At 39.9% G+C, this 136,878-nt stretch overlaps 15 protein-coding genes across 22 annotated transcripts; 6 read left to right on the plus strand and 9 right to left on the minus strand.

Annotated features, from left to right (window-relative positions):
- The first annotated feature begins 8,433 nt into the window (after window positions 1-8,433).
- LOC104440295 (two-component response regulator ARR2) lies at window positions 8,434-13,043 on the plus strand. Its single transcript, XM_010053273.3, has 6 exons — window positions 8,434-9,015; window positions 9,427-9,579; window positions 9,688-10,068; window positions 10,863-10,939; window positions 11,039-12,214; window positions 12,362-13,043. Exons 1-6 carry the CDS (start codon window positions 8,868-8,870, stop codon window positions 12,431-12,433), a joined length of 2,007 nt encoding a protein of 668 aa, XP_010051575.2. The 5' UTR covers window positions 8,434-8,867; the 3' UTR covers window positions 12,434-13,043.
- Window positions 13,044-14,474: 1,431 nt separating this feature from the next.
- LOC104440399 (COBRA-like protein 7) lies at window positions 14,475-17,693 on the minus strand. Its single transcript, XM_010053358.3, has 2 exons — window positions 17,006-17,693; window positions 14,475-16,266 (listed from the first exon to the last, which is right to left on the minus strand). Exons 1-2 carry the CDS (start codon window positions 17,532-17,534, stop codon window positions 14,843-14,845), a joined length of 1,953 nt encoding a protein of 650 aa, XP_010051660.2. The 5' UTR covers window positions 17,535-17,693; the 3' UTR covers window positions 14,475-14,842.
- A 7,588-nt stretch (window positions 17,694-25,281) lies between these two features.
- On the plus strand, window positions 25,282-26,352 carry LOC104451317 (arp2/3 complex-activating protein rickA). Its single transcript, XM_010066016.2, has one exon. It carries the CDS (start codon window positions 25,448-25,450, stop codon window positions 25,988-25,990), a length of 543 nt encoding a protein of 180 aa, XP_010064318.2. The 5' UTR covers window positions 25,282-25,447; the 3' UTR covers window positions 25,991-26,352.
- A 6,000-nt stretch (window positions 26,353-32,352) lies between these two features.
- LOC104440499 (phosphatidate cytidylyltransferase, mitochondrial) lies at window positions 32,353-38,570 on the plus strand. Of its 4 annotated transcripts, none has more exons than XM_010053441.3 (10): window positions 32,353-33,083; window positions 33,186-33,242; window positions 33,338-33,400; window positions 33,483-33,551; window positions 33,692-33,784; window positions 35,552-35,656; window positions 35,732-35,809; window positions 36,293-36,421; window positions 37,722-37,827; window positions 38,154-38,570. In XM_010053441.3, exons 1-10 carry the CDS (start codon window positions 32,967-32,969, stop codon window positions 38,342-38,344), a joined length of 1,008 nt encoding a protein of 335 aa, XP_010051743.2. In that variant the 5' UTR covers window positions 32,353-32,966; the 3' UTR covers window positions 38,345-38,570. The 4 variants fall into 4 exon arrangements, with proteins under 4 accessions (XP_010051743.2, XP_039161868.1, XP_039161869.1 ...); XM_039305934.1 differs by having other exon boundaries at window positions 32,998-33,083; window positions 33,319-33,400; XM_039305935.1 differs by lacking the exons at window positions 32,353-33,083; window positions 33,186-33,242 and having other exon boundaries at window positions 33,341-33,400; window positions 33,678-33,784.
- A 3,231-nt stretch (window positions 38,571-41,801) lies between these two features.
- Window positions 41,802-43,131, minus strand: LOC104440641 (GATA transcription factor 16). The gene is made up of 3 exons (XM_010053596.3): window positions 42,759-43,131; window positions 42,503-42,619; window positions 41,802-42,412 (listed from the first exon to the last, which is right to left on the minus strand). Exons 1-3 carry the CDS (start codon window positions 42,777-42,779, stop codon window positions 42,149-42,151), a joined length of 402 nt encoding a protein of 133 aa, XP_010051898.1. The 5' UTR covers window positions 42,780-43,131; the 3' UTR covers window positions 41,802-42,148.
- Window positions 43,132-47,729: 4,598 nt separating this feature from the next.
- Window positions 47,730-49,538, minus strand: LOC104440720. The gene is made up of 3 exons (XM_010053704.3): window positions 49,308-49,538; window positions 48,837-49,081; window positions 47,730-48,272 (listed from the first exon to the last, which is right to left on the minus strand). Exons 1-3 carry the CDS (start codon window positions 49,464-49,466, stop codon window positions 47,879-47,881), a joined length of 798 nt encoding a protein of 265 aa, XP_010052006.2. The 5' UTR covers window positions 49,467-49,538; the 3' UTR covers window positions 47,730-47,878.
- Window positions 49,539-51,068: 1,530 nt separating this feature from the next.
- Window positions 51,069-51,434, plus strand: LOC104451328. Its single transcript, XM_010066025.2, has one exon. It carries the CDS (start codon window positions 51,069-51,071, stop codon window positions 51,432-51,434), a length of 366 nt encoding a protein of 121 aa, XP_010064327.2.
- A 388-nt stretch (window positions 51,435-51,822) lies between these two features.
- On the minus strand, window positions 51,823-56,161 carry LOC104440803 (ribosomal RNA small subunit methyltransferase NEP1). 4 transcript variants are annotated; one of them, XM_010053817.3, is made up of 10 exons: window positions 55,959-56,161; window positions 55,205-55,273; window positions 54,644-54,961; window positions 54,193-54,285; window positions 53,636-53,780; window positions 53,434-53,544; window positions 53,242-53,324; window positions 53,112-53,169; window positions 52,376-52,485; window positions 51,823-52,227 (listed from the first exon to the last, which is right to left on the minus strand). In XM_010053817.3, the coding sequence occupies exons 3-9, from the start codon at window positions 54,938-54,940 to the stop codon at window positions 52,406-52,408; spliced, it is 867 nt and encodes a 288-aa protein (XP_010052119.2). In that variant the 5' UTR covers window positions 54,941-54,961; window positions 55,205-55,273; window positions 55,959-56,161; the 3' UTR covers window positions 51,823-52,227; window positions 52,376-52,405. The 4 variants fall into 4 exon arrangements, with proteins under 4 accessions (XP_010052119.2, XP_010052187.2, XP_039159374.1 ...); XM_010053885.3 differs by having other exon boundaries at window positions 55,200-55,273; XM_039303440.1 differs by lacking the exon at window positions 55,205-55,273.
- A 6,755-nt stretch (window positions 56,162-62,916) lies between these two features.
- LOC104440961 (acetate/butyrate--CoA ligase AAE7, peroxisomal) lies at window positions 62,917-66,479 on the plus strand. Its single transcript, XM_010053975.3, has 3 exons — window positions 62,917-63,276; window positions 64,331-64,921; window positions 65,180-66,479. The coding sequence occupies exons 1-3, from the start codon at window positions 63,067-63,069 to the stop codon at window positions 66,074-66,076; spliced, it is 1,698 nt and encodes a 565-aa protein (XP_010052277.1). The 5' UTR covers window positions 62,917-63,066; the 3' UTR covers window positions 66,077-66,479.
- Window positions 66,480-69,637: 3,158 nt separating this feature from the next.
- Window positions 69,638-75,286, plus strand: LOC104441051. 2 transcript variants are annotated; one of them, XM_039301295.1, is made up of 6 exons: window positions 69,638-69,877; window positions 71,076-71,208; window positions 71,340-71,401; window positions 71,499-73,385; window positions 73,984-74,128; window positions 74,226-75,286. In XM_039301295.1, exons 2-6 carry the CDS (start codon window positions 71,091-71,093, stop codon window positions 74,888-74,890), a joined length of 2,877 nt encoding a protein of 958 aa, XP_039157229.1. In that variant the 5' UTR covers window positions 69,638-69,877; window positions 71,076-71,090; the 3' UTR covers window positions 74,891-75,286. The 2 variants fall into 2 exon arrangements, with proteins under 2 accessions (XP_039157229.1, XP_010052387.2); XM_010054085.3 differs by lacking the exon at window positions 69,638-69,877 and adding an exon at window positions 69,920-70,283.
- Window positions 75,287-75,625: 339 nt separating this feature from the next.
- LOC104441147 (transcription factor MYB4) lies at window positions 75,626-79,077 on the minus strand. The gene is made up of 3 exons (XM_010054191.3): window positions 78,787-79,077; window positions 78,513-78,642; window positions 75,626-76,855 (listed from the first exon to the last, which is right to left on the minus strand). The coding sequence occupies exons 1-3, from the start codon at window positions 78,917-78,919 to the stop codon at window positions 75,952-75,954; spliced, it is 1,167 nt and encodes a 388-aa protein (XP_010052493.2). The 5' UTR covers window positions 78,920-79,077; the 3' UTR covers window positions 75,626-75,951.
- A 6,255-nt stretch (window positions 79,078-85,332) lies between these two features.
- Window positions 85,333-87,773, minus strand: LOC104441229. The gene is made up of 7 exons (XM_018869709.2): window positions 87,752-87,773; window positions 87,600-87,656; window positions 86,176-86,238; window positions 86,049-86,096; window positions 85,887-85,949; window positions 85,694-85,756; window positions 85,333-85,598 (listed from the first exon to the last, which is right to left on the minus strand). Exons 2-7 carry the CDS (start codon window positions 87,648-87,650, stop codon window positions 85,590-85,592), a joined length of 297 nt encoding a protein of 98 aa, XP_018725254.2. The 5' UTR covers window positions 87,651-87,656; window positions 87,752-87,773; the 3' UTR covers window positions 85,333-85,589.
- Window positions 87,774-89,465: 1,692 nt separating this feature from the next.
- Window positions 89,466-93,185, minus strand: LOC104441592 (acetate/butyrate--CoA ligase AAE7, peroxisomal). Its single transcript, XM_010054779.3, has 3 exons — window positions 92,855-93,185; window positions 91,337-91,927; window positions 89,466-90,512 (listed from the first exon to the last, which is right to left on the minus strand). The coding sequence occupies exons 1-3, from the start codon at window positions 93,062-93,064 to the stop codon at window positions 89,616-89,618; spliced, it is 1,698 nt and encodes a 565-aa protein (XP_010053081.2). The 5' UTR covers window positions 93,065-93,185; the 3' UTR covers window positions 89,466-89,615.
- A 5,572-nt stretch (window positions 93,186-98,757) lies between these two features.
- Window positions 98,758-101,652, minus strand: LOC104441673 (acetate/butyrate--CoA ligase AAE7, peroxisomal). Its single transcript, XM_010054893.3, is given in 4 exon segments — window positions 98,758-99,871; window positions 100,338-100,504; window positions 100,507-100,927; window positions 101,372-101,652. Coding segments are annotated over 4 exon segments (1,695 nt in total). The 5' UTR covers window positions 101,582-101,652; the 3' UTR covers window positions 98,758-98,974.
- An 8,509-nt stretch (window positions 101,653-110,161) lies between these two features.
- Window positions 110,162-112,830, minus strand: LOC104449392 (GTP-binding protein SAR1A). The gene is made up of 3 exons (XM_010063567.3): window positions 112,625-112,830; window positions 112,207-112,338; window positions 110,162-111,205 (listed from the first exon to the last, which is right to left on the minus strand). Exons 1-3 carry the CDS (start codon window positions 112,751-112,753, stop codon window positions 110,885-110,887), a joined length of 582 nt encoding a protein of 193 aa, XP_010061869.2. The 5' UTR covers window positions 112,754-112,830; the 3' UTR covers window positions 110,162-110,884.
- Window positions 112,831-136,878: the final 24,048 nt, after the last annotated feature.

Consider the following 136,878-nt stretch of genomic DNA (forward strand, 5'->3'; position numbering starts at 1 on the left):
CACGAACGGCGATCCATCTAACACGATGGGAAAAACCTTCTTCACTGGGCTTCAAAAAGTTCGGCCGGACGCCAAACATTAAATGACCATAAACCAGAACGGAGCAGAGCAAACCCCCCTCCCTGATGAACAGTGAGATGTGGACAGGGCAAATTCAATCTGCCTGCCCTCGCCCACTAAATGCAGTCACAAGTTAAATGAGAGGCCCCCTGCTCCCCCTCCTCCTCTCGGTTCCGATCTCAGATCCCATCCATCCATCTGCTCACCACTTCTCTCCGCGGCAGTACATCATGTTACGTAGTGGTCCACCGTACAGGGACAGAGAAACAGAGGCGCAGAGACAAAACGCAGAGGGGGGTCGTGAACCGTGATCAATTCCCACATTTAAAACCACCCCCGTTTTTTAAAATGGCCCTCGTCGCGCGCGGCGGGAGCCGACACTTGGGTCGCCACGTTTTTCGGCGACGGCGGTCTCGGTGACCGAGCGCCTCGTGATTCCGTTCCTAGGAGGTCGCCTTGGAAATGATTGTAGGGCGGCCGATCGAGTCCTGGAATCGGAATCATGGTCTTTCCTAATTGAATGTAGGCATGCTTATGCACGAAAAGATTCTCTCATGTTCTGCTGTAGATGGAAATGAGAGTGGACAAGGAAGTGTCTTTTCTTTTTTTTGGAAATTTTCCATCTGGGTTATGGGCCAGGCGAGGGGAAATGATTTGACTTTGTTTGTTCTGCAGATGCTGACCCCGATTTCGAATTTTCCTTTTTACAGAACGCCCCAAGAAAAAGCAAAAAAAAAAAAAAGGAAAAGGAAAAAGAGGGAAAAGAGAAATCGTACCCTATCGTGCTCAGTGATATGTACCCCAAGAACAGGTGATGGGGGAGGTGGCTATTTGACAGCTCGATCTCGTGAGACTATTGTCATCCCCCAATAATTAAAAAAACAGGGGAAGTCTTGTCAAGTGATCTGTAAAATTGCTGGTTTGCGGTGTGGGGGGTGTATGGTGATGAGACCCTGGGCCTGCGGGGGATGTGATTGAACGAACTCTCTGCAAAACAGTTCCTAAAATCTCTCCTATCCTCTGGTCTTCTCCCCCCTTTCCAGGGGAAGTTCCCAAAGTCTCAATGCACCGACATGCCTAGAGAGAGACAGAGAAGAGGGATTTAAACCTAAGAAGCTTCTCTCGAGAGAGCAGCCATGGTAGAAATTGGTGATGTGAATGCTCAGTTGAGCTTCATCCATCGAGTGAGGACAAGTAAACTCGATAAGAAATTCCTCGCGGCACACTTGAAAGTGCAATTGAATCGGGTATTAGACAGAAATCCAACTGCATTAGAAGAAAGAAATGATCGAGCTAAGTTACTCCCGATGATCTTGAATGATATTAGATAATTGGGTTTAAAAGATCTTTGATAAATAAATCATGTCGAGTGTGATGTTTTTCTTCCTCTTAATGCTTTTCACCGGCCTCCTCGTCAAAATTAGGCTGGGTGCTGACCGCTAAGGTGTTGATGTAACCCATGTTGCATGTGTACTTTATTCTATCTTGCAAGCAAGACCAATTCGTCTAAAGTCATAACATGCAGTCAAATTGGCTTCTTATTAAAAAAAAAAGAACAATTGAAACCACCTATATGGCACTAGGGTGATCAGTTCAAAGGTAAATAAGTTTTCACTCTTAAATCAAAAACCAAACTTAACATGGTTGGTCCCAATAATTCACTATGGAATTGAAAGTCAGATCAAATATGGGTAATTTTCAATTTATGGAATTGGGAGTCAACTTATCTATTTTAGAAGCAAACTAGCTAATACAAATTTGATTCTTGGGATAACTTGAGAACCGGTGCACACTAAGTCAATTTTGCCGATTTGATCTGATCGGTCCTATTCCTTAACAAGAATCGGGAACTCAATTGATTTTCATAAAAATCACTCAAAATCAATCAGTCAATTCAATTCAATTTTCAAATTGGACTAGGATCGATACACACCCTTATGCCACACTCTCTCTCTTCAGTCACGACGTGCCCGTCAATTCATGAAGAGAGAGAGAGAGAGACTCAATCATTTACTTCATTCTCGCCCTCAATAATTCAGAAGCAGTGAAAATGTTTCGATTTCATCAAATGAATGTGCGACGGAGAAAAGAAAGGTGGGATGTCGGGTTGGAGGGGCGGAGCAATCGACCTCCACGTGCTGATCCTCCTGTCCCTCCCCCCCTTTTTTCTCGCACACTTGTCAAACAACTCGAACTGGAACTCCCCCGAAAATAGGGTTTCAAAAAGCTGGCGAAAGCAACCTTCCTCCCCCCCCAAGTCCCTCTTGATTTGTGACCCATCACCTAACCTAAACTCATAGAAAATCATTCTCATGTCTGAAACACTCGCACCCTTCTCCATTCACAGCACGTACCCCCTTTCGTTTCTTGACCACATTCCACATTCCACTATATTTAATATATACATGTACATGCTTGTTTAGACATCACTGAATCATACCCTTTTGAATAATATTTGCAGAAATTTCTTTACCCGAACTCTATTGCATCATATGGATACTTTGCCCGCACGCGTTTTCAGGTATGCCGTGGAGATGACATTCAATAGCGACCCTTCCGTCGCTGTGGGCGATTCTGATTTGACTGTGCTCGCCGTGCATTGTTCTTGGCCAAGACGAGGTAGATTTCGTGGGTGGTACGAGGTTGCGAAGTCAAAAATAAATAAATAAATAAATAAATAAATAAATAAAGCGACGGAAAGAGACAAGGGGGAATGAAAAGAAAAGGAAGAAGAACGGAGCTCGAGAAACGTCAGGACAAAGCAATCGCTATCGTCAGACGTCCTAAAATTCATTGCCAAAATACGATTGAATCATAATACTTTCAATCGGCGGTGCAATTAAACCCTAATAATGTTTAATGAAAGAATTTGATTATGTTAATTCGATAAATTTTAAGATTTAATTGTACTTTTTTAAAGTTGTTATTGCAATTTTGCCATGAATTTTGGAAGGGTATGTGCAGATACACGTTACTCTCTCTCTCTCTTTCTAAGAAAGGCTCCAAATAATGAAGCTTTGGATTCAACCTACTCGCCTGCACCACCTACTCTCTCTCTTAAAAAGTGGAGAGACGGATGGGGACGTGCATGAAAGGCGCACGTAGGTTGGGAGCGGGCCCCACCTCCACCCCCGGGGGCCCGCTGCGGGGCCCGGCCCGCAACCGCGTTGGTCCACTAAGATCACAGCTCATTGGCCCGTTCGTACACACCCCCCCGGGGCGGGCCCCACCCCAGTCGCTACAGGACGCCGCCACGTGGCCTTTCCTTTAATTTCCCTTCTTAATTTTTTTGGTTTTTTCACGCCTTCTCGGAAGCGCCAGGGATCAGATCGCCCAGCACGTCACGTCGTCTCCCCACTCCGTCGCCGTTTTGCTGACGTGGACGCGTGGGGCCCCGGCCTGCGCTCGAGCTCGATTGCTGATCATCTTCCTTTAATGAAGGATTAATTATCTGCCTAAGTGCGTGGGTCTTTTCACTCCTTCCATCTGGTGACCTAACATTAGCTGGATCGTCAGGCCGTGCGATATCTTCCCTTTTTTCGGAATTTAAATATAGGTCCACTATCTTGCAATTTCCTCCCACCTCATGAAGAGGGAAAAATAATGTGTTAGGATTGCAAAGGTTTTGATGGCAAGAGATAATTAGCATAACTGATCAAAACATGGGTGGCTTTCACTTTTTTACCGGCTGTTCCCATTAGATATGAAGTGGACTCAAGTAAACAATCAAGTTGAATTGCAAATAAGGGATAATTAGTACAGCCGATCAAAACATGAGTGGCTTTCACTTTTTTTACCAGGTGTTGCCATTGGATATGAAGTGGACTTGAGTAAACGATCAAGTCGTATTGTGAATAAGGGATGGCAATAATTCAAATAAAATTTTATTTTGCGGGCAACTTCACTTCACCCGTGATCACCATGACATTATTCTATTTTGTCTCATCTGCATTGTTCTATTGTGCGAGACTTGTCAACAAGTGCAATTTGGCCATAGTGGCATCTAAAACACACCTAAGCATTTGCTCGGTCTAAGTTGGCTTCGAACCAAACCAAACACAATTGGTAAGAGATAGGGCCGTCGCCCCTTGTCTAGGCGCGAACCCCAATGCTTGATTCTAGGCACAAGCTCGCCCAACCCTACCTAGATGAAAAGTTAGTTTATTTTGCGGTAACCTAACTGTTATTATTTCTCAAGGCTACCATGCTTTAATTTAAGAGGCATTTAGAAATTGGGACTGAGCAAGATCATGGGCAATTCTAATATGTGTACATACATAAACAAATTTCATTAAAAAAATCCTATGGGTGGGGCCAAGCGGTCCCGAACCCTCCTGCCCAAGCAGTCTACCCAGCAACCCACGGTCCTGAAAATACTATCCAACCTACTCATCGGATGATTAGGTCTAATCTTAAATCCCACACATCTAACCGCTCCATTGCAGCTAAATTCGCAAATCGAAAACCCAAACCCTAATGTTCGAGGACGTTGCCTCGAAACAACAGTAGCAAAAAAACGTACAATCAGGCCAACTCCCAGTGACATTCAAAACGTGTCAGCTTAGCTTTAGCGTGTCACCGGCCACTGCCGCAACACACATGGACAAATTTTGGGTTTCCATAAGGAGAAGGACTCCATATACTGTCACATTCCCATGCCAAAAGAGAGGCCCTTTTCCATCTCTACCGCAAGCATTGGAATGGAAACAACGACACCTTGGGGATGAAAGTCTGAAAAAAGTAGGGTGGACTTTTCTCCAAACTCCCATGATTTGACACGTAGCAAGTACCCATCATCTCAAACCTCCAAGCAACAAAAACAACTGTACATATATATATTTATATTATATTTTATGCTCGACCCAAATTATTCCATTTACCTTAAAAGCATCTCTCCTCCCATAAAAAGCTAGACCCCTCAAAACCCAATAAATTACCCATACTACAAATGATTAACTTTAAGATTAAATTCAATTTATTTATCCCCTCCTTTTGCTAAAGCAGCATAAAGCTTCTGCAATCCAATATTTTTTTAATTTTTTTTTTTTTTAAATTTCTGATTTTTTAATAACTTTTGTCTTCTTGGGCTCTGGAGGAGGGAGGGAGCTTTGGCCATGGCGTGGTCTTGGAGCTTCATCGTAAAAGAGAAAAGCTCCCCCCGCAGGGGAATATGCGTTGCAGGGTCTTCTCTCGCTTTAGCTTAGGTCACAGCTTTATCTTATTTTACTAATTTTTATTTTTTTTCTAGCAACTGGGAGAGAAAGCTGTTTTTCGATTTATTTATTTTATTATCTGTCCAATATGATATACATGATGAGTAGGAAGGGGGAATTCGAGAGGCTTAAAGCTATCTCGCAAACCGAAGTTGGAAAACACTTTGAAATTCAAAGTTTGGCCGAGTGCACCTAAGAATTCATTGGTGACGGGCCGAAATTTAATGATAGTGGAATCGGGTCATTTTCCCTCCCATTTATGATTTTTTTTTTTGGGACTCTAATTTATGAATTTAATTCGGTAGTTAATATGCGTTATTTCGCATAAATTACTCGCTTTGTAGGCATTTTTATGAAAAATGAACAAAAATAATCTTATGATTATTAATTTTGTTTGTTTTCGTGAAAAATGAATGATTTATAATTTAAAAATAATTATTTATATCGTTACAAAAATAAAGGAGGAAATATATTTATGTATAAATTGTTGTTGTTAATTAAAAAAAATATTAAATAATTATTTTAAATGATATAAATGATCATTAGTTAATAATATTTTTTGAATTATTTGTTTTTCACGAAATAAATATATATTATCAATTAATTTAATTTTTTTCCCATATGCGACGATAACGTCTGTTCGGAACCTTTTTTTTTTTTTTCAAAGGACAAGTGGCCATTTTGGATGGACATATCATTATCACTGAAGAAAACAACAGTGAAAACGCAAGCCAAAAGGCCTTATCTTTATATGCAGCAGCCAAACACGTGTCAATTGGGGGAAGTGGGAAGATGACGTGGCATGAGCAATTAAAAAAGTTCCCAAAATGAAGAAGATGCAAAGATAAGTATTTATAAGCGAATGTTACATTATGCGATAGTGACATGCAACTTTATATATAAGTTTAAATAAATTTTTTTTTTTTTAAAAGTATGCATCATGTAATATGAGATACATATTGTACCAATAACGTGATTGTTTGTTCGATACACACAACATCAATTGTGTCGTCGAGAATTCTACAATTTCCATATTTGAATTTCTCTTCATTTTTAGAAGAAAATTACCATCTAGATATGCAACTAATTGAATAATTATCTGCCAATGAAATTAGAAATTGCGATTACCTCCATTAACATAGCCATGGAATTTTCCTAGTTTCAAACAAACCCTAAATTAGCACTTGGCAATTAGTCTATTTTTCAAATTTTCTTTTTGTTTCTTCTTATCTATCATTACAACCAAAAAAAAAAAAAATCCTTTGTGCTTACCCTTTATAATTTTCGAAAGAAATTTGAAAAGAAAAATCAATAACCTATCATACTAGCCCAAGAAAATAGTTGTGCTTATTTTCAAAGTGAATCGCCATCTACCATTTAACATAAAGTGACCATTTGTGCCTATTAGCAGGTCACTGAATCTCAAATCCTTTATTCTATTCATCATCATAGAGTTTAAATAATTATATTTTAGAAATAACAATGAATATTTAGACTCCATTTATTTCAAGAAAAATAATTAAATTAAAAATATTTTATTAAAAATGACCCTTATATCCTTTACAAAAGTGAATGATTGAAAAATACTTTTGTTGTTTGTGATAATGTTTAGAAATAAATTTGTATTGCTAATAACTTTTTTTATCATTAACTAATTATTTTAAACGATCCAAGCGATAGTTTTTAAAAAACATTTTTTTAATTTATTTATTTTCTGCGAAATAAATGGAGTATTAATTCAATTGGATCCTTTGTAAGGCCATCCTATGTTATAAAACAAATTATCGGCTTAATCACCTCTTAAGTAAATTGAAGAAAAAAATATCACACTTCGTTATTAGATAAAGTTATACTTTTTTTCGGTTTACTGATGTAGAGGGAAATTGCATTAGGGGGACATTCTTTGATTGGGTGCATTTACCGTCAGCATTAAATGTGGAAGCGTCTTGTTTCATTGATTTAGCTATCTTCATGCTACACGTGATATTATCTTAATCGGTAGATAAAGCCTTCAACTCTATAAATATCTTTGTGCAAGTTATATCCATCTACATTAATTCACACGGTTGTATTTTATTAGTCAAAAATAATTAATATAATTTAGTTGGGCGATCCAAGCCGCCACCCAAAATCCAAAAAAAAAAAAAAACATTTATAATTCAATGGGGATAGGAGTCATTTTATGCACAAACAAAATGTTTACATTATCTTGCACCACATAGAAGGGCCTATATAAACATCCCTTATACAAATAATCTCTCCTTGATTTAATTTGCATTTACAAATTACAAATACAGAAAATTTAAGTGGAAGTCACTTTTTTTTTCACTTGTGATGAAAATTATATTCATCTATTTTTCGTATATATGATTTACCCATTTTATCTTTTTCCTACTTTGTTTACAACTCAATATGTGTCTAAAAGTGTTGAAATCGAATTACTATAAAACTATTTAAACTTCACCAACAGCTCAATATGATAATATATGTATTTAGCAAGTTGAGATTTAACACATCAATATTAAATAAACCACTAGCAAGCTTAATCAGTTGGTTAATGCGTCTAATACAATTTAATTCTTTGAGTGGATGAAACAAAAACAACCCATTATATATTAGTTTTCGAAGGTGGGTAAACAATAAGATCCAACACTTAATCTTTATTAATAGGAAGAAATGTGCGAGTGTTGTGCTTGCTCTCTCCATGATGGGTTCCGGTTAATTAGGATCAATGCCCTATATTTTCTTATTTTTTTTACTAAATCAATATGCATATACGTCGCGTATGTAAAAATTGACAATTTTGAAGACCAAACAAAATCACTTTACTTATAAATTAATTGCATATATATATAAAAAGAAAAAACACTTGCTTGCTCATGATAAAAAAAGGTGAGCAAAAATATTCCAAAAAGAAGGCAGTAAATAGTGAAAGTTCAAAGGGATTGTCGTACATCTGATGGAGCAGAGTTAGATGGCGAGGGAGTTAGTTAAATCTTTTTTGATGAGCTGGATCCACTCTGATAGGAATGACCCACCTTTTGAATAAAAAAAATTCTGTTAAAAGTGATGTTAATAAATTAAAATAAATAAATAAAATAAAATAAAATAAAATAAAAATCTGCCCCCTAAAAAAACAAAACAAAAACAAAAGCAGAAATCGAACTCGGAGGAAGTAGAGCAAACCCTGTCTCTTCTGTTTTTTTTTCAATCCCGCAACGAATTCTCCTGAAATTTCTTTCCCGCATCAACGCCCTCCCAAGAATTTCTCTCCCTTTGTTTTCTGTTTTGCTGAGTGGGTTTTGAACTCGCCAATCGGTTCGTAGGTGCTTTGGGCTTCGTTCTTGGAACAGAAATCTGTTACTTTGGCCTCGAACAATCGACACCCACCAAGCGATTTCTCGAATTTCTTCCTTATCTATAAGTTTCCTCAACTGGGTTTTTCAGATAATGAAGTGGGTACTGCTTTCTTGATTGGCCCCAGCTCGAGGATGTGAGGATTTCTTGGTTCGGGGGTTAAAAGAGAGAAACCAACTCTCCAGTTCTTGATCCTGCTCTGCCCCCAATCTGAGAAGGGACAGCGGGAGAGGATCCATGTCAACGTTGACTTCGAGCTGCTCTTGGAAGGCCGGGGACGGGGTCTCCGATCAATTCCCGGCGGGTCTGCGGGTCCTCGTGGTGGATGACGATCCGACTTGTCTGAGGATCTTGGAGAAAATGCTCAAGACATGCCAGTATCAAGGTAGATTGATGGGATGTTCTTGTCCTGTGTGCATGATGCTCAATTCGTTTGTGGATTCTGAGAGATTTCGCTTTGTCGTTAAATTGGATTCGAATTCAGGAATTTGTTTCCCTACTTTTAAGTGAGGGTTTACTTTTGTCATTTCTGTGAAAAATTGTGGATTAGCGTCCAGTTTTGAGTCCTTACCGCTATAATTTGTTGCCCTTTTGCCTTTTCTTCTTTCTCTTTCCAGTTAGGAATGGTATGGTGAGTTAGGTTTTTAGCTTTTTATGGTTGATTTCTCGCCTCTACAAGTTGATTTGCTGGTGAGAAGTTCGAGTGCTTGTTCGAGCTCTCAGGAATTGAAGTCCTACAGTACTTAGTGCTTGGTTCTGGCTGATTCATGATTGTTTCTGTTTTGGAATATTTCAGTGACAACATGCAGTAGGTCAGATGTTGCATTATCCACGCTTCGAGATAACAAAAATGGATTTGACATTGTGTTGAGTGATGTTCACATGCCGGACATGGATGGCTTCAAACTTCTTGAACACATCGGGCTCGAAATGGATCTACCTGTAATCAGTATGTACTCCACTTGAATTCTGATGGCCTGAAAATAGATATGCCAAACGCATGTTCAATGAAAAATGATTGATTTACTTTGGTTACCTGGCTTATCCAATTGAACAGTGATGTCTGCCGACGACGGAAAGCAGGTCGTAATGAAGGGCGTGACCCATGGTGCTTGTGATTATCTGATAAAACCGATAAGGATCGAGGCATTGAAGAACATATGGCAGCACGTGGTTAGGAAGAGGAAGAACGAATGGAAGGAATTGGAGCAATGTGGAAGTGTGGAAGATGGAGATCGGCCGCAGAAACACTTGGAAGATGTGGATTACTCATCTACAGCAAATGAAGGAAGCTGGAAAAGTGGAAAGAGAAGGAAGGAAGAGGAGGATGATGCAGAAGAAAGGGATGATTCATCGACGCTGAAGAAGCCACGAGTAGTTTGGTCCGTTGAGCTTCACCAACAGTTTGTGTCGGCTGTTAATCAGCTCGGAATCGACAGTATGAACTCATTACTTTGACCCCTTCTAAAGTTATTTTACTAACTGGTCCCGTTATGCGCATCCATCGTCCATACTTGGCTACTTAGGGTCATCATTTAGTTAAAATAATATCAAGGTGAATGACCCTTCAATGTTTACAAAAAAGAGACGATGCATCATGGTGCTTATCCTCACATTTAGCTATGGGAGCATTTAGAATTCAGCATGGGCATTGAAACACCCAAACACGGATTAATTTGGTTCTTTGGGTATAAGACTATGCTAGATTGTATTACAATATCTCTGGTCTAGGGAAAGCAATACTTTTTACCATATGTGTCATATCCAAACCACCCAATTTATTATAGCCTATGCAGAAATGGAACTTTTCATGTTCAATGAAAATCACATTCATGTGATATGGCAAATGAATGACTTGTGGAAAAATAGTTTGACATCAATGAGACTTTTATTTTTAACAAACCACAACTGATCTCAAGAAAACTCCAAGTTGATGAAATCCCTCCAAGGAAGCTGTTTGATCTGTAAATTTTTCATTCTCTTTCACAAAATGTTTCCCAGAGTACAATGAGCCATTTTGCAAGATATAAGAGTTGCTGGTTTAGTGGGTGTAGTTGTGAATTAATTTCCTTTGAGCTCTTATATGATCCCTGTCACCACCTCATGTCCTTGAAATATTTATAATCAACTTTAACTGGAGTCTTGGATTTACCATTTACCCCTGTTTTTTTCTTCTTCTTTTTTCCTTTGTCATCCCTTCCATTCTGAAAATGTCTTGACTCATGAATGCAGAGGCTGTTCCGAAGAAAATACTGGAGTTGATGAATGTTCCTGGGCTGACAAGAGAAAATGTTGCTAGCCACCTTCAGGTATCCTGAATTTTACTAGATTTATTACATTTTTCCTGTGCTACATAATCTATTGTAGTTCTTTTCAGTACCATCTAACTGTACAAGAATATGGTGCAGAAATACCGCCTGTATCTTAGAAGACTGAGCGGTGTGCCGCAGCATCAGGCCGGAGTAAATAGCTCCTTCATTGGAACACAAGACGCGGGTTTTGGGGCAATCTCCTCACTTAACGGGTATGAGATCCAAGCACTTGCTGCTACAGGCCAGCTTGCACCCCAAAGCCTTGCTACACTCCAAGCAGCTGGGTTGGGTCGGTCTGCCGGAAAATCTGGCATATCCATTCCCATGTTGGATCAAAGAAACCTCTTCAGCTTTGACAATCCAAAATTAAGATTCGGAGAGGGACAGTCGCAACAAAATCTCGGAACCAATAGTAAACAGGCGAACCTGCTCCACGGAATCCCAACCACAATGGAGCCTAAACAACTCGTGAATCTTCAACAGTCTGCTCAATCTTTTGGAAGCATGAGCATGCCAGTCCATACACATGGAGCCCAGAGTAGCTCTCTGCTGATGCCAATGGGCCAACCGCAGGCTAGAAGACACGTCATCAGTGAAAGTGGGAGCAGTCGTCCTCCTGTGCTTCAGGCCAATATGGGGCAGTCTATTATGTCAACTGGCCTTGTTGGCCAGGCCTTAGGCAGGAGCGGTACTGCTGAAAATGGGCGAGGTCTGGGGCACAATGCGATTTTGCAGACATCATCTGCTATGAATTTTCCCATGAACCAAGTATCAGATGCACCGGTTAGTAGTTTTCCCATCCAAAGTACTTTTCCTACATCCAAAGGTGGATACCCAGAGGATGTGAACTCTAGTATTATTAAAGGGCCTGGAGGGGGTATGCCGAGCTACGATATACTCCATGACTTGCAGCAAATTAGATCCAATGATTGGGAGTTTCAGAATGTGGGTGTGACGTTTGATACATCGCAACCAGGAAATTCTGTCCAAGGAAATATTGACACATCCGGATTGCTTTTAGTTCATCAGGGTTTATCTTCTGGGCAGAGCAGCAATGGACACAATAGAAACATCTCTGCTGCTGGCAAGTCCTTGCTTTCTGCTGACGGAAATCGGCAGGTGACCACTCCTAATGTTGGTCAGCCTCCAACCTCCCTTGTTGACAATCCAGTGCAAATTAAGACTGAAGGTTTCCCTGATATGAGCTATCAGGCCGTGCTCTATCCAGAACACTACAGCCAGGAGGATATCATGAATGCATTTCTCAAACAGGTGCGTGATTTTTGTTGCTATAAACTACTTGCATCCTGTTTTCGGATGTGTATTATCTTTGTCGGATATTCTGTTCTATGCACTTGCTATGATGTGACTTGCTCAAATACAAAGCCCTGACACGGAATTTCTCTTTTCCTACTGCAGCAACAAGGCATTGGGCCACCTGATAGTGAGTTTGAGTTTGATGGATTTTCCGTGAATAATATTCCCGTTTAGGATATGTTCCATGGTCAGCTGCAGTACAGTGCAAACCTGCGCGTACATAGTTTCTTCCAGTTGGTTATTTTCCCCTCCTGTGATTGGGCTGCAAATTCAAGAGGATTCTTGATTTGAAGTGGTGGTGCTGGACCGTGATGATTATTGAATGGACCAATTGTGGAGCACGGCAACAGGATTGTGGAGCACGGCAGGCACTGCTGCGTGATATGCAAAGGCGTACATGCTAGTTCTTTTTGACTGCTTTTGATAGAATAATACCTTAGCCAGAAGAAGCAACTAATTTAGTCTTGTCAAGTTATTGGTAGAATTTCTTAGGCACTTTGTTCAGCTGGACAAGGTTTTGTGATACTGGCAGTACTTTAGGTCTAGGAGCCTTTTCTAACTCCAATAACACAGCCAATGCGGTTCTGGTCCTGTATTCTATTTCCCCCTTGTTTATTGAGGTAACTCAATGTTATTGTAAGTATTTGCTATTTCATTGCTTTGGACAAGGATTTGTGCATTCTTTACTTGGTGCTTCTTGTATTTCATTGCCCTGTGCAAGGGTTTGTCCGTTTTGTATTAAGTTATCTTCTGGGCTGAATCTTCTACCGGGCTATTCGAGACAGTTTCTTGATCTCTGTGTCATTTTTAATGGTCAATATCATGATTCGAATGGTTGCTCCGTGGCCAATGCGATATGTTGCAGATAAAACCCTGCAGCAAAAGGCTGCTTTTCCTTCTTTGACTCGCCATAATCATTTAAACAGGTTTACTTCAAGCGTGATTGATTTTGCTGTCTTTAGGGCTCAAAATTTTGATTGATTTGCTTTTGTGTTGGCGGTATCAAGTCATGTGGTTGTGAAATGTGCAGCATATACGACACCAAATGCAATATACTCGAAAAGTCACTTTTCTGTGTTGCAGGTACTTGGGATTACTGATCAAAAAATACTGCCCATTAGTTCTAGCATTAGCTAGGATAATTTGTCGGGAGGATTTTTCTTTTGTTCCTTCTTTTACTGCTTTTAGTGTTTGGCCTGTTGAAAATGTCTACCACTCCCTTTGAGGAGTCAAAATACACAGACGGGGAAAAGAGAAAACAGAGAGAGAGAGAGATAATAAGGAAACAGGGCAAAGTCATTCAACCACATGATGCAGTGAAAAATCCATAATCAGGAAAAAGTTCATGCCCTTCAAAGGAAAAAACAGTTGAGTTGGCACGATGGTATTTTGGCTCAGAAAAGTTGCAGTCGGGAGTGACAAGCTCAATCTTATTGCTAATGTCCGTGGATCGATGCCTGCGACTACGAAGTTATGTATGCCTCCATTTCACTTCTGAGGTTCTTCTAAATATGACGTTATCTTTTTGCTTGATGAGTTATGATGGGTCTAGCTTCATCAGCATAATTTTTTTCTCACGTAAAATGGCAAAGTTTGTGATTTTCGGCCCTCGTCAAATGGGTGGCCGTGCGATGCTCCAATGAACCAACTTACGTCTCCCAGTAAAGCATAGGGTGCGATTGCCACTGTTTCAATATAGGACAGGCACCTACTCTCTTTCGCCTCACGTCACCATGAATTTGTTACAGGACGAACAGTCAGAGAGCATATTGAACAGTGTCCGCAAGGGCCGCAATTAGTTCATGAACAAAGAAAGCCAGTCAGAATATAGAACTAAAGCATCATTCTTCAACCTGTAAACAACAACCACAACTACTGTTGTACTATGTTTAGTAGCAAAATTTCTTGATCGGGCACATCTACTTTCAACGGTACCTACCTTTCTTAGGAAATCATACCGTTAACTGTCATTTCCCAGGAAATCATACTTGCGTGCATGCGCTGTATCTCTTGCGGGTGGTTGACAGTTCAATATAGAGATCTCACATGAAATTGGAGTAAAATGATCCGCACTTAACAAATGCACACTGATAAGTTGGTTCAGCAACTTTGGACCATTTAGCCTCAGAAATATATCAGCAACACGGTCACTGATTGATGCCCCATATTAGGGATTTGCAGTCACAGCAAAAAATATGAAATTCTTTCTGTGTCATTCACTAGTAGCAGTACCACTTACCTTGCAATTAAGTGAAAGAATAACAAAAATTGAGTGTGTAGCACATCCAATTAAACAGAAAATATCTCTACAAAGTTGTGCACAAAGTACAAATTCTATTTAATTCCACAAACATCATAATAAGTACAGTATCACGAAAGAGCATAAAAGAATGTAGAAAGCACCAGGATCTAGAGTTATAACATTCTTTTAACCTGCAGACAACAAATGCAGTGTGTGCAAACGCTCTTCTCAGCAAAGTAAAAGAGTGAGAATTCGGAACCTCCCGGTAAGGCGTATACAGTGACAGTCCACCAAAAGAATATAAAGAATCTGCAGCCATATATAATTTGGTCCTAATCATGCTATCGCTGCATCAACTTGAACAGAACTGATGCTAGAAGGACTGAGTAGACTATGTTCGACATTGATCGGCTTCCACTGCTTGTGGGGTAATAAGAAGGAAGAGCGCACTCGTCTCCATTAAAGAACACTTTAGTTGGAAAGCCATCTCCTAGCGGCACGTTTAACCCAGCAATATTTTTCTTGGTAAATGAGATCACAGACTGTTGTTTCCCGGGGACCCTAGGATCCTTCTGTGGATTAGCTCCGTCAGTTTCTGCTACAAGATAGTTCAATCCCGGGAGTCCTTGCATGAGGATGGTACTATTAACGCCATTTATTTCCAACATGGTCCCGTTGAATGAGTATGCCTTCTCAAACCCCGGTGCAGCCTTATCCATTTGAAATGCAGTGAACCAATCAGGAAAAGAGGTCTCATCCCAGTTGAAGATCGTGACCCTCGCAGTCCAACCGCGGGTGTAGTCAGTGTACAAATGCCAATTGATGCTGACCCCACAGTTATCACCACAAGGAGGTGGCTGGGGTATTGTAAGATGCTTTAGACCAGCCCAAGCAGTTGCCAATGCTGAACGATTCTCGAAAGGAACAAGAAGTGCTGATGATGGAAGAAGAATGGCTGGAGCTGTGGTGCTACATGTTTGGCTGGTGCTGCTAGGGCACCCGCACGCGCAAGTTGGGCATGGGACAACTGACTCATTGTAATATGCAGAGAATGACACGCAACATCTAGGGCTCGACCCCTTAGCTTCAGTGATATTGCACACCACCTGCCAGCTGGCAACTGCAGTAGTGTTGGAAGGTAAGCCACTAGGGTCTGGGAACTGGCTTGGGCTCACTCGAATGGGTTGACCGCACTGGTAGTCTGGATTCAGTGTGCCGTTGATCTGCCAATTCTGCGGAGGCGAGAGCATCGATCTGTTGAGATTTGGTGGCATTTTGTAGACCTGCATCTGGAACACCGATGTCGACTTGCTCGGGTCCATTGACGGTGGCAAGATGGTGCCGTTTCTACAACAATTGGGAACCAAACCGACCGCAGTGTCATTGGCCTTGGTTGGAGGCAAATCAATTATGGTTGGCCGCTTCTCACAACTCAATACAGTCGAGAAATCCATGGCTGCGTAGTATGTGCCTTGGGTGCCAAATATGCAGTCAGTAGAATCGACGACGGATGGATAAGCCCCTTTCATCGTGAAGATGAACTCATCATTCATCCAATCCCAGCTCAATTTCCAGTTATCAAGACGACCAAGAGGGTTGTGGTTGGCAATGGTGACCTGTGCCCAGTAGTTCGAGTCATATGTTCTAGTAACATCATACATGATCGTTAGATCGCCACTTTTTCGGGAAAGAAACTCATCACCAACAGTGACGTTGGCCTTGGAGTTGGCGTCCTTGGTGCAGCACACTTGCATCGTACTGTTGCCTGCAACAACCACAACGAGAATAAAGACCTTTTCTTGACAGTAAGGGTGAATTGCATACTGGCAAACGATCAATAGCAATAAGATCCCATAAAATTACGCCATATGGCACCAAAAAAAACCACTTCAATTCGCCCAGTAATTATTGAAAATGGGGTTCTTGATTTAGAAAAGGATCTGTCAAAGCTTAAAGGTAAAATTCTGCCCAAGCATTCCTCACACTTTTTACCTCCTCCTCCAATAAAATAGATACAAATCCTATTTCTTAAAAGCACAGAAACCCCACATCTTCATACAAAGACATCTCCATCGACGGACGAAACGAGTTGAAAATTGCAAAATCTATAAAGAAAATCAAAGATGAATTTTCATCTTTAGTGCATAATCAAGAGTGGCAACGGTCCTTTTCCACAAGATCTCATTAAAGGATCACCATTCTATGTGTATGCAATATAGTTTCCCAAAATCCCCGACATGAGACAGCACAAAACCACATCCAACCTCAAACAACAAGATCCATCTCATTTTCCAGCTCAAGAAAGCTAAGTACCAACCAATCCATCCCACTCAAAACCACTGATCCTTCACTTAGCCCCCGACAACAAAAAATCTCCATGGATAAACTTCACCAGGCCAGAGATCAAATGATATGTGCTCATTAACAAGAAAAACATAAAGAAATCACATCAAGCATGAAACAGAGCGACGAACACCGATCAGCGGCAAATGGCGGTCACTCACCCTGCATAGTAGGAGCGGGACACACGAACCCATCGTTCGCCAACGAGATATTCGCCGGCATCGGCACGGCCGGCGACTTCACCCCAAACTGGGTCCCCACCAGATCGACGGTCAGCCCCATCTGCGTCGCATCGCCCGCCGTCTCGATCGCCGTCTTCAGATCGGTCATCGAGGCTCCCGCGAAGACGGTGCCGTTCCCGACGCTGGCCGGGAAGGACGACCCGTCGGCGAGGACGGCGTTGGAGGCGGAGACCAGGAGCTCGTCGTGCTGGAACCCGACGGAGACCATCCAGGACTTGAGCTCGTCGGCACCCTGGTTGACGACGGTGAGAGTCGACTGGAAGCTGTAGGCCTGGTGGGTCGCGTTGGTCGGGTGGAGCTGCTTCCCGCCGGTGTAGGCGTAGGAGAGGAAGACGCCGTTGCAGGCGTCGGCGGCGGAGGGCGCCGGCGCGGCGGCGGTGGTCTGGGCGGAGGAGAAGGGCGCCGCCGCCGCGAGGAGGAGGAGGAGGATCGGGAGGAGGGTCGGCATTGCGCCGGTGGGTTGCCGGTAAAGTTCGAAACTTTGAACACGACAACGATGAAGAAGAAGAAGAAGAACGGACGCAGAGAGACAGAGGGAGAGAAATTGTGTGACGTTTTGTAGAGAGAGAAGGCTGGAAGAGCAGTGTGAAAGAAAAGTCGTAAACGCGTAAGAGAGAGAGAGAGACTGTGTACAGCTAGCTTTCCTAGTTAGAGAGAGAAAGAGAATTTTTTTTTTTTTTTTTGTAATGAAAGTGTATTATTTCTGTTCAAAAATTCAAACGACTCGGTTTCAATAGTGGCACCGCTAATCATGTCGTGATTATTATAATCCTGTCCTAATCTTTTCAATTTTACGGAACAAATTCTATATCCTATGTCGATTTTACCTACTCGGGTACCCCTTTTCACTTAGCCCCCAAGTTTTCAATTTTTAGCACGAGTACCAAGATTTTTGACATATTCAAATCGATGAAAATATAATTGTCATTTTAAATACAAATTTCAAGTTTTATGACAAGTTGGTCGGAAGGAACTTGATCTCATGCATTTATTAGGAATGTATAAGTTAACCTAAACTCCCAAATATGTAAATTGAATATTTCAATGAAACTATTGAATTATAATCATTCATAACACTCATCATGAAACTCTACTTTCATGATATATTTATTTTTATACCTTGATATGTGGATTAGTAAGATGCATAATCTCATCCAATGCATCTTGCATCTTTTTCTATTACTATAATCGGCCCCCTTCTGAACGATGAGCTAGGCCAGTTTCATCTATTCATAAAAAGTTCTCCCCACACCATATTTCGGTGGCGGAAATCCTGCCGCCCTGTAATTTAATCTAGACTTTAATAAGGGCGATCTCGAGTTCGATTCCATAGTTTTCGCAAATACCTTGGGACCGAGTCGTGAAGAAGTAGATCCTTTTTTTTTTTTTTCTTAAGCCTTCCGACCACGGCATGGATGACGTAGGATTCGATTGAAACGATCAAGCCTTCCGACCGAAGCGTGCTTTGATTTTTTCTCTTGCTTTCGTTTTTTATTTGTTTCTGGGACGGAGCTGATGCAGGGGAAAACGTCGCTGTCGGGAGAGCAGGTTGATGGAAGTTTCGACGGCGCGATTTCGGTTCAAATTGGAAAGCGTCGTGCTGGAATTCCGCGGTTGTTTTGGTGCATTATGAATCCATGGTTGACCGCCGTTACATCTGGGAAATTAATATATAGTACCGATCGACCCTAGGAAGCATGTGTTTGGCCTGTCCGTTGACATATAGGCTGAGATTTTTGCGACCGAGTACAGACCCGCGTGGCACCTGACGGGCCAGTTCCCCACCAACCCTCCCGGTAGCGTGCAAATATAGCTCCTCATATAGCTCAAACATCTGGTTTTTATTAAGGATAATCGGTTTGAGGGTTAGTCGATTTCTACTCTAAAAACCAGCCTAGGCAAGGCTTGTGGAACCGAAAAATGACCCATCTTATCCTGTCCAGTTTTAGGGTCGATCCGAAATCTGGTGATTTTTCCTCCTCGTTCTTGCTTTGTTTTTGTTTTTCCTAATCCTCACGGGTAGGAAATTCCCAGCATTAAAAGAAAGAGATAATTTAGTAAATAGAGCATGCTTTGAAATTTAAAAAAAAAGAAAAGAAAGAAGAAAATGAAGTCTTGGCCGGTCTGTCGGTACACTTCCTTCCGTGGAATTGGGAACCGAACTAATCTTCCTTGAAACAACCTATAATGGGCCTAATTAGTCTAGTTCAATTCAATCCATTGCCTAGGTTGAACTGGGACCAATGCACACTCCTACTTTCTACTCTCATGTGCAATAAGTTATTCTAGCCGATCATGGCCATTGTTGAGAGATCAACACCGACACACCCCCAGTTCATGCCGAGGTGGCCAACCCCACACCCAGCCCTCTAGGAACATAATCGCCTCATTCCTCCACAGGTATAGACGATGACATTATTCTCATGATTCAGTCGTGTCATTCCTCGACATTAATACATGCCAAAGTGAAAGGTTTCCAGATGTATCGGGTCGAGTACGATGAATTGCATTGAGCATACCGGAGTGAACTTTGCATTCCTCTCGATCAAAAACATCTCAAACGTCTACTCCCACTTTCCACTTCCTCTTTCAATTTCGGTTGACTTTTCCATGTAATTTCCCCTAATTTTTTTTTTTGGGTGCAATAGTCCAAAAAATGTCTTTTTATGTCCTTGGCAATACCGTGGTATGCTATATGAGCATACAACCACATCTCGACATATAACAGTATACATGAATTCACATTACAGTGCACTTAATTCAGCATTTATCCGATTTAGATTCTTTGTTTATTCCTAACAAGAAATTAACAAAGTGTATTTCAACAGCATTGACATCAAAATTACATCTGTCGATCCTTCATTAATTTGACATCTTTCATGTCATCTATGTACTCCCGAGCTTATCAGACATAAAGACAATGAATTTCTTCCATTATAAAATAGGTTATTGCTGGATGTCTTTCGTAAAGTTTTGTAAAAGAGATGAAAGGAAATGATCATGCTAAATGCATATCCACTCATTTAGCCACTACAGCGGTGTAACTTTTTAACATTAAGTTGTTGTAAAGTACCAATCGTTCTTTGACAGAAATCAATAAAATTATAGCTTGCATATTGTTATTTTCTCATTGCAAGATGTTTATCAAAAGATTGTACTTGTTACATCTTTTAATCTTGGTCCCTGCATTTTGTGGAGAATGAATGATTTGAAGAATATTTTTTGTTTTTTAAAAATAATTGCTTATATGGTTTAAACAATTAATCAATAAAAATAATTTCATTTTCGACAACAATTTATGTTCAAAAAATTTTAGTAGACAATGAAAAATATTTCATTTATTCATTTTATAAGCAATGCAAATGATTTTTTTTTAGGATGTTTTTTTCTTCCAAATCCTTTATTTTTGGCAAAACAAGAATTCTTAGAAAAAAATCAACTAAAATGATAGTATGTATTACCATAAATTGACAAACAATCTGTTCAATTGAAGGGATCAATTTAGAAAGTTCAACCAAAAAACTTAAATTAATAAATGAAGGAAATCACATGATTATAAAAAAATATATAAAATTCGTTGCCAAATATGAGGCAATACTTGAATAATATTCATATCCTAAAATAAGGAGAACTTGCACGCGAGATTGAAAACACGTGTTAATGTGTGCCATGATGGCCGGCAATGGCGCCCTGGGTGCACGGATAATCATTCACTCTTTTTGGGGCCTTTTAAACCTTCCGTTGGAGCTGTTGACTGATCAGTGAGCGGTAGTTCTTCCGAGTGTTCTTTGGTGTTTGTTCAACGTTCAAGAAAACTTTTTGACCCAAGAATCTGTACCGAGGACTCTTTCGCGTTGAACCCGAGAAGATGTCCCTTTTTCTTTGGGCGTCTTGCTGACAAACGCATGCTAGAGAACTAGAACTCATCATATAGCTTTGGATTGTTGGTTTCGAGCTTGCGTCCGGATCTTCTTACCGAAGTAGAGTGGAACGTAAAATTTACGTTCAATTAGCTTCTCGATTAGTACACAAATTGCATCCTTTGGCAGTGCCGGTGGCAGTCATAACCATCTGCTTTGGTTTGCAATTTGGGATCCTATTTGATTGCAGGGGGCTTTTCTGGAATTTTCTGTACAGTAAGAAGACACTTTTGGTTTAATCTCGGCTTTGATCACTCGGCATGTTTGGCTCAGCTGAGATTCCTCCTTTCCACATCTCGACGTGGCTGATGGTGTTACTGTTCTTTCACCGGCTGTGTAAGTATCGCTTTTGTCATGAAGATTGAGGGATGGATCATAGGAGTGCACCATGATTCGGGAATCGAAGAATTTAGCTGCACAGCATGGCTAGAAATTCGTCCTACTGTAAAAACTTGATGCCGATGCATTGGGTGGAAAAGCACCGTGGCAAGGCAGAGCAGTAAGCAGACTCAATGCGAGGACTCCGGCATTAGATTCTTGGGTGAACTTTCGATTTGTTTCCTTGCTTGTGATTCTTATTCTTTCTCAGACTTCAATACTAGTTTCGTGTATGATTTTGCTGTACAAACCAATTCTAAATTTCATTTGCAGTTCCAACTTTCTTTTATAGCCAGACTAGGAAAGAACTGAGCTTTGGGCTATGGAAAGCAGTGTCTTACGCTAGGAAATGAATGAAAGACAACATGGCACAAGGAAGCGGCACCTTGTCACTCGGCACATGAACACGCCTCTAGACCGCCGCCAAGTCCTGCTTGGAAAGGTGGAACAACTACCTACAACCTCGCCATCGAGCTTCAGGCAAAGAACGGCAACAAATGGAAGAAGGTTGCTGCTGAGGTCGCTGGTCGTACAGCCAAGGGATTGGGAAGGTGGTGGGAGGTACTCAAAGAGAAACAGCTGATCGCCATTTCCAATGGTGGCTGTGTTCATTCTGACACCCGCTATTGCATCAGGTCTTCTACCTCTGGGGCTGCAGTCGAATAGAGGACTCGATAGCGCTCGAGGATCATTCGCTAGCTTGCCAAATCAGGGTGCTCTTCCTACTTCCGGAGAGGATAATATAATGTCCGACGTCACTGAGATCTGGAGGGAATTGGAAGAAGAGCATTGCGCCCAGGTGTCGCATCAGAAGAAAGCTATGTGGAGGTTGATCGGTTGCGGCGCAATTAGTCGGAGAAAGCATGCAGGAGTTGGCAGAAAATGAAGAAATAGAGGCCAAAGTAGATGCTCTCAGTGGAGCAGAAAGCTTTTCTGGGTGAGATGGAAGCGGAGCACCGAACAGCCGGCGCAATTGAAGAGAGATGCAGATTCCTAGAAGAATAAGTTGGCCGAAGAGCGGATGGGGAAGCAAGTGCAGTTTTCTTGGATGGCTGACCAAGTTGAGTGTAGGATTCGGATTGCAGATCGTGACGGGCAGTGAAAAATTCGTTGAGACCTGCAGTTCATTTCCTTCATTCTCATGCTGATCATATTGTGCCGTGCCCGTATTACTTCCAAGGCAAAAAAACACCTTGCCAGATGAGATATTTAGGCTGCGCATGACAATGTTTCTTGATTGGGGAAGAGTTTTTTTCTATTTTTATTCCGGAAGACAATTTCGAGTAAAATAAGATATTTGGAACTACACAAAATTTCAACTCTTGAAATAGAAAAAAATAGAAATGCATTTGATATGAAATATTTTATCTTTTGTATTTATTTGTTTTTTATTCTTGCTCATGGATCGTCGACCGCTAGCCGCCACCACCCATCGCCGATTGTTGCTCGTCGCCGCTTGCCACCGCCGCTGCACAACCGCCGGCCTTTGACCGTCACCGTTGATCGCCGCCGCACGACCCCCATCGGCGCCGCCAATCGTTGATCGTCTAAGCGCCGCCATCGATGGACTATGCGGCAGATAGTTAGCGGCGGTCGGCGGTGACGGTCGACGACCTATGGGTGGTGGTGTGTAGCGGCAAAGAACGGTTGGCGGCGATTGGAGGTGGCGCGATAAGAGAAAGGAATAAAAAAAATAAAGAATAAAATTGACTTATTTTATAAATTGTTCCTAGAAACAATAATCTACTTTTTTTTTTTTTTGTTTCTTGTTTCTATTCTAAAACTGCTCTCGGGGAACAAAAAAATAGAAAAATTATTCCAGGGAATAAAATACCAAATAGATTTTGTTCTTTTTTTGTTCGGTGAACAAAAAAATAGAAATTGAAAAAAACATAAATGTTACCATGCAGATCCTTAAGTGTCAAAAGTTACAAAAGTAATACTTAAATACCAAAATCGAAGTAAAATGGATCTAAGTGCCAACAACAAGAAAATCTTGCCAAAATCGATATGGCAATTTTTCAATGAGATAACGTAAAACAACATCATTTTACTAAAGTGGCTAGATAATTAATATGAATATTAATTAAATTTAATTTTAAAACTAAATTTATTTTATATAATTTTTAATTTTATTTTTAAAAAAGATGAACATTACAAGCGGTTGAGGGTGCTGTCGCCTCCCCACCGTCGCCGAAAAGGCCAACAATGGTAGGGGAGGGTTGGTCGGGGGGTCGTTACTCATTGGAACAACGGGCAGCCCTCGTTGCCAATGGGCCGAGGTCGCTTGCCCCTGGCCAAGGCCTTGCAATGATGAGGAAGTAGTGGTGAGGGCTCAGCCCTCGCCTTCTGCCTCTTCTCCTTTTTAAAAAAGATAAGTTATATTTGTATTTTTATAAGTATAAATATTTTAAGTTGGAGCCTAGATCTGATTATTTTCTCAGGGGACCCATAGGTTGGCTGGCGTCTACTACTTTGGAACCGAGGTTGTCCTTCCTCCTCGTTTGAGGCTTGTTTGGTAGCTGGTTGTCCGTGCCTTGCTTCTCTTTTGGTGTTTGTGTTGTAGTGTGTGTGCCGTGATTTGCTGGCTTTTACATCTCGGCACCCTTCCACTCCTTATGATATTTCATTTGGAGTGTAAGTTTCTGGTAACGAGATCTTTTGTACATTTGGCATTTCCTCAATATATTTATTATATTTTACCAAATATATATTATTTAATTTAATTAATATTTATATTTTAATTTTTTAAAAAAAAAGACAAAACAATATTATTTTGGTTCTTCATCGATGATTAAGCTTTCTAGTATGCCACGTAAGCGAGTTCTATTATCAAAAAATTGCTACGTAGGATTTCTAGCCACCTTCATCGAACTTGGCTCTCATTTTTAAAAAAAAGTGGCACTTAAAAGTGTTATTTTCGTAACTTTTGGCACTTAAATATTTCTTTGTGCCAAGTTTTGACACTCCGGATATCCGGCTCCATATTTCCAAGGCTCGTTTTCTCTTTGGACAAAGAAGTAAAGTATGTCAAGGGCATGTACGTCGTGGATGTTTTCATCACCTGAGCGGCATATTTTGGATCAAAGTTGCATTCCAGCTTTTGGTTCAAACGAATTTTAAGGGACACTTGTCCTTGTCCACTTCAATGGAGATCCCAAAATGAGAAGACGATGTTCAGAACGGGGGCTAGAAGAATGAAAGAAGAGCATGTTAGCAGCCTCAACTGGTGTTGTCCTGGTTCATTCCGTCACCAAAAAAAAAGGTGATGTCGACCAAAAAGAAAAAAACAATTGAATTGTCCTTCGAAGAATATCCTTGCTTTTCGGTCACTCGAAGTCTTGCAGGAAGCATGAAAGCTACTTCTCTCTTCACAATCAGAGAGATTGTGAAGCGACTAGTCGGCTGTGCCCGGGAGTGGCTAGTGAACAATTGATAGCGAACTCGAGCGTTGTTGCGACTTGCGAAGGATCGCACCAGATGTCGGACGGTTGGGGCAAAGACCTTTGTGAGCTGCCCTCGAAGCATCATTGAGCTAAAAGGTGCCATCACATTACTAGCTCCTCTCCTTCAAGGTCGGCGAGGTTGAGATTCCGACCCTTCATCGTAGATTTTCCAAGTGTCTATATGCGAAGATAATCCTAGAATTACCGACGGAATTTACGCTGTTATGATTGAGCAAATGAGTCCTCGAGGAGCCGTAAGAGGTCCCTACCGGTCCCTTTGTGTTGAAAATGTGTGGCTATCCCTTGCGGCTAGGTGAAACGGGTGGGTCTCATCCCTTCAGCACCGGACCTTCCCTTTTCTTTTCCGTAACTTTTTGACCCTTTTTCTCAATCTTTCACCTCATAAAGACATGGCCAACCCTCAAAGGTAAAGGGCACAAAAAACTACACACTCCTCATCCTCTCCCTCCCTCCCTCCCCTCCTCTCTCTCTCTCCTCTCTCTCAGTTGTGCTTTTCCATTCCATCATCACATTCCCACATTGAAGCTCTCAAAGTTTCACTTCCCCTGCACTTCACCCGGCCGCTCTCTCCTGTGGCCAATTCCTTTCCCCGGAAAATGGCAGTCTTTTTGAGCACCAGCCTCCTCCTGTTCCTGTTGGCTCTCACCCCCCTATCACTAGCCACCAACATGTCCTCTTCACAGTCGCCCACCACGGACAACTCCACAACAAACCCCACCACATCATCCAAAGACCAAGTCGACTGCACAATGTGCTCTACCTGTGGCCCTTGTGGCAAAGCCCCGCCGGCGCCGGTGCAGCCGGTGCCGCCGTCTCTGCCTCCGCCGACCCCCAGCGGGTCCTCCTACTACCCTCCTCCGCCGCCCGCCCAGCCCTCCTACAAGTACTATCCCCCGCCTCCGCCATATGGGGGAGGGGGAGGCGGAGGCGGAGGTGGGTACTACTACTACCCTCCATCCAACTACCAGAACTACCCGGGGCCACCGCCACCGAACCCGATCGTGCCGTATTTCCCATTTTTCTTCCACGTTCCTCCTCCCGGTGCTTCCGGCTCTCCTCCTGCAAATACCCACTTGGCCATAAGCTCAGCCTTGCTAGGCAAAGTTGGCATGGCTCTGGTTTTGTTGCTCCTGATTTGAAGCAGCAGAGTTATGGGCAGATCAAGCAAATTGCAGATGAGACAATGTAGTCTGTTTAAGGCTCAGTTGTTTACAGAAATGCCCTTCTCCCTGGGCCCAGGATCATCAATAACAAGATGGACGGGAGCAGAGACACAGAGAAGCCACTTGTATGGGGACTAGTTCCCAGCAATTACTACTTTCTCCCTGTATTCTATCTTCTCTAACATGATGTGTAGTGATGATCTGCAATTTGAACATTAAATTGTACCTACTTTTGTTTGGCTATAGAATTGTGGCAACGTGGCATAAAGTGAGAGAGAGTGGGTGGTCATTTTTCTTGGAATGCGATCATGAAATCCACCCCACTAAGCAATTTGTAATTCGTAGTGTGCTTTTTCACTTTTGCTGAACTGAATCGGTGGTAGGGTTGAGACTGTTGGCTACAGGGGAGTTTGCTCGATGATTCTGCGACTTTCGGCATTTGGCCAGATCTGAATTTTTCAGGTATCTTTATGGGCATGAAAACTAAAGAGCTCAGGATGTGCATATGCTCTGTTTGGTCATTCTTATTTGGCAATGCTAGAGATAGATAAGATGCCTTCTCTTAGCAAAACCTACCTCACTCAATAATGTGAGAAATTTTAAATTTAGGGTTGAAATAAGTGGTAATACAGATCTAATGTAGGTTTGACAAGTCATTGAGTGAACTAGTCTTAATTAGGAGTCTTAATTTTTGTAAGACTGTGCTTTTTCCTTGGTTGAATTATGTCATTTTTTCTCATGGCATTTGCAATCAAAGTGCAAAACCCGATTCATGGCGATAAGGAGGCAAAATAGAAGCTATTAGTGGTAGTACAATTATCATTTAATGTGATGCCTCGTGATAAATTGGTCATTAATTAGACAAGTTTCGACCCATGCCTCAAGCGAATCTCTGACTATTTTGTGCCTTAGTATATGCTACTTCATGTAAAGACACTCCTAGTACATTGACCAAACAGTAATGTCAGGCTTGTTAGTACCAAACATTAAAAGATGGCAATACAGTAAAAATCGGGTCCTAGAATAGGTTTTAAATCTCGTGAAGAGAAGCCATAGACCTTGACATTGGTTTGAAATTCTTTCGATAGGTAACTCATAATTCAAACTCAACCGCGAATATGAATAAAAGATTGTAAAAGTCGCCATCCGTTTCGTGCTGAAACAAGCATCGATTTCGTATTATATGACAAGAGAAAAAACTCATACAAGCTATATATTTAAGTGAATTTTACTTGAAAACTCTCGTTTCTCAAATTAAAATTGGATTTACAATATATTTTGAATTTGAATTTGCAGCAAAATTAGTCATTTCGAGATCCGTCCTCCTTGTCATTCCTGTAATCACGAGAAAGTAGTAAAGGCATTGGTGGGGGTGGGCATAACGTTCCAAGATGCAATGATTTCGATTCTAGGAAAAGAGGGAGAGAGGGGGGGGAAAGCTGTCCCAAGTGTAAATTCTTGGTTTTGGTCACGAGAAATTCCATGGAAGGAGACAAAAAGCCTAATAAATTACGGGAAAAAGGAAATAAAAAGAGAGAGAGAGAGAAGACAATGGACGAAATGGGCCTTGAGTACGGTGGGAACGTGGAGTGGGTTTGTTTGTCTCTTATGTGTCGATTCCCTTCCGCTTGTGGGCCCCTCGCGATACTCGAGCCGACCATCTTTCGCGTTCCCACTCGGAAAAAGTTTTCCTTATTGAGTGGGAAAAACAAAAACAGCACGTCTCTCTTTTTTCTCTTTGGCTTCTCAATGATAATATTTTCTTATTTGATTTTCGTAAGTAGATATATGTTATTTGAGTGCTAGTGACTTATGTACAAGTAACCGGAGAATCAGATAGGTGCCGATCCCATTGGACCTTGGCCCAACTTCGATAGACCCGAGCTTGAGTGCTAGGGACCTAGTCCTAAGCCTAATCTTAATGAACCTAAGGCCCGGTGTAATGGATCTAGGCACAAGTTATGAGGCATTGAGGTCTAGAGTCTCAGCCTCGATGGACCGAAACTTAGGCACAAGCACTAGCATCCCGGACCTCGCCAAGCTTGGGATTTGGGGTCCCAAGTTCGGCTTCCATGGATTCGAGCTTGGCCCATATGGACCGAGGTACAAGCGCTAGGAACCCATGGCATGGGCATTGAGGAGTTGAGCTTGGCCTTTATGGACTCTGGTCAGGGCGCTAGGGAGCCAAACAATTGTACTAAGGCCTTAGACCCGAGGTGCAAGCACTAGGAACTCGGGGCACAGGCACTAGTGTCTCCACCTTAGCCTGTGTGGACTCAGGTTGGGGCATCAAGGAGCTAAACAACTACAATGAGGTCTTAGGCCCAACTTCTACATACCTAGTTTTAGGCATTGAGGACCTAACCATGGGCATCGAGGTGCTAAACATGGGCACTGGTGTCCCAAGGCTCACCTTTATTGACCTAGGCCCAAGCTTAGCATTCTAGGGCCGGCCTCTTTAGTCCCAAGCTTGGCCACGATGGACCCCAGTGGACTTGGTCTCAGCCTCTAAACTCGGATTCACTACGAAAGACTAGAAAAAATGAGCTTTGGGGTTCTTGTGCTTAAGCACAAAGTTTCGGGTTTAAGTGTTGATATCCAATCATATTGAGAAGAATGATTTTCAATTTTTTATAGAGGAAATCATCTTCCTAGAATTTAAGCATAGGTTTTTTTTGTTGACTAAGAAAATATTTCCTATTGATTGATTTTCCTAAGCAATTTAAACGCCAAATAATGAGGAAAATGCTTTTTCACAAACAAACAAAATGTAACATGTAATTCGCGAAACAAAAGGAGTCTTTAGACTCTATTTGTTTTGCCATTAGGTCCCAAGTTTGGCCTTGACGGACCCCGACTTGAGAACTAGGGACTCGAGCCTAGCCTTGAGGTACCTAGGCGTCAAGGATCAAGTCGCAGGCTCTAGGTTCCTAATAGTGGCCTCAATGGACTTAAGCATGAGTGTCGGGCACTTGAGCTCGGGCACCAAGGTCTCAAGCCCAAGATTAATGGACCTAGGCATGGACGCTAGAGTCTTGAGTTTGGCCTTAATTGACTTAGGTAGGTGCTAGTGTCTTGTACCTAGCCTTGATGGATTGGGACCTCGAGACTTGGGCCGGAGCGTTTGGTATCTACGCAAGGACGATAGGGTTTGAGGCTCGACATCGATGGACATGGACACGAGCACCAAGGACCTAAGTCCAATCTCGATAGACTAGTGCCTAAGCATCTTGGTCTTGGGTGTGGTCTCAATGAACATGGGTGTGGCCTTGATGGACCCAAGCCCTAGCGCGTGGACCCAAGCACTAGCATAGGGGTCATGCTTGGCCTTGATGGACTCGGTCCCAAACTTGGGAGCCTAGGCATTATAGACCTAAGCCTAGCCTCAATAGACTCGAGCCCTAGTGTTAGAGATCTAGGCATAAGCATTTGGTGTCTTAAGCCCTACCTTTGTGGACCCAGGTCAAGGTGCTAGGGAGTTGAGCAATAGTACTCGAGTCCTAAGCACGGCCACAGGCGCCAATGTCCCGAGCCCAACTTTGTGGTCTTGAGCCCAAGCACTGGGGTTTCGGGCATGGCCTCTTTGGAGTTGGGCTTGGCCTCAATGGACCTCGATAGACTCAACCCTAGCTAAGGGCAGCTGTTAAAGGCCCGAGAACAAGCGTTAGGGTCCTATGCTCAAACATAAAGTTTTTGGTTAAAATGTTGATGTTTAATCATATTTTGGAAAATATTTTCTATTTTTTAAAACCTTAGTCTAAGAAGAAGAAGAAGAAGGCATTTATAGCTTTAGTTTGTTGTTTTCGAGCTTGCGCTGGTATCATCGCGAAGTAAAGTGGAACCTGAAATTTATGTTCAATTAGCCTCTCATCAGTACACTAGTTGCATCCTTTAGCAGTGCCGGTCGCAGCCGTAACCATCTGCTTTAGTTTGCAATTTGGGATCTTGTCTGATTGCAGGGGAATTTTCTGGATTATCTGTAGAGTAAGAAGGTAGTTTTAGTTTAATCTCGGCTTTGATCAGTTGGCATGTGCGGCTCAGCTGAGATTCCTTCTTCCCACATCTCGACCGTGCTGATGGGGTTACGCTGGGGACAATGATTTTTTGATTTATTTAAAGAGGAAATCATCTCCCTTGAATTTAAACATATGTTTTTCATTGACTAAGGAAATATTTCCCCTTAACTCATGTTCCTAATCTGTTCAAATGCCAAAAAATAAGGAAAATATTTCTCATGAACAAAAGCAGTCTAAGATATTTTCCGTGAAATAAACGGAGTTTTTATACTTCACTTGTTTTGCCACTAGGGTCCCAAGTTTGGCATTTGATAGAACCCAACTCGAACGTCTGCAACTTAGGCTTAGCCTTGATGTACCTAGGCACCGGGGACTAGGGCACGAGCATAGGTTTCAAGGTCCCGATATTGGCCTTAGTGGACCAAAGCGTGAGTGTTGGGCGCTCGAGTTTGGGCACCAAGGTCTTAGGCCCAACCTTGATGAACCTAGACGTGGGCACCAGGGTCTTGAGCTTGGCCTTAGTTGACCTGTATAGGCATTGGTATATTGTACCAATCATTGATGGATTGAGACCCCAAGACCTTGGCTCGAGCATAGGGTATCTAGGCAAGGACGATGGGGTCTAGGGCTTGGCCTCGATGGACATGGCCATGAGCGCCAAGGACCTAGGTCTGATCTTGATAGACCCAGGCCCAAGCATCTAAGGCTCGAGTGTGGTCTTAATGGACATGGGTGTCGCCTTGATGGACCCATGCCCTAGTGCGGGGACCCAAGCCCTAGCATTGGGTTCATGCTTGGCCTTGATGGACCTAGTCCTGAATGTGGGGGCTCAGGAACTATGGACCTAAGCCTAGCTTCAATGGACTAAGGCCTAGGTGTTAGAGATTTAGGCACAAGCACCGATGTCAAGAGCCCTACCTCTGAGGACTCGGGTTAAGGTGTTGGGGAGCCTAGCAATAGTACCATAGTCCTAGGCACGGTCACAGGCACCAATGTCTTGAGCCCAACCTTTGTGGTCTTAAGCCCAATCTCTATGGTCTTGAGCCCAAGCACCAAGGTTTTGGGCATGGCCTCTTTGGACTTGGGCTTGGCCTCAATGGATCTCGATAGACTTAGCCCTGGCTAAGGGCCGCTATCAAGTAGGGGTGTAACACTCTGAAACCGCCCGAACCGGGACCGGACCGGACCGGCCGGTTTTGGCGGTTCCGGCAGTCGCCAGTTGGGTTCCGGTTCCAAGGTGGAACAGGACCAACCGGACCGACCGGATCGGACCAATTTTTTATATATAATTTATATACATATAATATATGAATATTATATATGAAATTTGTTGCAATCAGAATTGCAATTGAGGTAACAACCTTTTACGTGGCCAAGAGATCACCAAAGCTCTTAGAAAACTTATTTATTAGTTTTATTTTCTATTCGATGTGGGATAAGGCTCTAGGAGTTCCTCATGCTCACTCTCTCTTGCTCCCCTCACTTGCAAACGACAGGCACTTCAAGTCTCAAAGAATCCGACATCAACTAAACATTTAAAGCATAGAAGAGAGATTGTCTATAAAACCTAAGCCAAGCACTGTTATGCTTAAAATTAATAGTGAAACACATAAATTATTATTAATATTCATGCAAGTGAAGTGTGAATATTTTGCACGTGAAAACACATGTGAGTAGTTTTATTAGATCGCAGAACCGAATTTGATTGATCACCCGAGCATGGTCTTTTTTTAATGAATGGTTGTTATTTAGTGAAAAAAAGAAAGTGCCGATCCTATTGGACCAACCAGATCGGACCGGAACCGATGGTCCGGTCCACGGTTCCCAAAATTGGGAACCGGTTTTCTGATCCAGCTTTCGGTTTCACCTTGGAACCGAACCAAACCGGAACCGATCACCCCTACTATCAAGGACCAAGAACAAGTGTTAGGGTCCCATGCACAAATGTAAAATTTTTGGTCAAAATATCTATATTTAGTTATATTTTGAAAAATAATTTTAATTTTTTAAAGAGAAAGTTATTTCTTTAATTTAAGCATGAATTTTGCATTGACTAGAAAACATTCTAAGCGATCCAAATGACATAAAATGAAGAAAACATTTTTCACGAAACAAACGAAGGCTAAATCTCACAAACATATAAATGGAATAAAAAGAAGAAGGTAATAGATGTGAATAAATGAAAGGATCTTAGAAAAATAATGCAGGAAATTTATTTGAACAATCTTAGTAAAAACAATATAAGTAACTAGATGATTAGTTATATAGACTTTAGGAATTTGGATCTAGATGTACCCCCATCTTATTCCAAAAGAAAACAGAGGCCCAAGCCCATTAATCTATTCCGCGCTTCTTCCCTGTTTCGTCAACGGATCGCCGCCGAGCAGAGAGCTCGACCTCGAGAATCGCCGCTCGATCGTCGCTCCGTCGCTCGCCGCCGTTCGCCGCCGCTCTTTCGCCGGACTCGCTTCCGTTTCGCGGCCGCTCAACCCCCGACGCCTGCGGCCACCTTCGGCCGGCGACACGCGGCGACGGGACGACCCGCGCAGACCCCCGCCGCCGCCGCCGTCGTAGCCGGGACCTCGGCCTCCGAAGTCCGGTTCCGCCGCGCCTCTCCCTGTTCGTCGCGTTTTTGCAGCTTTCCAAGACGCCGCTTCCCTCTCTCTCTCTCTCTCTCTCTTTTGCTGAGATTTCCGCCCGCGACGGGGCGGCGCTTCGCGGGACGCCGTTGAACCCCGCGCAAGCCCCTCCACGCCGGCGCCGCCCGTCCCTAAACCCGGGGAGCACCATCGGCGCGCGCTTGCAAGGCATTTCGAGATCGACCCATTTGAAGAATGTCCCTAAAGCTTCACGCTTTGGCTTGAACTATCCAGAAATTCGTTCTCCCTATACCGTATAGTTTGGCCTGCATTGTCTAGAGTGAGGATACGCGTGCGATGACGAGTGCTGAGGAAGTGAAAAGAGACGAGCTCGCCGGCTTTCTGAAAGTGCTCCCGCCGGTGGAGTTTTCCTGTGTCTACGGATCGACTCTGCATCCTAACAATCGGGACAAGGTTTCTCATTTTCGCGGTTATCTGTTTTGCTGTCCCCAGTGTTTGGTTTAAAAGAAACGCGGGTAGTTTTTTTTACATTTGCGCGTGAATTTGAATTTTCAGTCATCCATGGTGGATTACATTGTTGGAGTATCAGATCCTTTGCAGTGGCATTCTGAGGTACGGTTGATGGTGCAATGTGTTCTACATTTTCTTTTAGTACGTGGAAGATTATCTGAATTGTTGATAGTTTCAGTTCTCTTGGCATGTCTTAGAATCTCAAACGGAATCGAGATCACTATGCTTCCTGGATGGTCCATGTTGGTGGAGCAAAACTGGTATCTCTCTCTCTCTAATGCTTGATTACTTGCAAGCGCAAAATAACAGGCTTTACTGAATAAGTCTTGTTTGTTTTGTCAGATCACGGAGATTGCAGATGAAATTGGTGTTGGGGTTCATTTCAACCCTTTTGTTACTTGGAATGATAAGGTACTGCTAACTATTGAGCCTAAACACCCCTGATTCTTTCACTACAGATGCTTATATTTAGCATAGCAAGCTTTAACATTTGTTCGTGTTTATCATATCAATGATTGTGTAGTGCCTCACGTTTAGGTACTTTTGATTAGATGCTCAAGTATGGAGTTGTTCGGATGCATGACCTGCTACAGGATGTGCTCAGGTGGGACAGATTCTACTTGAGTGGCAGACTGCAAAAACCTGTATGTTTTTGTTTTTTGCTGATGCATTTGTTTCCTTTACCTGCCATTCTGCTGATTTTTATGACATTATTTCCTCTTTATGTATTGTTGAGATGGAGTCGGAGTCTGTTCCTTCATGAACTCTTTCATCAGAAACAATGTAGGAATGAGTTTGGAAGTTGCTATTTTTAATGCATTAAGTTTAGGATGCATGGGCATCTATCCTGTTTATAGATAATCATTTGCTGCCATTGTTGAATTGTCTTTTCTTAAAAATTTCTTTTCTTTATTTTTGTAGAGTAATGCTATAGATACAATGACTAAGATACCAAATGCTTTTATTAAATGACGTGGCAAAACCAAGTGTTTATTTAGGGTAGTGAGCCCATTCAAGCACTCAATGGAAATCCGCCACATCATTTAGTTCATTTTTGTGATGGGCGAGATTATGAAAAGGAAGGCTAATGGTACTAATAGAAAGTAGTTCTGTTAAGGAAAGGTTCCTGCAGTAATTCAACATTTAATACTGTACCAAGAAAAAAAATGTTTCTTTTTGCTTTAATAGGTGTTATCATTTTATTTAGTAGCATGGAAATATTTGTGAGCAAGTATTGATGAAGGTGAACACACCTTCGAAGGAGATGCTTGCTTATTCTTGTAGAAGTAATAGGTCACGTTTTGGTGGTTGCTGCCCGAATTTGGTGCAAACTTTACCCAACCCTAAACTCTCGAAGTCAACTGGGAAGACACATAAACTCTGGAGCATAGACAACTACAACATTGAACCTATTGTGATTCTCTGTACATTTTTTTGTTATCCTAAGTCTTTTCTATTGTGAGTTAGATAAATCTTAAGTGAACTTCATTAAGAAGAATAAATGTTAGAATAGCAAGGCACAAAGCAAAGCATTTTGCTAAATGATTTGAATGCCGTAATCGATTAATAATGTTATGAGAGCACCAGGTGCATGTAAATTGAGTGCATTCAATCAGTCTAGCTTGCCTCATCTTCTTGATGCTTCCTCCGTCGATAAGGAAGGCTTTGTGTTGCAGCATACAGTGCATTTGACTGTGGCTTGTTTACTTAGTTTTGTAACTGGTCACAAATTTTTCTGATGAAGCTTTTGAGCTAATTATACATTATAACACCTAAGAGAAAAGACATCAATATGTTGGATTTATTGAAGAAAGTTGTTGAGGTATTAATTGAAGTGGGTATAGATATTGTAATTCACATTCATTATTATCAGGTCACCTTGGTGATTAGGACACCTTAAACGTGGTTTTAACATGATTGCTGTTCTTTTGAATTCACATGGAGAATTGAAACTAATACAATTTTCATAATTTGACAAAAGGAGAATGTTTTTTTTTCTGATTTTTTGCAATGAGTACCTTTGTGCTGTATTTCTAGTTCCTTGTCCTAAAGAAAAAGAGGAATACCTGCAATTGGTGCATGTAATAGCTGGTTTTGATCTCTCTCTTATTTGTTTATTATGTGAACTTATCAAAAACAAGTAGAGAAGGTCTAAAAAGATGTGGGAAAATACAATGAAAAGAGATTCGTTTAATGCTTACTAAACAGTTAACACAAAGGGGGGTTACAATAGTATCCACATAGGTGAATCTCATCAGTGGTATAATGCTGGTTGTTGTTGTTACTGTTGCCGGTGGACTTGGTTTGACTGTCAGTTTTAAGTTTCTTGTTGACTGAAAATTACTTTTTTTCTGACTCATTGACCTAGTTTGTTTAATTTAGTTTCTTATTGCACTTGGTAAATCTTGCAGGTTCACATACTGCTCGATAACTTGGACATTGAAAATGCCAATTCTTCTAATCTGAGAGCTGCAGTCTCAGCTGCTCTTCTCCTCTTGCCGCATGAATTTTGTGAGGTTCAGTTCCTTGTCATTCTTTATTAAATTTTCGTAATTCAATGTCCATTTCTTTACATTTGATTTTTTTCACAGGAAGACCTTTATGCTAAGATATGCAGTCTCTCATACATGGGCGACCTACGTATGCTTTTTGCAGAGGATAGGAATAAGGTAAAGCATTCTTATAGATCAAATATTGGGAACACTTGTCTCTGTTTTATTAAAAGGATATATCCTAGTTCGAGGTATAACATGGGAAGCAGTTGAATTGGTGAGGCTAATTTCACCAGAGCACATGAATGTACATTGCATTGATTGGTGCGACCTCAAATTAATTGACTTTCACCGAAGACTTGCCACTGAAATGGCTCTTTCTTGGCCTATGGAGGCTTAGTTCCCAACATTTAAGTAGCAAACAGTTGCATTATTGTGATTCTTCATAGACTACAGTTTGACAGTAGCACACTTACAAAATTTTACGTTCAACATTTATTATTATATCTTCTGCTCATCTGTGGCACAACCCTTAGTGGATACTTTGTTCCTCTTTAAATTTGTGTAAGTTGGAACTTTTGATGGGCTAGTTTGCGATAATTAAATTTATGAGGTATATCTATACTTTTATTGAGGATTGGCCATTTCCTTGTGCTTCAGGCGAGGAAGATTGTACAAGGGCAATTCAGTCTCTTTCAGTCTATGTACAAGCCATTTCTTGAGGAATATGAGACAAAAAATATGATAAGATTCTCATCATGCGGCAGTCATAAAGCAAATATATTTCAGGTGTGATTGCTTTTGCTGTCTTAATCAGTTTCAGTTGTTTACTCATATCAAACTGAAATCTCAATGATTGTCTATCCTGGAGGGAAGACAATCAATGTTGATAAGTAATATGATTGCAGTTATATCCTACATTTATGTGATGTACAAGTTAGCAACTAAATGTTCACACTGTCAAAGCTTATCCTCTACCATCGTTTGTAATGCATCTCTCCTGTCTTCCGTTTGCACGTGTATTAGCCAAAAACGATTGAGTATAAGGGCCAGAAAAGCCATGCTATGAACCACATTTAAATTTCCGGCCAAAATTAATTAACATTCTTAATTTAGTAAAAAACTGTGAAGCCTTTTGGGGTGTCTTAAGATGCTGATTTTGATATGTGTGTAAAGAGTTTAGGTGTTTGAATTAGAAAGGTGACGCTTCTGACTTTAGTTAAGCATAAAAGCCAAAAAACGAAATCACACACCCACTAATTATGTATTATAATTTATAGGCCAAAGTTGGCATTTGGTGTGTGTTGTTTGAGAGACACAGAGAGTTCTAGTTGGAGTGATGCTCGGCTGTGACCATGAGCAAAAATTCCCTTCTTGTATCTGCTGTCATAATCAGATGAAGGTGGCGAAATGCAGTTGGCCTTTGGAGTAATTTGATGCTCCTTTTCTTCTAGATCTGCAGCTGACTTTCTTTCAGAGCCTTTTATTTTCTCTTCTTTTTTTTTTTTTTTGGCTAAATGAAGTAGGATATGTTATCTCTTTTTCTTTAACCACGTAGTACTTTTCTGATATTTTTTCATCTACTGTTGTTTCATTTCTCAACTTTCTTTGGCTTTCATTTTTCTTGTGGAGTACTAATGATATTAGATTGTAGCAGTGCAGACAGGTAACCCATGTCTGTTTTTGGTAATTTTTTTTTCAGAGAACTGTTTTTGGTCACTGAAAAGTGAAAACTCCATTTTTGGACCATTTTCTTTTGCTCAGCTTCTTGCCTTAGACGATCATGCAGCACCCAGATGTATTGTACTTCTGAAATCAGAGGTTCTTCATGCACTGATTTCCCAAAATGACTTTGTAACTATCCTTCATCTGTCGTTGTTAATGTATGTGTTCTGATTGTCTGCAACATAGATGGAACATCAATTTTTATGTACTTGAAGTTTTTCTTGCTAAGGTGCATATATTAAAAGTTATCAATCTTACAAGAAGCAACATTTGAGGCTGCTTTTTTATTTTAATCAATTGAGATATGAGGGCTGAATCACTCTGCAGTGTAACTGATCCAGCAGAACACTCCTCTTTTGATCAGAATATAAATTTATCCACCACCTCTTCGCTTGTTTCCTTGCTACCGCAAGCAATGAGAAATCACATGGGAATGAAGCTAGGAGAGCAGAAAAGGATTGCTGAGTCAGGTACACTGTTAAATTCTTGTATCGATGGGTGGGATGTAGTGGTGAGCATTGGGTAGGCCGGTTCCATGGTTTTCAATATGGACAAATAACCAGATAACCACTTTGACTAAGGACAGTTTTTAATAGTCAAATGATGCGACTTTCATATTCTATTATGATATTTTTACTAATAGCCCAAAACCTTAAAATGGGCTTGTCATTTTTTAGTGCAATCATGGCATGTAGCTTGAAGACAGCACGGACACAAATTAATGAAGGAAGGAGTTACTGCCTCTGGGAAAAAGGTTGAAAACCAAGCCTGAAATTTATGTGCATACTCTTTGCAGGTCGAGTAGTGTGTGATGTTATGATCAGCTCGAGAGAAGAGGCGGCAAAATGCATGCAGAAGGTTCTCCGGCGTACCGTGATGATGTCAAGTGCAAGGCAGGCTGTGTCGGGTTTCCTGACGGCTGGTGGTCTCAATGCTGTTAGGTATCTCGGCAAGAAGATGGCCAAGGCCTGGAAGTCCCAGACCTGATCACTAATTCATCACTTCTCTTACCTAGGAAACCTAAATTTTGGCTAGAAGTTTAGGAGAAAGAGACACACAAAGATGGGTTTTTCCAGGGATGCTCACCTGCTTGTTCCTTTGCCGTTCGCACTAATGCAGAATGTCGGTAGTTTATTTGCTGTGTTATTTGAATAAGTGAATGATGGAAAATTTTGCTGTGAAATATAGTTTGCTCTTTGTCTCGTTTTGCTGCCTTGTCAATTTTCTTGAAATTGTTCAGACGACTTAAGGTTAATGGAGGGATGACTCTGAGACTCACGAAGCGTTCCAGTGGTTTTCAGGGCAAAACGTTGCGAGAAATTATCCAAGATAATGGGCGAGCCTTGAAGCTTCCGAGAACTTCCCTCGAGTACTTTAAAACATAATTGAAGGCAGTACGGAAATGTATAAAGGGCATTTTAGAGTTTTTTTTTTTCGGGTAAAATGGAGATATACTCGTGTTTTAAAGATTCTTATCAATCTCCACTGTCAAATTTGATTGGAGATCAACTGTTTTTTTAGTCATAGAGATAATGATCTACGCGTGCAACGATGCATGAATATTCCACGGAATGTACTCACATTTAAGTTAAGAACCAAAAGGACATATTTGAAGCCCTTATGTAGATGTATATATAATAGGGTATAACAAATTAATCAAAAGTTGACTCTTTTCTTGAAAAACCATCTTGAAAAGTCATGAAATTTTTAATAAAATATTGATTTTGCAGCATTTTCATATACTTGTTATGAGCCGTTGTATATTAGAGTTAGCTCCTCCATTGGACATCGATTGAAGCAAAGAGAACATGTTCCCTTTTGGTGTCATCCTCGTCAAAGCCGGATGCGAACATGGCCCCAAGAATATCAACATCATGTGATCGATTAATTTCGATGACTCTTGAGTACATTATTCTTCACTATCGAAAGATCAGGAGAACACAACAAAAGCCCGACATATCATATCGGGGGAGATTGTCGACAAAATGTGCAAATCCCGACCCATTAACATGCGATCTAATCCATATCACCTCCTCTAAAAAGCTTTAGCCATTGATTAAAGAGTCGATTTCCTGTTAACTGCTTTAATTTAAAGAGAAAAATTGGACAAATCTAAGCTTAAATATATCCAGCTGGAAAGAAGAAAAGCCAGGCCATGGCGTTGACATTTTTTGCAGCATTTACTAAGCAACAGTCGCAAAGTACACATGCAGTCGTGTCTCCATGACCCGTTTTCGCAGGTCGTACTCGTGCCATGTCTCTTTTGCCCACATGATCCCATCACTCCCACAAGAGCAAAAGGAAAATCTTCGTAAAGTAGAAATTCACTCGACCATAAAGTCATCAACGGCATTAAATAAATAACACGAGTTATGTCGTCCTCGTCGAATACTATTTTTGGCCCGATTTAATGATTGTTTTGAACAAGGATGCAATTCGATTTCCAAATGTTTTACACGAATTTCGAGTTTTTTTTTTTTTTTTTGAAAAGAGAATTTTGATTTCATATGAAAGAGAGGTAACGCATTTTCAAGACAAAGATACAAATCCTACAAAACAATTAAATTTAAAAAATGAATCAATTTAATATAATCTGCAAAAATAGATTCGTCTTTATAGAATAAGCGCTTCCTTGCATGAATTTCAAGTTTAAAAGTTATCAAATCAACCATAAACTTATCGTGTGGATGTTGATTTAATTCTAAAATTTATAATTCTACCAATCTTATCCTTATTCTTTATGAGAAATTTAAACGTAGTTTTTTCTTCAATCCTCACTTAAAATCACTTTTGCCATGCCGGTAATCCTAAATAGCACGTTGTCACGTTAGCAATTTCTAATGAGAAATTGGTAAGAAGGATTACATTAATATTTTGTGTAAAAATTTTTGATTAAATTGACAAAATCAATAAGTTTAAGATCGGATTGACATTTGTATAATAAATTTATAAATGATTAAGTATTTTATTTAATCTAGTGAAAACTGAATCCTTTAATATTGCAACTGAAGGCTGTAAAGTCGATCGATTTTGCATGTGCATGAATTTTAGTGCAAATAATGCCAAAAAAAACTAAAAGTACCAAAAAAAGAAGAGGAGGAAAGTGAAACAAGAGTCGTCATGAAGCGCATATGATATGTTGGCCATATGTAAAAGTCAATGAATGAACAGAAACTAGCACAACAATTCGTGAATGCACTGACGGCTATCAAACTAAAGGTATATTCCAAAAACCTTCCATTCTTAGACTTCATTTCTCCCTTTGTTGATACTAATTTAAGTATCGGAGAGTCGAGTGCCTCAACACTCACTTTTGTTCTCCCGCATCAAGCACAAGGTGCCCCTTGACGGGACTCACCTCCTTTCGCTTACAAATGCGAGACATGGATGTATGGTATTGGCAAAACATAATGCGTCTATTTCGCAGAAATTAAATGATCTGAAAAAGATTTTCTTATAAATAATGATTAGTATTTTCATCTTTCATGAAAATATTTTAAAATATTCAAGCGATACAAGTGACTATTTTTAGAAAAATAATTTTTTCAGATCGTGGAGCATCAAGCGTATGTTTTAATCTTTAAATGGTAATAAATAATAATACGAGCATGCCAATAGAACCTCGTCTTTCCATAACTTTCCCATTGAAAAAGATGTGCAGAGTCAACTTCGTTACTTTTCTAATAGCGCATGCTGACTCCGAAAGATGTTCACTTTAGCTCCCTAATCTCTTGCTGTGTTATGAAGATTCTGTATGCACTTCACCTTTATATCTCAAGCATGTGAATTAATATCAATTGTTAGAAATAAATGAAGCCTATTTGATGATATACTTCCGCTGAAAGTAAAAGCCATCTAGACCTTCTAAAATGGACTCACCGAAAAGAGAGATCTAGACAGCCTTACCTTTTACTAATCTCACATGTTCACTCGGACATGCTACTAGCTTATCACTGACTGAAAAAAATAAAAAAACCGAGATCCTTTGTTGCTATTAGCATGTCATTTTGACCGAGAATCCCACATGTTCACTCGAACTTTTCGAGAATAAATTTGCCCTAGTCATCACTACCCGCCTGATGTATTCCGGCGCGTGCGAGCTAAAAGGGACAACAACGCCATCAAAAGCATTATTAATGTCTTCGTATGGTATGGTAATATGTCGTTCTTGTCTTGTTATGTGCTGCAAAGTGAGGCCCTAATTCCTCCTTTTCCTTATCTTTTTCCAAGCCAAGCAAGTGGTCAAGAACACACACACATAACTCTTCCAAAAATTGTCTGATCTTTCTCACCCGACAGCCTCTCCCCACTATTCTATCAATCTATCATTACCATCACCTAAATTAATGAAAAAGAAGACCAGACCAGCAAGCTTGAAAAACAAGCAGCGCTGGCTTGACTGAATCTTTGAATCTTTCTGCAGCAGAGAAGAGCTCATAACGGATGGAATTAAATGGAGGAACATCAATATTAAAAATCGTTAGCACATTACAGAATACTTTTTTGCCTCTGCTACTACTACATGTTACACCTCACACCGACCTCATCTACTACTACTACTCCCAAGAACCCAAGAACAGTTAGTCAATCATCAGCAGATCTAAAATCAAAGATTACAAAGAACAGACGGTTTCCACCCAGCACCTACAAATTTCTGACAGACACCCGGAAGAAGAGGAGAAGGAAGAAGAAAAGAAGGAAGAAGAAAAGAAGGAAAACCCTAGAAGAAAGATGGAATCTTGAGCAGCTTTCTGCTTTCTCTCGCCTTATTCCTAAAATCTTGATGGAAATCTAGGCGTAGACGGAGCCGTACGACAGGGCCATGAGGAGCACGGCGGCCTGCTCGACCTCCCCGAGCTTGGTCCTCTGCCTGTCGTCGCTCAGTCTCTGCATCAACACCTCCCTCCCCCAGGCCAAGACCCGCCGCTTCAAGGACCCGCCGTTGCCGCCGCTGCTGCTGCGCTTCGCCTTCTTGATCTCCACCCCGACCTTGTTCAGGCCGATCACGGCCCGCCTCTTCTTCCTGCTCCTGATCCCGCACGCATTGCACAGAGACTGCAAGAACGAAGCACAGATCGATCACGAAGCCGCGTCAGAAAACCCGGAACGGCGATCGAGCGATGGGGACCGACCGATCAAGCTTACCTTAGGGCCAGCCGGGCCGCCGCGCCAGAGCGGCGTCTTGGAGGTCCCGCAGTCGGCGCAGGTCTTCTTCCCCTCCGCCGCCGATGCTCCGTCGGAACAATCCGTCGATCCCTGCAACTGCAACAACAACAACAACCAGCCCGAACCCGAATCGAGCGACCGTCAGCTGCCTGACCAACGCTCAAGAATCCCAAGATCTCGACGACACGACACCAGCTGAGCTCGCAAGAAGCCGCGATCACTCCGACCCACTAACCTTTTCACCCGGATCCGGCATTTGCGTCGGCACCCAGCGAGATCTAGCAGCTCCCCGAGGCCGGCGAAGCACCAAGAACCCTAAATAACGGGCAAACAAGACGACCCCCGAGCGTCGGACGTCGGGATCGGGGACCAAGAACCGATCTTGCAGCGAGATCTGCTGAACCCAAGAAGACAAGAAGGAGCTAGAACCGAATCGAACCCAGAATGGGGGGAGATCAGAGGGAGAGGGCAAGTGATGATCTTGAGGGGGAGCTGGAAATGGAGCAGACAAGCGCGCAGCGAGCAAGAGAGAGTGAGAATCGAGAGAGAGAGAGAGAGAGAGAGGGGGAGAGGCAAAAATTGAAACAAAACCGACACGAGCCGCAGGCGGATGCAAATTTTATCCTTAAAAATCGAAAAACCCTAGTTTTCACACCGATGAAATGACGGAAACGCCCCCCGTTTTCGAACCGTTTCACCGAGATTGCCACCCGCCAAACCCCTCACAAGAGGGAGGGAAGAGGAGGTGGGAAAAAAAATGGGCGGAAAGGAAAAAATGGGAAAGGGAGGGCGCGCGCCAAACCACCGCCGCCGCCTTCCTTTGGATTTTCGCATCTTTGATGAATCGATCGATCTATTATATCTCCTTCTTTCTTCTCCTTGCTTTTAAAAGGGATGGGTCCAAAGATAAAAATAGGGACGGGTCTGTCTTTTACGAGATTACGAGTTTGTTTCGCATTGTAAATGAGCCTCTGGTAAATGGCTCTTGTTGCGCTATTTGAATTACTTCATACCTCCCATGGAGACTGACGAGCTTTGCCAAACTCAAACCATCGAATCGTGAGTGATATTAAATAGTTATGGCTTAAATCAAATATTATGTAGTGGGTTGGGAACTCATTATGATACTCAAATGGGTTGCTAGTGTTAACTGTCCATTTGACATTTACTTATCCCAAAAAAAAAAAAAAAAAAAAAAAACCTATGTAATTAGGAGTGAATGTGGTATCGAGATTGAACTTGAAATCATAGAATTGAACGTGTGTCTATCGTAAAAATATGACTTCGGATTGGATAGGACAATAGAGTCGAATCTTTAGAGCAATTAAAGTGGATTTTGAGGTGTGATATCGCTTTTCTTAAAGATTTATTTGTCCCACAATATTATTAATGATCATCGACAAGTTTCTTCCATGATATAATAAATTCTTAAAATAAGAATACTAGACAACAATTCTAGTATTTTTTATAAAGTTTCTCGAGGAAAATAATTAGAAACAATGACTATATATTATTTCAAAAGAAAACGAAAATAGAATAACAAAGTTATAATTGAATAGACACGTTAAGTAATTTATAACAAAAATAATAAGTTATATTTGAACAAACACAACTTTCTAAGAATTGAGAAGTTATCTCTAAATAGGTACAAACTCTAAGATAACTGTTGAAAGAAATAATAAAATTTAGAATTAAATAAATAAAAATATAAAAAATAACGGTTACTCATTCTGAATAATCGCTTGTTTCAAAAGGATACAATGGTTAATTTTGATGAAAATAAATCCGAATTTTCAATAAATAAAAATAACAATTGTTGATTAGTATCAAATCTCGTTCGCGTGTGTACTTACATTTTTTCGACGTGGGACAAAGTGTCTCTTTGTTTTTTTTACAAACAAACTACCAATAGTTCCCATAGGTCTAATTATAGATTTCAGGTATACGGGATAGATTATAGATTCAAAAAATAAGAAACTTGTTATGAAGGTTAGATTTTAGATTTCAAGTAGAACATGGGTAAAACTTGAGACCGCTCAACCCTCTTTGCAAGTATCAATTTGCTACTTAAACTTAAATTGATCTGCTGAAACCAAAACAAAGTTATGGACCCATCAACAACTAGAAATAGCCCTTTACCAAAAAAAAAAAAAAAAAAAAAAAAAAAACTAGAAATAGCCATTGAGACCTCGTTTCGTTGTGACACACTTAAAAAGTCTAGAAAATCAAGTAACTTGTGTCCTTTTTTTCCATGTCAAAATAAAAAAAACAACAAATGACAAATTAGGCTTAAATAAAAATGAAACAAAAAAAGAAGAAGAAGGAAATTGGCCAATTCCTAGAAAATTTTAGAATGTGCGATAGAATAAGTTCCAAATTTCAGAAAATGCATGATAGGTTTCGGTTTCAAAAAAATTAAGAATTTATTCTGACAATGAAGTCATAGGTTCCAGGTCTAAAACTACTTAATCTAGTTGCATGAAAAAAGGATCTTGTTATGGCATAATTCGTTGCTAAGGTACTCTCTCTCTCTCTCTCTCATCAGTAGTGTTATACGTCTTATCTATAACACGATGTAGTACTTTCACGATGAATTATGACCTCGGAGAACACTGTATATTGAGGTGACTTCAATAAACAACATAGGTAGATTTACAAAATGTTGTTCTTTTGTTTTTGTTTTGCACGAAAAATAATCGAGTTTTATATTTTTTTTTATTTTTTCTGACATTTGACAAGATTGTTGTTAGTACTTTTTATTGTTTGATTGAAGAGCAATACATAAGATCTAAGATTCTGATGTCTCCTCTTTTTAAATAGAAAAAAAGATTTTCAAAACTTAATTGGTACATGAATTCACTTTCACTTATTGCCACTACCGTAACCATTCATTAATTCACTTATCATATGGAAATTTCCCTTTTTATTAATTCACTTATCATATGTCTCCCTCTTTTCTTTTTTTTTTTTTTTCTGACATTTGACAAGATTGTTGTTAGTACTTTTTATTGTTTGATTGAAGAGCAATGCATAAAATCTAAGGGCGTGCATGGAAAAAAAAGGAACAGTAAACGCGTTTGGTTGCGTTTCCATTTTTTTTTTTGTTTTTGTTTCTGAACGAAATAGAAACAGAAAAAAAAACAAAAAAGTTGTTTCTCCCGAAAGAAACACTTCTTGGAAGGAACAAAAGAACAAAAATCACTCTTCTCTCTCTTCTTCTTCTTTCTTCTTCTTTTTCTTTTTTTTTTCTTCTTTTTCATTTTGGCGGTCGCGGCCTCGGCCATGGCCGGCGACCGGCGGTGAGGCTCGGGCTCGCCCGGCCAAGGCGAGGCCGAGCCTCGCCCAACCACGGCCAGGCTCGGCCTCGCCGTGGCCGGCGAGCCTCGCCGTGGCCGGGCGAGGCCGCCGCCGAAGAAAAGAAAAATAAAAAGAAAGGAAAAATAAAAAATAAAAAAATTGTTTAAAAATTAAAAGAAACAAAAAAATAATAAAATTTACCAAACGTGTTTTGTTCATTTTTTATTAGGACCAAACGTTACCAAACGTGTTCTTTTGTTCAAAAACTTTAGAATGTAAACACTTTTTTTTTTTTATTCCTGCGAACAAAAAAAAGAATGTAAAACAAATCCATGCGCACCCTAAGATTCCGATGTCTCCTCTTTTTAAATAAGAAAAAATATTTTCAAAACTTGATTGGTACATGAATTCACTTTCATTTATTGCCACTATCGTAACCATTCATTAATTCACTTATCATATGAAAATTTCCCTTTTTATTAATTCACTTAACATATGTCTCCTCTTTTTTTTTTTTTGACATTTGACAAGATTGTTGTTAGTACTTTTTATTGTTTGATTGAAGAGCAATGCATAAAATCTAAGATTCTTATGTCTCCTCTTTTTAAATAGGAAAAAAGATTTTCAAAACTTGATTGGTACATGAATTCACTTTCACTGATTGCCACTATCGTAACCATTCATTGATTCTCTTATCATAGAGATTTCCCTTTTCATTAACTTAGGGACATGGATGCAATGACTCGATTATCTAAAGGCTATGAAATAATCGGCAAGTCTCATGAAATGCCTTTGGTTTATATGAACGGCCTCGACCTAGACATTTAAATGAAAGACCTCTAACTTTTATCTTTATGAAAACCTAGGGGCATAGATGCAATGACCCGATTGTCTAAAGGTTTGTACGAATAGCCCCGACCTAGAGATTTTAACAAAGGACCTCTTGTTCTTCCCTTTTCAATAACTCAAGGGTGTGGACGATGACCCGATTGTCTAAAGGCTATGAAATAGTCGACGAGACTTGCAAAATGCCTTTCGAGATGGACAAAAGACCCCTAGTTTTTCGAGCTGGAAACTCAAACCAACTAATGGGATTCTCAAAGGTGTAATCAAATGGAAGGCGAACCCGAGTGAGGGTTGAGTAAACATGGAATTGGGGGACCTCAAAACACCCAAGATCCTAAAAAGGGACCACAAAAGGGAGGTAGACCTCAGAGGAAGCAAACGAGGAGGAAATGGTCTGGCCCTTCTTCTGCACGTTTTGAAGCGGACAGATCAAGCAAAACAGGGGAGGAGGCTAAAGAAGAAGGAGAGGAGGAAGAAAGGCTGCTCTGCCCACAATCCGATGACAGCAACGTCTCTCTGCTGCCCCTTTCTCCGCAGCGTCAACTTCCCATCCATCCATCCATCCATCATGATCCATCCGTTCATCCATCCGCCGCTCACTGCCCCGCCCCACCCCAAAAAAGGGGGATCCGAACCCGACGGCCCATTTCGAAATCCGAGCCCGACCCGAGGCACAAAAGACAGATGAACGAGCCGTATTAATATTATAGCTTTTTTTTTTTTAATTTTGTTGTTGCTAGAATCAATGCTTCGATTGAAGATACACCAGCTGGTTCCTTGGTCCTTTTTCCCCTTGTCATCCTTCAGAACTTAAATTATTCACTTGGATTTTGTTAACCAATTAAAAAAATATGCGGATCGTTCTTGTGTTATGCATCATCAGTGCCTTGAAAAATCGATTTATAGTGAATGGGCGTATTTACGATATTTTCAATTTTCATTATCTGTATCTCGTAGCTGCTGAGTTTAACTTCTGTTAGTTCAATAAAATCCTTCAGACTGTTTATTAAAATTGAAAAAGATGAATGCTTTTGCATTAATTATTGGATAAATACAAAAAAAAAAAAAAAAAAAAAGTTGAATATTCACAGACTTTAATGAAGCCTCTCACATTTTCACTCACAGAGAAAGGAAAATTCCTGACTTGTATCTTTCCTAGAACTTTAGCCCAATAAAAACTGACTCCCAAGCCCAAGGGATATGCCACTTGGCTCACACCACATCAGAGAACTTGCTGAAGACTGAATGGAACCCAAGAGTGGGATCTTGCTGGCCCTGGTGAGCACCCCCGCTCATGGGGGCCTCGCGATTGACGGCCGTGATGCGGGGTGGCGGCGACCGAGGCGGGGATGCGTACAGCACCGAGGCCTCGAGCATCTCCTGCCTCGCGATCTCTTGCTCTCGGAAGGCCTTCTCGGCACGTAGGACGGTCAGGTATAGGCCCGCGGCCAGGAAGACCGTGGCCAAGGCGAAGACGCCGGCGGCGCAGAAGAGGCCCTCCCGGATGATGAGGCAGCTGGGCCTCGGCTTAGCCCAGTTCCTGAGGTGGCCCGACTCAACGCTCAGCCCAATCAGCAGTAGAATCTCCCCAACTGCAAAAGAAATCCTGCAAAGGCCCAAAGAAAGAAAAATATACTTTCATGATCCTAGCTTTGTGTTACATCAGTAACAGGCATGGTGGTTTCTTTCCAGATTCGGAACGACATAGTTCATGCCTCAATAATTCTTTCGCAATAGTCAATCTGATTTAATCGCGATCTCTTTGGTTTAGTTCTATTCCCTATAAATAGTCGAAATTCAATTCAGGAAAGTTCACATGGTTCATGTATTCCTTATGTTTCGATAAGTTTTCTGTAAAATTATAATTTAACACATGAAATGCTCAATAGTTGATATGGCTAGATGTTACTTGAAAGACAAGTAGTAAATTTATAGGAGATGGATTGCGACGGCTCGCATTGCAGATGGCATACCAAGCAAGCAAAATGGCATCCCAGCGCATATGCAGGACTCCTGGCCCTACAATTGCTTAGTCGGAGAGGCCATATGATCACGCCACGAGTGACCTCACGATCACGACGCGAAGAGCCGATGGATCTCCAACAGAAGCACGAAATTGAAAGGGAGAGAGAGACCAGAGAGATAACAGCAGGTAAGAGTGATTGCTTACCAGGTGGAGACAAAGAAGAACGCCGCATGCCATGAGAGGGTCCTGGCAGCAAAAGCCGGCGAAGAAGGCGGCAATTTGCTGACGGCGACCAACAGGTAGGTGTGCTCGACCACGATGGCCATCGCCAATATCAAGAACGCGCTCCCCGCCGCCAACAGCGGCATCTTCCCGCTCCCGCTGTACACACATTCGTAGTTGCCAGCCCCTCCATCTTCACTGCTATTAGGATTGGATTGCCAAGTCACCTGCAACACAATAGCCGACATCACTTGACGGAATTTTTTCGATCTCAAGTCAAATGTGCCGTAACCTTCGAAATGGTCTGGCTCAAACTGAAATAGTCATACGAACTATCGAATTTGAAAGAGACACTAAAGTTAGGAAAAGAATATAAGAACAACCAAGTGGCTTTGCCCTTTCTAGTGCTATTTACCATTCAACATGAATGAACAAAATTTCCAGGAGAACTACCTGCGAACGTGTAGCTTCGGCGACTAGGCAGAGAATGAAGCTGAACAGGCCGCACAGGATCGTCAAGACCACGAGGGCGGCGCCCGTCTTGCTACCCAGTTGGGTCCTCCCTCGCCTCGGCGCGAGGTCAGCATGCGTGACCGCCTTTCCTCGAGGCATTCTCTAGTCACGAAGCCGCGCGAAATGCGCACGACACTGATCAAGAAGAAGAGCGAAATCATCCTTTCGGAGCTTGTATAAATGGAAAGAGAGGTGGGAACGAGAAGAGAAGGGGGAATTGCTTGGGGCAAAGGTTGCTTAAAGGTCAGAGATTCCACAAGTTCGGAGCTTTAATGTTAAGTATTCCCTCAAAGGCAAGCGGACAACTTCTGTTCACGGTTCCACATTCTTGCTTTACGAACCTATCCAAGTAATCCTGATTTTTTAAGTTAAAGGCACAAAGTTTACCGCCGCTCCTCGGTCGACACGTGTCAAATTCTCTTTGCTTTTTGCCCTCGCTTTGGTTCTTTTCCTTAAAGCTCAAAGTGCATTTTGGGGATTGATCTTAGAAAAATTCATGTGAAAAGACGCAGATCGGTTGCAAATCTGCTGTCTTTTGAATGGATGATTGCAGATCATGACATGATTGGCACCTTTAGCTGCTTTGTCCTCCTGAGGAAAGTCATCAAAGGGGTCAATCCGTTCAGAATCGAAAATGCAAAGATATACCGTCGGTGGTGAGTGCCTTCGACACCCCGCCTCCATTTTGAATTCACATTCTAAGTTGGGATTCTCTTGAAATCCTCTATTGGTATAAATATCGCCTGATATGTCAACATATCGTCGGTGGTGAGTGCTTTCGAGACCCCGCCCTCCATTTTGAATTCGCATTCCAAGTCGGAATTTTCTGAAAATCCTCTATTGATATAAATATCATGTGATATGTCGACGAGTCGTCGATCATCCATTTATATGAAATGGGCACACATTTTGTGGATTGATCTTAAAATTTTTCATATGAAAACACGCAAATCAGTTGCAAATCTGCTGTCTTTTGAACGGATGATTACAGATCATGACATGATTAGCGCCTTTAGCAGCTTGGTCCTACTGAGGGAAGTCATCAAAGCAGTCAAACCACTCCAATCGGAGATATGCCGTCGGCGTCACCCTTGGCCTCGAGAGTGCTTTCGAGACCCGCCCTCCATTTTGATTTCACATTCCAAGCCAAGATTCTCTTGGAATCCTTGATATACCGATATGTTGTTGACCGTCCAATTATACGACACGGGCACGGAAATGGGTAAGGGACAGCATCTAGAATGCAGGAGGAACTCGTGGCTCTGCACATTTTTCTCCTCTTTTTCTCCTGACGGTACCTGCCTTTCTCATGTCTAAATCTGCGGCGACCGTATGTTTCAGCGTGCAAAATGGAATAAACGGGAAACGGCCAGCCTCGCGAGGGGCCCAAAAGCACGTTTTTGCACAAGATTTTCGAGATTAGACAGCTCTCGACATATGCCCAGTTCAACGCTGTGCAATCTTTAGCTGTTGTTTGTGGTCTTCACGTCCTCCTCCTCAAGTTAAGGTCAGACAATTTTCTATTGAATTATCGCCCTTTGGTCCGAAAGGAGGAAAGCACGACATACATGTTCAACCCCTCTCTTCTGGGCTAGAACGCCTTCCTCTCCGTGCCCATTTATATTCTCTCCCCAACTTCCCCTTGAAGGCCCCGTCCCGATCCAACCCCATTTCCCCATCTCCTTCCTCTCTTCCAAGATCATGGATGACTTCACATCGAGGTTTAGAGCAGTCGAGACAGACCAGAAGCTCGAGAGCCATGGCTATGGTAGCAGAGACATCACCACCCGGATGCACACCACCCAGATGCAGCGGCATGCGGGGACAGATCTGCCCCGACCGAGCGGGGTCACCCCATCGAGTTCACCGTGGAACGAGGGCAGTGATGCGAGGGATAAAGCTTCGTCTTCATCATGGTCGTGGGGTCTCAGCGACGCCGAATCTAAGAGGCGAAAAAGAGTGGTTAGGTACAAGGCATATGGCGCAGAGGGGAAGATCAAGGCTTCGATAAGGGGCAGCCTTCGATGGATCAAGAACAAGTACTCCGAGCTCGTGCATGGTTGCTAGCAAGAATTGATCAATTCTACAGCTAATGCTGTTCTGCGAATGCATGAATGCCCGGTCGTGAATGAGCACGTCTTCATCATTTTCTTATGGTGGTTCCCTTTGCAATTTCTTTCTCTCCTCTCTTGTACATTTTCAAGCAACTACAAACAAGAATCGGACATTAATGAATCCGATTCAGGATGAAAACGGTTTATTCATGTCAAGGGGGTTCGTTAGGCTGGAAATTTTTTTGATTAAGGTTTCAAGGTTCGATTTTGCAGCAGAAACAAGTTATATTCTGCATCTCAAATCATTACGCTGAATAGAATATAAGGCAGCTTTTCTCTCGTACTCCTCGTCCAAGGCAACTCGCACGGCTGAGCTTTGCCCTGTACATGAACCAGGATCATCATCAATCAATTAATTGATACGAAAGAAGCTGACATGATGGTCACAGTACAATGACAAGCTTTTTTCCTTTTGTGAACTCTTTGGTCATTGAAATTATACAAGGGCTAAACTTATAGAGAAGTTTTATGATCTGATGATGAGCCATTAACCAACAGCACTACCAAAAAAAATCTAGGTAGGCGGACACAGATTTAGATTGACCGGACACGCCAGGCGCATGTGCGCTATATGTGTGCCTACACCTTCAAACCAGGTTGGATCTCACATGACCACATCAAATTAATTCCTCTCTCGACAAAGTTCTTTCCCTCTGCAACACCTTCAACTCTGTTTTTCACCCCTTGGATCTTTGTAAATTCTCCACCAATATTAGATCTCAGTCTTGCATAATTACCCATAGCACCTGACACAGGAATACCTTATCAGCACTTCAGGGACTTTGCAAAGCGAGGAGAGTATAACAAGCTGGATGGCGAAGTCTCGTGCAAATAATCACAACATTTAGATTGGACTACAGATAAGACCAAGAATAAATGGAGAGATTGGTTCACCTGTCCCGTGAGAGCTATTGTCCAAGCGGGTTAAATAAATTTCAAATGCTTCCGCACGGCATCGCAAATTATGTTGATACAACATGCAGCACTCAATGGATAGTTGGAAACTGTTACAAAGCACGAGGCAAAGTAAGATATACAATAAGCAAAAGATGGCAAGACTCGTATAGATAACATCAATTGCAGCAAAGATATGTTGCTGAAGAAAGACAGCGTCATCACACTGTCAATCAAGCAATACAATTTCTCTGCATATTTTAAAATGAGAAAAATCTTTTCTAAAAAGGAAAAAACAGAACAAAACAAAAGCATCCCCGACTTCCCCTTATTCTACATTTTGCATCCTCTACTTCTAAAATATCCATAAAGCCTATGATCCACACCGTTTACAAAATTCTATACAGTAAAAGATGCAACATGTAATTTTCTTTTTTTGGGAAAAATGGGAGTCCAGGAAAGATAAACTAAAGGATGCAAACTATTTTGTAATATCCCCAGTAACTGGTAATCTAACTTTCACCTTTAGCAAGGGCAGTGACCATTTTAAGGGGAAGTAAATTGTCAATGCACCAGCAATTGGCAGTAACAATCAACGGGGATTTAATCTTTGACAAAAATCACCGCAGTGAAGTGATCTTGTACCATACTGCTAACCCAACATGATATGATACTAGGAAACGATTAGAATTTCTCGCTAAATTTGACAGACGGATAAAAAATATGATCTACTCACTTGAAAGAAAATCATCCGTATACTCCGTTTCAATTTTCCCGTGGGCCATTGCACCAACCTGAATGTGAATACTGTAAGGCATTCTGCTGAAAGATATAATATATTGTTACACAAACTAATACAAACTCACCACAAACACTAGAGGGGTATCATCACCGATAGCAGCCACATAGTCCTGCATTTCAACCAGCTTTTCTGAGCTGTGAGAAAATCCTGAGATACAGAAAGAAAGCAACAGATTTGTTTAATTCACTCAACATTTGAATTGCTTTTTTTTTTTTTTTTTTTTTTTTTGGGGGGGGGATTGATACCCAGTTCTTACCAATTCTTCTGGCATTGACAGGAAGATATTGTGTCACAGGGTTTTTGATCACTCGTAAAAGTTTCTCACGCTTGCCAGCAGCTGTTATACTCAATTTTTGCAGTAATTGCACTGTAAAGACAAAAAATTATTAAAAAATGCCTTAAAAAGAATTGGCTGATAACAGTCAACATGCTATTAGGTAAAAACAATATGTACGTACACATTATGCCTGCGAAGCGCTTGTATGTCCTGGGGATACGGACATGAGGCTTGACTTCAAAGAGCACACCCTTTTCAGTCCTCACATAGACAGCACGAACCTTTCCTGCCTTATTAAGTGGGCTGTCTAGGATCGATAAAAGAGCCTGAAAGCAAAGTCAAGAGTTAAGTGAATTGGTGCAATAGGTAGACACAACAGAAAGCCAACTATTGACATGTGAAAAAAAAAAAACCAGTCAAATGTTAATTTGGTTGTTTACTAAATGTATCTGCTGATTGAGATGCCATTTGCCCATGAATCGGCATCAAAACCTATCTCTATGTCACCACCTGAGAATTCCTTATAGAAGCATGACCAACAGTTTCCATGGTAGGTCATAAAAGTAAAGATCATATGACTAGTTAAACTATCATGAGCTATCAAATAAACTAGTAATAGGGAGCACTCGAATTTAGGGACTATGAAACCCAAGAATGCAAAAATACAGTCCTTCAGTAAAACTTTGTCTGTAAGTCTTCAAGAAAACCACAAAATCCACAACAGTGAAGTTCACAAACCTGGTGAACGATGTCGGGTCTATAATCAGCTGGATTTCTACCATTCCTCTTCAAAAAGTTGGTATGATCATCTGAATTCAAGATCTGATAGGTCTGCAGATGTAACTAAGTCGCTTAGTTTAACGAGAAGCAAGAAGACAACCAAGAAAGACAAGGATACAGACATACACTTTTATTCCATATGTATAACCGTATAAAAACCGATAAATACCAGAAATTTACAGATCTCTCGTACCACTGCAATGGACATTGCTTCTTTTAAAGAAAAATTTTACATTGTGCAAGTGAAGATTAAGTTGATCTGTAAGCATAAAAGTCACGACTCACGGTTCTGACAAACAGATGAACTGTACAATGGATAAAACTGATGGAGAAGGGGGAAAATAAGAAAGACAGATGATTGGCAGCCTAAGTTCAAAACCAATGCACTAAGATTAGAGCAGGGAAAGACCTTTCCAACTTTAGCGACTTCTAATGAAGCCCTCTCGAGAACAAAGGTAACCCCGACACGCTCGGAGCCTTGACTCTGGACCGGTCCAAGTGGTATGCCTTCGAGTTGATGAACCACATCATCCTCTGCTTCTTCCGATTGCTTCTCCTGATTTCCCGCCTCTTCTTCTCTCGATACATCATCCGTTTTTAGTTGCTTCAGCTGTGGTTCTTGCTCCTGTTCCCCTTCCTCAGTATGCTCATCGTACTTCTCCTTCCGCTTTTTGTTCCCTCGTTTGACTCCAAAAGGCCTCACCATCTTTCGAACTCACTATCGATCCTGCAACCAACACCCAAATTCTCTCCATCATTCTCTCCATCTCTCTAAAATCACACCCCCTTTGTCTTAGCGGTTATGCCAGCCGTAGAAACCGCCACGTGGGGCCCCGCGCATACGGCAGCGAGTGGATCGATCCAACGGCCCACGATCCATCTCCATCTCCGATAGGCCCAAAGCTAGACAACCATTCGCAATGGAATATCCTCCAACATATCAGACAACAATTTTTGTCAAGTACCTTACCCGGCAAGAAGATGATAACAGCAAAGATCAATTTGATCCAAGTTGGAGTCCTGATTGTTCACTCCCTGCCTGTTGATAACGGAAAGTATTGTTACAAATTTACTGGAGTCTAGAACCTCCCAAATGTGCTCATGTTAAATTGCCACCATCACGAGAAAAATATCCTAGGGAGATCTGATGGACAGTCCAATGACCCAAATTTGAGCCACATTGAGTGACAACAATAATTCCAGGCCAGTGAAAGACAACCTATTGGCAGTTTAGTGATCTCAAATCTAATTATTCATTCACTGTGTTAAACTCACACTGAGCTCTACAAAAGAACCGAATATTACTGCTTAGCAGAGCTCTGTCATGGGAATGTTATGCCACCTGCATAATTTAGATCATCCCACTGATAACCACACCGAAATCTGTACCCAAACTTCCCCAAATCGCTCTGAGTTTCCATATACCTAATTTTCGACTACGTGTTGACTTCAAAATCTACAATTCTCCTCTACGTGCATAATCCAGCTCTCTCAGAAGGACTGCCCTGAACATTTCTTGGCATGAATTTCAGAGAAAGGGCAGTAACATAATGCAGGTCCAGGAATGAAACGTCAAAAAACACAAAATAATCGCCAGCAACAACCAAATCAGCGGAAAACTAACCACAATCAGTTTTGCACGCAGCAACTATTCAGAAACGAACCACAATCAAAACACAATGCAGCAACTATTCGAACGAAGAACCCAGAGATCAACGATGTACCTAGACAAAGACCAGGAAAACGACCGCTCCAAGGACACCGATCGCCCTCGAGATGGGGCTGAGCTGCAGCCTCTCGCCGGCGGTAGCTGCCGCGAGTGCGCGACCGATGGAAGGACGGCCGGCGGCGACGGGAGGATGAGACGGCGGTGGGGCTGTGAAGCTTGGAGGATGATGGGCAGCCGGGTTTAGGGTTTTGTGTCAACTAAAGGGACGAATCGTCGAATGCACATTAATCAAAATTTAACTATAAAAAAATAATATTTTGTATAATTATTTTATTTAATTCTCTATATATCAGAAATTACTAAAAATTACTTATTATTTGTGACTAAGCTACTAATTTATTGTTGAACTTACTTGTTAATCGTGATTTTTTCCATTTAAGAAAGACGTGAAAACTTAACATTTTCAATGTGTGAAATTATCAATCACAATGTAAAAGTTACTTTCATAACTCACTAAAGTTATTTCCGCAAAAAAAAAAAAAAAAACTCATTGAAATTATTATTTATTCGAAAATTTATCACCATTGGAGAATTTATAACTTAAGTTCTTTTTTCCTTTTGAAATTCTCTATTAACAAATTGATGTCCACTTTATTTCATACATTACGATGGCATTTGGTATATATAATTCATTGAGATTTCACATTTCAAAGAAATGAAAATAATTGTTCGAATTTTTTTAATTAAATTTATCAACTTAAAGAGCAATGTTTTCAAAAATTTGAAGTCATCTTCGTATACACGCTTGAGTGATTGATCATAAGACCTCTCTTATATTGCAAACAAAAGAACCACAACTAATTGGAATTTTAGGTCAATTATTTTATAAGGTTATAATGCCCATCGAGGAAAATTAAACAAATTAAAAATTCAGAGATAACATTACACATTTAGCTAAAGTTCTAATCATCGATCAACACCTGATCCGTAACGAGCAACCCTAGCCTCTTCTCGAGGTTCCCATAATATGCATTTCATGCCAGATCTCACCACCAGATTTGGGCCTTGACCCCAATGTTGCTCATCTTCATCATGGCCCCCACGAAGAAATTGAAGAATCTTCTCTCATCGCTAGCCATGAGCTTGACGCAAGCCTTGGTGGTGGAGTCATTGGCCCACACCTGGTCACTAGCGAGTAACCCTACCTAGGGGTGAGCATGGTCGGGTTGGTCCGGCCACCCCTAACCCAGACCAACCCATGTCGGTGTCGGTCCTCAATTTTAGGACCAGAGGACCGACCCTATTGAGCCCTAGGGGACCGAGGACCTGCACCAACCCAATGGTTGGTCCAGGTCCCAGTCAACCAGGACCGATCGATAATTTTTTTTTTTTTTCGTCTTATTTTTTATACTTCATAAAAAGCAAACCTACATATTCAAATTACACATCCATCGACAATGCGGCATTGTGCAATTAAACTATAAATAAAAATACATATTTAGCAAATTTAAGATTACACAATAATAGAAATTTCGTATTGTAACCACTTATCGAGATATGGGACAAGATGGAAAGTTCTTGTAAGCATCTATCTTAAATATTTATAACACCATATGCAATAGTGTTTTACTGCATTTGATCATGTAAAGTCCACTCAACCAAAAAATAAGCTTCACACCACTTGACTAGCAAATCACCGTAGCAACTGTAGTACTACTCTATTCTTTAAAAACTTCTACCATTTGACACAAATTGAAAAGCAAAATGCAGCTGAAATTCATTAGTAAAATACAATTAAACCATAAAAAGTTCAAAATACTTAATATAAACCATGAATATATAACTTCACATCTTGTTAATTCACTTGAACTTCTAAAACCTAAAAACAAAACAAACGACGCATAATTAATACTCAACAAAAGTTTTAAATTGAAATTACTATTAGTGCTATTGATAGAACATCTCAATATAATATAATATAACAAACATTTTACTTAGGTTTGAATATATAAAAGAATTATAAATAATATAATATAATATACAAGGTTGGTCAGGGTTGGACCGACCCAAACTCTTAGGACCGGGACCAACCCGCACGGTGTTGGTCTTGGTATTTCAGGGACTAATGACCGACCCCCCTTGGGAACCGGGGCCAGCCGGCAAGGTTGGGCCGGTCCGGGGTTGGTCCAGGTCAACCCTAGACCTTGCTCACCCCTAACCCTACCCCTTCTCCAGTCGAGATTCCCATAATACGCGTTGTCGAACTTGAACGGCGACGTGACATTGCTTACAGTAAAATCTCTGGAGTTGGGGGTCTCACGGCGGGCAAATGGCACGTCGGCATTGGCCAAAGCTCAAGTCCACGGTTAGGTCCGTGTGAGTACTTTTGCTGAAATAATAAATCCTAGGTGTGAAATGCGCCACATGCAACGTGATACAATATGCTGATACATCATTTATTAAAATATAGAAAATTTCAATATGTTGAGATACATTATATATTAAATATATTTTTTATATTTAAATTAATTTGATTTAAATTCATAATAAATAAATAATAAGATGGCCTAGAAAGGATTTACACAAAAAAATTTTAATTAATCATTTGTTAGTATAATTTATTATTTCAATTTGACAAATTCAATTATATTCCATCTTAATAATCCATTAAATTTGGAGAAAAAAACAAGCAATCCACATTCCACTATTAAATTTAACATTTAACAATAAGTCCAAAAAAATCCAATTTTCACCATTAAATATAACAAGAAGCCATTCCCCCTTTATTATTTTTATATATTTACATTTTAATCTCTCACTTATTGAAATTTTCTTAAATTAATCATGTACTTGTCGGAATCGCATGTCAAAATTCTAGACTTATGTGTTGAAAAAGTTGATCATGTATTAGATTTTCCAATACCTATTGGTCGCGTGTCGAAGCATTTTGGACACTTGTCGAAGTGTTCGACATGACATGAACACTTTTAAAGAGTGTCGGTGTTTCCTAACTTATAGCTACAGAAGTCGATGGTGTGGCCCCTTGGACAAGGCCGCCATGTCTTGAGTAGAGAGGCCAAAAGAAAGTTGATGGGTGCGTTTGGTTTAGCTCGACGACAACTCTTTCTCGCCTCTCATGCCTTGGCCTGTTGAGATTACATCTTCTTTGTTTGGCCTAGACTATAGACGAGGACTCAAAACTTGATCTCCTTAAGCTACTTCCAGCTCGCATTCCTTTTCTAGCTGACCAATATTCTACCTTGGTGACAAAAAGGGAAGTATTGCACTTTTGTTAATTCAGTTCGAGGCTCAATTAGGACTTACCGCTTGAAAATGAGTTACATGTGTGTTTTGTGGAGAGCAAAGGCCCATGGTGTATTGCTGATTTGTTGCTTGCTTAAATTATTAGTAAAGTTATTGTCTAGGCTACTGAATTTTTTTTATGTGAAATTGCTAAGTGACCAGTTCTTAATTCTAGGATCAGCTGATTAGATCCCTAATCTAAAAAATTAGGAACAGGTCTCTTGGTCTAGTTCTGAATTTCTAGATGGGACCAAATCGGACCGAAAATTGATCACCCCTATTAAGCACACGTTTGTTCCATAAGAACAGATCTATTAGGCGAAATAATCATCATAAGTGATGAACATACGTCAAAAATTCCTTTTTCAATGATTACGGTGTTGCTAGTTGACGGTGCACACCTAAATTTGACTTCCTCTAGGTGGATATGGATTTTCATAAATTGGATTAAATTAAATATGAAAGTATTTTAATAAATGAGCTGGGTATAAATTGAGTTGGATATGAGTCATTAAATTTATATTTTATATAGATTAGTTAAAATGAGTTAAATAGGTTGATTTGAGTTGAATCATTTTCTATCCAATCCAAACATGACTTGACACGCCCATCTGACGGCCCTTGATTTCATAGACAAAAAATTGACATTTTTTATTAGATCATATTAGATCTTCACTCTAAAAAAAAAAAAAAAAATCTATTTAAAATGAATTTTTGCTCTACAAAATCATAAATAAATAAAAGCTTGGGATCTGTCCGGTTCCCATTACCGGGGACGGCGGCCTTTTTTTTCGTAAAATCTGGATCTCTCCAGAACCTCGTGGAAGACGAATTGATTTTGGATTCCCATCCTATAATTTTCCCCTTAGGATGAGAAAATCAATTTGTATTCCGACTGTATCTGAAGTTGAAAATATTAAATTTCTGATTTTTTGGAGTAAACCCAAACATTCGTAACAAATAATTTAAACACGATCACTGTGGGCAAAAGACGCATGTACCTAAAAAGTTGATTACAAAACTTAATAATATATATATATATATATATATATTTATTTATATATGGTGAAGAAAATATATTAGATTCATCGGCATCTCAGGAAACTTTTTATGGCAATCGCATTAGAGAATCAACATGGTATATACAAGACCTATTGAGAAAACTAAATTATTATTGTAAAAAGCTTTTTGTTTTATTGGTTCAAGACATTTAAATGTTAAATCGTGTGTTCATCTATCGGCTTGAATTTATCAAACAATCGACGGAGGTCCATGAAAGACCCCCAAGATTTCATAAGCTATTGTCTGTCCTATGATTTATAAGGCGTGGTAATGAAGCGCTGGACCTTGCTTTCAACTATCATACTCTTTTGGGAAGATTTTATAAAGCAATAGTGTACAGCAAAATGATATTGTATTTCCATTTTAAGCGAGTCAAATAACACGTGAGCTATTATTCAAATGAGTGATGTTGACAAGAAACTATTTGCACTTGATGGCTTCAATGATCGGACTCCTTTTAAGTGCCCCTAATCCATGGCACGTCCACTTTTCGTTGGTGCCTGATTGATATAAATTTGTCCCTTTTGATTCCCATGTGCTGTCATGGTGAATTTCAAATTTACCTAACACCATTTGGACCCTTTCCCATTAGATGCACCATCCATATATGCTTTTAGACATAACCAATCAGCAATCTGCATGTCAATTCAAAAGATTAACCTCTACATAAACGACAAGACATATTATATCGTATCTACATTTTCTAAGGTCATTTCTGTAAAAGGATTCAGATTCTTAAATTACCCCTAGGGCCCTACCTAAATTGTAGATTCATTCAACACGTCTCTGTCCAACTCTTATTTGTACTCTCTTTCCTTTTTCCGTTTGCTATTTTCATAGAAAAAATGAGTTCCGCTACTTCCACCCTTATATAATTATATTCATATGCCTTTCACAAATGTCTTGATCATTCGATTGCAATTTAAAGTGGTGGACCCAAATTTATTTACTTTACTTTTATTTTTTAGTTTTTCTATACATCTACTTACCTGATTAAGAATTTCACATATATATTACATCACTTCCATATAAATTCATTTTGTTGAAAAGATAAATTTCCAAGAAACCTAGTTCTTTTTTACTTGGTTGAACAGATTTATGGATTATTTGTCAAGTAGAATGTAGAACAAATTTGAAATAGATAACTTTTTAACACAATGACTTTCTTTTATATTTTTTCACTTTTATTATGTATATAATCATCAAATTGCTTCTTATCGATTTTATTTAAAATAAACAGAATGATTGCATGAAGAGAAAAACACCCCTTTGAAGATTTTCCATAAAAAAAAAAAAATCACATGACATTCTCCAACGTGACACTTTAGAAGATCAAATTTAATTAGATCTAAACATTTCATAAAAGAAGATTATTAATTTTTTTTTTTTTTTGGAAAATGCTAGTGAAATGGAAATATCATTATTTGAATTGACAAAAATTATTATCACCCATGAACTATTTATGAAAATAATGTTTTTAGTGTATTTTTAGATAATCCTCTTATATATTACATGTTTCATGTAATAGTATCTCGCCAATATACTAAAGAAAAAATATAAAATTTTCAATTTAGTTAATAAATAGACTTGACATCTATTTAGACAAATGATGTTAAAAAAATAAAAATAGTTTACAAAAAAGTGAGTTTTTGAGATAAGATGGACAAAAAATAGATAAGTTGCTATAAGATCAATGATAAACAAAAAACTTTTTAATGTTTTGCTATATGAAAGAATGTTTTTTTTTTTCCTTACTATTGGAAATATAATATTACATGAAGCATGTAAAACATTAAAAGAATATCTAAGAATACAATTTTTTCTTTAATATACTAAAAACAAAATATGTGAAATGTCCTGAATAGAAAAAAGGATAAATATAGAAAAAAAGAGGAATTGTCATCACTTTAAATGAAATTAAAAGATTAATGCTTGTTTTGTCCTTTTTACTATTAAAGGGGTGGATAAAAATTATCCGAATTCACGCCACGTCATCATATCCATCTTTATTCATCTCATTTTCCCCACCTTTTTTTTCTCTTTTCTAATTCAAAAACACGACACGTGATATTATTATTATATCAACTTTCTCTTTATATATGAAAAACAAAATACGTGAAGTGCTTAACTTTGGTAACTAAACCATAAACATCACTTTAAAGTGCAATTGAAAGATCAAGGGATGCTTTTCTCTTTTTACTGCAAAATGGATGGATTTAGTCATTTTATTAGGATGAAATTGACGCCTGCCAAAAAACATTATCCTGATCCACGCAACGTCATCATACCCATTATGCAGCTCATTTTCCCCCTTTTAACTCTTTACCATTTACCAATAAAAAAAGAAAAAAGAAAAAAGAAAATCTTTACCATTTCAGGAACACCACACAAAATATTACCTATCCAAAAGGCAATAAAGGTGCCTCCAAGCCTTGTGGGTCGGATAATTTCAAGCCTTTGACATGTACAGATAGCACTGCCGCAATTTGTGACCAGCTGACTAATTCTAAGAGTCATTATCTCTCTTTTTTTTAAAATTTTTTTTTTAAAATTTTTTTAGTGTCGTCGTGAGCTGTTTTATTCTATTCTATTCCATTTTAATTCATTCATGCGAAATCATTCTGGAATTTTGCCTTCTCTTACATTAAAAAAATTCGTGTCCTGTTCCATTTCTCTCCATCTCCCGGAAAGTTCTGCCTATAAATAAGGAGCGTAAGCGCATCATCAACCTCCATCGCGTTCGTGCGTTAGTCTCTTCACTCACCACCTTGCACCGAGAGAGAAAGAGAGAGAGAGAGATGGCGAGGGACATCGACGATCTGCCGAAGAACGCCGCCAACTACACGGCCCTGACGCCGCTGTGGTTCCTCGACCGGGCCGCCACGGTCCACCCGGGCCGGCGGTCGCTCGTCCACGGCTCCGTCACCTTCACCTGGCGCCAGACCTACCAGCGGTGCCGCCGCCTGGCCTCTGCCCTGTCCAGGCGATCCATCGGCCTCGGCAACTCGGTGCGTTTTATCTCGTTCTCCGCTGTACTCGCGTGCTCTGTTTTTCTCTCTGTTTTCCATTTCCACGTTTCTGGCGATGATGATGATGATGACGAAAGTGAGTAGTTCGGCTTCTGGGTATGTAGACAGCAGAAAATTGCGAGCTCCTAGAGGGTGGTGAGCAGTTATGAGATCGGAAATCGAGATACTTGTCCTGTTCGGTTATCTCGTGCTCTGTTTTTTTTTTCCATTTCCATGATTCTGGCGATGATGATGATGACGAAAGCGAGTAGTTCGGCTTCTGGGTATGTGGACAGTCGAGTGTTGCGAGCTCCTAGAGATTGGTAAGCAGTTATGAGATTGGAGAACGAGATGCTTGTCCTTTCCCTTTCGGGTAAAGGTACGAGGACGCTTGTGTTCTGTTTATTTCGTTTTTGGATCCGACGAGGGATCGAGTTATATGTCCTTTATCGGCGTTGTTCGTCCGATCCAAGTCTTCGATTCCCCTGATTCGGGTACTGGCATGACGTTCTCCTGGTCTGATGCGAGTGATGGTGGAGAATCGGATGCGAATTTCTTTAGTAATGGTGATGTGATCCGTAGGGACTGGTTTTCTCTTTTTGAAAAGGATCCCGAGGGTTTAAATAGATGCTAAGTTGCTGTTTGAGTTCAGATGGCAGCAGAGTCCTGGGAAACGGGAAACCGATGATTTTATATCTGCGATGTGAAGATTTTTAACTGTGAAATCAGAGCTGAACTGAGCTAGATACATAGAATTGAAGTATTGGGTCTCGCTTACGAAAAAAAGTAGGGTTTTTTATTAGGTTAGGGTTCAGATTGCCAACTTGAATATGTGAAGTTTTCACAGCAGCAATTTTGCCGAATGTTAAGTTTTCATTTCTTTGTGGTGATGCGGGACATTGTCCAGATGCGATTGAGTTTTGTTTCTCACCAATTGACGGTTTGAAATTGTTCGAAATCCGCTTTGCTTGTTGTACATTCCATCATAATTCTGGGCGTGCAACGTGATTCTTTGTGTCTTCTTCAATCCTTGCTGCTTGATGTCACTGTGCAGGTTGCAGTGATTGCGCCGAATGTCCCTGCCTTGTTTGAAGCTCATTTTGGGGTTCCGATGGCTGGAGCTGTTGTAAATGCTGTCAATATACGCCTGAATGCAGCAGCTGTTGGTTTTCTCCTCGGCCATTCATCTTCTGAAGTCGTAATGGTGGACCAAGAGTTCTTCCCCTTGGCTGAGGAAGCTCTGAAAATAGTAGCGGAGAAGAGTGATAAAAATTATAAGCCTCCACTTCTGATTGTTATAGCGGATGAAAGCTGTGACCCAAGAACACTTACGCATGCTTTAGGAAAAGGGGCAATTGAATATGAGAAGTTTTTGGAAACCGGAGATCCGGAGTTTGCTTGGCAACCACCGGAAGATGAGTGGCAGAGTATCGCTCTTGGTTATACTTCGGGTACGACTGCCAGTCCGAAGGGAGTTGTATTACACCATCGAGGAGCATATCTCATGTCTATAAGTGCTCCTCTAGTCTGGGGGATGAATGAAGGAGCCATTTACTTGTGGACTTTGCCTATGTTTCATTGTAATGGTTGGTGTTTCACCTGGGGACTGGCAGCCTTTTGTGCAACCAGCATATGCCTTAGACAGGTAATCTTTAAGGTTCCGAAAATGCTGTTTTTCTACAAATTTGGTGGACAATTCTTTGCTGCCTAATAATATCTTATAAAGCATGATGGAAGGAATTGTTTCACTTGTGTTTATTACAAGGACTCTCTGTTCTAACTAGTTTAGCTTGGTTACCGAATGTGCTGATGTGTGAGTAAATGCCTTTACTCTGTTAGACATCAAAACTTCTAGCTTGCTTAACAGAGAAACCTTTTTTGTCGTGTCTTTTCTCGCCCTCAGGTAACAGCTAAGGCAGTCTATTCGGCTATCGCCAAATATGGCGTGACTCACTTCTGCGCTGCGCCGGTGGTTTTGAACACAATAGTCAATGCCGCGCCTGAAGACACCATACTCCCTCTCCCTCACACAGTTCATGTAATGACCGCTGGTGCCGCCCCACCCCCTTCTGTTCTCTTTGGAATGTCCCAAAAAGGCTTCCGTGTTGCGCACACATATGGGCTCTCTGAAACGTATGGTCCTTCCACCATCTGTGCATGGAAGCCCGAGTGGGATTCGCTGCCTCCAGAAGAGCAAGCCCGCCTCAATTCACGCCAGGGCGTTCGTTACACAGGTCTGGAAGGTCTTGAAGTTTTAAGCACTCAAGACATGAAGCCCGTTCCTGCTGACGGGAAAACAGTAGGAGAGATAGTGATGCGGGGCAACGTTGTGATGAAAGGCTACCTGAAGAACCCAAAAGCCAACGAGGAGTCTTTTGCAGGGGGATGGTACCATTCTGGAGATCTTGGTGTCAAACATCCTGACGGATACATTGAAATCAAGGACAGGTCAAAGGACATCATCATCTCCGGAGGCGAAAACATAAGCAGTGTAGAGGTCGAGAATGCTCTATACACGCATCCAGCGATTTTAGAGGTATCTGTGGTTGCCAGGCCTGATGTCCGATGGGGGGAGTCTCCTTGTGCCTTTGTGACACTGAAGCCGGGAGTGGATAAATCCGATGAGCGGCGACTGGCACAGGATATAATGAAGTTCAGCCGGGAGAAACTACCGGCTTATTGGGTTCCTAAGTCAGTCGTCTTCGGGCCATTGCCAAAGACGGCTACGGGAAAGATACAGAAGCATGTGCTGAGGGCCAAGGCAAAGGAAATGGGACCTGTCAAGACCAGTAAATTATGAGTGCGCCATGGTCGAGCTGGTTTTAGTCACTTCTCTTCGTCAGTACTTTGAAGAAGCCTGCTTTGCATGCAAATCTTTAATAACGGAACACCTTCCTTCCTACTTTTCTTGAGAAAAAACTATTCATTTTCCTGATGATACTGTTGGATTTGGAATATTGTCGGAGCTAATTTCAGGTCGCAAAGCCTGACTTTGCAAAAGGGTAGAATTGGGCCTTAGAGATGGCCGACTTTCAAGGAAGGTGAACTAGTGTACGAGTCCATGTCGTTTTCGCAGGAAATGGGGTTGGGTTTTGCCTTCCCATCTCTCTCATCAAGTCAATGGATAAGCCTTAGCCAGAAAATGATAAACAGGTGAATAAACATCGTCTAGACGAAAGAATGCTTATTAGTCTTGTCGGCTACCAATCGGGTGTCGACACTTTGATATTATCTATTCGATTGGATTGTAGACTTTTTCATAACCATATGTGCACAAAGATTATCTTTTAAGCCTCGTGGATGGAAAGAAACTGAGCAGGAGAGAGCGAGAGGAGACGTCAGCAAAGGCCAAACGGGTCGGTATTTGAATCCGTTATGTTGACTATACTATAGTCTCCATCGACTTTCAAGCTTTTCTTTGTCACCATCCATATTTGCACAAAGTAGAAGAAGTTGGGTGTACTTGAAAGGAACTCGCGATCTCCACCGGTCAAAATTAAATGGGGTCTGCCCTAATCATAAAACGTTGACCAGCACGCCCCTTGAGGTCACTTGCTTACCCATTCATTCTCTCTCTCTCTCTCTCTAAAACACCCTCTTCATCTGACTTTGTTTGTGATAGGGTGAAACGTTAAGAAGGGTCGAAGGAAAGACATCATCATTGCAATTTATGGCTCCACTTGCCCAATTTAGGCAATGTTCACTTGCTGGCCTTTGGCGAAGCTTGCTCCTACTAGTCATAGGTAAGGATGAGCCTTGTTTGACCTTGTCGTCGTTGGGCGAGCTCAACCTAGCCTCGCCTGAGGTCAATGAGTTGACCTCACTAGCCCTCGCCTCTAGCTGATCATTGAGGCTCGATGATCAACTATAGGAACAAGAGAAGAAAAAAGAAAAAAAAGAAATTACAATTACAAAATTTCAAAAATGATGAAATGAATAAAAAAGAAAGATAGGTATAATAAAAAAAATGTAAATAAATATGATATAGGCAAGAGAGTCGAAGCATTATGTTTCCCGAAATCGAGAAGGTGAATAATCATGGATTCTCTCTCTTACTGTATATATCATTTGCTTACAAATTTATTCCATCAATGTTGCTATAACTCGTTTACATTTCTTGTCATACTCGAATTTGTGATTTTGGATTGATGTAATGAGCTCCTTTGCTAAAGTTATCTCTATCCATATATTTGTCGTTTCTTTAGCGGTGAATTGAAAAAGATTCCTATCATCTCCTTTGTGCATTTTTAAGTTCATTTACACTAATGCACAACATAGCAAATAATGGACATGATATGAAACAGATGGTCCATCTTCGTCAGAAATCCCTCATGACCCTGTTACTGATAAGCTTTTGTCACAGTAGGAGATTGATAGCTTTATTCGTGCCTTCACAAAGCAAAAGACGGAGACAACTCAGATAGCTCAGCAAACAACACTAAAGAGGGATTTAGTAATAAGATAGGGTAGTGTGCTTTGCTAATGTACTAAGTGTGGAGTGTGCTTTGTATGTTTTGGACCGTACCACGTGCTTTAGCAGGTTTGTACTAGATATGGAGCATGCTTTGTATGCTTTACCACGTGCTTTAGCAGACTTGGTGTGGAGTGTGCTTTGTTTGTAATGCTTTAAGCATCTTTTGTACTCTGTGATTTTCATTTGTAGCATCATTAAAGGGACTTGTCCTCGTCTCCTCTAGATGCCTCGTGATGTTTGATGTAGCTCATACTTATATAAGGCAATGTATTGTGTATTGAGGAGACAGACTAGCCTTCCCTAAATAAACATGTATTGTGATATCTCATGGCTTTCTAAGTCCTTTTTCTTCCTATCCTAGAATGGCTTCTTCTGATTAAGAACTTTGTTGTTAACTCGGTCAAATGGCATGGTTCTAAGTTTGCTCTCCACTTGTTACTTTGTGGAACTTGTGGATCAAAAAATATGATATTCCAAAGTCCAGATTCAAGAGTAAAAGGTCAAGAAACTAAGAGGCGGTCCCCTAAAGAATGGCCTGTGGTGCCTTTTAGTTGGTGATGCATACATGTCTTGGCCTTTTGTTCTCGAGACTCTACCTTTGGTATAACTTTATTATTGCAATTCACTAAATAATGGAGGACATATATTTCTCATCCTACTCTCATTAAAAATCCAAATGATTAGTCGAGTAGTTTGAACATTTTAACACCCCCTCCACGGGAACTATAGCTTTGTCATAGGCAATCTCTCAAAAGTTGCATAAATAGTAATCAAGGGACAATTACCAAGGGTCGACGGTCGCTGCAATTATGCTAGATTTGTAGGGTCAATGTAAGATTTAGAGAATCGAAGGTCACCGAGACATGCGTGATGTTGGCTAGGGGTGATCGGTTTTGGGTTTGATCCGGTCTCACATAGGAATTGAGAATCGGACTAAATCCTAGTTTTTGGGATTAGGGACCGGATTGACTAGTCCGATCTAGTTTCATGGAATCGATTACTTAGCCAAAAAATTATATATACATATAAAAAATACTAGAGTTGTTACTATTTTAGAGTTTATTGCTGTTTTAAGAAATTAAAAAATATATATTTTTGAAAAAAGAGTTGGTCCAGTTTGGTTTAGTTCCCACCAGAACCGAGAACCGGATTGATGTATCTGGGAATTGAATCAAATTAGTCAGTCCAATCAGTCTTGATTTGGGTGGTTCGATGTGCTTACCTCTAACACTAGCGGAGGGTCACATGACACTCGTGCTTAATTTGAAGCCCTAACTAACTGAGTCAAGCGAGCCCTACCCAACGCTTGTCGTCCTTGTCAAGACACGACTTGCCAGAGGTCGCATGAATGGAAGTCAACTTGCAAGGGTCGTGCAGCCTCAGATGACCGGTTCGGTTTTCTTGGTTATTTTATATTTACTTAAAATACATAACTAAAGTCCTCAATAATCGTAACTTTTATTGCCAAACAACATCAAACCAAAGTTGATCTCCAAAGCAATCTTTAACCAAACTTCACCAAATGCACCGTAGGCGTCCGGACAATCTCCACCAAACATCCAAACTTTCGGGCAGATGTCGTGAACTAGGCCCTAAAACGGTGGGCCTACCGTAAATCCGAGATGGCCCACGCGTCGACGGCCCGGAGCGACTGTCCGGACTGGAGAGCGTACCGTCCACGGTGACGTTATCGAAACCTACGACCGACCCCGCATGTCCGGAAATGCCACTCCTCTCCCTGTTCGGAATTTGAATTCTCCATCCCTCCTCCTCCTCCCCCAAAAAAAAGAGACGTTAGAAACGCCACCTTTTTTAAATATTGTCATTATACTCTCTCTCTCTCTCTCTCTCTTCCCCACCATTAAATGCTTTTGAACTGAGCAAGAAGACCAAGATAGCCCCCCCCCCTCTCTCTCTCTCTAAAACATCTCTCTGCAACGCAGCATTCACTTCTCTCTTTCTCTCTCTACCTTTCTCTCTCTTGCTTGCGTCCGTTCCGGCCTTGGAGATCTTCTTCGCGGCTTCCCGTCGTGATTTACTTCTTCTTCCCCACACTCTCCCTCGCCGGGAGATGAACGTGCCCTGCCCGGAAACCGGCTGATCTCGCCCCGCCGTCGCTGGAAAACCGTGAGTACTACTATTGCAGTGAATGCACGGGAATTCTGGGTCCTCCTTTTCTTGATGTTTCGGTGATCGTCCGGTGCTTTTTCGTGTTCCGATCGAGTCTCCGCTTGCGATTCTTGAATCGATTTTGCTTTGGGGAGGGGTTTTTTCGTTGTCGTTCGTCGTGGCGTCTGATTAAGTACCTGTTTGCTGATTGTATTGGGTTGATTTGCTTGGAGAGGGATGGTGCGTTGGCTTTTCCTCCCTTGGAGCTTATTGTGCTTCTTGTTTCGGTATTTCGGTGACCTTTCTGTTGAGCATTTTGGGAAAGTGGAAAAAAAATTAAAATTTCGAATTGCGGTTTTCGCCGGGAGATGAACGTGCTCTGCCCGGAAACCAGCTGATCTCGCCCCGTCGTAGCTGAAAAGCCGTGAGTACTATTACAGTGAATGCACGAGAATTCTGGGTCCTCCTTTTCTTGGTTGTTTCGGTGATCGTCCGGTGCTCTTTCATGTTCTGATCGAGTCTCCGCTTGCGATTCTTGAGTCGATTTGCTTTGGAGATGGATTGGCTATTTTGTTGCTTCCTTTTGAGCTCGTCGTCGTTCTGGGTCCTACTTTTTCGTCGTGGCGTCTGGTTAAGGATCTGTGTGCTGATTCTATTGGGTCGATTTGCTTAAGGAGGGATGCCGCATTGGCTTTTCCTCCCTTTGAGCTTATTGTGCTTCCTGTTCGGTATTTCAGTGACCTTTCTGTTGGGTATTTTGGGAAAATGGAAAAAAAATAAAAATTTGAATTGTGAGTCTCGCCCTGTAATTGTTAGTCTACTGGAAGTTCAGATCCCGTGCATCCATGTTTCGTTTGTCTCCTGCAAGTTCAGAAATTGAGTCCTGCAGCTAGAAGTTTTGTGGTTAATAGGCAAAACAAAGATAACATGATCCTTCCTGTGTGGAATGTTGCAGTTGTCACTTATGAGGTGAATATTCACAGGAGTGCACGAAAGTTAAATCTCGGAAATGTTGGTGTCAGAGTTTTGGTTAGATCATTAGACATTTACATTTACATTGACATTCTCGCTGCTACATTTTGTGATCTATGCTGATTGCCGAGGCTTTTACTTTGAAACTGCATTTTGAGTGATGGAAAGAGTAGCATTTGCTTTGATCATTCCATGGATGGATCTTGGTAGTCCATAGAAGTTTCACTTCATGATTCTTTTGCAGTCTTGATCCACAAAAATGGGTATTGATAAAGATGGTCAAAAAGGTGGCGGTTATGTAGGAGGTTTCTTTCAGCTCTTCGACTGGAAAGCAAAATCTCGTAAGAAATTATTCTCGAGCAGGTCTGAGCTGCCAGGTATGGATTTGCTCCTTTGTGCAGATACTGGGTATTAGGATATTTGTGTATTTGTCTATTCATAGTTTCTAGTTGTGTTCTCATTTTTCATTACTGATCACAAATTCCCTTTTTACTGTCTCTTTACACAGAGCACAATGCAAAGCAGGGAAAGCGAAGGGAAGGGAATTTGCCTATGACACGCGTCTTCCTGGTGGATATACAGCTTTGACATCATCATTTTCCGTCTATTTACTTGATTTATGATATGATATAAACTCAGACATTTTAAATGTCATTTGTATTTGCAGGTAGATGAGGATGAAACTGGGATGGCGTCTAGTGCCAAAGGGTATAGTGACTATAGTTGTGCTTCATCAGTTACTGATGACGAAGGCTATGGAAGCAAGGCTCCCAATGTAGTAGCCAGGCTTATGGGATTAGACTCGATGCCAACTAATTCTTCAGAACTGTACTCGTCCCCATTTTTTGACACTCAATCTCTCCACGATTCCCAACGTTACGGGAGAAATCTCGACTTTCCTCCCAACTACCAGATGATGTATTCTGAAAATCTAGCAAACAAAATAGAGGGTCCCGTCCGGAGAAATATGGAGTCGAAGCCACCACAGACTCAGAGGATTGTAAGTAGGCCGATCGAGAAGTTCCAGACAGAAGTTTTGCCGCCAAAGTCAGCTAAATCTATACCAATTACCCAACACAGGCTTTTGTCTCCTATCAAGAGCCCTGGATTTGTTCCAAGCAGGGATGCTGCTCACATAATGGAAGCTGCTGCCAAAATTCTTGAACCTGGGCCTCAATCAATGAAAGGGAAGACGCCCATTTTTGGTTCTTCTGAACCCAGGGCTCAATTAACCATGAAGAGTAAAATGCGAACGCTTGATTCCTCTTCTGGTTATATGAAAATTAGGCATGCCAAAGAGAATGAAGAGATTGCGAAAAAAATATCTCTGATAGACGAGTCTTCGGTACCACTTAAAGTGCGAGATCTGAAAGAGAAAGTCGATGTTTCTCAGAGAACATTCACACATGCTGAAGTTCCTCAAAGGCCAGTTGAGTCAAATGCTGCCAGGTTTCTTAAAGGACATTCTCTCAACAAAAGCTGGAATGGAGTAGACGCATCATCTTACCGAGGTCCTCCTGACAAAGAAGAAGCTTCTTCCAGTTCTAAGAGTAAAGGGAAGTCTGTTTCACTTGCAATCCAAGCAAAAGTCAATGTTCAACGCAGAGAAGGGTTATCGTCAGTTGACAGAAGTCTAGTACGCCAGCAGGAACTCAGCGATAATAAGTTAAGCCAGCCCTTCAGAAGCCAAGCACGTACACAGAAGAATTCCCAGAAGAAATCTCCTCTGCATAGCGCCTCTGGAATTCTAAGGCAGAATAATCAGAAACAGAATTGCTTACCAGATAAAGAAAGGCTTCCCTCCAAGTCCTTCGTGCAGAATTCACAAGGTAAAAGAGTGTCGTCAGGGGATTCTTCTGGACAGCAAAAGACAGCTTGTAAATTGGTTGGAAGCTCCAAAGCTGGATCAAGGAAGTTGGATGTGATTGGCAGTGAAAAGGACAATTCACAGTCTAATACAAAGTACTTCCCAAGGAAAAAAAGGTCAATAGATGGGGAAGTTCATTTTGAGAAAACTCGTGCAGTACATGATGCGTCCATAGACAAAAACAGGAAGGCAGTCCAATCACAGCCGACTTTACATTTGCCTTCCAACTGGGCTGAAGAAAGTAGAAAGAATGGAATGGATGTCATTTCTTTTACTTTCACAGCGCCATTGGCACGATCTATGGGTGGCTCTGAGTCCTCGGGCCAGAAAAACTCAGATTATCTGGGTGGGAGGATCTTCTCCCAGTCAGACCGTACGAAATTAACACCTCAGGGTTATAACATGGTAGGCAGTGATGCTCTAAGCAAACTTCTGGAGCAGAAGTTGCGGGAGCTATCTTTCGAGATTGGGTCATCTTCACAAGATTCTACCATCGTAGATTCGCCTTCTAGTTCGGCATCAACCTTTCAAGATTCAGCACCCCCACAAAATGCAGTTTGCTCAATACTGAGGTCATGTGACAAGAGTGACCAAGGTGGGCTCTTTAGCAGTAGAATAGGCAGTGAGTACCAGAATGATCTTTTTCCCACTAATCAACCTCCATGCAGACTTAACCACAATCTTCAGGTACATGCTTATCTGTGCTATATTTCCAATAATGGAACATATTCAGAATTCTCTGAAAATGCAACTCTATAGTAAATTTATTTTAAAGGGTTCAAAGACACAAGTAATTTAAACATCTTTTGTCTGTACCTGGATGCTTGGCATATATCACTTCTTAATTTTAAGTGGATGACCTGCAGCAATTCAGTTGCAGTTATTTGCTTCATTTATATGACTGCAATATTCTCATATGTCTTGATATAGAGAGTACTCGCTGAACCATCTGTGTAGTACATTTGATCAATAACGAGGTATATATCAATGGCGAATACAACCTTGTTTTAATTGACAGACGAGAAGAGGCTTCTTTTTGTTTTTCAAAGTAGAGATATCTTAGCTCGAATGAAGAAGAAAAAAGTAGAGATCCCTTTATGAAAAAGGCCCTAGGTCAGGGTGTCATATGTGTGCTTTTTGGTTGTGTTAGCAATCTGGATCCGCACCAAGTGTCTTTTTGAACATTTTGGATGCAGATGATATGCTGAAATCTCCATCTGTAAGGCAATTCTTGGTAGCATTTGTTATATCTGGTGCTAATCAACATATATTGTATGATTTCCAGGGAGTTGTTGAGAAAGAGGACCTTGCTACAAAAGCAAAACAATTACTTGACTACAGGCATCCTAGCCCCGTCTCTGTCCTTGAACCGTCTTTCTCTGCTGAAAGTTGCTTATCTTCTGACAGCATGGACAGTTCTTATACGGAAGGTAATAAAATCTCATCCTAATGAACAACTCGCCATACATTGTCTATTCTCCATTTACAAATTGAAAATAACATAAACCAAATGGCATCTAACATCAGGGACCAGGCAGCCATCTTCCCAAGCTACAGAAATTCTAGGGTTGGGCTTTTCCAGAAAATCACATTCAAGTGAAGCCGATATAGACTTGTCGGATTCAGCTTCTTCTCTGTCAACGGGAAGAACAGTTGCGAGGAGGCATGCGACTGTTGAAATCTCTACAGGCTTTTCAGCTTCGAATGATTGGGAACTAGAATATGTGAAGGAGATTCTGTGTAATGTAGAGTTAATGTTTAGAGACTTTGCTTTGGGTCGAGCTCGTGAGATCATAAACCCACATCTCTTTGAACAGTTGGAAACTCGGAAGGGCTTTATGGAAAGTGATGATGCCACTGATTCCAGGCTGACAAGAAAGGTACTGTTTGATTGCGTCAGCGAATGTATGGATTCAAGATGTAGGCGTTGTGTAGGTGGTGGATGCAGAAAATGGTCTAAAGGCTTGGCAATGGTGAGGAATGAACGGCTTGCTGAAGATGTGTGTAAAGAGATTCTGGGTTGGAGAGGCTCGGGGGACTCTATGGTGGACGATCTTGTGACCAAGGATATGAGCACTCCGAATGGGAAATGGCAGGACTTTGAAGCTGAGGTTTTCGTAATGGGGCTAGAGATTGAGGGTGATATACTCAGTTCCTTGATAGACCAAGTAATTGCTGATGTTCTGCAATGAGGCACGGGGCTTATGATCTTCTAGTTCACTCTCCCTCTGTTAATACTGGCAATGAGCTTCTCATTTTTGACAACTTCTGAAGAACCCTGTTCATGGCACTGCTACGGTTCGCCCTCAAAGAGACAGAAGCAGCCACTGGGAAAGAACCTCTGCATTCTCTAGCGACCATTCAGCTCGGAATTTTATTTGATTTATTATTGGTTCCCATGAAAGGAACCCCTGATTTCGAAGGCGTGAGGTTGTCTGGTCTGATGCTTCGGTTTTATGATGCACAAGCCATCCTTGTACCTCAACCACGATGTTCTGTCGTTAGAACTGTTTGTGTGTCAGATTTTTTAAAATTATTGCCTGTCGAGCATCTTGCTTCTGCTGTGAAAAGAGGACACCCCTTCCTACTTTTGTTCGTGTTCTTGACGTGGTGTTTGTGCAATGGTGCCAGTAGGATCTCTTGGTGTGACCAGGCAAATCACTGCCGCAAACGGAAGCGCTAAGTAGAAATAGATGCGCATGGTGGAAGGCATTGAGACTAAAAGAAGAATGATACCCGACTAAGGTCTCAAAGCGGAAATAGATGCATGGTATGCTTCACTAGCCAATTGGTTGGACTTAACCGACGCTTTTTTCCGCAATTAGTTCGGCTAGGTTTCAGAACCAGCTTTACTATTCCAATTTATTGCCGAGTACTCTCCACGAACTTAATGACGCTTTTTTTCAGCAATTAAGCTTCATTAAAGGTGCCTTAAAGATAAACTCGTTAGTGTTGGCAGGGGGAATTACTCAAATCATACAATTTCAAACACTTAAAATCATTTCCTCTGCATCCGGAGATTGCAATTTCATTTCCTATGCATCATCCTAATCTGGAATAGATAGAGGAAAGAAGATTGTATGATCAGTTTCATTATTTGACAAGTAACACGTTAGGAATCAGACTCTCAGAGTGATCGCTAAGCAATTTTCTAAATGATCACGGTGATGAACCTCATAAACATTCTTGACCTTGAAGTGAAATCCTGGAAACCTTTTCAGTAGCAAAGCCTTGTCATTCTTCTTCTACTCGGTCACATAATTGTCTCTCTTTTCATCGCTGCGGTACTATCACTGGCATTTTCTGCATCACCGTTGCCGCTGTCACATAACCAGGACAACGTTTTATCTTCATTTTCCCACTGATTATCGCCGCAACCGACTCCGCCTGCCCAATCCCAATCGAACCATTCATCGAACCCCGAGTCGTTATTGTACTTATTGTTGTTCATTGACGAAGAGGAAACGTACCACTCCCCGGTACTGCTCTCGGCATTCGATTTCGAGCTCCAAATGCTGCTCTCTGTCTCCTCCGTTACCGGCATCAACTTCTCCATCACCGCGAACTCGTTCTCGCTCTCCTCAAAGCGACCCACCACCCCATTCTCACCCTCCAATTTCAGAGCACCAGCATCCTCAATGTGCAGCATACAATTAAGTCTCATTATTTCCCTGTCTACCCACTCACATGGTCCCAAGAAAAGCCCCTCGGCCTCTGCCGCTACTTCATTATTGAGGCCAGCGTCCGTGTCGATACGAGAGCCGTGAACAACATCCTTGTTGCTCTCCTGTGCTGCTGTTTTCTTGTTTGGGACCCATGAGGGCTCTGAGCTCATGACTTGGCTTCCCCCAACTTGCCCTTTAATGGGTGCTTGTGCTTCTTTGCCTTTCTCACTTTTAGGAACAGTACTGTGGTTGGGCCTCTCCGGTGGCATTGATGTGAAGCTGCTCTTTCTCATGCTTGACCTGCTTGTCCTTCCTCTCCGCTTGCCTGTGCCAGCTATCTTGACGGCATTCATGGGGGTAGGTAACGAGGGCTCGACCCTTGCTGATGTGGATGGCCGTGCGACATAAATTTTCCGGCTCAAATGGGAGTTCCAGTAGTTCTTGATCTCATTATCGGTCCGCCCCGGCAAGTGCCCGGCTATCAGAGACCACCTACATTATCAACCAGAATTATTTTCCCCTTAACTCGATCATGGTTAAAAACTAGCTAGAGACGGGCATAGGATCGCCCAACGCTTTAGAAATCTATATAGAATGGTTTGGACATGGAGCTGAAGGTGACAATAAGCATGCCAAGATGGTAAGATAGTAATATTAATTTCCAAGATTCATTAGCATTCAAACTTAGAAGCATGAGAATTAAAAGATCTGAACTGGGAATCTCCATTGATGAAGATAAATGAAAATTGTCCTTCATGCGAGAGAAGAAACAACCTTGCATTATCGAGCTCTGCCTCGAATTAAAGCCATATTCATAAACACAAAGCTTTAGCCGCTTTTGGGGGAATGGAGTGAAGCCCCACGATATTGCAATTACTCAACCTAAGTAGACGATCTACCCTTTTTTTGTGTGGCTAATCTAGTAACAAAGGCCAAGGATCATACTAATCTATGCCATGTGATAGAAGCTCTAAAAAATTACAAGTTCCATCTAGCTAGAATGCAATTTAACTCCGATGGTCCTCCATCGTGCATAAACAAGAAATTATAACTTTAGTCATGTAGACCATAGGATTGCTTTTACCTGTAGGGCTATCACGATAAGGTTATGACCATGAAAGGCGGCTTATTTAAAGGAAGTTCATGCCAAGATTGCTCTTGAATGCTTTACCTGATTTTTGGGCCCGAAAGCGATTAGGATCTATTGTGGTCCCATTCAACATCTAATATTTTACAAAGTGGGGTGAGATAATATAAAAGTCAAAACTACTCTAGAGGGGGCAACCCTATAAATAAAAACTAGAGAAAAAAAAAAAGAAGAAGCAAAAAAGAGAAAGATGATGGTTAACGTGAAAGTTGCGGAATATAGGCCCAAAAGGAAGTAAGCCGAAAACTTGATTTTATCGGACCACCCCGCAAAAAGACGAATCACTTTTTATGAAAAATGATAAAGGCGTGTGTCGGTTCCTGTCACTTGAGAACCAGATCGGTCGTCTCTGGGTGGTTCCTACTGGAATTAATCTAGTTCCGATTTCTGGGGAGAAATCATACTAACTAATCAAACCAGATCTAATTGGCTGAGAGTATATTTTTTTTTTTTTTAATAAAAACTTATACAAAAATTATAAAAAATAATAATAATATCGTTGTTTCTTGAGATATCCTGATTTCGATTCCATAATGAATAGGGTCGGTTCTTGATTCCACAAATTGGAAACTGATCCTTTTCAATTCGGTTTTCGATTTTAAGATGGGAATTAACCCACCTTGAAGCTGATCATCTTTAGAAAAGGACAAACGAAACTTGAAGATGACTTGAGAGGGAGCGGTGGAAACACATATTCTTCAACTTTTGCGCCTCAACTAACTTCATTATTAGCAATCCCATCCAAGTACCTAATGCTAAAATACCTTGGTTTTAACGAAAATGGACTGATGTTGGCCCCCCATATCATTTTCGGAAAATACAGCTTCAAGAGTTCAACCACATAACATCCTTTCTGGAACATAAAATGTAATGGGGTAGCAGAACTGTGGTATAAAGATGGTAGCTAGAGAATCAATGTTACCGGATTTGATCCCACGAACACCATAAAAACCCCTAGAATCAATAATGAGCGAAGAAAGATGGTAGCTAGAGAATGCTCACCGATTACCCAAAGTGGCATGCAATTGTACGATGAGTTTTTCTTCTTCAGCAGTGATGTTCCCCCTTTTCAAGTCAGACCTCAAGTAGTTGATCCATCTCAGTCTGCAACTCTTGCCACACCGCAGTAAACCTAATTTACAAGGGTTTTGCAGAACACCTTCATAAGCTTAAGCTCTAAGATGAATTAACGACGTTGTGGGAACCATGTATAGTAATTCAACCAAGAAATCGAAAACAAGGAAGGCCCTGTAACATTCTCATCAGATGACAGTACCTGCATTCTTGGGGAGAGATCTCCAAGAGCCTTCACCATGGGCTTGAATGTAGTTGGTCAAGATTTCGTCTTCTTCTGCTGTCCATCTCCCCCTCTTCAACCCCACTTTCTCACAACATGGAGCTCTTCCCATCTCTCTCTCTGTCTCTCTCCTCTCTCTCTCTCTACACACACTCTTCACACACACACCGTCTCTCTCTATATATGGGTGAGTGTAATGTTTTGGTGCTCTTTGAAGTTAGCAAAATGTGCCTAATTCAGAGAGAGAGAGAGAGAGAGAGAGAGAGAGAGAGAGAGAGAGAGAGAGAGAGAGAGAGAGAGAGCCGCTATATAGGTAAGGTGCTAAAGCCACCAATTTATAGTTCCAATAGCTTTTTCAGCTTCATAAGTACCACTGAATGTACACATACGTGCTTCAATTTTTGTCACCAATTTATGTCCTTGAAAGTTGGAGGAAGTTATGAAGATTACGTAAGGGAAAAATCACTTTCTCATCATAATATGATTAAATTGAGTAACGCATGAGAGATCCTAATGTGATGTAGAAAATTTTCAATCCAACATGACATGTGATCCTTATTGAAGTTAGGTTTGCAAGACTAAAATCAGTAAGACAGGTCATGTCCATTATACTAATCTCCGACACAATCTTTGAATGACATAGGCTCGAAAAGAAAAGAAAATACAAAAATGATGATACTCTTTTTTACGTTTTAAATGTACATAAGCCACTTCACATAGTTCTACATGACTTGTTTAGTCCACAAGGACAAGGTGCATCCAGTCATCTCTATTGGTTTTGAGAGTTGGAGACAGGTTAGGCATATCTCGTGAGAAAATTGACCCAATTTTTTTAAAATATTTTCATATTTTGTTAATTGAGTCTATCCAACTAATTTAGGCTGGAAATCGTTGATGTAAATGCTAGTGGTTCTACACGGTACGGTTTGCACTGACAAGAATATATATATTTTAAATAATAATTTTTTTGGTTTTTTCTTTTCTTTTCTTTACTTTTTTTTTTTTTTGTTTAAATGATCCTGTAAAATTTTTAGCATTAAAATGAACACCCTACAAAACTTTTGGCACTATTATAATACTCTTGGGAAAAATGATACATCTTACAACTATATATGCAAATAGAAAAACTTGCTGGAATCTCCCGTGATAGTAGACAGAATAAATCCTAAATGTGAAAGTATGAAAAGGATAAACCCCCAAATCTTGGTTGGCGGTATGAAGATAACGATGAATGCAAAGGGGTGATGGGCTTCTTCAAGATCCCATGTTTTGACGTTCCCTCCCGCATTCTTTTTGTTCCCTCCCAATTAAATCCCCTTCTGCAAGACTCTCTGCTTTTATGGATTTGTGGAGGTATTGTGGCTGTGGATATAAAAGAGATTGCATGGGGTAAGAATTTGTGTATGCCCTAAGAGCATATTTTCAAGCCTTCGTCTCTCTCGCATTCGTGTTTTTGCAGGGAATCTGGGGCCACTTGGATAGAAATTACACAAAAAAAGAAACCAAGAAACGAAAGAGACTCCCAAGATTATGTCAATGTCACTGGCTTTATCTTCCCCATCTTCCTAGGGAGAGATCTGCATGAGTCCTTCCCTCAAGTAATAAAGGCGAAAATGGCTTATCCAGGTTTCTTCATTCTTCTTTGTGAATCGTTCTTTCAATATATAAGAAAAGCATATTACGTATATGCGTGTGCGCAAGGAATTGCAGGCGAATCAACTCCTGCTACAAGCCTAAACTGTGAATAACCAAGTCATTAAGCACCATGATATCATACCTCAACCCCCCATGTAAACCCTTATCTTCAGCTGGCGAAAGCACCATGATTATTGACATTCTTAAAACCCGAGATCGAGTGTTCTCAAGGTGGATTGGGGACGAACAAACTAATGAATAATCCCCATTTCATCAGACTAGTGAATATCAGATGGCCAACTTCTAATGTTATCATAGAATCCAGGTCCTTCTCAAGAACTGAGTCTCCATGGACAAAATCAATCCCTCCTCCTCTCCCTGGATCGATTAATACCGATCAGCTTCTTCCTTCTTATCATGCATGGAGAAAGTCCACGAAACAAGCACTTGCACCATAGTTTGGAGTCTTTTTTTGTATCTTTCTAGAGATCAAAAGTGGGTTCTGGTCACCCGAAAGAGTTCAAAAGCGACCCATGAATTTATTGATCACCGAAAAAGTCCCAAGAGCATGTGAAAAATTGACCCAAGGCTCCTCCCCTTTCCATTTTTATTTATTATTTACTTTTTGTCTGTGGCATTTAGTTCGAGATATATTTCGACAGTTGATATATTCTTACATGTCAGTGTCATTCTCAGAAGAGAATTGAATTACATCACATTAATACATAGGTGGAAAGAATGAGATGGTGCATGCATGTTGCCCATGAAAAGACCCGCTGGTTCTTGCACAACAATGCTTTTATTGCACATTAACCGCTCAGCGGAGGATTTAGATGAGCTAAGCTATAATCCAAGTGAATTGGGGAAAAATTAAATTAAGTAAAGATTTATAAAAGGTCAAGCCTAATTCTTTTTGTAGTTAAGTTAATGCAAAACTTATAAAGCAATGATAAAATTTATAAAAAATCGATGTGAGATGATATTAGTAGAAAATATGAAACGTATCGCATCCACTTTGAGTAAGCTTTCAAGAATCATTGGGACTATATACGATAAAAAGGTCCTCGATTATATTGGTTCTCTTTAAAAAAAAAAAAAACAACAAGTTCCTTTCTAAATGAGGAAAATTTAATCAAAGTGAGCAAAAAAGATATACCATCTTTCGGCCATCGTTTTTAGTTCCTACATAATGTTCCACTACGACATATGAGAAGTATTGTCGCAAATACAGAGTCCAAAGTGAAATGGTTTGGTTTAGCTTAGTTTGAAGACAACATAACCTCGTATAACAACAATGTGAGGTACTAAGATATACGTGTGAATTGTGCTAAAAAAATCTCATATCGAAAAATTGGTGTGATGTAAAACAATCAATATATCTTGGTTAACTAACTTAATAAATTAAGTTTTTGAGTGAAAGTGAGTCCAACTGGATATATTGATGGATTTAGACTTGAACTCATTCTTAGTGATCTTCTCGAGTGTGCTAGTTGATTGGTGGCCCACTCCTAGCCCAGTTTCCAGGCAGGTGAGCGTTGCCGCGTTATGGTGCAATGTGATCCCAATGGTAGCCTTTGTCTTTAGAGAAAGAGATGGGGGGATGAATGGAGGTTTCCGAGCATATAGGTGGTGCAAGTAAAGGCATCGAACTTCTATTGTGCGCTCTCACATCAGGTATGAAAGATCAACTTAAGAAATTGATCTACAAGTAAGGTGAGAAACTGTGAATAGACGTTTAAGAGGTGAGCCACATTTAATACCCACTAGCATGAGTCCGCACGCCGCCGAGGAAAAAAAATGAATTTCTTCTGTAATACGATCATATTCGAAGATTGATATTCATTTATCTTTAATTAAAGAATGCATATGTTGAAATTCTTTGCTAGAAAAATTAGGAAAATAACATATGTATATCGTATGATTAATTTTTGTTACATTAACAATCTGTATCCTTTTTCAAATATTTACATTAGTTTTTGTTGAAAATATCTCGCTCCATTGATAAGAAAGATAAAATGGATTTCACGATAAAATGATACATTAGAAATATAAAAATTAAAATTTGTCTATCAGATAATTGAAACGGAAATTGAAAACATTGAATAGAGGAAAAATAGCTTTTGTGAAAAGGAAATTACTTTTTTGACAAAGTAATAGAAAAAAATTGAAAAGAGAAAAAAGATAAGTTAAAAACCAGAAATAAGTATGAAGCCCTATTTAAATCAATAGGAAACGAACCCAACAACCTTTGAAAAGGGTAATGGTCCACATATATGCATACATATATTAAAACTTGGGAAAATTATCAAAAAATTTATAAACCTATTGCATTTATGCCAATTCAATTTTAAACTTTTCAATTTGACAAATTTAGTCCTAAACTTTTTAAATATTTACCAATTTAGTTTTAAATATTTTGATGATTTACCAATTTAATCATTTTGGTCAATTTGGCTGTAAGTTACTTACATGATTATTTAGTCAATACAGTCCATCCTATATGACATAAATGGTACTAACATTGATAATTTTTTGCATTCTTTAAATTTTCTTTTTTCTTTCTTTCTTTTCCTCACATAATATGGGCAAGGGAATCATGCCCCTTGCCATGGTCAATGAGGGCATGGAGGCCCTTGCCTGGATCTAGGCAAGGGTTGACGCCCTTGCATGTGGCTGGTGAGGGCTATGGTGCCTTCTCCCAAACTAAGCAAGGGTCACTGGTGAAGAGTTGGAACCAAAAAAAAAAAAAATTATGTTAGCTCAAACTATACTACGTAAAATGATCAACATTGATTAAATAGTCACGTTAGTGATTTCTAGCAAATTTATTTGACAAATCATTAAAATATTTAAGACTAAACTGGTATAATCAAAAGGTATATGATTTGTTATAAAAAAAAGGTATATGATTAAATTAACAAATCGTCAAGAGGTTTAAAATTAAATTGACCAAATTGAAAATGTTACGATTGAATTGGCACAAATGCAATAACTTTAGAATTTTTTAGGTAATCTTCCCATTAAAACTAATTATGGAAAAGTGAGACAATTTGACAAGCTAGTAATTAGTCAAACAAAATGAAGATATACTTATAATAGTATTTGACAACAATGAAGATATACTTATAATAGTATTTGACAACAATATGAAATCACTCTTTATTGACCAAGCCCAATTTTATTATTACTTGCACATTGAACATAATTATAATATGTTTTACGGAAGATGAATCATTAACCGATACATAGCAGGTCGTGGTGGACGATGAGGGCTCTGTCTCTTTTTTTTTTTTTTTTTTGGGTAAGGTAAATGGTATTATAGCTTAGAACAAATATACAAAAAACTCGACCGGCTCCTAATCTTGCACTCTCGATACAATGTAGGGAGAGTGGAAGGGAGCACAATCAAGAAACTAGAAAAGAACAACACGGACTAAACAGAGCAAGGACCGAAGGTCTAGGAGAGACAACAAAGAGCTAAGATTAGCAAAGACCCTCCGCTGCCAGAAGAGAAGCCAACGCCCGGATACCGAAGAGGCAGGGTGTTGAAGGACACCGATCTAAGCTTGTTCTTGTCAATCGCTAAAGATAGCTGGGTGAAAGCCCCAACTCCGCTGGAGACGTCTATTCCTCGAGATATCGGGATATTAGAAAACTTGCAGCTTTGTCCTTCACACTTTTGATAAGGTGATTTTTGATTAAAGTAAGGACGACCGACTCTCCACGAAAGATGATGGCATTCCTTTTCTTCCAAATGATATAGCACATAGCAGCAAAAGAATGCCGTGCTATAATGTGAAAAAAATCTTTGCCTTTGAGGAACCGTATAGCCCAGAGGAGGTTATCCTTCCAAGGCCTAGGACGCCAGGGAAGATTGCAACGAGTGGCCCAAAAATAAGCGACAGTGCTGCCGTTAGATGGCAATCAAAAAATAAGTGGTCAGTGGAATTCGAGACTTCATTACAAAAAGCACAGGTGGTGTAGTCAATTCTACCATATGATAGAAGGAGTTGTTGCGTGGGTAGACGATTTTTAGCAATCAACCAGAGAATGAATTGGAACCTGGGAGTAATGTCGCCTGCCCAAATGAGAGAAGCCCAAGGAGCAGGGGTTCTCTTCCTTCTGAGGCGGTCCCATGCGGACCCAATGGTGAAGCGACCCGAAGGGTGCCATCTCCAGGAAAAGCAATCCGGAGAGGAGTTAGGCGCCGGAGAAGAGAGACCCCAGCTCAATAGAAGGAGGCGCGTGGAACAACCCAGGGGCGAAAGAAGATCCGCCACCATTGCATTTCCTGAAAGCTCGGATCTCCGGATGATTTGTTCCGGTAATAGGATGAGGGCTTTGTCTCTTGGTATATAGTGTTCTTTTTTTTTTTTTTGGTAGATTTATATTTTACAGATTCTTCTTTTGCTAAACATCAGCGGATCTAATCACTTTCTCAGATAATATTCTTGCTCCTCATTCTTTGAAATTAAAAAGATCATTTTTAAGTTTGAATTTGTTCATTTGAAATCTAAGTTTTTCTACTTCATTTTTATTTAATTATTCTTTATATCATTTTTCTCTCTCTTTATTTTATTGCTTTTTTGAGGCAATGAAAGCCTTCGATATATTCTAAAAACAAAAGTAGCAGCAACATGACGAGGTTGCTGCAGCATAGCAGCTCCTGGTTCTTTGTACATATTTTCATAGCTTCATCAATAAGGCCCAAAATGTAGTGGATCCAAACAAAGTCCATGACCAAGCCCAATCTAATTCCTCATCCAAGTTGACATAGATTTCAACAATAAGAGATTCTTCTATTTTCAATTTTTTCCAATACCGAAGCCGCTTAAGCGATCATTTTTCTAAAAATTGTGCATCTAAATGATTGTCTAAAAAATTATGACATAAAAAAAAATGAGCGTTCTACAATAGTTATGGCAATTATAACATCCTTTTATTCCTAAAAATCTCTCTCATTCGCCTGTACATACATGAGCATAAGAGAAAATAGAAGAAAAGAGAAGTCAGCATCAACAGCTCAACCAAGCTCCCACTTCTTTCCATGGCCACCTAAACATGTCCATCTAGTTTCAATGTACATACAATCAACAAGAAAAAAACTCGTGATGCCATTTCTTCTCTCCTTGGGAACCCGGAAATTTTTATTCGGCCTGCGAAAATAGCACGGAAAAAAAATTAGTAGCGAGACATTTTACTACCAAAGTGGTGAATACTTCCTTAGCCGATCTGGGTTTTGATGACTCACCGGACCATCTGGTCCCGACGTGCAAGTGGGTCTTCGAGGGGGGAGCCGCTGGTGCGGTGTTCTCTGTACAATAACTTCTTGATTCATGCCAATTCCTTGAATTTATCTTAACAACAGCAGCAACAATAATAACACGAGAAATTTCAAGAATGCGATCTAGCATGCGGATGACGTGCCGGTTCGAAAAACTGACCTGTAATTTTGGACGCAATGTCTCCGCTGGTGCTGTGGATTCTTGATTCACAACGGCTCCTTGCTGCACCAAAATCATTCATGATGAAATTAGGATTTAATTGGTACAATGACATTTATTAAACATGTGATAGATATTATTTTTGGTTTTTGGTACTTTTACCTTGCCCAATGCCCAGTCTGCTGAATCAAAGAAGGCTCTTGCATGGTCCTGCACCCACATGATTATGTCATGGTTAATTCAAAATTAAGTGAATTGATCAAGAATTCTTGAGTTAATGATGCCCTGCCTTTGTAATCAAGGGCTTCTTCTTGGGCACGAGTCCCCCATACTTCTTCTCCGATGAGGCATCCTATCATGGATAAATCAAAGACGAATTCAAAAGACGACGAAAGGATGCGAATCTCTTCCATCGTCGACGACAAGAAATTCTATCCACATTTTAATTGAGAGATTGATTCTGAGCGAGGTCGTCAATCGGGTGTTTCAAATGATCCCGGCATGGAATTAGCAGCCACGAAAAAGCTGGATTAGCTCTAGAGTGTTCACTATACCTTAATAAAGCAAAAGCAAAAGCAAAGTGGAAGATAAAACGGCGCAAAAAGTAGTCGTTTTCTTCTTAAAGTAATTAATATCGTTGCGTGTAAATAATTCCTCGTATAATATTATATGTATATAACTTGATGATTAGGCTCGAATTAAAAAAAAAATTAAGTAAGTTGTGCCAAAATTAAATATTGAAAATTACAACGTCAACTGTCTCTAGTCTTCTCTGTTTATTATTTATTATTTATTATTTTTTCGCAACTATTGCTGTGTGTTGGGCTTTTTCATTTTCCCTTTTAATTACGTGAGAACGTGGAATTGGCATAATTTGGCGCCTGCCGACACTATCATGGGGATATACGTACATCGGACGTACGTGGAACCAACTTTACGTTACGTGTCCATTTTGTAGCCGTCAGATGCGGGAACCACCTTGACTTAACCGTTCGATTAACATCCTAAGCTTCCGATGAAATCAAGGTAATGATTCTGGTAATAATGCCAGAAAGAAGAATCCCAGGAAGGCCCCAAGGAGTGAAAACATCCCGAATCTGACCTTCCTAAATATCTTTGGGGCATTTTGCTATTTATTATTTTCCTTTTTGCTAGATAAATTTTTCCAACGAAATGAAAGGAGTACATTTATCTTCTAGTCAATTTTGGAGACATTTCAATTGGGAAATTTGCAAACTATAAAACCAACCCGAAAAATAATTATTTCTTCGGTCGCTAATGACGCTGATGAATTTAATGAGCAGACATGTCTTCTTAGCGAAATTTAGTGATGCCAACGACTAACTGTTTATGTTTCAAGATGTTGATATTACGCAGTGCAAATAGTACAAAGAAAATGGATGAATCATCTATGTCTGATAAGAAATTATCTCCAGTGCATTCCCATTGCCTATTCGGCGTCATTTTCGAATCGGTTGCTCGGACTTGAGACTTATCCTCCTAGCCCACCTAATCAGAACCGCTAAATTCGATGGTCGACACATGTCATGCCAAATCTCCCTCTAAATTCAATGGTCGACACATATCATGCCAAATCTCTCTCTCTCTCTCTCTCTCTCTTCAAGCAATGAAGATTATGGTAATGAGCAAAGAGGTCCGGCGCTTGCCAGTCTACCTACTTCATTGTAGGAAATCAAGAAATGGGGGGCGTACCTCGTGTTCTTGGGCAGAACCGTAGCCCTCTCCTCTGCGGCTGTCCGCCATGTCTCGCTGCTGCAGACAGTAATGGTCATTGCTCAGTCCCAGTCGGAGAGACATGGTAAACAAAGGAATTGCGTAGGAAACAGAAACGAAAGTACAAAAACCTTAATACCCTCTTTGCCCCTTAGAGAGAGAGAGAGAGAGAGAGAGAGAGAGAGATTTGCAAGTACTGACAACACAATGGAGCCAAGGAACAGAGTGAGAAATGAAATGGGCAGAGGGCATGAGCTCAATTTATACAAGGCCAAACCCCAGCAAAGTACAGAGAGAGGGAGAGAGATTACCTTGCAGAAGAGAAAAGGGAGAGATGCAAGGAAAAGCAACACAGAAGTTTCCCACAGAAACAGATAAAAAGTTGGGGTAGAGAGAAAGAGACGGAGAGAGAAAGGGAGGAATCAAAGCGGGAGGGAGGATGGAGTGAGGAGGTGAGACAAGAATATGGGGCATATATATGTGGAAGGTGAGATTGAAATCGGATGGAGAGAGTAAACTTGGAAGCAAAAATCTAACTAACTTGGCATATTAATTAATTTTAATTAACAAAAAAATTAATCAATGGGGGCGTGGGGGGGTTTGGTCACATGGTGGTTGGGGCGAAGGTGAAGTGTAGGAATCCTTCAAAAGAGCGCCCCCCTTGGAATTTCAGTTTGCCTAGGTCTAATTCTTCGTCATCTTTTATTCTGATTTTTTGGAGAAGATTAGAGTTGATTTTTATATAATTGGGGGAGCTTAGGCTGTTAGGACATCGCTATCAAAGCCGGTCCATGGCGAGGCCTCGCCGTATCGAGCGATCATGTGCTCATCATCCCCATACCGACAGCCAGCCCCCTCTCATCCCCACCGTCCTTCCCTCTAAATCTTGGGGTCATCCGTGAGAAATCGAGGGTGTGCGTTTCTAGGAAAACGTCAAGAACCGGACGAGCGCGGGCGTGCGCTTTGTCCCTCGTGGGAGGAAGATGCGGTGAGATCTCGATGATTGGCCTGGTGGAGTTCGGCCCGAATTTGGGCAAGTGGGAGCCGTCGTTTCCGTCGTTTTGTGTGAAACTTGCAATGATGATGTCTTTCCTCCCTCTCATCATTTCCTCCCTCCCGACCGTTCTCAACGTTTCACCTTTGACGAGATAAAGTTAGACGAAGAGGGTGTCTTGGAGAGATGGAAAGAGAGATTGAATGGGTAAGCGAGTGACCTCAGGGGCTATGCTAGTCAACGTTTTATAATTACGACAGATCTCATTTGAAATTAATCGGCGCAGATCGCGAGTTGCTTCATAAACACTCAAAACTCCTTTCTGCTTTGTTTCATGTATTGATGGTGATAAAGAAAAGCTCGAAAGTTGATGGAGACTAAAGTGTGGTCAACCCACGGATTCAAAAACCGACCCGTTCGGGCTTTTGCTGATATATCTCTCTCTCGCCATCGCTCTTGCTCGGTTTCCCTCCATAAGCTTTACGAAAAGTCTACAACCCCATCCAATAGATAATCTTTTTTACACCCCGCAGGCTTCAATCCAAGTGTCGACACCCGATTGGTAGCCGGCAAGTCTAATGAGCATTCTTTTCTTTCGTGAGCATTCTTTTCTTTCGTCTAGACAATGTTTATTCATCTGTTTATCATTTTCTGGCCAAGGCTTTATCCATTGATTTGATGAAAGAGGAGGTAAGCAAAACCCAACCCCATGTCCAGCGAAAAACACACCGACTCGTACGCAAGTGCACCTTCCTCGAAACGTGAGGAGCCCAGCAAAGTAGCCATCTCGAAGGCCCAATTATGCCCTCTTGCAAAGTCAGGCCTTGCGACCTGAAATTAGCTCCGACAAGTGTCCAAATGTAACGGTATCATCAGGAAGATTACTAGTTTTCTCAAGAAAAGTAGGAAGGTGTACCATTATTAAAGATTACACGCAAAGTACTCCTGGCTTCATAGTACTAACAAGCAGAAGAGACTAAAGAAGCTCGACCCAGTTGCACTCATAATTTACTGTACTTGACAGGTCCCATTTCCTTCGCCTTGGCCCTCAGCACATGTTTCTGTATCTTGCCCGTAGCCGTTTTAGGCAATGGCCCGAAGATGACAGACTTTGGAACCCAATAAGCCGGCATTTTCTCCCGGCAAAACTTCATTATATCCTCCGCCAGTCGGCGCTCATCGGACTTATCCGCTCCCGGCTTCGGCGTCACAAATGCACAAGGAGACTCTCCCCATCGGACATCAGGCCTTGCAACCACAGATACCTCTAAAATCGCTGGATGCGAGTATAAAATATTCTCAACCTCTACGCTACTTATGTTTTCGCCTCCGGAGATGATGATGTCCTTTGACCTGTCCTTGATTTCAATATATCCATCAGGATGTTTCACACCAAGATCACCAGAATGGAACCATCCCCCTGCAAAAGTCTCCTCGTTTGCTTTTGGGTTCTTTAAGTAGCCCTTCATTATAGCGTTGCCCCGCATCACTATCTCTCCTACGGTTTTACCATCAGCAGGAACGGGTTTCATGTCTTGAGTGCTCACGACATCAAGACCTTCTAGAGCTGTGTAACGAACGCCTTGGCGTGCATTGAGGCGGGCCTGCTGTTCTGGAGGCAGCGAATCCCACTCAGGCTTCCATGCACAGATGGTGGAAGGACCATAAGTTTCAGACAGCCCATATGTGTGCGTAACACGGAAACCTTTTTGGGACATTGCAAAGAGAACAGAAGGGGGTGGGGCGGCACCAGCTGTCATTACATGAACGGTGTGAGGGAGAGGGAGTATTGTTTCTTCAGCTGCGGCATTGACTATTGTGTTCAAAACCACGGGTGCAGCACAGAAGTGAGTCACGCCATATTTGGCGATAGCCGAATAGACTGTCTCAGCTGTTACCTGAGGGCGAGAAAAGACGCAACAAAAGGTTTCTCTGTTAAGCAAGCTAGAAGTTTTGATGTCTAACAGAGTAGAGGCATTTACTCACACATTAGCACATTCAGTAACTTGCTTAAAGTGGGTATTGACCTAGACAAAGTTGAAAATCCAAACTTTTTGGGCTCAACTTTTGAGTTTCAGAAAGCAACTGTCTATCCATATCTAAGATTTCAATATCATGACAAGGAATAAGCTTGTGGATAAAGAAGCACAGAAAGAAAAATGTGTTGACAAGAGGGCGCAATTACCCCCATTGGTTCTCTGAAGCATATTAGCGAGTTTCCATTTCTCATAGGAAATATCAAATAATTCCCCCACAAATTTTCTAGAAATACTTGGTTTAGCTACCGTCCGACAAATTGTTGCATCTCACCTTCGAGAAAACTTAGCAGACAGTTAAATAATTATGCCAGGTACAGAAGAAGTTTTATATTAATAATTGGAACAAATAAATTTGGACCGATTATATAGATTGTTATAAATTTGCCCCTATAACAAAATTTTCTCTAGTTCAGTCCTTAAAAATCTACTAAATTTACCTTCCATATCTGATCATATGGCCCTAGCATATATCAACTGTAATAACCACCACGACCAAGCGATAGGCATGTATGTTGGTACCCTACTAGAAGGGTTTTAAAAAGCTAGACTAGTTAGAACAAATTGTCCTTGTAATAAACATGAATGAAACAATTCCTTCCATTATGCTTTAAACGATATTAAGGCAGCAAAAATTGTCTACAGAATTTGTAGAAAAACAGCATTTTCTGAAACATAAAGATTACCTGTCTAAGGCATATGCTGGTTCCACAGAGAGCTGCTAGTGACCAGGTGAAACACCAACCATTACAATGAAACATAGGCAAAGTCCACAAGTAAATGGCTCCTTCATTCATCCCCCAGACAAGAGGGCCACTTACAGACATGAGATATGCTCCTCGATGGCTCAATACAACTCCCTTGGGACTGGCAGTTGTACCAGATGTATAACCGAGAGTAATACTCTGCCACTCATCTTCTGGTGGTTTCCAAGCAAACTCTGGATCTCCAGTTTCCAAAAACTTCTCATATTCAATTGCCCCTTTTCCTAAAGCATACTTTAGTGTTCTTGGGTCACAGTTTTCATCAGCTATAACAATCAGAAGTGGAGGCTTATAATTTTTATCACTCTTTTCTGCTAATATTTTCAGAGCTTCCTCAGCCAAAGGGAAGAACTCTTGGTCCACCATTATGACTGCAGAAGATGAATGGCCAAGAAGAAAAGCAACTGTTGGTGCATTCAGACGTATATTGACACAATTTACTACAGCTCCAGCCATTGGAACTCCAAAATGAGCTTCAAATAAGGCAGGGACATTTGGCGCAATCACTGCGACCTGCAGAATGACATCCAGACATTGAAAAAATGAGCAGCAAGCATAGAAGAAGACACAAAGAATCATAATGTACGCCCACTATTATGATAGAAAGTATAACGAGCAAAGCAGATTCCAAACAAATTTCTAAGTATCAATTGGTGAAAATCAAAACTTGATCACATCCCAACAATGTCCTGCTTCATCACAAAGAAATGATAAAGTTAACATTAGGCAAAATTTCTGCCGTGAAAACTTCATGTATAAGTTGGCAATCTGAACCATCCAACCTAATAAAAATCCCTACTTTCTTCATAAACAAGACCCAATACTTCAATTCTACGCATCTAGCTCGGTTCAGCTCCGATTTCACCGTTCAAAATCGTTACATCGCAGATTTAAAACCATCAGTTTCTCATTTCCCAGTACTCAACTACATCTCAGCTCAAACATCGACTTCGCGTTTATTGAAACCTTCTCAGTCTTTTCAAAAAGAAAACGACGGTCCCTGCGGATCACACGACCAACACCAAAGTCAACCATTCATCATCGCTCAAGAAATGAGCATCCAATTCTCCATCGGCCCTCGCATCAAATCAAGAGAACCTCACATCAGCATTCGAATCAGAGGGAAATCGAAGACTCGGAACACGCGAACAACGCCGCCGATACAGGATTGACTCATCAGCCGATTCCTCGTCGAACTAAAAACGAAATGCACGAGGCTAAAGCGTCCTCGTACGGTTGCCCGACAGGGAAAGGACAAGCATCTCGTCCGCTCACCAACCTCTAGGAGCTCGCAACACTCAACTGTCTCCACATCCAGAAGCCGAACTACTTCACCGTCGTCGTCGTCGTCGTCGTTTCATCGCCGGAAACGCGGAAACGGGAAAAAAAAAAAAAAAAAAACAGAGCGCGCGAGTGTAGCAGAGCACGAGGTAGCCGTACCGTGCTGCCGAGGCCGACGGAGCGCCGGGAGAGGGCGGAGGCCAGGCGGCGGCACCGCTGGTAGGTCTGGCGCCAGGTGAAGGCGACGGCGCCGTGGACGAGCGACCGCCGGTCCGGGTGGACCGTGGCGGCCCGGTCGAGGAACCACAGCGGCGTCAGGGCCGTGTAGTTGGCCGCGTTCTTCGGCAGGTCGTCGATGTCCCTCGCCATCGCTCCTCCTCCTCCTCCCTCTCCTCTCTCTCTCTCTCTCTAGAAGTGCGGTGGCGGGTCGGAGACTGGTTCAGTCCATGCGCTCTTGCTTCGTATTTATGGAGACGATGGAGAGAAGTGAAGGTCCCCGACCGAAACCGCACACGAATTTTTTAATGTAAGAAAGTAGAAAAACTACACACGAACCTCGCATCAACTATAGTAATAATTATTTATTAATTAATTAATAAGATAAAACAGCTCATGATGGTATTAATTTAAAAACAACGTAAGATAGCATGCTCGTGATCGTCATGCTCTTTGTCAAAGGCTCGAATTTATCGGCAGTCGCGTTTATTACTTTGAGGGTGGTAAACGTATTTTAACGCTCCTGTTTGAAAATAATTTCTGATAAGAAATAATTCTTTTTTATTCTGTTTTCAAGAATAATTTCTAACATTTTAAGTCGTTTGATAACTGTCCAAAATTTTAATTTTCGGAATAAAATTACATTAATATCATTCTAAAAATTTCTAATCTAAATAATTTTTAAATAATTTTATTATGTTTTTCTTTTCTTTCTTTTCTATTTCTTCAACGTCCATCGGTCACTGGCACTTGGGTGAGACTTACCAGTGGCTGGGGGAGGCCCGGGTGAGGCCCGCCTAGCCACCGGCAAGGCTGAGCCTCGTTGGTGGTTGGGTGAGCAAAAACAAGCACTGTTTGGCAAGTTGCCAAATAGGCCCATAGAGTGTGTCATGCTCCTGAATCGAGAAAGAAAAAAAAAAAAATGAGATGGAAATGCTGACCTGGCATCAATTCGGGCGACTCTGGAAAGAAAAGAGGCTGCGAATTAAGAGTTGGACAGCCACAAGTAAGAGGCGTGTTGAATGAGCATACTCCTTGGGTGCATGAGTAGCGTACAGGGGTAATTTAGGAATTTGAACCCTCCTATAAAAATGACCTCCAAAACATTTAGCTACAATACATCATGTCTTGTCAATTATGTAGGCTTTAATCTTTTGAATTGACATGCAAATTACTGCTTCATTTATGTCTAATGACATATGGAATGCGCCTCCATTAGGAAAAGAGTCCAAATTGGTGTTAGTTGAAAATGACATTCACCATGAAAGCACATGGGTATCAAAAGGGACAAATGTATATTAATTGGGCACCAGCAAGAAATAATTTCTTGCATAGATTACTCTTTAAAGTTATAGCTCACGTCTCATTTGACTTACTTAAAAAAAAATAAATATAAAATCATTTCATGGTGCAATAGTGCTATTATTTTTTAAAATCTTCTCAAAAGAGCATGAAATTTGTAAGCTAGGTCCAATGCTTTATTAATATGCCTTATTATCATAAGATGGACAATAGCTTATCAAAAACCATGGGTTTTTTGTGGCACAACTATCAATTTTTCGATAAGTTTGAGTTGATAGATAAACGTGTGATTTAACATTTAAATGTCTTGAATCAATCAAGGAATAAAAAAAAAGCTTTATGATAATAATTCAGCTTAGTAGGTCTTATATACATTGTGTCAATCTTTCGATGCAATCGCCATAAAATATTCCTCAAAATGCCGATGGATCTAATGAATTTCGTGCATCATGTATATTTGTTCTATAAGGTTTTGTAATATAGCTTTTTTTTTAAGTACACCTGTCTTTTGCCCACGGTGCTTGTGGTTTAAATTATTTGTTACGAATCTATGGGTTCACTGATGGAAGCCAAGTAAAACTTAACAAGATCAGAAATCTAATATTTTAAATTTCCAAATAGAATAGGATTGCAAATTCATTTTCCCATCCACGGGTCATGTGGGTCTCATCGAAATTGGGAATCCAAAATCAATTTGTATTGAACCAAAAGTCTAATTCCTTTTGCACTGCTTTTCATGAGAGGTGAACAGTGGAGTAAATCGTGAGCTGAGTTCTGTTCAAAAAAAAAAAAAAAAAAACAAGGTTCTGGACCGACCCGTGTTTTTGAATAAAAGGCCGGTTCATTTGGGTTCAAAAGGATTCGGCGTCCCTGGTAACGGGTCCAACCTAACAGTCCCAAGCATCTTTCGATCTGTACTTTTGTCGAGAAAAAATTCATTTTAAATGGATTGATTCTTTTTTATTGCAGAGGGAAGGTTTTAATACGATCTAATTTATAAAAAATTATCAAAAAAATCATAAACTTATTAGATTGTATCAATACAGTTATAAGTATTTCAATTTGGTCAATTTAGACTAAATTTTTTTAATAATTTTCCAATATAGTCTATCTGATCATTTTTTATTGGAAATTGATAACGTGTACTCTTATGTAAAATGGCTGATATTAACATGAATTTTTTTTGAATTTTTCTAAATTTTTTCTTATATTTTCTTTGCTTATTGTTAAGGGTTGGCAAGGGGCTGCCAATCATTAGGTGAGGGTTGCGATTCTTAGTCAATGGCTGATGAGGGCTCGCCACCTCGGACATGGTTGGTGACGGCTATGAGCCTTGCAAACCCCTGCTTAATAGCTAGCAAGGGCTTGCGACTTGCAATTATAGCCAAGCAAGTGCTTGCCAATTGTCGTCTAATGGCTAGTGGGGGTTGGTGGGCCTTGGTCAATAGTGGTAGCCCTCTGCAAGCCCTTAACAATAAAAATTGTGTTAATGTCATGAAAAATCTCAAATTGATACTCCTATGACAAATACTTTAAACACATTTTTGTACCACTCAAAATCCCAAATTTGGTACACTTCTAACAAATTTATCATAAACTAATTACAAAAATCTCAAATTAATATATTTGCAATAAATTTACCTTTATTTAGTTTCCATTAAATTATATTAATGTCACAAAAAACCACAAACTAATATAACTATAATAAACGAAGGGTAAAACCATAAACTGATATATTTATCAACTACCACGTGTCATCCAACTTAATAATTTGATGGTAAAATCTAACAAAAATTAATATAGTAAATTTGTCGCATGTATATCGATTTGAGATTTTTTGTGATATTAACTCACAAAAAAGGAAACAAAAAAGATTAACAAAAATTTGAACTTTACCATCGATTATGCCATGTAGGATGGCTGAGATCCACCGTCCACGTCATCAATTTTGGCTAGATGGACTACATTGGCACATTGTTAAAAGTATATGACTATATTGCCTAAATTAAAAAGTTTATAATTGAATTGGCACGATTGTAATAAGTTTATGGCTTTTTTGATAATTTTTCCTCTAATTTATAATGTTAGTTTTTATTAGGGACATAATGAAGCAATAAGTCAAAATTTTACAAATTATATTTGAAAGGGGAGGGAAAATTACCAAACATATCCTAAAGTAATGTATGGATGCTAATTTAGTCTAAAATATTTTAATTTGGCCAATTTATACGATGTTTATTTTATGAAAATGAATGTTTTGGAAAATATTTTCCTAAAAATCATTTGTAATATTTTTGAAATAATTATTAAATAAAAAATATTTTAATTATTGACAACAATTCATGTCTAAAAATTTTAGTAGTCAATAAAAATATGTTTTGTTCATTCATTTTGTGAGTAACACAAGTAATTGTTATTAGAAAAATAATTTTTAAATCATTCATTTTTTACGAAAATAAATAAAACCTTAATTTTAAATCTTTTGATGATTTGTTATATTCTATGTGCACACTTCAAATCCGCCATTGGCAATTGAGATAGGGTTATCAGGAATGCCAGCTGGAGAACTCAAACGGCTGGTGGCCGAAATGACTCATGTGATAATGACCATGAACTATTTCCATCACCAGAAAGAAAGAGAAAAAGAAACAATTATTTCAATATTTTTCACATGCCATTGTCGTCTTCTCTATTTATCTATCTATATAAAATTATACGTTCACTACTTTTTCTAGCAAAAGCAGTCTCGTGAACCTTTTGTGTTGTGGTCATCCTAGGAGAAGAGGAGATTTATTGCTGCATCCTTTGTTGGTAAGTGAGTATTTCAATTATCAGACCCTACTTTTGCAAATTGAAGAAAAATAAAAATTTATGAATTATTATTATTATTCTATTTAACGATCTATCTACATCAATATTATGTATAAAGCAAACTTTCAGATATATTGTCCTCTTTTCATGAAGCCAAAGCATTCCCGTGCGATCTCAATACAAGAAAAATGAAGAAAATATTATGAATAGTTCGTTAGTAATCGAAATTCGATATATTATGACTACCATAAAGGAAAAGTCCCTATTGTGTTTTAAGAATAATAAAATATTCGAAGTACACTGACATATGTATTTGAGTGTCTATGGGATACTATCTCTATATAGACAGAGTCCTATGTGTATGACTAGAGAGACCTTGCAAATGTTGAACATTGTATTGCACGAGTGATATGTTGATACTCAGCAGGCTTTGTGGAGGGTGAACGAATTAGAGGATGTGTGATTTGTCAAGTAGTCTGGATGGACCAATGCAAGGTGAAGGGACTAGAGGACATGAAGACGTCAATCAATGATTGGAATTTGCAAATGGTGAACGGACTAGAGGACGTGTGATTGTCGACAAGTATTGAATGGACCAAGGAAGAGCTACACAATCTACATAACATAAGGACGTCAATATACTTGAAGGTAAATGTAGAAGGAGCACAGAGTGGGTATGTAGAAACTTAGATGGACCTAAATAAAGAAGATGTTTACGCTACAGGAAGAGTAGTGATTCTACTAGGAGCCTCTACTATCTTGGAAAAAAAAATCAATAATTTTATCTATTCGATCTGAATTCATATTCGGTGTTTTACAGCTTATTATATGCATTCAAATCCACAAATAGTGAGTTAGAGAAGATTAGAACGATTTGGGAAACTTTCTTTATAGATTTGCAGAGTGGTATTTTGTGACTATTGATGGCAGATTCAACGGCTTCTGGTGAGGTTTGAATTTTCCATTGTCATCTTGAGATATCACAGCTATAAGATCAACGCACGAGGAGTAATACTCTGTAGAAGCTGTGTAAAACTGATTGTGTTTCTCTGTAGAAGTCTGAGTATGTGTAATTAGAGAAGGGAGCGTTAAGTCTAGCGTGGATAGTTTGCATTCGTGGAACCAGAGTATTAAGTAGAAGATGCTTTAACATCTCAAAAATTACATAGTGGATTCCGGCCTCAAAGTTGAACTGTGAACTTCTATAAATTACGTGCTTTGCATTTCTTTTCAACCTTAAACTCCTTTGTATTCTATCGAACGGCAAAACTATCCATGCATAAGCAAGATCTTTCTATGGCACAGATGCGCGTTCCATGCTCTGTCCAACGCTTATTCGTGAAAAAGTTTTGAGTTTCCTTAAACAGCCGATTCATTTCTCTCTCGGTTTTTTGTGCCTAATTCATTTATCAGCTCCCTAACGGATCTCACAATTATGCATATATCCTAACTTTGGAAATTCCCATCAATATTTTCTGCTGAAAATCATCTAAATCCATCTCGAATCAAGTATGCTTATAGCACGTATGAAAGAACTAATTATTATAATGCCAGCTTTTGAATTTGGTATCCACCCTCCAGAAACTTATAATGTACTCAAAGATTGCTTTGGAGGGAATATGGGTGAAATCTGTCTAGCAATTTCTTGTTATAGACCTTGAAGTCTCAAAAGATTTCTTTTGGATGCCTATACCCATTTGGTCAAATTTTATTTAATTTCAAACTTAATAATCTTGACCAACTGCAAATAATTTTTTATTTATTTATTTTATTCTTCAAGAGTACAAAATAGATAGAGGTCTAGTTCTGTTCAAAGGCAGTTAGAGTAGACCACCAACTCCACAGCCCGTCATTGCAACGTTGGTGCCTTGATCAGCTTCGCATGTTAACGGTTATTTCAACCTTTTGATTTGCTCTTTGAGATCAGACCCATCTCGGCCACGGTGCCAATCACGACTTGACGTAGCTGACAGGTTCCATTTCCTTCGCCTTGGCCCTCAGCAAGTTCTTCTGTATCTTCCCCGTCGCCGTCTTCGGCAACGGCCCGAAGACGACGGACTTGGGGATCCAATAACCCGGCATCTTCTCCCGGCAATACTTCATTATGTCATTCGCTAACCGCCGCTCGTCGGACGCGTCCACTCCCGACTTAAGCGTCACCCACGCGCAAGGAGACTCTCCCCATCGGCTATCGGGCCTCGCCACCACGGACGCCTCCAGAATCGCCGGATGAGTGTACAGCGTATTCTCGATCTCCACGCTACTTATGTTTTCGCCTCCGGAGATGATGATGTCCTTTAACCTGTCCTTGATCTCGATGTATCCGTCCGGATGTTTCACGCCGAGATCCCCGGTGTGGAACCACCCCCCGGCAAAGGCCTCCTCATTGGCTATCGGGTTTTTTAAGTAGCCTTTCATGACCGTGTTGCCCCGCATCACGATCTCTCCGATGGTTTTACCGTCGGCGGGGACAGGTTTCATGTCGGGAGTGCTCACGATGTCGAGACCTTCGAGCACGGTGCTACGAACGCCCTGGCGTGCATGGAGGCGGGCTTGATGTTCCGGCGACAGCGAATCCCACTCGGGCTTCCATGCGCAGATCGTGGAAGGACCGGATATTTCCGAGAGGCCATATACGTGCGTGACCCGGAAGCCTTTTTGGGACATCCCTTGAAGAACGGAAGGGGGCGGGGCAGCACCGGCGGTCATTACGTGGACGGTGTGAGGGAGAGGGAGAATGGTTTCTTCAGGTGCTGCGTTGACGATGGTGTTCAAAACCACGGGCGCAGAGCAGAAGTGAGTCACTCCATGTTCGGCGATGGCCAAGTAAATTGCCTTCGCTGTTACCTGAGGAAGACAAGAAGACATGAAAACAAGGTTTGTCCCCGTCAAGAAAGCAAGAAACAAGAAGTTTGTTTATATATTACACCATCCATCCTAAACCATGTGTAAATTTCAAGATCTGTCCCTATGACTAGGGCTCAGATACGCATCTGAAGAAAGAATTATCTTATTCGATCCAAACAAACTACCAGATTTGACCTTCCGTATGGGATCAACGAAGTACATGGATTATGACTCGGGCATCAATAAGCTAGAGTTGACACAACAATCAATCCATATGACATTCGAGATATTCAATTACCTATTAGGATTCCTTCTTGTGAAAACCGCGGTACTTAAAAGCAAATAATTCTCGATAAACCCAGATGAAACATTTCACTTATGTGTATGCTATGTTATTTATTTCAGGCAGCAAATTGTCTACCAAATTTGTGGAAATAGTAGCAATTTCTGAACCTTGGAGCTTCACCTGTCTAAGGCATATGCTGGTTCCACACAAAGCTGCCAGCGACCAGGTGAAACACCAGCCATCACAGTGAAACATCGGCAAAGTCCACAAGTAGATGGCTCCTTCATTCATCCCCCAGACAAGAGGGCAATTTATGCACATCAGGTACGCGCCTCGATGGCTTAAACCACTCCCTTCGGACTGGCGGTCGTGCCGGAAGTATAGCCAAGGCTAATGCTCTGCCACTCATCTTCCGGTGGTGTCCAGGCAAATTCCAGATCGCCGGTCTCCAAAAATTCCTCGTACTCAATTGCCCCTTTTGCCAAAGCGTGTTCGAGTTTTCCACGGTCACAGCTTCCATCGGCTATGACGATCAGAAGTGGAGGCTTATAGTCTTTCTCACTCCTCTCCGCTATTATCTGCAGAGCTTCCTCAGCCAACGGAAAGGATTCTTGGTCCACCATTACCACGGCAGAAGATGAATGCTCGAGAAGAAATGCAATCGTCGGCGCATTTAGACGTATATTAACACAATTTATGACAGCTCCGGTCATGGGAACTCCGAAATGAGCTTCATACATGGCAGGCACATTCGGCGCAATCACTGCAACCTGCACAGCGCCACCCACACAGGCAAAGAATGAGTAGCAAGCATAGAAGAAAGGAGAGAGAATCACGATGGACGCCTGAAACGATAATGGATAGTATAACAAGCAACGCAAATTTAGAACAGAAGAACTTCGCATGATTCAAACGTTCCAAGTGAGTCCCTACGGATTTATATCGCCAAAGTCAACCAATCGTCACCAAACAAATGAGAATCTGATCCTCCATTGTGCTCGTATCGATCAAAGAGTCTAGAAAACCAGTAAAGAAATCGCGATTCATGAGAATCGTAGATGCAATTACATAAAATATGCTAGTACATGATTTTCCTTATCGAAGTAAAGCCGAAAGAAACAGGAGCTCCTGGCATTCGAGTCATCTCTCACCATCATAGCCAGAAACGTGGGAAATGTAGACAGACGAGTATTTCAGAGAAAGAGATAGCGCACCGTGCTACCAACGCCGATGGAGCGCTTGGAGAGAGCGGAGGCCAACCGGAGACATCGCTGGTGAGTTTCAAGCCAAGTGAAGGTGACCGAGCCATGGATCAGTGATAGCCGGTTCGGGTGAATCGTCGCAGCCCGCTCCAGGAACCATATCGGCGTGAGAGCTGAGAAGTTTGCCTTGTTCTTCGGCAGATCGTCTATGTCTCTCGCCATTGCCTCTCTCTTCCAGGACGTCTGTATCAATATCACCCTCACTCTGATTTCGGTGCAAGACGCTGTGCACTTGCCTAAATAGGCAAAGAGGCCTGTGCATGAAAAATCTCAACGTCCATATTTTCATATTCCCATTGATACCCTCCTAAAATATTGTCTCATTCAAAGGGTAAATGACACAACTTTGGCTCAATGTGCAATGTCATTCTTGAATTTTTAATTTTGTTCAATATGTTTGCTGAACTTTTGATACATGTTTAATTTAGTTCATGAACTGTATTCAATATGATTTTTGAATTTGAATTAATAGAATGACAATACTAAACATTTTCATATAGCTTATGGACTAAATTGAATATTTACCAAAAGTTTAAGGATCGCATTAAACAAATTAAAAATGCACGAATAATATTATACGTTAAATTCAAATTCATGGATTATATTATACATTAGGTTAAGGTTCATAGGCTATTTGTACTATTATCCCACATAGGGACAAATTTGACTTTTCCAAACATCCCAACGAACTGCTGTCACATTCCTCTTAACTACCACTTGATCCTCAGTATGCAAATTCCATTCCCCTATGCAATGTTTTCGGTAATTTTCCTAGTAATCAATCCTTCTTTTTTTGTCTTGCTTTTCTCAACCGTCGATATCGCCCTAAAATATCCTTGCGACAACAAATTTTTTTAGGACATTATCCTCATTACGCAATTTTCAATATTTATAATTATATATGACAATGTTCGTCTCATCTTTAGATGATACATTACCTCAAAAGTAGCTGTGCGTGCTCATGCGAACTAGTGTATATATCTCTATTGTAGTGCACTCCCAAATTTATTGAAACATACCCAAGGTTCAGATTATTCTTGCAACAACAGAAATGGCAGTTTTCTACATCTGACATGTAGTTGTGTCCAGGGGTGCTTACTCCCATAAAACAGCTCTTGTAGAGATACCTACTTGTTCAAATTAAACATCAGTTTGTTTTCACCAAAACAAAACAAAACTACCCACTTTCTTTCCATGCATGACCACCAAACTACAGTCCCGCCTGTTATAAAAAAGTCAAAAGTGATTTTTGTTCCACTTATGAGCACTTCTAAATTAATCTTATATTGAATAATAGAAAAAAAAATTTGACATAATTAAGATAGGAATTGGGTTCATGTTTATTTTGTGGATAATGAATAATTTAGAAAATATGTTTCTAAAAATAATCGAAAGAAATGGTTTTCATTACCGATAATAATTTATATCTAGATATTTTCATAGCCGGTGAAAATATTTTTCGTTCATTTATTTTTATAAGCTATACATGCGATTGTTTTAAAGAGTATATTTTTAAAATCATTTATTCTCCACCAAAAGAATAAAATCTGAGCCCAAACCTATCTCTTTTCGTCTCATTTTCATCGAATAACAAAACCATCATAGCTTAAGCACATTTGACTCCTCTACTAATCTCTAGAACTCCACGCAAACCTTCTCCTACCCTCGCATAATCGCACACCCCACATTCAACTTAATCGAAGATCTCATTATAACTTCTTTGAGATCTTTAACATGCAAAATCTCATTCTTCTATATAATATTTGATTAACTTCTAGGGCAATATAATATAATCACAGTTTACTCTTCTCAAATAATCTGATATGTAATTTCTCAATACATAACTTTATCGAACCATGTGCCAGAAAACAATTGCACACGCTCACACAAACGCTCACTTTGGGATCAACCCAATGATAAAGGCATTACCATACTTTCGGATAGCGATGTTTGTGGGTTTGATTCCTGTCCTGGGAGTTCAAATTTAAATAAGAGGCCATAACGATAGGTTGCTATGCTGGTTCCCTTTTGAGCAGCCGACCAATTATGGTTGCACACCTGAATTATTAAAAGAAAACAATAATTGCACATGCGGATGGTGGTCTATATGTAATGTTAAGGCAAAATAAAATTCACCTAACTTTTTGACTTTTTAAAATTGCCTTTGCAATAATGTACTATAAGAGTAACTACTCACTTAGTTTCTATGCATAGGTTCAACAATTAAACATGTGTATTATACGGGCAACCACCTCCCCTATATGCATATGCATAGCCCGTGCTTGAGCCGTAATTTCTATTAGTCTCTGTCTTGTCATGTTGACTTTTTTTCCGTTTATTCACATGTTAAAAGATAAGTAGAGCAATTTCTACAAATTTCAACCCATCAAATATTTTATGATCGAAGAGAACTTGAGTCACAAAAGTTGTTCATACCTTAGTTCTAGGTCTAAAATTAAGATCCTCTCCTCCAATTAGAACAGCTTAAGGCACCCACAATTAATAATTGATCAATGTTTCGGAAGTACATTAAGGAAACAATGGATTGATATTTCTGGTATTGAACTGTCATCGGTTTTCGGCATATTTGTTGGTTTTGGTAAATGAGAGGTATTTCGTCTGTTGGGATGATCAATCTACAAGATTAAGCCTATAGGTAGAGAAAGATTTTTTATATAGATAGAGCATATAAACCTCGAGTTAGGATAACGACATGCAGGATTTGACAAACCGGAAGCCAAATACACAAAATAAACTAGGACAAAACCCGATTATGATATCATGTTAGAATATCAAATTTAAAAGTTTAAATTTATGAATTGAGATAGACCAATATATATAAATAACAAGTAAGCTTTTATACCTTAATGAAATTTTTCAAACCTTACTTATCATAAGTTGAGGAAAAATCGACAAAACTGTCTGTATCATTTTCTGTTTCTCGAATGCATTCTACATTCATTTGGAGAAATTGACTCCCTGTTCTCCAAACAGAATCTCATATTTATCTTTTTATATGCATGATTTTTATATTTCATCGGGTTAGGTAAATAATATAAGATCACCCACCACGTCTATATCGTAAAGCTAAACTACATATGCTACGATAAGGCCTGCATGGCCTAATACACGTAGCTGCATCAAAGGCTTAGGGCTAAACTTGAGTAGGTTCATCGCATCCTTAGATGCTTTCTAGATTCATTTATTTTTTGCTACCGTATACATACATGAAACACTGATATCATTAAGTTATTCTTAAATTCATTTGAATGAAGTATAAAGTTTAGTTACACCAAATGGTTAGAACTCACAGAAGTAGCATTCGATAGTATTCAAAAAAATTTAACACTCTTTTTTAACTCTAAGCAACGCTATCGCCCTTTACTAGACGTGTGTAAAATCTCATGGTCAAAATATCATACGAAGATTTCAAAGGTGTTGATATAGCTATTAACCTCATGATACGAGAGGAATTGCTATAGAGGGTAGCTATAACTGATTTACGATATCATCGCTCACAAGAATGGCAAACATGCTCATGGGTCAAATTGATACAGTGACAAAGAAAACTGTTGATGTTGACAATTTTTGAATAAAAAAAGTTGATTGAAGTGTTGTAAATTTTATTCTTTTTTTATTTTTCCAATTTTTTAATATTTTTAAAACCGAAGGTCACCCATTTAAATTCATTCAATTGCACAAAAATGCTCTGATTTACAGCCATCTGCATGGCTAAAGGTTGGAACTTAACTTGTTCGCACTTATGATGGCAAAGAAGAAATGTAGGTCCTTAATTTGAGAAATCTTTTGGCGCAAAGTTTCTCTTCATTGATCTACAATAACAAATACTCGAACTATAAAATGTCAACTTAAAAAAAAAAAAAAAACCTAATTTCATCCATAGTCATTCAAACAATGTGTTCACATGAAAAACGAGGGGAAATTATCCAATTAGTTATAAATATATTATATGGATGCCAATTCAACACTAAATATTCCAATTTCACCAATTTTATTCCTAACTTTTGCGCAAAATAACAATCAAGTCATTTTGACTAATTCACACTAGAAATCGCTAACATGGCAATGTATCACATAGGATAGTCGGTAATGACTAGATCACTACATTAGCAATTACTAGTGAAATTGATCGAAATGACTAGATTGAAATTTTATGCAAAGATTCAGACTGAATTGGCAACACTAGAAAGTTTATAACTTCATTAACATTCATAAAATAGATTTATGACTAATTGGTTAATTTTTCCAAAAAAGCTGTTTTTACACTTCAAATGAAAAGGAAAGCTGTTTGAAATTGTCTCTTATTCATGTCTACTTTTTTTTTTTTGGCCTCGGAAGCTGGCTATTTTTTGTTTAAGACAATACAAAATAACCAAACTTAACAATTAAAGTGAAGGCAATATCAGGGGCTGTCCCTTTTTTTGGGGGTCAAAACGGGTGCTGTCCTCCGGTGGTCCAAAATGCTATGGTTAAGTACAAATGAATGCAATCTTTAGTGGCAAATCTTGGTCGCAGATCATTAAATCTTTCTTTTTTTTCTCCAATTTTTGCGTTGCCACTATTTTTTTTTTTTTTTTTTAATGGGCTACAGATTCACCAACATTGATATCTACCAAACCCTATATTTTCTACTTTAGGGTTGGACGTCCTCGTCGCGAATAAACATTAATGTCTAACGGGGAAAGAAGATTCCCAAGCAGAGCTATCGAATGCGACAGTGCACGCCCCTGATCGGGTGAGCCATACTCGTGCAGATGATTCGAGTGATAAAAGCGGGAAGGTGAAATAACTGCTGCCATAATTGAATTCCTGCTACTTAGAGCTAGATTACATAGAAGGATGGTGGGTCACGTCTATGAAAATCCTTAAGGGTAGAGTGTGAGTTGAGCTCCTCACCAACCGCTTCGCTGCAAGGAAATCATGGTATCCGCTCATCACTTATGATAATGCTAAGTTATGGTGTGTGTTAATCACTCATGATAATGCGAAATTTGATGATCGATTGCAGTTTGTTCTATTGTGATGCCCATATGAATCCATTCTTGTGGGATGAAAATATGTTTATCATCATGGTTTGTACTTTCTTGTTCTACTATACTGTTTCAGATTTTCTTTGTTTTGAACCTCACATGTATCATTTTCAGATATTAAGATATGAATGAAATGTTTACTTTTGACCAAAAAAGAACACATTTTTTTTTTTTTTTTTGAAATTGCAAATGTAGTTCAAGCCTTATAACGATTTTTCAATACAGTCCATTTGTTTTTATTTTTATTTTTTATTATCAAAAATCGCTAAAGTAGAGCGTTGCGGCACAAACGAGGACGATTATTGCAATCCTTTTTAAGTTTTTTGAATTTTTTCTTTTCCTTTTCTTTCTTTTTTCGCTTTTTTGGGTTAGTGCTAATTATACCACAACGTCAGTAATTTTTGATTAAAATTGGCCTAAAAGATTATATTGAAAAATTGTTACAAGTGTTGGGGTATGGTTTATACTCTTTATTGACAATAAGACACTAGAGGGCTTTTATAGTTTGAGCCGTAATTTGTTGGTAATTTGGGCTCGGGCTGAAAAATAGTTACAACTACTTATATATAATTTCTTTTACTTGTAATTGAGGGTTGAAATAGAGATACGAGAAATGCTAATTATTGTAGAATCCTCTGTTGGATGTAGTTCTAAGTTAATGGTAAACTAGGATAAATGTTATGTCTCAATTTTTTTTTTTTGGCCTTTTACTTTCTATTTTCTTGTGTTTGTGCATCTAATCCAAACAAAAAGGTTTAGAAGTAAATTGGTCAAATAAAAAAAAATTAGGACTGATTGGCCATTATACAATAGGTTTGAGACTATTTGGATAATTTTCTAGGAGTACAAGGGATTTGTGTATTTAGAGTGTATTCGTTTCACGGAAAATAAATAATCTGAAAATCATTTTCCTAAATTTGACCTTTTTTATTGTTTGAAATAATTAGTCAATAGAAAATATTTCATTATTGACGATAATTTAAGTCTAAACATTTTTGCAGGTAATGATAATATTTTTCATTTATTTATTTCATAAGCAATACAAGCGATCATTTTTAGGAAAAGAATTTCAAATTATTCATTTTTTGCAGAAACAAAGGAAGCCTTAGGCTTTGTTCATTTCACAGAAAACAACTTCTAGAAAAACATTTTTCGGATTTTCCGCATTCGTTTCATAGAAAATAAACTAGTAAAAAAACATTTTTCGCTAATAAAAAAAACACATTCAACAAAGTGAGGAAAATGTTTTTCACTTTTTAGAAAGGGTAAAACATTTTCCATATCTTTTTCACCTTACCCACTTTCACCAAACACATTTTCCTTTAGTTTTTATGTTTTCTTTTTCTTTTTTACTATTTTAAAAAATGAGTTTTCAATTATTTTTATATTTTCCTTTTCTTTCTTTTCTTCCTTAGCCAATCACCGGCGAGGCTCGAGCTCGCCTATATCTAGTGAGCTTGAGCTTGTTGGCCTCGGTGGTGCTTGAGCTCTCTGGATCGACCAAGCCTTTAGCTCGCCAACTCGCTTCTTGGTGATCGTTAAGCGCCAACCATTGCTGAGGCACATGGTTGGCGAAGGAAGGAGGAAGAAGAAAGAAGGAGAAAGAAAATGAAAAAAATTAATTAAAAAGAAAAAATAAAATTCGATTTTTAAAAATGATAAAAATTATAAAATATTTTTAAAAAATATTTAAATATATAAATTAAAAGAATTCGATTTTTGTTGGTAATTCCCAGAAAATCAAATCAAATACCAATCGGTAGAAAATATTTTTTAATTTATTTTCAAGTTTTAGCCGACTATTATCAAAATATTGTCATTTTCCTTGGAAAATGATTTCTTGAAAAATATTTTTCAAAAACGTCACATTTTTTGTCAAATGAATGGACACTTAATAAACCATTTTTTTCTTCTTTCTCGTTATATCCTTATTTTACATCAATTTCTAAACACATAAAAGGATATGCACGTTATAGTGTACTGCTTTTTCCACTTGCCCTTGCTAACAGCCAAACTACATTATATCTCAATCCTTTCAAATCTTCTCTCTCTTATTTCCTCGCGATTGCTTAAATCCGTTCTTTTAATTTCCAATTAGCCCTTTCAAAGATAATATAAGGGTCGCACTTAACACCTAAGACGACAAAGATAGAGAGGCCTTTCCTTGGTTGGAAGAATTGTTTTGTTACATTCTCCACAAAGTGATCTGCCACTCAGACACAACCTAAGTAATTAATGAACTTTCCCATACGGTCTTTTCGACCAGAATCAATTATGTAATTCCCACCATTTCTTAATTATCTCTCCATAATGAGTTACAACATGAATGAATTTTTTTAACGCGATTTAATGTGTGATTTAGGAAAGTAATTGTAGTCAGTATAATATACTATTATGTTTTTATTGTAGTCAGTGTACCAATTGCATTCTAAAATCTTGCATCAACTTTACTTCAAGTATTGCTTGCAAAGGTATATGAAATATATAGAAAACATCTAGCTTTAATTGATAAACTTTTATAGAATATCAAAATATTGTATTTTCAAATGTTAAAGAAATTGTCTTATTTTTATAGTCTTTCCGCGTAAAGCGCAAGTTGCAATTTAGGCTTATAACACTACTTTAAAAACGTCGTATTATGAGAAATATTTACAAAGCTATTATGCAATTGTTTCACCAGATATGATGAAATATCCTTCAAGTATAAATGGATGAATCAACACAGGTTGCGAAAGGTCCTTTTTTGGTTTTGGATAGAAAAATAAATGATAAGAAAAGTAAAAGTACGGAGGTTAGAGACAATCGAATTCAATCATGTAAATTACACAAAAATAAAGATAAAGATAAATTTACAAAAAAAAAAAAAAATGTTAAATTCTATGATTGATTGGTAGCTGCTTACCATGAATACACTTGGGGTAATCAACGATTACATTGAACGATTAATAAATTTGAATAAAAAAATTATTTCCTGATCCACATGCACAAGAAGTTATACGATTTCCTATAATTTAACAATACTTATTCACGGAAGTTAAAAGAAATCCTAAATTAGTGACAATAGATTTAACTACAACAGTTATATTTACATGTCGATTACTTATTGTCAATGACTGTCAATTAACGTCTCAACTCTCCATGAAGGCTCTCAACCATAACTTTCATAGTGTTGTCAATTACTTCTTTAGCAAGTTGTCAATTCCCTTCGAGTTGTCAATTGTTTTATTCATTGTTGACTAAGCTCTACTCCCATTGACTAAGTTTGATAGTTGTCAATAATAACCCAAAACTGGTCATTTTTTTTTTTCAACATATGTCCCTTTCAAAAAGAATATTCAATTCAATTAAACTAGATAATCAAAAGCCATCATATGGCTTCTTGTCATTGGCAAATTTGATTGAATTGCCTCTTGAATTGTTTTCTTGAAAATAACATAATTAACTATGTTATGGCAGAAATACTTAGCTCCTATGCCCAGGCCCATGTCCGCCAAATTTGGGCTCAAGTCCACATAGACCAAGCTCAGGACTCCAATGCATGTGCATCGATCCTTGCTAGCCATTTCTAGGTACCTGACACCTATGCTCAAGACTTGAATCCATCAAGGTAGGCTTAGGTGCCCAATGCCCATGCTTGGGTACTCAAGGGCCAGGCCCAAAAAAATCAGGCTTCTACAACCGGGACCCCAGCTATCGAACATTCCATATACCACACGAATAACGTATGTCTCTTAGAAAACAAATTTTCGACAATGTTAAATTCTCTGCAAAATGAACAAACCAAACTCTTCCCCAAAAGTAATAGATCTTTGAAACAAATGGTTGCCCCCAAACGACTCCAACCATGGATTTATGTGAACTACTAACTTTTATGGCAATATAAGTAGAAGCCCCTATCCATTAGCCTTTCTTCGACCCAAACTTTTTGTTTGGAGCCCAAAGATCTCACTGAGGATCCTACTGGACCGCACCAAAGCCCAGCCGAGTCTAGCCGAGCACCACTGCCAACCGAGGAGGTGGCAGAAGATAGAGAGGCCTGTGTAAACTCAGCTCCACAGCCGACTCCTGATTCTTGTCTTGGTCTTGCTTTTGCTTAACCAGAGTTTCTCAATCTCTTAAAGCCTGCACAGGGAATGCGTCTAGAGCTTCCGAAGCACTCGTGCGCATGCTGAGTGAAATAGCCAAGTCTGTGAAAATAGCTAAGGTTTCTACCTCTGCGATTAAAATTCATAGATACAAAGCAAATTGCCTTTGTTCCATGAGAAGATCACAAGAACTTGAGCAAAAAGAGATATGTCCCACCAAAATAGAGCGAGCCTACTATCAAAAGCTAAATGAAATGTAATATATATGCATCTATACACGCCAGTTTCAGCTTCTTACATCGAAATACACACCCCAGGAAGAGAAATACTCATTTGATGTACTGGGAGAGCCATCTGAAGCCCTCGCCGTAGCCCATCTTGCGCACAATGCTGCACATGAAGACCTCGAGAGGGCGGACGTTGGTGCCGGCGAGGCTGACGTCGCCCTTCCCGGTGGTGAAGTTCGCGAGGCCCAAGTAGTACCGCAGTTCGTCCTCTGACACGGCGGAAGGGTAGTCGATCTTGTTTCCCAAGACGAGGAACGGGACATTCGCCAGCAACTCGTCCATGAGGAGCGCATCCAGCTCCTTCTTTGACTCGGCAAATCTATCCTTGTCGTAAGCGTCGACTAGGTACACTACCGCATCGACCTATATAAAAGTTCCAAAGCATTCATCATCTTCGACAGAGTGATTTCTTCACATGCTCCCATACATGTGCAAAAACAATATGAAACAACAATCATATGACATGATCGTTTGAAGTTTTACAATGCCAAGTGTGAACGAGTGGCAACCGATCCATGAAGGAAATTTTTTCACCAAAACTTGGTTCCCCTATCGCGGCACCCCGTCATCATAGTATATCCCAGAAAAAAGGAAATTTTCTCAGCAAGGAAAAACCATTACCAAATAATACACTGGCCAACACTTCTAGTTGATTAGATTAAACAGTAACATCTGCTTATAAACACCGCAAGTCAGCCACGCCGGCTATATACAGTATCTTGAAAATGAATTCGCAAAGGACACAATGTTATCCTAAGAGAACTAAAAGGGGGAGAAACCAAAAATCAACAGTGTGCAAGAAAACCATCGTACCGACCACCAGATAACAATGAAAACATGTCACTTGCCGACCCAGACTACTGAAAGTGAAAAATCAGTCCCCGTAAATCCAAATTTTTTTTTTTTTTTGGGCCAATATAAAGCCTCTGTTTAGAAGCAACGTAAGTACAACTGGACGATGGCCAAGTTGTGGCCATTGCATAAGCATTCCCTCACCTCAATCCAACAAGGTCAAACCTGATCTCAAAGTAAACTAAAGGTTCAATTTCAGGGTTACCTATTGAAAACTTAATGCAGTAAATAAAATCAGTGAACTGAAAGTTAAGAGCCACGCATCTGACTATGTCAACTCAAAAGTCAAGAAACACATCCACAGACAAGAATGAAGCATTCGAAGTGATAAGTTTAACATGATTAATCAAAAGCATCAGAATACTCAGTAGGATGATCTGCCCCACATGCATCACGTTGCATAAAATTCAAAAACTGTTACAGAATTCATGAATGAATCGGTCATATGGCACGCAATTAAAGAGATGTCCCGAATCAGGAGCTTTCATAGGAGAGAAAGAGCAGAACTTTACCTTAGTGTAGTAGTCCCGCCGGACTCTACGAGCGATCTGGTGACCACCCAAGTTGAAAGCTTTGAACTTTATCTTCCCTATACTCAGTTCCTCTGAAGTCGGGAACTGGGTGGGTGGGTGCTGAACCAATCTCTGCCAATGACAGGACCAGGAAGCGTGTTATCATCCTATGAACACGTTACATATATCTATACATTGTATACTAAGAAATATACTATAAACCCATACCACACAAGCGCAAGAGTCGTGCAATCAACTCACCAAAGGACGTGCAGAGAGGACTCGAGAAACAAAAGGAATAAACGACCAAAATAAGAACAGACAAAAAGCACAATGCTCGACCACAATAAGAGAAAAAGCAACTCCAGAACTGTATGTTTCCATTGAAGGGAGTCTCTGCGAAGTAAAATGAACGCACCTCGTCCTTCAACATGCGAAGGAGAGTGGTCTTCCCTGAATTATCCAGTCCCAAGAACAAGATCTTGGCTTCCTTCTGCCACAGACCCAGAGACGCCAGAGCTCCATAGAACCAATCCACTAGAAACATCGCTCCCTCTTTTTTCCCCTTCTCTCGACAAAACCCAAGTGAAAATTCCCCGAAATCTCAACCGACAATGAGAAAGAATCAAGAAAGTTGAGAGCTTGAAGCAACTTCAGCCGGAACCAGTTTTGAATTTATACTCTCCGTTTGGGGTCCTCATATCCGGTTGACTGCGTACGTGGCGCGTCGGGAGGGAGCGGGTGACTGGCTATCCGCGGTTTGATGTTGCTGCTCGTCCACGTGGGAGCTGCTGATTGGGTGGGTTGCGTCTCGCGAAGGAGATGACAACGTGGTCCACGCGGGAGGCGAGGCGCGACGGATTGTACGGTCGGATGCGTTTGACGTTTCTGGCGATCGGCGAATCGGACGGACCAAGATGAGGGGATGAGGTATCGCTCCTTGAGTGGCAGGAAAAAGGCAAGGTCATTAAGAAATTTTCTTTTTTACTAATTTTTGACTGCCGGGCACTTTATATTTGCAAAAGAAAAGGAAGAAGACGAAATTTCCAATTTAATATAAAGATTATCATCACATATATAGATTATTGGTTTGAAAATTGCTGACTTTAGGGTAAATGCATTATTTTATTAAATTTTCATCTATTACAGTTGTTAACCCTCTTACGTTTTCAATTTACATACGCATAAATGTGTATTTTTATTTTTATTTATCAAAATAAATCTTTCATTTGCCTTTGATTTTCAAGAAAAATAATAAAGAAAAAGGAATGCAATAAATTAACTAAATAATTGGAAGAAGTGATTATCAATGATAACATGAAAATAAGGGTAAAAGCTCCCAAAAGCCCTAAACTATACTCACTATGATAAATTCAGGATACAAATGATAACCATTTTGCTCTTATTCCAGAATTATTTTTCTATTTCAAACTTGTTTTTGGAATAAAAATTCGTATGCCAACACAATTTCATTTTTCTATTTATAAAAAAAACTTTTAGTATAAAATTAAGTTTGGAATAAAAATGAGAAGTAATTTTTTTTTACTTCTTTATTTGTAAAATCAAAATTAGAAATCAAAATTCTTTTCATCTAATACATCATATAGAGAATGAAACGGGTATTTCTCTTGAAAATGATGATATCGAATCTTTATTCTCTAACGGATAAAGAATCATTCGAACAAACTCTTGGAACTATTACAGCAAGGCCTTATTGAAATCTCCAATTCTCAATAGGCTTGTGAAACCTTCTATGTCAACAAGCGTGCCGAGCATAACAGAGACAATATGAGACTGGTAATTAATTATCAGCCTCTTAATCTTTTTCTCCAAGATAACAAATTCCCTTTACCCTCCAGAAATATGCCTTCCCACAGTCGAACAACTCCCGTTCAAGACCTTTAGGGACAACTTTTTAGTAGAAAACCACTATGTTCTTTAGTTTAGAGCCAAGAGACACTCAGAAATGCTAGGATGGTAACATTTCTAATTATCCGAGTTGCATTTTTCAGAAAATCCTACTAGGCTGAAGAAGAAGAGGAGTTTAGCCGGCCGCCCACCCGCCGTCTAGCACCGCTCACCATCGGTTGCCCATCATCAGTAGCCATTCATCGCTGCTCATTGCCGTTGGTCGTTGGTCACCGTCACTACCGCCATTGCCACCCGGGAAGGAAAAAGTTTATGTTGTTATTAAACGAATTTCTAGTATGAGAATTAAAAAAAAAAAATTTGTTGTTATTAAACGCGTATTTTTTCTTAGAAACTCATCTAAGAATAGACATAGAAGAATCTATTTCTATTCCAGAAATCAATTTCTGGTCAAAATGATTATCATTTACACTCTTACCCTAAACTTTTTTTTTGTAACACTAAAAATCCAAAGCATGTACATACATGACATATTTATCCCAATTTTTTTTTGTGATACCAAAAATTTTAAATTTGTATCCGTGTGATGCATTCACCCTAAAAATTTGGTGTAACAAAAGTTTAGAGTTTCTTGTGTCACGAAAAAGAAAATCTCTCGTAATACTATTCCTTAATTTTTTCCTCTTTTTTATATTATTTTATTTATTATTTCTTTTTCCCCTTTCATCATTATTTAATAAAATTTTATCAAATAGTAAACCTGCACTAACATACCTAAAATACAAAAATATCTAAAATATATAATAAATATAAATATTTAATTTATAGATTGAATGTTTATTATAAAATAGAATTAAAGTTGAATATATAAATTAAAATATGATTAATTAAAAATGAATTTTTAATTTTAATTTTTAATTTATTAAATCATAATTCAAATTTTATTTATATCGAAATATAATTTCAATTTTATTAATTTAATAAGTTTTGTTATTCAAGAGAAATAACTTTCCTAGTATGGACATTAGAAATCCTATCCACTTTTATCCCACCTCCCTCATGGGATAATTTTATCCTATCTATATCCTCATTATATTCGATTTTATCATGTCCAGAGCGAGCACCAAATGTAGGATAGGATAAATTATATCCTATCCCAAATTTTATTTCGACTGCGAAACATCACCTTACGGTTTTTTGTCATATCTCCTAAAAAAATATACAAATTTTTTCATTTAATCAAGTAGTAGTCAAGTTCCTTTGACAAGTGGTGGTCTAGATGACCAAAAAGAACAATAAAACAATGGAAAAGCAAAGGAAAGGCTCCGTATTATATGTAAGAACAGGCATAATCATCATGAAAATGTATAATGACGAAAATAAATTCTGAATTTTTGCTTAATATGCAATGTGTTAATAAATTTTTAATTTGTTCAATATGATTCCGACATTCACGTTAGGCCAACCTAGGCCTTCCTATTGCTCTTCACAAGTGGGGTCTGATATACGATGTTTGGTGTCCTTGGCTGGATGGACCTGGGGTAGAACAAAGAAGACTTTCCAAACGACCTGGGTTAAGGCCGAGGTTGTCAGGCTCGTGGTTTTAGAAGTGGAGGCCGGTTTCGAAAGTGGAGGCGTGGAAGCTTGGGCCATGGTGGGTGGGTCACGAGAGAGGAGAGATCTTGAGAAGGAGCTAGAAAAGTGGGGCATTTTGTGATGGTCGATGAAAGGGTTGAAGAAGAGCGGTTGAGTGTAGAGTGAAGTAGGCGATTTGGACGTGTAATCACCAATGTCAGAAAGAGATGATTTGCTTTGCCTAAAGGGGCAAGCTAAGGAAGCGAAGAAAAAGAGACGAAGCGAAGAGGGAGAGAGAGAGGGTGTGACATCTTGAAATTCGACCCCATCTCGATAATATGAAATGGTTGTTTCGTTGACGCACCTATGGTCATTTTACTCTGAGTTAGCTACTCATGAGTTAACTAATCTATTAGGTGAGGCCGTTAAAGGATTTACTCTGAGTTAGCCACTCACGAGTTAACTAATATATTAGGTGAGGCCATTAAAGGATATAAACGCGACAGACTAAAGAATTCAATCGGAAATCGATCGCTTGACCGTAATAATTGGCAAGGGTCAATATGACACCGTTATAATCGAATTGAGATCAAATATAAGTCGATTCGATGGAATTGCATAATTGAATTGCGGGTGATTCCACATGAGTGCGAAATTCGCGTCAAACGGTACTAACCCGATTTTTTATCGATTTTATACTCGGGACACATAATTGAAACCTTGCGATTTTTACGATAACTGAGAGTCGTCTACGAGTTGGAGATGCACAAACATGGATAAAAAATTATCAATCACGGGTCAAATGCGCTAAAATCCCTAAAAGCTACCTGATAGGTTGGGTATACTAAAATTGCGTTCGGTCGATTTTAACCATAAAATTGAATTCGGTTTCGGGAATCGGATGTTCGAGCGTGTCGCGATTCATTTATAGCACATCCTCTCACTTTTGGAGAATTTTCGTTGAGCTTGGAATTTTGCGGAAAAATCAATTTCGGCAAAAAGAAAATAAATGAAATTCGGATGGTCAGATTAAAGGACTTAATTGGCTGCAAAAATGGTTTATTGTAGGTAAAATGAGAGTTAAATTCTCATTGGAGGGCCAATTGACTCTAAGGGTTGAAGACTTTTGAGGCCAAACAATGAGTGTTTGGGATATTTTGCAAGGCCTTTGATTGGCCATAGCCTTGACTTCCATTCCTTCTGTTGACACTTAAATTTTGACGACCCTATCATTCATTTATTGCATAAAAATTAGGAACTAAACTTTAGCTCCTAAACAAAAATAATAAATCACATTACATATAGTTATTAGGAGCATATGTCAATATACTTGCATATCTATGGACCGGTAGCGGATGGGCTTAAGTTCTGAACATAATTGCATTGGATAGGGTTGGCGGTGGATGAACTCGGGTAAATGGTTTCAAGCTTTATTGAAGTTAAGCCTGCGGAAGGTGAAAGATTGGAGTAAGTTTTGTAATGTAACCAAGTTTGACACGAATTTGGGAAAGATTGAGCACAATTTTCACATGGGATCTTAACAAGGCATGAAAAATCTGAGGAAGAATAAATATCTTTATTAATAGAAGATATTCTCGGTCAAATAGGTGCAGAGAAGTGTGATATTTCTACACCAAAAGAAGGATTGGGACATATATTTCTTGTTTTAAAACAAGAAAGTGCACCGATAAAGAAAATTTCATGCGTCCTACGCATCCAGGGGCGTGAGCAGAAAAGGAAAGAATTCGTGGCCGAAAATCATGAATATATGGTCAAAGTTGGGAGTATTCACGCATTTGAGGAAAGGAAAGAAATAAAATATATTATATTGGGTCCTTTCCTTTGAAGGCCTTGGTTGTCCTATAAATAAAGAGAACGCTAACACTGTTCGGGGGCCGGCAATTCATCATTCAAAAGGGCCACACAATTGAAAACACATTGCTGCAATCGAGAGAGAAAATAAACTAGGAAAAAAAAAAAGGAGTTGTCTTCCTTGAGGCCCGCTCAATCTCCGAGACCGCTAATGCTTCTTCCCCGTGCATCATCATTGCGCGGAGCCTTGTCCGTGACGACGCTATTGCTTATTGATCCTCGCCGAGCCTCTGTCCATGCCTGACCCGAGTTAAACGTTGCAGCTTTCAGTCCACACCGTTGCCTCTTGCATCAATGCGGGGCGATGTTGCTTCTGCCTCGACCCGCAACAGTCCCTGCTGTACCAACGACGACTTGCTGACCAGTGGCTGAGAAGTTCTACGCCGCAAGCCCCCACATCAACGACAAAGTAGCCGCGTGTCGCTCAAAACCGCAGTGCTATTGCAATACCCCCGTAGTGACAACTCGAGCAATGCTAGTTTTTCTTTAAAGGAAGTCAAAGTTTGATAGTCAAAGGAAACCTTTACGAGACCAGTCAAATTCGGTCATTGAGGGATCATCAAGGTGACCAAAGGAAATTTCCTTTGGGATCATTCGGTGGATCTTCCTTGAAGACGTTGCAGCGGCTCCTCACGTCATCGCACTTCCAGCAAGCTTGTCTCTTTATTGTCATGATTGATCTTTCCACTGCAGGTTTTCTTTATTGTCATGATCGATCTTTATTGTCTCTTTATGTCCACTGTGGGCGTCGCCACCGTCAACAATCGTGAGCCGAGCAAACTTGCTTTGCCGTCCCCGTCCTGGTTCGCAACAGAGCAGTTGATTTGTCCTTTGCTATTGACGTGCCTTGACGAATTGAAGACATTGACGAGCCACTTGCGATCCACCATGAGACAACCCATTGTCCCAACTCCATGCCAAGCCTACCACCGCCATTGATCTCACCCGTGAACTGGACCATCCCATAAAGTTTCTGTTTTTGTAGGTTCATTTGCCACGAACTGCCCATGGCCGTCGCTCACTGCCGCTCGTCGCCTCATCGTTGAGGAGCCGATCGTGATCTCGGTCACAATTGCACTTGGTCCAAATTTGGAAAGAATATCCTCAAATTAGGTAAGATGCACATCTCTAGTATATTTGCATATTTTACTGCCTAATATATGTCTATTAGTATCTAATGTGCATATTTATAAGTGAAAGACATATCTCTCAATTAGGATTTATTGCATAATCCGCAACCGCGCCTTGATTTTTTATTCCATCTATAAGGTTTTAGATGGAATAATTAATCAAGCGGGAATAAAATTGATATTTTGATCTTTAAGACTTAAAGATCAATTTATCGATTTTATTAGTGAGAAAATCAAGTTTGATTAAGATATTATTCCTTGATCTGAATGACATATGATATCTTTGATGATTCTAAATGGCTTGGTGCTTATCTTGTCTTAATTGCTTTATTTATCTTGAAATATGTTTGAGTTAGAATATTGCACGCTTTAGGATTATTTGCATATTTAGACTAAACATTTTATTTATGAAAAAAAAAACATCATGCATATGTCATGAAGAATGAAGGCATCATTTGTATGTCATTGCACATTAGAATAAAATTGCATATTTCATTTTAAGTTTAGATTAATTTAGATAGACTGTATTTTAGGTTAGAGATTGCTAAGTTAAGATAATATCTTGGTTTAAATTAGGGTTTAGCTTGACCTAATCCTTGATATAAGTTGGATAGAATCTTAAATTAGCTAGATAATTTTCACATTTTTCTAATTTCGAATTTCATGAAAAATACAAAAAATGTCTTAGGATAAATTAATTACATTCTCTAGGATAGATTGCACATTTATTAAGAAAACACAAAAAAAAATATTATGTGCATGTCGTTGTCGCGACCTACCCTCGGGAGGAGGGAACAGGTTTAGGGGTATTGCCTAAAGGATGGACTAAGGCTCATGATTAGACGCGAACTCTCCCAAGCCCATACCCCGCGTGACGTTGGGATATTTTTAAGAATTTTGTAATAAGGAGTCGTCACTAGCCTATTGGGGTCGGTTAGAAACCAAGTGAGGCATGAGAGCGTGCCTCACTTCCTACGCAACCAGAGAGTCTAAGATCGGGGACTTGATTACACTAATTAACCAATTAGTGCCATTTATGTACCTAATCTTGTTCATTTTAAAAGAAATGATTTTTGTCAAGCAGTCTGGATTGATTTTATACCTATCCACTAACATGCGAGGTGATTATACGGGTGCGCAATCATTAAAGTAACAACCATGGCTACCAAGGTCCTAATTGCGGCAAAAATTAAACACGTGCAATTAAACATAATAGATATGTAAATTAAACACATGATATAATCAATATGCAAGAAAATAAAGGCCTAATTATACTAAAAAGGCAAAACACGACAGTTCCCAACCAAACCCTACAATTCTTAGATTTTGAAATTTTTAGAGTTTTTTTTTTTAAATTTTTTTAAATACTTTTTTAAGATAAATTTTTTAAGATTAAGAAAAAGGTCGAATTTTTTTAATGTTTTCTGAGTTTTTGAATTTTCGGAATCTTTTTGAATTTTTATTATTTTTCGAAATTTTTTATTTTTGATTTTTTTGAAATATTTTGAAATTTTTTATGTATTTTTTAATATTTAATATTATTTCACTTCAAGAAAAAGGGTTCGGACCGGGTAAACCCAATCCGGCCCGCGGATCCAACCCAAGCCCGGATCCAACACTTTTGGATTTTTTTTTAAAAAAAAAAAAAAAAACATTTTCAATTTCAATTTTTCTTTAAAAAAATCCTTCTTTGTCTTTTCTCACTGCGCACTCCCCCTCCTACGATTCCTCCTTTCCAAGACCAACTTTTGCCATCTTTTCTCTATTATTTTTTTATTTTCTGGTTTTTCCTTTTTCCTTGCTTTTTTTTTTAAATTTTTTTAAAAATTTTCCCTTTGGCATTCTTCTTCTTCCCCGATGCTTCTTCCTCAGTTTGCATCATTTTCACCAAACTAAAAAACAACACCGCGGCAAACCCTCACCAGTGTTTGGAGGGTCGCCAAGCTACCATCTGGTGCTGGTAATTCGTTCCGACCGACAATGACCACTGTTTGACACCCATTCCAGTGACGATAAAGTCATTTTTCGGCATGAAGAAAAACATCATCGACTCGAATACGTATGAATATTTCTCACGAACACTATGAAAACACCACAAATATGAGCAAAGCAAGCAGGACTAAGTGGGTATGGGAGCAAAAACGAGTTGGTCTCACGTTAAAACATACACTACTCTTCGGTTTTTGTTAAGGCATTTCATCAAACACACAAGACGCACTAACTAGAGAGGTAAGCATAGACTCGATCGGGGCTTAGGTTTAGGCCAAGATTATCACGCGATACACAAGCACTATTCTGGATCAGCTCAGGAACAAGTTTATCAACCTTTAACTTGAGTTTAAACAAAATAACAAGTCTCGGCCATGACACCAAACACAAACCAGTATTTGCATAAAACACTACAATAAGCACGCATAAGCTATGTGAGGAATAAACACGAGCACAACGGAATTTCGGGTGAGGATTGAGACTGAAGCTTGTGCGAACTGGTCGACCACGAGCTCCAGCCCGACGCCCCACCAACAAAAGGGCAGACGTACTCTTGAATGACCTACCTGGTTCGAAGTGGAGCGCTGCGGTGGATGACGGATCTCGGGCGGATGATTAGCGACGGCCAAACCGTCCTTCAGTCTCGTGCTCTCCATTTTTTCTCCCTCTCTTTTCGGCTCGTCTCCCTGTATTTCTCGGTTTCTCTCTGGTTCCTCTCAGCTCCTCCTCAGCTCTCTTGGTTTCTCACAGTTCCAAAAGAAGGGCGTCGGGGAGCCGGATTCCATGCACGGTCAAGCCTTTCTTTGTCTCTCCACCCTCTCTCAAGTACTTCTCTCGCTCCAGCTCACACTCTCACGCACCTCTTTTTTCCTCTGCTACGCCTGCTTTCTTTTCTCTCTATCTTCTGTTCTCGTTCTTTCTCCGTCTACTTCGGATACGGGTTTTGGGGGAAACGAGTGGCGGCTGGTCTGATTGGTGGCGGCACGGCTCGAGGGAGCGACACGGGCGAGGGGGCTCGGAGCGGCGATGTCCGGCGGAGGAGGGCTCCGACTACTGGCGCGGTGGTCGTCGTAGCTGCAGGTGCTACAACGGCATCACGACTTCGAGCTGCTAGTGGTCGCTGCGGCGTCAACGACGAAGCTGGTTGCAGGAGCGGTGGCGGCACGACGAGGGGACTAGGAGTGGCGGCTCGGACGACCTCGGGTTGAGGCGACGAGGCCTCCCTTCTCGGATTCTTCCCCGACCCGATTTCTCTCTCTCCCTCCGGTTCCTCTCTCCCCTTCGGACCCTCCCCCTGATTCTCTCTCTTTTTTTTCTCCTCGTGTGTCCATTCCCCCTTTTTCTCTATTCACTGTCTTCCTTTTTTCTTTTCCCCGGTCTCCGATGCCCCTCTGTTCATTGTCCTCCTGCCACTACCTTGCTGCCCCTATTTCTGTTCTATTTTGCAGGTCCGCATGCGAAGGAGGAAGACAGCGCATGGGCTGGAGGGGAAAAGAAGCTGGGCCGGGGCTAGGCCAGATTAGGCCCAACTCGACCCCATTAAGCATTTTTGTTTTTATGTTTCGTTGTTTTTATGTTTTTTTTATGGCAATTTTTTTGGATTTTTTTTAGCAACTAATTCCTAGTTTTGTATGCGATTAAGTTTTAAGTAAAATGACGAAATTTAGGTATCAACAGTCGTATAAAATTAGATTCATGAAATGCATGTCATTTAGTAATCCATTTAATTAGGAATTGTATGTCATTAGAACTAGGTCATTTAGTTATATTGCATTGCATAAAGCATGATTCTCATTAATTAAATGAAAACAAAAGAAATTGCGTATTAATTAGAAATCATATCTAGGGTTGATGATGTGAATTCTGATCTAACAACGCAGATGCTTTCGTTGCTACAAGGTAAGTCCCACAATTTATTCATTGCTTTCTTGGGTGTTAAATTGGTGGTTTACGCATCCGCATGATCACCTCACATGTTAGGGAAATAGATTTAAAATTAATCCAAGCTGCCTGCAAAAAAAAAAAAACATTTTTGAAAATAAAAAGAAATGGTACCAAAAGGGTATTAGAGAAGTCTAGTGTAACTAAGTCCCCGTACCCAAAGTTTCTGATTCGTAGAAGTAAAATAATTCTCTCATTATTTTACTTAAGTGTCTAATCAACCTACCATAAACTGATTAGTGGTGACTTCTAGATAAAATCCATTTGTATGTTAAAAAATTTGAATCTAAGTCGCGAATTGGTATGGGCTTAGGAGGGCCCGAGTTGAGTCTAGGCTTAACAATCCATTAGCTAAACCCTAGGTGGTTATCACCCGAAAATTTGGTCCCGACACCCTCCTTCTTCCCTCTCTCCTCCCCTCATGCACATCCCCCAACTCACTGAATCCTTTTCGCTTCTTCATTTCTTCTTATCCATTTCCACAACAACTCCATCCTGCTACAGCTCCCTCCATTTTCCCTTTTCACCGCCCAGCCATTCACCCACCACCAGAACACCAGCAGTCGCGCCTCACTGTCCACCCGTGTCAGCTTAATCAGTCTCGCGTCCGCCAAGTAGCAGCCCCCATCTTGAGCCGTCGTCCACCTCAATCCGTCCAACACTAGCCCACCGAACCGCCTACAATCGCCACAGCCAACTCACCCTTAACCTGTCCATCCGCCAGCCACTACCCAGTCTAGCCGCCTATTCTAGTTGCGTCCACAGCTCAGACTAGCCCTCCACAGAGCCGAATCTAAGCCTTTGGCTGAGACTTGTTGGGCTATTTTCCTCAGCCATTTGAGTTTCGTTGGAGATATTGTAGTCTCGAGTCTTCACCGCCTTCGCATTGCCATTGCTGTGAACCCGTTGCCGCCCTTATCCAGTGAGTTAACTTCCTAATCCTTGATTAGGTTGTTAATTGTGCTTAGGGGTTAGATTAGTGCTAAGTGGATTAGTGCTAATTACCTTAGTTAGATGAACTAGCTTAGTTAGGTTGGTTAGTTTAGTTAGGTTAGCCTACCCTAGGTTAGATTAGTTAACAATGGTTAGTTTAATTAATCATGGTTAGGTTAATTAAATTAGATTAATTTAATTAATTGTAATTAGTGCAAATTGTGACGGATTAGTCGTTTAGTGAAATTTTATGCTAATTCTTGTGGTTGAATTTATATGTGAATTTGATGATTTATTTATGTTATGATGTGCAATTGAGTGCTTGGTGGTAGTTATTGATTATTATTACAAAACTTGATTTTATGGGTATTTAATTAGAAAAATACCGGGTGTCGGTTTTTAACGCCAAAATTTTATATACTATGTAAAATCAAAAAATTTTAAATTGGGAGCATACTATGTTTAATGGTTCGATTTAAATATGACCATGCACAATTAATTTACCGGAGATTTTTAATACAAAGAAAAGTGGCCAAGTTCATTATTTGAATACGAGATGCTTGAATATGCAAAGCACGGTGTTTTTGGCCAAGTATGTGTGCGCATGTGGTCGCTATCGAAACCCGTCACCCAACGAGAGTTGGGGAGGTGATGCTTGATTAAGTTCAAATGCCCTATGTCAATGGATGTCGGTCGTGGTGGAGGCTGTGCCGATGCTCCTTTATGGAATACTGTCTAGGCGGGTAGTGCTAGACGTTGCCATGCCCGATAGAGTGGGATGATGCCCAGTTATGTCGGATGACCGCCGATTGTTGAGTAGGCCATGGCCGATGGGTCGTAATAACTGGAACATGCCTGAGTGGTTGCTATAGTTGCACCTGATTATGGGACAAAATTGTGTGACACGGTTTGGGATGTGTCATGACAGTTTGGCCTTATAATCAGGACCCATGTGATTGATAATAGCATATGTGATGAGCTAACGTGTAGGTACGTGTCGAGGTGAGGTAAGTTTTGTATGGTGCATGTTTAGGACCGCCTTCGAGGCGAATTTGCGTCCTAATTGAGGTTTAGGGTTTGGACTCACTGAGATTTATCTCACCCCATCGTCGTTAACCCTTTTTCAAGTCCTTAGCAAGGAGATACGTCATGTCCATTTTGGGATGCCGTGGCACATGGATTCTGAGTCTACTTTCTTCCCTATTCTTGGGACCACCTGGACTTTGAGTTAGTGGTGACCATGATTTGGGTCGACGAGGGCCTCCTTCACTTAGTGCCTCATCGTTTCAAAGCATGGTTCATTAACGAGCCTAACGGGGCTCGAGAGGGTCCTTTGTAGGGTTTTGACGGGCCTACCGTCGAAACCAAGGATGGGGAGGTAGCTCACCCCATTGACATCGACATCCTAGATGGTGTCGTGGAGGACCTAGCGCCGGAGTCGTAGGGATCTGAGGTGTAGGCTACCTATGACTTCTTTTTGGAGACAGACTTGTTTATAAACTTGTAAGGTTAACTCAGTTTGTTTATAAAGTGTAGTTTGTGAAAATTGTTGTCCTGCTTTTACTATCCCTGTGTTGTTTGTTGTTCGAGGTTTATTTGATTCACTTCTGCATGTGCTTAATTGAAAGATAAAAAATAAGGGTTAGCGACGCGTCTTGGGACGTTGCATTTTTTTTTTCGACCGCCGAGGGATGTGCGCGTACTCGAGGTTCGGGGCATGACATCCCCACTCGAAGTCGTATCAGAACTAGTAAGTGTCTAGAGTGATTAGGTGCGATGGGCCTTGGAATAGTTAGTAGGAAAGACATTTTCCTTACGCTGATGCTTGTGATTGATTGATTGTTTTGTGTGGGTCGCTCAGACTTCTAATTCTGTGTTGGAATTATAAAGCAGGTTCTATGAAGATCATGTAGTATGAGCGTTCCTAAGTAGAGGACTCCTCGAAAGAGGACAGTTGCGTTTGTTACTCGAGGTCGGACGCCGACTAGGGTCGGTGCCTGAGGTAGAGCGTTGGCTTAGGTCAGTGCGAGAGAAAGAGTACCGATGTAGGTTGGTATTGATGGAGAAGCACCTGGTGATCCCAGAATAGATGGGATCGTTCAGGCACTGGAGACCTTGGGAAATATGATGGGGCGGTAGGCCTAGAATCAAGCTGCTGCTACTGCCCCCGCCATTGTCGCCGTCAATGCCATTGTCGATGTTGCCACCACACTGCTGAAGTCTCGCTTGGGAATAGGATCGGGGAGCGACTGATACACAATTTGGTAGAACAATTCCTGAAGCTGAATCCGTTGAGTTTCTCTAAAACAGGCGATCCCGAGGTTGCAACCCTTTAGATCCGAGAGTTAGAAAAGGTCTTCGCACTGTTGAGGTGCTTTAAGGAAGATAAGGTAGTCTTGGCGATGTACGGGTTGTAGGGGAATGCAAGCACGTGGTAGGAAGCCACCAGAGGGAAAGTGTTTCTCGAAGGCACGGTTCCGAAGTGGAATGCCTTCATTGAAGTCTTTTATGGGAAGTACTTCTTGGACTGCGCCAGAGAGTAGAAGATAGCAAAATTTCAGCGTCTTTGTTAGGGTCTGATGTCTGTAGACCAATACGAGGCGAAATTTGCAGAATTGTCTAAGTATGCACCTTGGCTAATCGAAGACTCGGTGGACAGAGCGAGGAGATTTAGAGACAGATTGAGGCCAGAGATGAAGGATCCGTTGGTGTTGCTAAATCTGAAGGATTACAATGATCTGTACGAGAGGGCACAACTGATCAAGAGGAACTTGAATGAGCGAGCTGCCGCATCTAGGTCGCAATTCGGCTCAACAGAGACAACAATCGGTTCGAGGAGAGGCCGATGACAGGAGGCAGGTATCCCATTATGCCCAACCAGAAGGGTGGGATCGGAAAGTCGACACCTAACCCGAACGATGTGTATCGACATGGATTAGCCTTGTGTTTTACTAGGACGGGAGCTTGTTTTGGATGTGGTAAGCACAACCATCAGATTAAGGACTGTCCACGCAGGCCTATGGGATCACAGCCGCCACTACCGCAAATGGGATAGAACAGAGGGAGTGCGTCTCAGAACACATCGCAGGGTGTTTTGAATAGGCCTCCAATGTAGGGAAGGGTGTATGTTGTCACTCGACGGGAGGCAGAGGACTCATTAGACGTGGTTACAGGTACGGTCTCGTTGAACGACCATGCTGCTTATGCTTTATTTGACCCTAGAGCTACGCATTCTTTTATTGTTGAGCAGTATGTTAAGTTGGTAGGATTGAGTATAGAACCATTGAGACAGTCATTATTATATCTACCCCGTTAAAGGATAAAGTGTTGTCTACGATAGGATGTCCTGGTTGCAAGTTAGTTATTAGTGAGTGAGAGGAAATGATATATTTGATTGTGTTGGCCATATTTGATTTTGATGTAATCATTAGCATGGATTGGCTCATCAAGCAACAAGCTACTATAGACTGTTATCGTAAATCGATTCAGTTTAACCCGTTAATGGGTGAAAGTTTCGAGTTTATTGGAAGTTGAGGAGGACCCTCGATTACCTTAATCTCATCGCTTGAGGCAACTAGATTGTTAGATGTGGGTTGCCAAGGTTATTTGGCAACTGTTGTGGATACGACATTTGACGAGCCGAAGATGGAAAGCATCACCGTGGTACGAGAGTTTTTTGATGTGTTCCCTTAGGAATTACCTGGTTTGCCCCCAGAAAGGGAAATCGAGTTTGTGATTAAGTTGGTGTTAGGGAAATCCCTTATGATGTTTTGAAGATGACAAAATAAATCAAAAGCTACTAACATGTTTGATGGTTGAGTAATAGACTATGCATATGATATAACGTGTAAAAGATATTATCAAAGTCTATACTGAAGTTGAACCAGAAGACAGACTCTATGCTGAAGCTGAACTGGGTACAGACCTTAAAGCTAAATCTGTTCAGAAGCAGAATATGCTTAGACTCAGATTGTAAAGTCTATTGCTCTCAGACTCTACATCCAGAACGAGACAGATCGTAACTCAAGCCCCGAAGATATAACGGCTAGTGATCTGGTTTGGATTCCATATCAAGATTGATTTGATTGACTCAATCTAATTGATTGACAATTGGATATTGAAGACAAGAACTTTCTATACGAAGAAGCTTTATTTATGGAAACTAAGATTCCGTTTGTATGGGCGATCGGAATCAATTTGGGATTCTACCTTTGTCACTCAACGGCTACCAAATCTTCTAGATACAGAGCTGTCTAATGGGTATATTGGAAGACGATTCTCTGGGATACTGTCCAACGGCTAGTTTGGAAGTGGAGAAGTATTTAAGGAGATGAAGGACCGATGAGCAAGTAAGAGATAGAGCGTAGAATTTATAATTCCAAAGTCTGAGCGACCTTCGATCATACACTTATCTTTGGAGAGCTTAAACGTTTGTGATCGTGAGAGAAATACCAAAATAGTAACTTAGTGAGATAGTGTGATCTACTAAGTGTTTGCACTCGAAGTTGTAATCTCTTGTTGATTGCATAGTGGAATCCAGCCAAGAAGGCTGTTAGCGTGGGAGAGTGGACGTAGGCTTGGATTAAGCCGAACCACTATAAATCTTGTGTTCTTATTCTCTTCCATAACTCCTTTGTTTTACTCGAAGTTTATTTTATTCCGCATATATTTGCCAAGGTTTAGTTTAAACATCTATTCACCCCCTCTAGGTGTTCGTACTAGCTTTCACAATTGGTATCAGAGCCAAATGCTCAGTTTATAAAAGTGTTTTTACTTTTGAGCTAAAGATCTTTTATGGCTAGTATCTTGGCACCAGGACTTATGGAGGGACAAAGCAACACAAGACCACCATATTTTGATGGAAAAGAATACAACGTGTGGAAGAACAAAATGAAAGCATTCCTAAGATCCAGAAATCCCTTGCAATGGGATGTTGTGGAAAGAGGAATCAACCCCATTGCTGCATCTACATCAAATAAGAATGGCAAAGACAAAGAAAGCAAACCCCCCGCTCCTATGTCTCGGACGGAGATGTCCAAAAGAGAAACGCTTGATGCAAAAGCTATTTATTCTTTATATTGCGCATTGTCTCCTATTGAATATAACAGAATTTCTTCTTGTGAAACAGCAAAGGAAGTCTGGGATAGATTTCATGTTACATATGAAGGAACCGATCGTGTAAAAGAGACAAAAGTAAACTTCCTGCTTAGCAAATATGAATCCTTCAAGATGAAGCAAGGAGAATCAATTGGAGATATGTTCAGCCGTTTTACAGAAATTGTAAATGATTTGGCATATCAAGGTCATCCAATTTCTTCCCCAATGAAGGTCAACAAACTCTTGCGAGGTCTCTCAAAAGATTGGAACTATGTTAAGACCTCAATCCGGAAGACTCAAAGGATTATGCCACTCTCCGTTGATGAATTGATCGGCACTCTTCAATCCTATGAAGAGGAACAAATCAACGATGAAGATCCCGAAGGTAAGAAGTCCATTGCTTTAGTATCTAACGTTGTTTTTGATGAAACAGACTCAGAAAATGATATGGACAACGGAGAATTTGCTTTTATGATTGAGAAATTCAAAAAGCTGAGTAGAAAAGGAATGAGGTTTAGTGAAAGAAGACAATACAAGTAGAATGGCCAGATAGAATAATGAAAGAAGATGATGAGCAAGGAAATATATGCTTGACGGCACATTTAGAATCTGAGTCTGACTTAGACACAGACTCAGAATCAGAGTCTAACTCAGACACAGACTCAGAATCCGATGAGGAAATTGAGGTAAATCATTCAAAAATTCCTCTCAAAGTTTCAAAGTATATAAATGAGCTTTGCTCAAATCTCAAATCTTCTCTTAAAAGGATCTCCGAACTTAAAAAGGAAAATTTTCGGCTTAGGCAACATGATCTTTCTCAAAAAGAAAAGTTTGAAATTTTGCAAAAAGATTTTCTACAAACAAAAGAAAGTTGAGATTTACTTGTCAAAGAAAATGATTCTTTAAAGAAAGAATTTTCAAATATTTCGACAAGATTTTCAAATGGTTTAAAAACATTAGAGCATATCCTTTCTATACAAGTTCCTTACTATAATAAGTCGGGACTTGGTTTCATTAAGGAAAATGATTCTCTAATAGATTTTCCTAAAGTCAAGGAGAGACTTAGACAAAGACCTTCAAAGGCATTTTACAAAAATCATTTTCAAAAAGTGTTTGTAAAACCTGTTGGTGGAAATGACGTCAAGTGTTCAAATTGTGGAGATTCGGAACACTTTGAGAAAGATTGTCCTAAAGTCTGGAGACCTATTAAGAAAAATTGGGTAAAAACAGCATATTCTACTAACTCTCATGGACCCAAGAAAAAATGGGTACCAAAGAAAATATGAGTTATTTTTGCAGGATATAAAGAAGAAAGAAGAAAGAGGATTTGGTAAGGAATTTTTTATTCTCAATTTGATTTGAGTACATAAATTCAAAAATTCTCATTATGACTGATATTTGATATATTCTTGGTTGATTTAGATTTTATAATGATCATATTCTTTGATTTGCTTTATTGAAGAAAGAATCGTATGATTTGTTTTTGTGATTTGTGAGTTGAGATTTGATTTAGTACGTGTGATTATTTGAGATAATTCAGATTATTTTGTCTAATTTTATACTCTCAGATTTAGTCATATTTTGCAAAGTGAAAATCTGTTTTACGTGATGATGCAAGATATTCTTAGATATTCAAAGATTTTATTCTCTCTGTTTTTATTGTACTATGACTAAGTGAGAATTTATTTTTCAAAATATCATTGTGCATAATATTCTTTCTTTGAATACTTTGTTATGATGAATTAAGAAAGAATATTTGTTTATGGAGATTTTATATTTTGCTCTAATGTCATGGAAGGATCCAAATTGATGGATACCAAAATGAAAATGAGTTGATTGCAGGAAATTCAATAAGGCAAGAATGATTACAAATCTATGCAGATTTTGGTGCAACAAGAAAAGAATCTCAGGCGAAGATTGGTAATGATTTTTTTTTTAATCAATGGTATATTTGAAACATATACCATGGGTAAGAGAATATTTTTATCATCCCGCCTTGCAAATTTCTACGTGCATTTATTATGATTTTGGATGATTGTTTATTATATTACGAATATCTTTTGTCATAAATATAAGATATTGCAATTTTGGCACGTGACATAAATATCTATTTTCCTTTTGCAAAATGCATATCTGAAATTTATGCTCAAGAAAATCTCTTTGATCTCAAAAGATATTACTGCATATTCATGGATATTCTTGCTATATTCTTAGAAGATATATCATATCTAGCAATTTTGATCCGCAAATCAAAAGAAGATATTACGTGACATTTTTGCAAAGATTATTATCTGTTATATAAGAATTTGCAGGTCACAAAAGAATCTTCCATATGGATTTTGGAAAACTCAATCAAAAAATCATGGAGATTCTATACTATCTTTTGGAAGTTCAAAAATTATATTCCTTGTGCAAAATTTTTGCTTATTGAGGAAATCCCTTATGCATCGTACAAAAGGTTGAGTAGTTCTGAATTTTAATAATTGATAATTTCATATATGCTATTCAATTATTTATTTGAAGAAAGGGCATTATATATTATATGGATATTGTTACAGCTTATTTGTGCAAAAAGTTTGTTAAGTTTATGCAGGTTGAATTCGAGACGAGCTAGATTGAAGAAAATAAATCTTTCCTCGAATTTCAAAATGCAAGTGATCATTGCGGATATTGTTGCTACAAAAGAAATATTGGAAAAATATTCTGTTCAACATGCACAAGCCACAATTGTTTCTATTCGCAAATATTGTCATGATGACAGGGGAGAAAGCGAATCCAAGAGAAATGAAAGAATCGTGATCATCTCAAAAAGGCAACAAATTGAGGGGGAGCTTTGATCAATTATGGAAAAATCTTTTTGGATTGATTGTGATCTTGTTATAAATGAAAGGAAAGGTAAATGTGTCAGAATTTGTTAAGTTCTAAAAAATCCGGTTAGTGCATCTTTTATTACCTTTTGTCATTAACAAATCTCTTATTGATATTATCATTTTATTATGACAAAAAAGGTATGTGAATTTCATGATGCATCCGTGATTTTTATTGGATATTTGCTGATATATATGATCGAAGTGAGCTATATTGCATATCTTTAATATTCGATTTACTTTATAAAAGCTGATTTTTGGAAATTGTGATTCATGCAAGATATTTGTTATCATTCTCTACGTGATACTTTTTCCATTATTATCGCTTTTGATTATGACAAAAGGGGAGAAGATATGAATATGCATATGTGTTGATTGGTTGATATTATTCATTGCATAATATTGAGCTGCGATTATTTTTCTATATATTGTTATGCTCAATCTATTTGCTATCTTCTGATATCCTTTGATTTAAATTAATATTTTTAAAAAGGTTTGCATATTCAGAGATTGTTTTGTCATCATCAAAAATGGGGAGATTGTTAGGGAAATCCCTTATGATGTTTTGAAGATGACAAAATAAATCAAAGGCTACTAACATGTTTGATGGTTGAGTAATAGACTATGCAGATGATATAACGTGTAAAAGATATTATCAAAGTCTATACTGAAGCTGAACCAGAAGACAGACTCTATGCTGAAGCTGAATTGGGTACATACCTTAAAGCTAAATCTATTCAGAAGCAGAATATGCTCAAACTCAGATTGTAAAGTTTATTGCTCTCAGACTCTACATCCAGAACGAGACAGATCGTAATTCAAGCCCCGAAGATATAACGGCTAGTGATCTAGTTTGGATTCCACATCAAGATTGATTTGATTGACTCAATCTAATTGATTGACAATTGGATATTGAAGACAAGAACTTTCTATACGAAGAAGCTTTACTTATGGAAACCAAGATTCCGTTTGTATGGGCGATCGGAATCAATTTGGGATTCTACCTTTGTCACTCAACGGCTACCAAATCTTCTAGATACAGAGCTGTCCAATGGGTATATTGGAAGACGATTCTCTGGGATATTGTCCAACGGCTAGTTTGGAAGTGGAGAAGTATTTAAGGAGATGAAGGACCGATGAGCAAGTAAGAGATAGAGCGTAGAATTTATAATTCCAAAGTCAGAGCGACCTTCGATCATACACTTGTCTTTGAAGAGCTTAAACATTTGTGATCGTGAGAGAAATACCAAAAGAGTGACTTAGTGGGATAGTGTGATCTATTAAGTGTTTGCACTCGAAGTTGTAATCTCTTGTTGATTGCATAGTGGAATCCAGCCAAGAAGGCTGTTAGCGTGGGAGAGTGGATGTAGGCTTGGATTAAGCCGAACCACTATAAATCTTGTGTTCTTATTCTCTTCCTTAACTCCTTTGTTTTACTCGAAGTTTATTTTATTCCGCATATATTTGCCAAGGTTTAGTTTAAACACCTATTCACCCCCTCTAGGTGTTCGTACTAGCTTTCACAGTTGGCCCCTGGGACAGAGCCAATTTCTAAAGCTCCTTACCATATGGCGTTGTTAGAGTTGAAGGAACTGAAGGTGCAGATGCAGGAATTGTTGGACAATGGATTTATACGTCCTAGTGCATCAACTTGGGGAGCGCCAGTTCTGTTTGTAAGAAAGAAGGATGGTTCATTGCGTCTTTGCATCAACTATCGGTAACTCAATCAGGTGACGATCAAGAACAAATATCCGTTACCAAGGATTGATGACCTGTTTGACTAGCTACAGGGAGCATCAATATTTTCCAAGATCGACCTGAGGACAAGATACCATCAGTTGAGGATTAAGAAGGAAGACATACTGAAGACGACTTTTTGTATGCGTTACGGCCATTATGAATTCACTGTAATGCCGTTTGGTTTGACCAATGCCCCATCTGCTTTTATAGATATGATGAATCGAGTGTTCAAGGAGTATTTGGATCAGTTCGTGATTATGTTTATCAATGACATCTTGGTGTACTTGAGAAGTCCATAGGAGCACGAAAGACATTTAAGGATAGTGCTTTAGACTTCGCAAGAACATGGACTGTACGCCAAATTCAATAAGTGCGAGTTTTGGTTGACTCATGTAGCTTTCTTGGGTCACGTGATTTCTGGTGAAGGGATTTCCGTAGACTCAACTACGATTGAAGCCGTGCTAAATTGGCCAAGACCGACGACAGTGACAGAGATTAGAAGTTTCTTGGGATTGGTGGGTTATTACAGATGGTTCATAGAAAGGTTTTCTATAATAGCCATGCCTCTGACTAGATTGGTGAAAAAGGAAGGAAGGTTCGTGTGCACAGATAAGTGTGAGCGTAGTTTCCAAGAGCTTAAGCAGAAGCTGACTACCGCACCTGTGCTGATGATTTTGTTTGGTCCTGGAGGATATGAGATCTTTAGTGATGCGTCGTACCGAGGACTCGGTTGCGTTTTAATGCAACATGAAAGAGTTGTTGCATACGCGTCTCATCAGTTGAGGTCTCGTGAGTTGAATTATTTGACGCATGACTTAGAACTCATAGCGATCATTTTCACTCTAAAGATTTGGAGATATTATTTGTGCGGAGAAAAGTTCCAGATCTTTACAGACCACCAGAGCTTAAAGTATTTATTCTCTCATAAGGAATTGAACATGAGACAGCGTCATTGGATGGAACTTCTTAAGGATTATGACTGTGACATCCTGTACCATCCAAGAAAAGCCAATAAGGCCGCGAATGCGTTGAGTCGAAAGTCATCGATTGCATAGATGATGGTTCGGGAGTGGATCCTACTTGAAGGAGCTCGAGATTTGGATTTCAAATTTGAGGCAGGCCACCTTTCAAATCTTATGGCCACCCTCAGAATTGAACCTAAAGTGTAGATAAGGATTAAGACGTTGCAGTTGACAGACCCTGAGATCTAGAAAATTATATAGGAAGATGCAGAAAAAAAGGAAGGCTGACTTTCAAGTTACCGAGGACGAAACCCTAAAGTTTCATGGGCGATTGTGTGTACTCGACGATGCAGAGCTTAAGAAGGAGATCTTGTCAGAAGCCCATTATAGCAGTTACAGTATTCATCTAGGCAGCAAGAAGAATGTATTAAAATCTGCGTCAACATTATTGGTGGACCGGTATGAAGATAGATATCGCCAGACATGTCGCCAAGTGTCTAATGTGCCAACAAGTGAAAGCACAGCATTGCAAGCCTGAAAGACTTTTGCAACCTCTTGAGATTCTTGAGTGGAAGTAGCAACATATCACAATGGATTTTGTGATGGAACTACCAAGGAGTCAGTGAGGTAATAATTCCATATGGGCTGTAGTCAACCGATTGATGAAGTCTGCTCACTTCATCACCGTACGAAAGGACTATGCATTGGATAGATATGCTGAATTGTATGTGCGACAGATAGTTCGTCTTCATGGAGTGCTCGTGATGATCATATTGGATCGAGACCCGAAGTTCACGGTAGCTTTCTGGAAAAGTTTACAAACTGCCTTGAGGATGAAGCTGCAGTACAATACGACCTATCATCCACAGATGGATGGTCAGTTTGAGAGGACGATTCAAACCCTTAAGCGCATGCTGCAAGCTTGCGTACTGGATTTCAAAGGAAGCTGGGATGAATAGCTTCATCTAGTTGAGTTCGCCTACAACAACAGTTATCAGCAGAGTATCCAAATGACACCGTTTAATATGAAGAAAAGTGACCAAGTTCATTATTTGAATATGAGATATTTGAATGCAAAGCACGGTGTTCTTGGCCAAGTATGTGTGCACATGTGGTTGCTATCAAAACCTGTCACCCAACGGGAGTTGGAGAGGTGATGTTTGATTAAGTTTGGATGCCCTATGTCAACGGATGCCGGTCGCTGTGGAAGCCAGACCGATGCTCCTTTATGGAATGCCGTTTAGGCGTAGACGTTGCCGTGCTCGACGGAGCGGGACAATGTCCGGTTATGCCAGATGACCGCCGACTGTTGAGTTGGCCGTGGCCATTGGATCGTAATAACTGGAACACGCTTGAGTGGTTGCTATAGACGCGCTTGATTATGGGACAAAATTGTGTGGCACGGTATGAGACGTGTCATAATGGTTTGGCCTTATAATCAGGACCCATGTGATTGATATAATGTGTTAAGGTTATTAAACCGTGCTTGCTGCATTGATAATAGAATATGTGATGAGCTAACATGTAGGTACGCGCCAAGGCGAGGTAAGTTTTGCATGGTGCATGTTTAAGACCGCCTTCGAGGCGAATTTGCATCCTAATCGGGGTTTAGGGTTTTGACTCACTGAGATTTATCTCACCCTGTCGTGGTTAACCCTTTTTCAGGTCCTTAGCATAGAGATACATCATGTCCGTTTTGGGATGCCGTGGCACATGGATTTTGAGTCTACTTTCTTCCCTATTCTCGGGACCACTTGGATTCATGAGTTAGCGGTGACCACGATTTGGGTCGACGAGGGCCTCCTTCACTTGGTGCCTCATCGATTCAAAGCGTGGTTTTTGATGGGCCTACTGTCAAAACCGAGGATGGGGAGGTAGCTCACCCCATGGACATAGACATCCTAGATGGTGTCGTGGAGGACCAAGCGCTAGAGTGGAGGGATCCGGGGTGTAGGCTGCTTAGGACTTCTTTCTGGAGACAAACTTGTTTATAAACTTGTGGGGTTAACTCGGTTTGTTTATAAAGTGTGGTTTGTGAAAATTGCTATCCTGCTTTTACTATCCCTGTGTTGTTTGTTGTCCGAGGTTTATTTAATTCGATTCCACATGTGCTTAATTGAAAGATAAAAAGAAAAAGGTCGGCGACGCATCCTAGGATGTCGTATTTTTTTTTTATCGACCGCCAAGGGATGTGCGTGTACCCGGGGTGTGACAGAGTGTGTGTCAGTAAGGAAGCCCGCTTTAAAGAGAGAGAAGAGGAATTTTATAGAGAAAATGACACAAATGATATATAAATTTTAGTTCAATATGTAATGTGGTCCTCAAACTTTTAACTTGTCCAATGTGGTCTTTAAACTTTTGATAGATATTCAATTTAGTCCATAAACTATATGAAAATGTTCAATATTATCATTGAACTTGAATCAATGGCTTGAATTAATGGAAAAATAACATTAAACACTTCATACAGTTTAAGAGCTAAATTGAACATGTACAAAAAAAATTAAGGACTACATCGAACAAATTAAAAGTGCTAGAACACATTACATATTTGGATAAAGTTTAGGAACTATGTTGAACAAATTAAAAATTCATAGATTACATTACTCAATAGTTTAAAAATTAAGGAATCATTTATATTATTATTTTTTTGAAAAGTTTGAAACCCTCTGAACATGTGTTGATTAGTGAGTGGAG

The sequence above is a fragment of the Eucalyptus grandis genome, chromosome 1 (genome assembly GCF_016545825.1).
Source record: "Eucalyptus grandis isolate ANBG69807.140 chromosome 1, ASM1654582v1, whole genome shotgun sequence".
Taxonomy (NCBI): Eukaryota; Viridiplantae; Streptophyta; class Magnoliopsida; order Myrtales; family Myrtaceae; genus Eucalyptus; species Eucalyptus grandis.

What these genes read in the sequence shown, in the direction of transcription:
- LOC104441592 (XM_010054779.3), bottom strand. Translation starts at nt 93,064, where the DNA reads ATGGCGAGGGACATCGACGACCTGCCGAAGAACGCGGCCAACTACACG. An exon ending in CCGTCGGCCTCGGCAGCACG is followed by an intron (nt 91,928 to 92,854) that starts GTACGGCTACCT and finishes GTCATTCTGCAG; the next exon opens with GTCGCAGTGATTGCGCCAAA. An exon ending in CCAGCATATGCCTTAGACAG is followed by an intron (nt 90,513 to 91,336) that starts GTAATCTTTATG and finishes TCTCGCCCTCAG; the next exon opens with GTAACAGCTGAGACAGTCTA.
- LOC104440295 (XM_010053273.3), top strand. Translation starts at nt 8,868, where the DNA reads ATGTCAACGTTGACTTCGAGCTGCTCTTGGAAGGCCGGGGACGGGGTC. An exon ending in CAAGACATGCCAGTATCAAG is followed by an intron (nt 9,016 to 9,426) that starts GTAGATTGATGG and finishes GGAATATTTCAG; the next exon opens with TGACAACATGCAGTAGGTCA. An exon ending in TAATCAGCTCGGAATCGACA is followed by an intron (nt 10,069 to 10,862) that starts GTATGAACTCAT and finishes TCATGAATGCAG; the next exon opens with AGGCTGTTCCGAAGAAAATA.
- LOC104440720 (XM_010053704.3), bottom strand. Translation starts at nt 49,466, where the DNA reads ATGCCTCGAGGAAAGGCGGTCACGCATGCTGACCTCGCGCCGAGGCGA. An exon ending in CCGAAGCTACACGTTCGCAG is followed by an intron (nt 49,082 to 49,307) that starts GTAGTTCTCCTG and finishes ATTGTGTTGCAG; the next exon opens with GTGACTTGGCAATCCAATCC. An exon ending in TTCTTCTTTGTCTCCACCTG is followed by an intron (nt 48,273 to 48,836) that starts GTAAGCAATCAC and finishes GGGCCTTTGCAG; the next exon opens with GATTTCTTTTGCAGTTGGGG.
- LOC104440961 (XM_010053975.3), top strand. Translation starts at nt 63,067, where the DNA reads ATGGCGAGGGACATCGACGATCTGCCGAAGAACGCCGCCAACTACACG. An exon ending in CCATCGGCCTCGGCAACTCG is followed by an intron (nt 63,277 to 64,330) that starts GTGCGTTTTATC and finishes GTCACTGTGCAG; the next exon opens with GTTGCAGTGATTGCGCCGAA. An exon ending in CCAGCATATGCCTTAGACAG is followed by an intron (nt 64,922 to 65,179) that starts GTAATCTTTAAG and finishes TCTCGCCCTCAG; the next exon opens with GTAACAGCTAAGGCAGTCTA.
- LOC104441229 (XM_018869709.2), bottom strand. Translation starts at nt 87,650, where the DNA reads ATGGCGGACAGCCGCAGAGGAGAGGGCTACGGTTCTGCCCAAGAACAC. An exon ending in CAGACTGGGCATTGGGCAAG is followed by an intron (nt 85,950 to 86,048) that starts GTAAAAGTACCA and finishes ATTTTGGTGCAG; the next exon opens with CAAGGAGCCGTTGTGAATCA. An exon ending in CATTGCGTCCAAAATTACAG is followed by an intron (nt 85,757 to 85,886) that starts GTCAGTTTTTCG and finishes GTTATTGTACAG; the next exon opens with AGAACACCGCACCAGCGGCT.
- LOC104449392 (XM_010063567.3), bottom strand. Translation starts at nt 112,753, where the DNA reads ATGTTTCTAGTGGATTGGTTCTATGGAGCTCTGGCGTCTCTGGGTCTG. An exon ending in TTCGCATGTTGAAGGACGAG is followed by an intron (nt 112,339 to 112,624) that starts GTGCGTTCATTT and finishes TGTCATTGGCAG; the next exon opens with AGATTGGTTCAGCACCCACC. An exon ending in GGCGGGACTACTACACTAAG is followed by an intron (nt 111,206 to 112,206) that starts GTAAAGTTCTGC and finishes ACTTTTATATAG; the next exon opens with GTCGATGCGGTAGTGTACCT.
- LOC104440499 (XM_010053441.3), top strand. Translation starts at nt 32,967, where the DNA reads ATGACGAGTGCTGAGGAAGTGAAAAGAGACGAGCTCGCCGGCTTTCTG. An exon ending in TTGCAGAGGATAGGAATAAG is followed by an intron (nt 35,810 to 36,292) that starts GTAAAGCATTCT and finishes CTTGTGCTTCAG; the next exon opens with GCGAGGAAGATTGTACAAGG. An exon ending in ATAAAGCAAATATATTTCAG is followed by an intron (nt 36,422 to 37,721) that starts GTGTGATTGCTT and finishes TCTTTTGATCAG; the next exon opens with AATATAAATTTATCCACCAC.
- LOC104451328 (XM_010066025.2), top strand. Translation starts at nt 51,069, where the DNA reads ATGGATGACTTCACATCGAGGTTTAGAGCAGTCGAGACAGACCAGAAG.
- LOC104440641 (XM_010053596.3), bottom strand. Translation starts at nt 42,779, where the DNA reads ATGCCGGATCCGGGTGAAAAG. An exon ending in TGCCGGATCCGGGTGAAAAG is followed by an intron (nt 42,620 to 42,758) that starts GTTAGTGGGTCG and finishes TTGTTGTTGCAG; the next exon opens with TTGCAGGGATCGACGGATTG. An exon ending in GCGGCCCGGCTGGCCCTAAG is followed by an intron (nt 42,413 to 42,502) that starts GTAAGCTTGATC and finishes TCGTTCTTGCAG; the next exon opens with TCTCTGTGCAATGCGTGCGG.
- LOC104441147 (XM_010054191.3), bottom strand. Translation starts at nt 78,919, where the DNA reads ATGGGAAGAGCTCCATGTTGTGAGAAAGTGGGGTTGAAGAGGGGGAGA. An exon ending in ATCTCTCCCCAAGAATGCAG is followed by an intron (nt 78,643 to 78,786) that starts GTACTGTCATCT and finishes CTTGTAAATTAG; the next exon opens with GTTTACTGCGGTGTGGCAAG. An exon ending in CATGCCACTTTGGGTAATCG is followed by an intron (nt 76,856 to 78,512) that starts GTGAGCATTCTC and finishes TTGATAATGTAG; the next exon opens with GTGGTCTCTGATAGCCGGGC.
- LOC104440803 (XM_039303440.1), bottom strand. Translation starts at nt 54,940, where the DNA reads ATGGTGAGGCCTTTTGGAGTCAAACGAGGGAACAAAAAGCGGAAGGAG. An exon ending in GCGCTTCGCAGGCATAATGT is followed by an intron (nt 53,545 to 53,635) that starts GTACGTACATAT and finishes TTGTCTTTACAG; the next exon opens with TGCAATTACTGCAAAAATTG. An exon ending in TGTCAATGCCAGAAGAATTG is followed by an intron (nt 53,325 to 53,433) that starts GTAAGAACTGGG and finishes TCTGTATCTCAG; the next exon opens with GATTTTCTCACAGCTCAGAA.
- LOC104451317 (XM_010066016.2), top strand. Translation starts at nt 25,448, where the DNA reads ATGGCAGTCTTTTTGAGCACCAGCCTCCTCCTGTTCCTGTTGGCTCTC.
- LOC104441051 (XM_039301295.1), top strand. Translation starts at nt 71,091, where the DNA reads ATGGGTATTGATAAAGATGGTCAAAAAGGTGGCGGTTATGTAGGAGGT. An exon ending in GAGCAGGTCTGAGCTGCCAG is followed by an intron (nt 71,209 to 71,339) that starts GTATGGATTTGC and finishes CTCTTTACACAG; the next exon opens with AGCACAATGCAAAGCAGGGA. An exon ending in GACTTAACCACAATCTTCAG is followed by an intron (nt 73,386 to 73,983) that starts GTACATGCTTAT and finishes TATGATTTCCAG; the next exon opens with GGAGTTGTTGAGAAAGAGGA.
- LOC104440399 (XM_010053358.3), bottom strand. Translation starts at nt 17,534, where the DNA reads ATGCCGACCCTCCTCCCGATCCTCCTCCTCCTCCTCGCGGCGGCGGCG. An exon ending in TCCCGCTCCTACTATGCAGG is followed by an intron (nt 16,267 to 17,005) that starts GTGAGTGACCGC and finishes TGGTTGTTGCAG; the next exon opens with GCAACAGTACGATGCAAGTG.